Source organism: Zingiber officinale, chromosome 2B (genome assembly GCF_018446385.1).
Source record: "Zingiber officinale cultivar Zhangliang chromosome 2B, Zo_v1.1, whole genome shotgun sequence".
NCBI classification, from domain to species: domain Eukaryota; kingdom Viridiplantae; phylum Streptophyta; class Magnoliopsida; order Zingiberales; family Zingiberaceae; genus Zingiber; species Zingiber officinale.
The window spans coordinates 114,589,945-114,706,896 of NC_055989.1; the positions used below are offsets into that span (position 1 = coordinate 114,589,945).

At 33.7% G+C, this 116,952-nt stretch overlaps 2 protein-coding genes across 3 annotated transcripts; both read left to right on the forward strand.

Annotated features, from left to right (window-relative positions):
- Positions 1-18,095: 18,095 nt before the first annotated feature.
- LOC122048590 lies at positions 18,096-37,747 on the forward strand. Its single transcript, XM_042610140.1, has 8 exons — positions 18,096-18,251; positions 18,377-18,479; positions 18,590-18,653; positions 18,924-19,025; positions 19,096-19,160; positions 20,137-20,235; positions 31,194-31,273; positions 37,498-37,747. Exons 1-8 carry the CDS (start codon positions 18,187-18,189, stop codon positions 37,745-37,747), a joined length of 828 nt encoding a protein of 275 aa, XP_042466074.1. The 5' UTR covers positions 18,096-18,186.
- Positions 37,748-50,537: 12,790 nt separating this feature from the next.
- LOC122046867 lies at positions 50,538-109,138 on the forward strand. 2 transcript variants are annotated; one of them, XR_006130409.1, is made up of 12 exons: positions 50,538-50,693; positions 50,819-50,921; positions 51,032-51,095; positions 51,366-51,467; positions 51,538-51,602; positions 52,579-52,677; positions 63,636-63,715; positions 69,960-70,173; positions 73,924-73,979; positions 79,929-80,022; positions 86,381-86,564; positions 108,824-109,138. XR_006130409.1 is itself a non-coding variant. In XM_042607778.1 (12 exons), the coding sequence occupies exons 1-12, from the start codon at positions 50,629-50,631 to the stop codon at positions 108,941-108,943; spliced, it is 1,266 nt and encodes a 421-aa protein (XP_042463712.1). In that variant the 5' UTR covers positions 50,538-50,628; the 3' UTR covers positions 108,944-109,138. The 2 variants fall into 2 exon arrangements, 1 of the variants encoding a protein (XP_042463712.1); XM_042607778.1 differs by having other exon boundaries at positions 79,909-80,022.
- The last annotated feature ends 7,814 nt before the right edge of the window (positions 109,139-116,952 follow it).

Genomic DNA, 116,952 nt, shown 5'->3' on the forward strand with positions numbered 1-116,952 from the left:
AGTGATATTTATAAGAAGACATTAGTTAGTAAAACATCTAGGCTACAAAATTTATGGGACGAATCATTTCAACCTCTGAAATTGCTTTTCCAGGCAAGTGAAGTTGATAATCAATTAAAGAAAGAGTGGATTTTACTTAAAGGTTCATTGCCACAAAAGTTCACCAGCAGCAATACAATAGCAGTTTCCCAAGTGAGCTTCTAAGGCTTTTTCTTATTTTGTGTCTGATTTATGAAGCAATTATGGTAATCACTGTATGTAATTCTTATTTATCGTTTGATGTTATTTGTAATTTTTAATTATAATATGTGTATGCTGACATGTACAAGTGAAAAATTTATTAGCATGATTTCTTTAGTGCTTATCCTATCTCATCTATGTGTAGCACAACTTTCCTGAATGTACCAATACTTGCACCAATGATATTAAGACAAACACATAAACTATAATACCCTTAGACACATCATTCTAACTACATAGAAAACCTTATCTTTTTGGTACATTTTGTTTCTATCTTTTATTAAACTTTGCTCTTTAACAATAAGTATAAAAACATTCTGTACTATCATGATTTAAAAAAATAAAATTTAGCTGTTGAGATATTGAAATCATGTTATCTTATTGACTTATTGTTGGTGCAATTTTGCACTAACGGTCTAGCTCAAGTTTTGATGAATGACAAGTAAGCTAAGTTTGGTTTTGTTGTGATCTAACTACTTGATTAAGTGTGCAGGAAATTCAGCTATGTCAACGGGTCGATCGGATAGCTGGTATGAAATCCACCTAGGTCGACGGACCGACCGGATAGCTGATACGAAATCCAGATATGTCGACGGGCTGATCGGATATCTGGCAAGAAATCCAGCTAAGTCTACGGGCCGACCGGATAGCTGACATAAAGTCTAGACAGGTCGACGGACTGACCGAATGTTTGACAAACTGGTAAGTTAAGGAAAGTCACTGAAGGAGAGTGACCAAGTGAGGACACATCCCAATTAAAGGGACAGTAGACATCAATCCAGTTTAGGTCCATTTGGGATCCCTAAGCTGAGAGCTTGACTAGTTCCTAGTCCTGGGAGGATAGGAACTAATTAATACTGCTCATTATTATGTACTGACATTTGTCTTACAGGTTATTATTTTGTTTATTGGACTAACATTGTTTAGCAGGACAAAAGAGCACATTTGCCTTCTGATGAACAATGTTCGAAGGCGCCTTCAAGCTTGATGGAAGGCGCCTTCATATTGTTCATAGAAGGTGCCTTCCGCAAGATAAATTTTGGCCAAAGTCATGGATAAGCACCAGACTGTTCGGGATTGAATTTGCCTCATTGAAGGCGCCTTCCATGCCTATGGAAGCGCCTTCCATGCCTTTTATAAGGTTGTCTCGAGAAGGCATTGAAGTACAACACTTATACGAGGTACTCGCGTTCATTTGAAGTTCCGATTATTCCGGGCTCCTGCTATGATTCTGTTGCAAAGTTGTTGCGGCCGACGATTGCTCCAAGGACTTACGATCGCGACCGGTAGACCGACATCAACACGAGAGCTCCCACTTTGATCTTTAAATATCGGTAATTTTCTTTTGTAATTAATTACTGTAAAAAGGACAAGTGCAGTGTGTTGCACTTGTTCAACCTTCTTGTACTCGATTCTCTTTTTCGGAGTACCAGAAAAGGTTTTTAGTGGATTATCCATAGATAGATCTACAAGACCTAGGTCTTGGAGTAGGAGTCACCGAAGGCTCCGAACTAAGTAAACCGACTGTGTCTATTTCTACTTCGCTTAATTGTCCTTTTGATTTTTGTTTTTTTTGCCGTTGCGTTCGTACTTTAAATTTAAAACAAAAATAAAATTTTTAAAATCACGTGACTCACCCTCTCTCTCACGTGCATAATCGATCCAACACTTATCATGTTTATCACAATGACTGAATTTATTTAATCACATGTTTGCAGCTTATATATGAAATATTCAGTGTTTTTGAGTTGTTCACAGATAGATTTTTTAGTTTCTATGTTGGTTATTGAGTTTTTTGAGTTTTTTACTGAATCTATTTTTTTGTTGAACTAGTGTTAATACATCTTTTTACTGAAATTGTGATGGATAAAGGTTGGATGTTTTTACCAAGACAAACTGAGGAATACGAAAAAAGACTTGAGAATTTTCTAGATTTTTCATTTTCTAATGCAAACATAAATGGAATGATTGCATGTCCTTGTGCAAGATGTAAGATTGGCATATGTGTTTCAAGAGAGGATGCTTGTGATCGTTTGACGGTTGACAGATTTATCAAAGGTTATAATCATTTGGTGGCTCAAGGAGAGATAGCATGTAGTGCATCTTCAATATCTAGTTCGGTTCCGTCTCATGATGATGTATATGACATGGAGGGACTAGTTCATGAGGTTTTTGGGGTCCAACAACACGATTGTAGTACAATCAATACAACATGATTTGAAAAGGATAAAGATATTCCAATTGGGGAGGCCAAGAAATTCAATAAATTAATTGATGATTTACAAAAAAACTTAAATCCCGAATGCAAGAAATTCTCAAAACTTGCATTCATCATTCGCTTGCTCCACTTAAAATGTCTTGGAAAAATGACCAATAAAATCTTCAATATGCTTTTGGATTTGTTGAGAGAAGCATTTTCAAATGCTATGAAAGATTTACCAAAGTCATGCTATGAAGCAGAGAAATTGATGAACAATTAAGACTTGGTTATGAAAAGATCAATGCTTCCCCTAATGATTGCACTTTGTACTGGAGGTTAGATAAAGAAAGAGTTCGATGCAAAACATGCAATGAGCCAAGATCAGAAACATTTGAAGATGATCCTATTGGTGACAAGAGGAAGTTGCATGCAAGCTTTTATGGTATTTTCCAATAAAGCCTAGATTACAACGTTTATTCATATCCTGTAAAACGGCAGTCCATATGAGATGGCATTCTAAATCTCTCACAAAAGACAGTTACATGTGACACCCAGTTGATTCCCCAGCTTGGCAAATGTTTGACCATAACCACCCATAATTTGCGAAGGATCCCCGAAACATAAGGCTAGGATTAGCTTCAGATGGATTTAATCCATTTAAAAATTTTAGTTCGGTGCATAGTACGTGGTCAATCATTTAAGTGTCTTATAATCTTCCACCATGGATGTGTATGAAACAACCATACTTTATGTTATCATTGCTAATACTTGGTCTATCTGCTCCTGGAAATAACATCGACATCTACTTGTAGCCCCTTGTTGCAGATTTGAAGGATTTGTGGGAAGTAGGAGTGCAGACATATAATGCATCAACCAAGACGGATTTTTAATTGCATGTCACATTACTATGGATGCTAAGTGATTTTCCTTCATTTGCAACGGATGGAGCACCAAAGATAAATTTGCATGTCCGGTGTGCCACATATTTACACATTCACGGTAGTTAAAAAATGACAAAAAAATATTGCTATATGGGTCACCGTAAATTTTTGAACGGTGATCATGAGTTTCACAAAGATGCTCAACATTTCGATGGCATAGAAGAGTATAGAAGACCTCCACCAATACTTTTCAAGAGACACAGTGATGAATGAGTTAAAAAAATTTAAATAGAAATTTGGAAAAACAGTTGATGATAATCCAAAACTACCATCCAATTAGAAAAAGCCGACTATTTTCTTTAATTTACCATATTGGAAAGATAATGTGATACGTCGCAATTTTGATCTTATGCATATTGAAAAGAATATATGCGAATCAATTTGTGGGGCATTGCTAAATATAGAAGGGAAAACGAAACATAATATTAAATCACGTCTTGATTTGTAAGAAATTGGGATAAGATCAACACTTCATCCCATTGAGAAGGGACCGAGTAGAGTTTACCTACCTCCAACATGTTATTCAATGGGAAAAAAGAGAAGGGTATATCTTGCAAGGTTTTGAAAAAAGTTAAAGTTCCAGATGGCTATGCATCTAACATTTCATGATGTGTTCAAATGAACTATCAAAATTAATTGGTCTAAAAAGCCATGACAACCATATTTTGATGCAATAGTTATTGTCAGTAGCACTACGTAAAACTTTGTCTAAATCAATTCGGAATCCTTTGATTAGATTGTGTAGGTATTTCAGATAGCAATGATGTAAAGTAATTTCTCCTACTGATATGATTCATCTGAGGAAAGATTGTTGGTTGGTCCTAGGAAGATCGTACCGGTTCCACTGTACAAAAATTTTATACAAGTGTCAAACCTTTCCTAAACAACCTATTGTGTTTTTTAGAAATTAAATTAGGAATCGCAAACGGAACTTAACATTATTGATTCCAAATTTAACTTATTTGTTCTTAATGGTTTAGATTTGGATCACAAACGATGCTTAACATTATTGATCCAAATCCACCTATGTTATAAATTCAATTAAATATTAATTTCCAAAATTGGCTTTCAGGACTGCATGGCGAGGCACTAGTCCTTCTTGGGTATGGGATCATCCACCACCGCCTAGACAAAACCTTTTAAAAAAATCTAATATTTAATTTCCTTATATAACTTTAGGTTTAACCAAAAAGAACAATCGAATCACAAATTCAAAAAACAAAAAAAACACAAACTCGAATCACAAATTCGAAACTCTAGAATCATATACCTCGTGTGTTTGGAATTCATACAAAGAAAAACTAGCATGATGTGGAAAATAATTACTAGTTATACCTTTCTTTGTATGCAATGACCTCTTGATCTTCTGCCGTATTCCTCGCCTCCTCTTGGACGTCGTGTGGGCGACAAACCTCCAAGATGAACACCACCCAAAAGCTCCTCCTCCTTCTCTAGGTTTCGACCACAACCACCACCAAGGAACAAAAGAGAGCAAGGTGAAAGGAAAGGGGAGAGGGTCGGCCACAAGAGAAAGCACAAGCAAGAGAATAAGAATTGACACATCATGAGACCTCTCCTCCCATTCTTTTATAATACTTGCCCAAGGCAAATAAGGAAAGATTTTTACAAAAAATTAAAATCTTCCTCTTGTTTTCCTTTTCTCCTTTTTAATTCCTTTTTCTCCTCTTAATTGATTGAATGGTCGACCTCTTGCTTGGGCACCAAGCAAGGGTGGCGACCCTTAAAAGAAGAAAAATATATCTTGTAAAAATTTTATAAGCAAAGAAGGAAAGCTTTTATAAAATTTTAACAAGCTCTCTTTTAATTTCCTAATATGGATGTTTTTTAAAGAAGGAAAATTTTAAAACAAGTTTTAAGATTTAAACTTCTCATTTAAAATTTCCTTTTTTAACATGGTTACAAAAAGGAAAGTTTTAAATTTAAAACTCTCTTTTTTAAAAATCATGTGGATGGTTAAAAAAGGAAAGTTTTAAAACTTTTAAAACTTTCTTTTAAACCATGTGGCCTAATTCAAATAAGGAAAGTTTTATAATTTTAAAATCTCTCTTTTAAAACTTGTAGATATCTACAAAGAGAAGATTTTAAAAATTCAAAACACCCCTCATACTTTGAATTATGTGGTCGGCCCCCTTCTTGCTTGGGCACCAAGCAAGAGGCCGACCCCTTTGAGGAGGAAGTGGCCGGCCCCACGACTTGGTCACCAAGCCATGGGTTGACCCCCTCTTGGACACCAAGATGGACTTTTCATGAGTGGATATGAGATATTAATGAGGCTACGACAGGGACCTAGAGGAGAAATTGGTTTTGGCCTCCCGACGAGCTCGAGTATCCCATGTTCGCCCCGAACACACAACTCAAATTCATCAATAATAACTCATTCCACTAGAGAGTTATTATTGCACTACCGCATCAATCCCAAATTATATTATGGGCTCCTTCTTATTATGAGTGTGTTAACCTCCCTATGTTTAAGATATCGGATATCCACTAATTAATTGAGTTACTGACAACTCATTTTAATTAATGTCTTAGTCCAAGAGTAATACCACTCAACCTTATCATTATGTCGGACTAAGTCCACCTGCAGGGTTTAACATGACAATCCTTATGAGCTCCTCTTGGGGACATTATCAACCTAGATTACTAGGACACAGTTTCCTTCTATAATCAACAACACATACTATAAGTAATATCATTTCCCAACTTATCGGGTCTTTTGATTTATCGAATTAAATCTCACCCATTGATAAATTAAAGAAATAAATATTAAATATATGTGCTTGTCATTATATTAAGATTAAGAGCACACACACTTCCATAATAACCGAGGTCTTATTCTTTTATTTAGTCAGTATAAAAAGAAGCTACCTCAATGGTCCTACTCAATACACTCTAAGTGTACTAGTGTAATTATATAGTCAAGATAAACTAACACCTAATTACACTACTACTGTTCTGATGGTTTGTTCATTTCCATCTCGGTCGTGAGCTACTGTTTATAATTTATAAGGAACTGATAACATAATCTTCTGTGTGTGACACCACACACCATGTTATCTATAATATAAATTAATTGAACAACTACACTGAGCATATAAATGTAGATATTTTTGACCAATGTGATTCTTTATTTTAAAATAAATGTTTACAAAAGCTAGGCTTTTAATATACACTCTAACAAAGATATTGTGGTGATTCTCTGTGAACTACAGAAAATTTTTCCTCCCTCATTTTTTGACATAATGATTCATTTGATTGTACATTTGACTACTGAAGTACAACTTGCTTGACTAGTTTACTATCATTAGATGTATCCAATTGAAAGGTAATAGATAATTCTCTTAATGATATTATTTTATTTAAATTATTATTTTCACTAAATAATAAAAAATATATATTTTTGTTATAAGGTACTTGGGAACATTAAAGTTATATGTCCAAAATAGAAATCGGTCAGAAAGATCCATTGCTGAGGTGTATTTATCTGATTATATAGAGACAAGATTCAATCAATCAATGAGACATTATGATACAACTATCGACTCAACATTTGCATTGGACGTGTTTACGACCTCTTGTTATGCACTTGGAAAGGTCATTACAACTAAGTTTGATGATGAGACATTAAAGAAGGCACATAAATATGTGTTATTCAACTGTCATCCAGTACAATCTTATATAGACTATGTTATTATATATTTCATCGTGTTTAAATATATAATCATCGATGTTTATCACATCATCATTCTTAATTTGTAGTGAACACCGTCAAATTTTGAATATTAGTCATTCCGGTCTTCCTCCTCACCAAATTGAACGTATGCCTAGTGAACCTTTTGCATCTTGGTTTGCCAAACCTTAAGTTTGTGTTGTAATGGTCATTAAAGTTTATATTATGATTTTTATACATATTTTATCAATTTTTTCTTGTGAGATAGATCGAAAATACAAATCCTTCTCAGGATGATCCAATATCAAATGATTTGAAATAACTTACCAGAGGCCCGAATTTCATAGGGATACGATATGAAAAATTCCTTTCCAATGAATTTAGGTTTCATACAAAAGAAGTGGAACACAAGAGAAAACTCAGAATTGTGGTGTAATTGTTTGGGCTACTACTTCAAGTTATTCAAGTATTAGAGATCAGAATCCAATATCAAGTGAACTTGATTATTATGGAATTTTGCAAAATATGACTGAGTTATATTATGAGGGAGGTTGAAGAGTTGTTTTATTTGAATGTGATTGGGTCTCCAAAGGCAAACGACTAAAACTGGATGAGGATGGTTTTATGTTGGCCAATTTTACAAATGGAAGCGTCATAACAAGCCTTATATTTTAGCATCCCAGGCATGCAAGTTTTTATGTCGAAGATCCAGTTGATTGTAATTGGCATGTAATTATCACCATCGATGCACGAGGACATTATAAATGCAACCTATGGTATATGTTGATACATACCTTCAAAGTTGTATTTGTAATCCTGAAGACAACAATGATCATGAAGAAATCGTTTGGGTTTGGGATGATGCTATAGGAGTTGAAATTGATGTTGATACATGATGAGATTTCGTTTATGATGAGATTTTGTCTAGAATATGTAATTTTTATGTTTAATTAATATGATATAAAGTGATAGTAGGAGAGTAGATTTGCCATATATATGTTATTTCCATTGTTCACTATGGACCTTTTATTTATCATATCAAAGGATATATAACTAACTTTATTTTTATCTACAAATTGTAACTTTTGCTCTTGATAGGAATGACTTGTGATTGTAAAACTGTTGGAAAACCTCATTTTCAACATCAAGATAAGACAAATACACAATCTCGAATTATGATTGCCAATCACACAGCTTGAAATTCAAAAAGAGGTTAGAACTTTCTTGCTTATAAGTAAACCTTGCATATATTTTGATGGAAACAATACTCCTGTAGAATGTCAAAACATACAAGGTATGTTATATAATCAAATGGATAAAGCTTCAAAGCCAACACAATATATGAAACTTATGAATTTTGATATAGTTTGGTATTATGGTTATTTCATGTTTTATTTATCCTATATAACTTGCCTTTGATAGGATTGACTCTTAAAAGTAAAAATGTTGGAAAACCTCATTTCTAACTTTAAGATAGGGCAAATACTCAACCATAGATTTTGATTGACAATTACACAACTTGAAACTCAAAAGAAAGAGGTAGCATCTTATTTATACATCAACAATCTTTTGTATGATTGGATCCGATGCTACTTCTTTCTATTGATTCGAAAATCAAAAGAAAGAGGTAGCATCAAATTCATTTTTACCCTATCAGCCTTAGTTTTGTGCATGAACTATTAGTTGCCATAGTTAACCATTTACACTTTCCAAACATATAATTTATCTTAGGAACACACATGAACAAGTTAATTAACATCATCATTACTTCCTAATGTTTATGTCAGCGCTCGCTTAAAATTTCAATTCTAGTGACTAGAATACAAACAATTTGGAGTTAAACTTTACATTTTGTCATTATGTAGACTTATTTATGATCAGGTTATAATTAAACCTTGTTTTGAGAGAATATTAGCCCTTATGAAGTGCATACTAGCTAAACTGTTAAACTGTTTGCATGAATACATTTGAATAATATATAATCGAATCAACTATTATGCTTGGCAAACTAGATAAGTTGTTAAACCAATACTAAGAATATAAATATGCACATCCATTTCTTTTCTAACAACTCAAGTTTTTTGGATAAGTAATTAGAGAATCAACTTTAACATAATACAGGAGTTCATGTTTTCAAATCTGCTAGTGTCAGTAATATACCAACCAATAAATGGATGGGGTTTGTAATACCAATATTGGGTTACCAGGAAATATGGTTAAACTCGATAAATTATTGATTTATGGATTGTTAGAGGAACTTTCTAAGAGCAAATAGCAAAAACCATAGCAATTCCTTCTATGCAACTATTGTTTAGAAATAAGCTAGTTGCAATCTAGGTTTGGTTTGAGAAAGGGAATTAACAAGAATCCATTTTAATTGCTAAGAGACCCGATCCATTGTATCTAAAAATCTAGTAGGACTTCTATAGTTTCTTTATATTTGCTCTATTTGAGAACCAGAACTAAAAAGAACCAATCTAATCACTGAAAGGCTTGATCCATTGTATTCACAATTTGTTTCATATCCCATTAATTGTCATAAGGTCCGCCATTCCAACAAATGGCATGTGGTACAAGTTGCACTATCTTTTATCTTTCATTGCTCCAAACTTCCGTTTTGGAACAGTAAAGTCTGCTTGCTAGTAAATGTTGTTGCTAGTAAATGCTTGATTATGAGAAGCATGGTAAGCTTTTCCTTTTGCCTTGTGCTGCTTGCCATCAGCATGGAGCAGTAAAGTCTGCTTGTTGGTCGTAGTTGTATTGCTATATATTTTATTCAAGTCTATCGTGCAAGGGAACTTGAGAACGTGGTAACTAGCAGAAAAAGTCATAATGCTTTTGATTATGATTTAAAACTCAAGTTGATTATATTTTGTCAAACAGTACTTGTACAGATTGTCAAAACATTCAAGGTGCATTAAATAACCAAATAGATGAAGCTTCGAAGCAGCAACACAATGATGTACAAGGTATTAGATATAAAAATATATGCTATAACCTTTATTCAAGTTATATGCTATACAAGGTATAACTCTTATTTAACCTTTTCTTTTATATGCTATAAACTTTATTCAAGTTTATCATGCAGGGGAACTTGAGAACGTGGTAACTAGTGGAAAAGGTCAGAACGTTCTTATTTATGATTTAAAACTTAAGTTGTTTATATTTTGACAAACAATACTTGTGTAGACTGTCAAAACATTCAAAGTGCATCAAATAACCAAATAGATGAAGTTTCAAAGCAGCAACACAATGATGTACAATGTATTAGATATAAAAATATATGAAACTTATAAATTTTTTATTTCAAAATATTAAGTTTCGATATAGTTTTGTATAATGGTTATTTCATGTTTTATTTATCGTATATGACTTGTCTTTGATAGGAATGACTCTTAAAAGTAAAAATGTTAGAAAATCTAATTTTCAACTTCAAGATGGGGCAAATACTCAACCACATATTTTGATTGACAATCATGTAACTCGAAACTAAAAGGAAAAGGAAGCATCTTATTTTATACATCAGCAATCTATTGTTTTTTTTATATAACTCTTATTTGACCTTTTCTTTTATATGCTATGCACTTTATTCAAGTCTATCATGCAAGGGAAATTGAGAACGTGGTAACTAGAGGAAAAGGTCAGAACATACGTTCTTGTTTATGATTTAAAACTCAAGTTGTTTATATTTTGTTCAAAAAATACTTGTGTAGTCTGTCAAAACATTCAAAGTGCATCAAATAACCAAATAGATGAAGCTTCAAAGTAGCAACACAATGATGTACAAGGTATTAGATATAAAAATATATGAAACTTATGATTTTTTTTAAATATTAAGTTTCGATATAGTTTGGTATAATGATCATTTTATGCTTTATTTATCCTATATAACTTACCTTTGATAGGAATGACTCTTAAAAGTAAAAATGTTAGAAAACCTCATTTTCAACTTGAAGATGGGGCAAATACTCAACTACAAATTTCATTGGCAATTACGCAACTCGAAACTCCAAAGAAAGAGGTAGCTTTAGAACCTGCTTGATTATAATTTAAAACTCAAGTTGTTTATATTTTGTTCAAACAATACTAGTATATATTGTTAAAATATTCAAGGGGCATCAAATAACCAAATAGATGAAGCTTCAAATCAGAAAGACGTTGAGTTACAAGCTTCAAATCAAATTGTTGAAAATGATTTTATGGACAAAGAATTTGATCAAGGTAACTTGTGCAAAGGATGTAATAAATTATTTCACTGTATTTATTCAACCATTTATTTCTCCTTTTTTTTTTCTATATGTAGATAGTGAAAGTGAATCTCCTAATGCTAAGAAGAAAACTAGAGGCCCTACATTTATGAAAGAAATTTGTAGTCGACCTAGTACGCTGCCATATATTAAGATTCAATGTGATGGTATGAGACGTCCTATAAGATCAAGAAGAAATAAATTTACTGATTTTTTAGGTACTTTGGAAAGAAATGGTAAATTTTGTTCAATTGACGTGCATAAAATGCCCCTAGAAAATAAGAAAAAATTGTTAGATGTTATAAAGGTAATTGAAATGTTATTGTAAAATTTTATTATTAAATATTTTTTTATGAGGGTAAATTGTCTAAATGCTTGTGTAGGAAAAGTACGACCTTTCTCCTAGAACAGAAAGTTGTACACTACGTTCAATAGCCAAAAAAAATGAAGAAATTGGAGTCAGAACTAAAAAAAAAAGTATTATGATCATGAGTTGTCAATGCAAGTTCTTTTGGAAGAAAGAGATAACGAAGCTTTTGTAGAGCAATATGTGAAATGAGTTGTTTAGTGGAATTAAAAAAAAAAATCAAAGGTATATAATATTTTATCTATTTAGAAATTTTTCATTTTTACTTTTGTATTGTGTATCAATTTGAATTTAATATATTAGGAACGAAGTGAAAAAAATAAGATTGCTCGGAAGCAAAAGATAATGAATTAGACAACTGGAAGAAGATCTTTTGCTCAAGTGCAACAAAAATTGATAATTTATCTTATTAATCTTATAATTGTACATGCATTAGAATCTACAAACTTTTAACAATTGTAATTTTAGAGAAAAGAAAAGGGGCGACCTCCATCACGATTCGAATTATTCCATGTTTGCTTCACTCATGTTAATGGAAGCCCCTCAAGCAACATTGTGGTGGAAAAATTGGTAAGTTACATTATAAACTTCAACTATATTACTTTCAAAGATATTTGTTTTCATCATGACTATGTATAAATTATGACTTTTGATTTTTTGGTAAAGGCTGCAATAAAATAACTATAAAATCAACTTCCTGAAGATGAGGATGATCGAGTTGGTCAAAATGACATATTTACTCAAATCATTGGACCAGACAGACTAGGGCGAGTATGTATGTTTGGTGATGGTGTTAACCCATTTGATTTATGGGGAGAAGTTTCAATTCGTAGTACATGTAACCGAATAGCGATGGAGCAAAAGACAAAGTTAGAAAAAATGGATGAGTAAGTTAGAAAGCAAGGCCACCACATTGCAATGTTAGAATCAAAGATTTGCAATCAGCCAAACCAAAACCTTGGTTCAAATTACAACCATATACAATACATAACATCATCTAGTAGTCAATTACTTTCTAATCCAATTAGTTCATCTCTAAGGGTAAAGTCTTTATCTAGTTTTATTACTTTATTATTATATTGAGTTAATACTTTGTTGATTTGGCATGGTCTTTTTGGGTTAAGAATATAAGTTAGATGCGTAAATGGTTTTTCATTGTTTATTATGATATTATTTATTATTTGATGGCCATAATGAGTTGGAGTTTACTTTCTTGTAAGCTATATATGTTTTGTGTGAGCTTATAATTATCTTGAGTTAGTCGTTTATTAATTTCTTGTAAGCTGTCTTTATGTGAGATTTTTCAGGTCTTGTTCATTTTCTGCAAAAATTCCCTTCTATTGTTCAATTCACTTGTATTGATGAGTTAGAGTTTGCTTTCTTCTAAGCTATATATGTTTTTGTGTGAGAATATAATTATCTTGAGTTAGCCATTTATTGATTTCTTGTATGTGTATTGCTGCTTATTGTGAGAAGTTGTGAATTCAGTTAGATTGAGTAATAACGTATAATCTTATTTAGCATAATTATTGTTGTTGATGGTATATCATATTCGTTTTCATCATAATCTTCTCTTTTTGCATTGTTAGATTGGATTTTCTGTCTCGATAAAATGTCTATTTGATTCGATAAAAATTGTGGCAAAAGGAGTTTTTCGTAGCATGGATCCAAATACTGAAGTAGGAAGACAGACGTTGGGACCAAATTAGTATGAAATACAAGTTCTAGTTGTCCTAGAATGGGAAGAGAGTTTGATTAGGTCATATGATCTTTTACAAAGGTTTGAGGATGCACTTGGAGGAATGATAACTTGGCCTTGTCATCTGGTATGATATGTAACTTTTTAATTAACTACTATTTATCGTATATGTCCGTCATGTTATGCCACTTTTTAAAACCAATATCAATTATATTTGTAGTTGACAGTTAATGAAGAAGACTTTTACTGGTGCATTTGGAGTTTTGTGGCCCAATAATAAGGTAATTGTTAATGTCTTTTTAAACTAATTATATTTGATGCTTTGGAGTTTTCTCGGTTTATCATTTGGTAAATATTCACTAGTTTGAATTAAATTTTAATCTCTTTATTTTATGTTTTTTTTAATTTTATTTTATTTACACATATATGAATTTTTATTGTAGGTGACAAGAATATTGGATTTTGTTTAAGATGTGATGGTTGAGGAATGAAGATGCACCACAAGTTTGGTTATGTTTTGCTTTATGAGACTTAATTTTTTGCTAGTTCTTAAACTAAATACATTGGGTACATTTGTAATTGATATGTAGATATTTTTTGATGTGATAAATTTATTAGCCTTGTGGATTGGAAAATTAATGACAATTATTGATTGACATTTTAATTTCTATTTAAAACTTTTTATTTGTATTTATGTTAATTTGTTATATGCATGAATATTATATCATGAAAATATTAAAAATGGATGACATAGTTCATAACATATGGTGTTTTTTACATCACAATAGAATATCAAATCCATTAGAGACTTTTCAAAAAGTCATCATAAATAACTATTAATGATAATTTTTAAGTCCTTATAGACTACTATATAAGACATTTGTAAGTATCATTATAAATTATATAATGAGGCATTTTAAATTAATCTTATAAACTATCATTAAGGACATTTTTTATTGTCACTATAAATAAAATACTGTTAGAATGTATACTAAAAGCCTAGTTTTTGTATAAACATTTATTTAGAAATAAAAAATCATAGTGGTCAATATCTACATTTATTTGTTAAATGTAATTTGTTCAATTAATTTATATAGTAGACAACATGGTGTGTGGTGTCACACACAGAAGATCATGTTGTCGGTTCTTTATAAATTATAAACAGTTGCTCGCGACTAAGATGGAAAGGAACAAACCGTTGAAGTAGTCGTAGTGTAATTAAGTATTAGTTTATCTTAACTAATAAATTACACTCATACACTCCAAGTGTATTGAGTAGGACCATTTTAGGTAAGTTTTTTTTTTACTGACTTTATAAAAGAATTATACCTTAGTTATTATGGAAGTGTGTGCTCTTAATCATAATATAATAACAAACACATATATTTAGTATTTATTTCTTTGACTTATCAATGGGTGAGATTTAACTCGATAAGTTGGGAAATGATATTACTTATAGTGTGTGTTGTTGATTATAGAAGGAAATTGTGTCCTAGTAATATAGGTCGAGAATGACCCTAAGAGGAGCTCATAAGGATTGTCATGTTAAACCCTGTAGGTAGACTTAGTCCAACATGACGATGAGGTTGAGTGGTACTACTCTTGGACTAAGATATTAATTAAGTGAGTTGTCAGTAACTCGTTTAATTAGTGGGCATTCATTATCTTAAACACAGGGAGACTAACACACTCATGATAAGAAGGAGCCCATAATGTAATTTGGGATTGATGCGGTAGTACGATAATAACTCTCTAGTGGAATGAGTTATTATCGATGAACTTGAATTGTGTGTTCGGGGCGAACACGGGATACTCAAGCTCATCGGAAGGCCAAAACCAATTTCTCCTCTAGGTCCCTGTCGTAGCCTCATTAAAACCTCAAGTCTATCCAAATATAAGCTCATCTTGGTGTCCAAGAAGGGGGCCGACCCAATGCTTGGTGACCAAGCAAGGGCCGACCACATTGTCCTCTTAAGGGGCCGGCCCCTTGCTTGGTGCCCAAGCAAGAGGGGGCCGGCAACATTAATTCAAACAATGAGGGGTGTTTTGAAATTTTAAAATATTCTCTTTATAGAAAACTACAAGTTGTAAAAGAGAGATTTTAAATTTAAAAACTTTCCTTATTTGAATTAGGCCACATGCTTTAAAAGAAAGTTTAAAAGTTTTAAAACTTTCCTTTTTTAACCATCCTCATGGTTTAAGAAAAAAATGAATAGGAGTTTTAAAATTTAAATTTTCTATCACCATGTTAAAAAAGGAAATTTTTTAGAATAGAAGTTTCAAATTTTAAAAACATGTTTTTAATTTTTTGAAACTTTCCTTTTTTAACATTCACTTTAGGAAATTGAAAGAGAGCTTATAAAATTTTATAAGAGTTTTTTCTTTGCTTATCAAATTTTTACAAGGATTATTTCTTTCCTTTTAATTGTGGCCGACCACCTTGCTTGGTGCCCAAGCAAGGGGCCGACCAATCATCCTTTTAAAAGACTCAATTAAATTAAACCCAATCAAGGATTGGTGATTGATTCAATCAAGAGGAAAGAGGAAAAGGAAAAATAAGAGGAAGATTTTATTTTTTGTAAAAAATCTTTCCTTATTTGCCTTGAGCAAGTAATATAAAAGAAGGGGAGGAGAGGCCTCAAGAAGATGTGCTATTCTTTTCTCTCTTCTCTCTAGTTTTCTCCTAAGGGTCGACCACCTCTTATGGTTCTTCATTGTGGCCGGATACAAGAAAAGGAGAAGAAGAGGAGAAGTAGGGAAGACAACAACTCTTATTCTCTTGTGGAGTTCTTCATTGTGGTCGGCTCTCTCCCTATCCCTTTTTCCCTTGCTCTCTTTGATTCCTAAATTGGTGGTGGTGGTCGAATACTAGAAGGAGGAAGAAGAAGCTTTGGGTGGTGTTCATCTTGGAGGATCGTCGCCCACACGACGTCCAAGGCGAGGCGAGGAATACGGTAGAAGATCTCGAGGTCATTAGCATACAAAGAGAAGGTATAATTAGCAATTGTTTTCCGCATCATGCTAGTTATTTCTTTTTGTAAGAATTCCAAATACAAGAGACATTAGATCTAGTTTTTCAATTTTTTTTTCGAGTTTGTGTTTTCTTTATTTTTCGAATTTGTGATTCAATTGTTCTTTTTGGTTAACCTAGAGTTATTTAAGGAAATTAAATATTAGCTTTCCTTAAAAGGATTTGTCTAGGCGGTGGTGGATGCTCCCATACCCAAGAAGGCCATGTGCCTCGTCATGCAGTTCTGGAAACCAATTTTGGAAATTAATATTTAATGGAATTAATAACATAGGTGGATTTGGATTAATAATGTTAAGTTCCGCTTGCGATCCAAATCTAAACCATCAAGAATAGATAAGTTAAATTTGGAATCAATGATGTTAAGTTCCGTCTGCGATTCCTAATTTAACTTCTAAAGAACACAATAGGTTATTTAAGGAAAGGTTCGACACTTGTACAAAATTTTTGTACAGTGGAACCGATACAATTTTCCTAGGACTAACCAACAAATACAAGATACTTATAGTTGTTCCAGTAAATGATTTTAAATGGCATATAAATTTGTCATCATTACTATAATAACAAGGCATGTATAAATGCCATTACAAATTTTATAGTGATATTTTTTTTCACTATAACAATTATTCATGACATTAATGGTGTGATTATTTTTATGTTCTAGTGACACTAGGAAATGTCATAAGGCTTTAGACGACATCACTATAAAAGACATTTTAATTTAATATCATTATATCAAAAGTGTCAGTATAAGTAGTATATGATGACACTTTTACAAGCCATTAAAAACATATATTCATGCTTAAAATATAATTATACCAACACTTGCTCTTATTCTTTTATTTTTATTTTAAATCCAGTCAAATTACTTTTATTTTTATTTTAAATCCAGGCAAATTATCTTTTAAATGTCCCTCTTTGACACTTTGTTGCAACTGAAATATTTTACTAATATTCTCTTCCCTTTTTCTTCTTGGCTTTAAATATTTTCTTTTATGTCATTGGAACTCAAATTTTGATCTCTTTGCATAGTTCTTCTTATCATAATGATTGTAGTGATGATGATGATAATATATTTCTCCTTTCCTTTTGATGGGATCATAATCTTAATACACCTTTCTATGAGGACAGATCCTTTGGTCCATAATTTATAGATCAGGGGATAGTCCACTATTATAAATCCTTGATTTGGATGGACCCTACCAATTTAAAGATGGACTCTATCTAAATCAACGATCCTCATACAATGGACCATCCTTTGATCTGTAAATTGCGGACCAGAAGATCCCTACTGCATCTCTATCTATTATGATTAGAGTTGATAATATTCAATATGACTCAATAATACTATATGATTCAACAAGACTTAAAATATAATCAATAGCAATAAAATTAAAAAATGACACGACATAGCCTAAATATATATACGGATCGATACAAATTCATCCATTTACGAAAATAATTTATCAAAAAAATCATTAAAATCTAATTATTTTAATATGTTTTTTTCTCTTTTATTTTTGTTGATCGATTTACTTGTAACATGATTAAAGAAAATAGAATTTGCCATCCCTAATTATAATTTAATTACATTAAGGACAAAATTTGGGGATTTTCTTATTTTTTGCCTTTTGTTATAAATATACCAATGACGAGAGCTCGCCAAGCAGGTCCAAATCCAAGTCATTTTGTGCGGAGTGTGGAACCAGATAAATGAAATGCCCTTTCCTCTTCTTTTGAAATCCAAGGCGGGAGGGAGATAACGGGGCGTCCATGGCAGAAACCCTAACATCGTCCCAGTCTGCTACGGAATCGATCCACTTGGAAAGCATTCGCAGGTAGGATTGTCGGTGCTGTTCCCGGTTTTTTATTTGTGAAATTATCCTTTTGATTTTTTCCTGCGACTAATCTTCGGTCATTTGTGTTGCATTCATACTTTCACTTCAAAATCGAAATCTTGAAGTCGCTTGAAGGTTCTCTCTGAGACGCGAGACAACCTCTTGAACTCTTCTGATGCCTCATCGGAGGATTCGAAGATGTTAGAGGGTTGCATTTTCAATTTTGAGGCATGTCTCTAGTCGGTCCTAACTTACTTCCTTTTTGCCTAGTTTCTTATGAGACCCATTTTTTTTCCCCCCAATTCTTCAACGTGCTACGAATGCTTGAATTATCTCAGGAAAAGCTTAAGCTGCTCGATGGGCAGGAACAAGATGTTGCATCTCTGAGCCTTGAAGAATTAGGCAAGATACTACTCATCTGACGGTCTTTAAGAATTTTGCAATTCATGCATGTGCTACCTTCATTTTTTATTTTATTGGGATATCATTTACCACCTGGAAATAATTAATAACGTTCTCCTTGCTAGGGCTTTTGTGTTTTTGGTGTTTAGGATGCAGTGTTTGTTCTGTTTGAATTTTTTCCTTTCTCTTTTGTTCAACAATTGTCAGGTGTTTGTGTTTTATTGATGGATATTCTCTCTATTCACTTGAGTCAGTTTTGTTATATTGCAGATGCATATGTGGATAAATTGAAAAAGGCGATCTGCTCAGCGGAAGAAGAGAACTCGAAAGTTTCCAGTGAAATTGAGGCACTCACAAAAATGTTTGTTGAAGGTAACTATACTAAGATGTTACATTCTTATTCTAAGTGACATGATACCATTAACAACTTGGAATGTTGCAGTCTCTGTTCAATTGGATGGTGAAATTGAAGCATTGAGTTACTCAATGAACTTCATTGATGCAAAGGTGGTACTTTTTTGTCCTAATTTCTTTCATCTTGCCTGCTGACTTCTAGGCATATTTATTAATTTTAGAGTTCCAGATCTGCAACTCTTGCCACATCATTTTGATATTTAAGTTATGTTTTCCCTTCAGATCGTGTTCTTGTTTTCCATGTGATACAGATGACACACATTTGGGTTCTTGTTTCACATGTTCTTTTGTCAACGTATTCAGTTTAAAAACTTAATATCACATGTCTCTAGTGCTTGTCTCTTTACACATATATTTGATATTCCCTTTTCCACATCTAAAGCTGAATGCTTCGTCTTTGGGCTCAGAGAATGGGCATTATTTCCTCTAAAGATTCACTTTGATGAACATTTTGTTAGCTAGAAGATTCTTTAGACTTGCATTGGTAAGAGCCTCATGCCCTTAGACCTTGACCCTGGTTTATGTACTTGATCCTTGGTTCAACACATGATATTTTGTGACTGTTAAGTTACCAGACCATATTAGAGTTCCCAAACGTAGTCTCGTTATGCTCTTTTTTTTTGGAATACATTTTTGAGGGAATTTGGGCTGTAGTACTCCAATGCTATAGTAGGACATCAATGTTCCATCATGTCTTCCACTTGTGTTTTTCTGATCCTATCTTAATAAAAAACAGTAAGTTATTGTGAAATGATTTGTAGTGACTCATTGAAAACTTGATCTTAATATCAGTTGTCATCAAATGTTTATTGGCAATGAGATTCAAATTTTGGGATTAATTTTGATAAACCTAGGATTACTTCATTCTTGGTTATGCTCATGAGTTACTTTCAAATGTAAACCAACCATTTTCTTTAAGGACTGTTAAAGAAAGATTTAATGCTTAAATTCTTAGTTTTTTTGAATGATTTCTCCTAGCTAACACAAGAAGTCATCTAACTGTCCTATTTCATCTCTGGCTTGTTATGAGGCCTACCTTAAATGAGGATAAACATTTATAATTTTGCAGGGCTTAAATTCCTTGAGTTCAATTCATGCTGATGATGGGGTACTCAATGGAGTGATGCATGAAAGCCCATTGCACTTGTTTAACGCGTACAAATTTGAGGTCACTGTAAACTTTTAGTCTATATATTTCCTAGAAGTCTGTCCCATATAAATCGTTAAAGTTTATTTAGCCTGGTTTCTTATTTATTGGTGGTCTCAAGATTTGCTTCTTTACTTGAGATATGTTGAACAATCATCTTGGTAGTATATTAATGCTTTTGCTTTAAATATATTGTAAAAGTTAACATTAGTACCAGATGTGGATAGGTGACCAAGATGCTAGTTATGCGTTTGATTAGTCATGATCAAGTATTACTACCTGATGAGTGATTGCATATGTTGACGTGCTATCCAACTAATCCACAGTTTAAGATCACAAAAACCCAAAAAAATGGTCAGGAGATTGGACGACTGTAGCAGAGAGCTTTTTGGTCAAAGGGGAAGAAGAAAGGCCAGGGAGAAGGAAGTTGAAAAAGACTAATTATTTTTTCCTTTTTGGTAATGACAATCACTTGTTTAATTACAGTTTAATGTTTACTTCACTTGCTTTGTTATTTCACTTTATTGATTCTTTCAAGGTGAGTAGTAAAGAAACATAACATATGAGGGATTGTAAGATTTTTGTTGGTTAGATTGTGTGTAATGGTTGTGGTTCATAGAATTGAGTTGTTCTAGACTGATCTTGGGTTGAGAGAAAAAGGTGTATCTAGTTGAAGTTGCCAACAATATTTTGTTCACTCTAAAATCCTCTGTATTGATGCGTTAAGCAATAGGTTATGCGACATTTTTGTTTCATTTGGACTTGCTAGTTATTCCATACTTGTCCATTTTCCAGGCTCCTTACAAGCATGATGCATGATACTACTTGAAACTCTATGCTTTCTAGAGAAGTCTTGAGTTGGCATCAGACATGTGGAATTATCTATCCATGAATTAGCAACTCACATTTCAAGGTTAATACTCTTAGATGACATACCATCACAAAGTAGTAACCTCAGGGAAAGATGAAAAAGAACCCATCAAGGATTGAAATAGAGATTGTCTTCACTCACTTGGTTTGTCTAAAGATTACATAAGGAGAGCGAGTGAAGGTGATTCTAACAAGTATCTGTTTGTCAATTGATGCGTGGTAGATATGGAACATCCTGTTCTATGGTCTTCAAAGTAATAAACTACATGATCATTAATAATGCTTTGAGAATTGTCTAGATTACATTGCCTAGTAGAATGATTGTCCCATTCAAAAGATTGTCGAGATCATGATTGTTAAAATTGATCGATACCAATTTTGATAGTTTGAGCTTGATAAGTATTAGTAGAGGCCTATATGAACTTTTTTGAGTAATCAATCACGTCAAGAAAGATTGATGGGGAGTTGGGAAACTAGGATTTCATAGAAATCAACTATAAATGATCTAGATTTCATTATAGGATGGATAGAAATGGTTGAAATTTGGCCAACAAGAGTGAGAATGGATGAAATTAATTGGAATTTTGTCAAATGAGGAGGTTGCTTTTGGAAATCTTGATATTTCTTGAATCCAAATGAATTTGGAGAGAGAATGTTTCACACTCACTTGAGTCACACCTTAAATTTCTTAGACTCTTAGCAACTAGAGGAAGGCGAATAAACCTCGCCATGGTCAGTCCCAAGCTAGGATAAAAGAGGAGATTGTGTTAGATTGCTAGCTAGAGTAAAACATAGGCAAATATTATGTATTCATCCATTAAACTATTCATTGATGCTAGGTTATTTTTGAAAGTAATGTGTTGTAGAGTCTGACTGCAATATCTTGGCAAAGATCGCTATATATTTATGAGAATTTGAATGTAGTGTTAAATATGTAAGAGTTTTCATGTCCTAGGTTGGATAAGAACATACAAGGTTTGACGTGCCGTGCCTCATGAAATGGGTGGTATTTACCGTTCCGGTGTGGGACTGGCACCAACATAGCGGTTGCCAGAGTGACGCAAGGTTGCGGAGGGCGCTACAACTTGCAGTGGTTGTGGAGGGCGTTGTGACGAAGGTTGTTCTCCAGCTTCTATGGCGAGATGTGTGAGTGCGGAAGAGAGGGGTGGTTGGAGCAGTGGGGAGAAAAGGGACGCAGCACCGACGTCGGCAACTCGCGTGGAACCTGTAGGCGGTCGGGCATGTAGAGGGCAAACACACAAGGAAGGGAGAGAGAACAACCTCGCTGAGGGACGCCGCGATGTAGGCTGATCTTTGGCTTCTGTGGTGGGACACGTGAGCATGGAGGAGAGGGGTGACCGAGTATTGGGGAGAAAAGGGACGCAGTGCTGACATTGGTTGCTCGCATGGACGACACCGACGGTAGGGCGCAGAGGGCGGACTCGCCAGGAAGGGATAGAGAACCGCGATGGAGAACTTTAGGTTTTAAAAACTTAGCATTTAATTGGGAATACTTAGGCTAATTGATCCAATCCACTCCTAATTTAAATAAATAGCCAAACATACTTCCTAAAACCCTAATCGAATCATCCCATTAGAACATATAAAAATGTATTTAAAATTCCAAAAAATTCTAATAAAATTTTATATATTCTTAAAACCCTCCGTGGGGGTCACAGTGCCGCGACAACCTTTGCAGGTCGCTGTAGCTGTGATTTTTTTAACTTTTTTGATTTAGTTAATTTTTTATTTTTTAAATATGTATTTTTTTATAAATAAACTATTATTAATAATTGTTATAAAATATTAAAAAATATTTCAAAATTTTTAAATAATTTCAAAAATCAATAAATATTTTATAAAATATTTTTTTTTAAAAAAATTAATTATAAATTTAAAATAATCTAAAATTTTTAAAAATATAATTCTTAAATATTTCAAATAAATTTTTAAATATTAAAAATTTACAAATAAATTAAAAAAAATAATGTAAGATTTTCAAATAATTTTATAATTATTTTTAGCCTTTTAAATGATTCTATAATTTTAAATTTAGTTTTAAATATTGAGAATTACTTATTTTTAAAAATCATTTTATGAAAATTTAATAGACATTATCTTATGAAAAAATATTGAAATATACATTCAGCATCTCAAAATATAGAACATATTTAATAATCAAATAGTAATAGAATTTATATACATTTATATTTAAAATTTAAAAAAATACCGAAACTATATTGGCATGACATGATAAGATATCGAAATCATATCGTTCCTGTCGGGACCGAAACCTCAGCACAAGTCAAAATTTTAAACCTTGAGGGCACATGATGGTTATGGTTTTGAAACAAGAAATGAAGAAGAAAAAGTTACATTAGATTTCGCGATAGCATATAAATTTATAATAATTAATACATTTTCAAGAAGAGAGAATAACACTTGGTTATGTTCAAAAGTAGAAATAATAAATTACAAATTGATTTTCCTATGGTTAGGAAGAGGTATAAAAAATTTATAAAGATTACAAGGTCATCTCTGTTAGGGGTGTTAGATACGCACCTCAAAACATAATATCAATAAAAGAAAAATGTGTTTGACTCATAGGATCAAGTGGTGGAAGTTAAATGATGTGAAATAAAGTAGCTTTAAGGAGAGGGTATTAACATAAATATTAGGAGAAATATATGATGACTTAAATACAATATGGGATAAGATGAAATCAGATTTAAAACATTGGCCAAGAGTGTACTTGGTGAGTCAAGAGGACAAAGATCACTAAATAAATAATTTTGGTGGTGGAATGAGGAAGTACAAAAGAAAAATTAAAGGAAAAAAGAATTGGCTATTACTATACACTTGTAAGAATGAAGAAAATTTTAAAAAGTATACAATTGCCAAAAAAGAGACCCAGGGAACAATCAGTGAAGCTAGTGTAGAACATTATGCTTGTATCTACAACTTGATACAAAAGAAGGAGAAAGAGATATTTATAGAATAACTAAAGTGAGAGAGAGGAAAATAAGAGATTTTACCCAAATAAGATGTATTAAAAATAAATCTAATAGAGTATTAGTGAACAATGAGGAAATAAAAGAGCGATGGTAAAAGTATTTAAGTAAGTCAAAAGAGTATAAAAATTTAAATTTTTATCAAATAATTCAAATTTTAGAAGTAGAACAAAATATCAAATGAGTGAAAAATAGAAAAACGGTTGAATTTGATGATATTCTAATAGAAGTATAAAAGTGTCTGGAAAAGTAGGGTACTAAATGACTTACAAAGTCATTTAACCTATTATTGAAAATGAAGAAAATACCTTATTAATGGAGGGGAGCACTCTAATCCATTGTATAAAAATCAAAGAGACGTTCAAAATTGTGCAAATTATAAGACACTAGACTAATGAGTCATATCATGAAACTATGGGAAGACAAATAGAAAAAATATTACGGAAGAAGACTAAGGTGGTCAAAAATCAACTTGGATTCATGTTGTAATGGTCGATGATAAAAGCTATACATCTTCTTAGATAACTGATTGGAAAGTATCCGAAAAAGAAGCAAAACTTACATATAGTATTTATTGACCTAGAAAAAACTTATGACGGAGTCTTGAGGAAAAATATGTAGAGAATTTAAAAAAAAGAAAGGTGTGAGCGTAGTGTATATTAAAAAAATTAGGGATATCTACGAAGATGTAATGACAAGAGGGAAGATTCTAGGCGAATAAACCAAAGTATTTTTTATAAAGATAGGTAACTTGAAGTTTATATCTTTTTATCCTAGTCATAGATGAACTCACTGTACATATCCTAGACAAGTTACTATGTTGCGTATTGTTTGCGAATGACATTGTTTCAGTTGATGAGATACTTAAAGGAGTAAATGCTAAATTTAAATCGTGACAGGAAATATTAGAAGTAAAAGATTTTGGACTTAGTAGAGTGTAGACCAAATATATGAAATTTAAGTTTAGTAGTATTAGAATCGTTTTTGCAAAAGGATGAAGATTAATAGAGGTTTTTGCACATTGGGTGCTGCAAGAAAGATGAAAGATATTGGACATTCAGGAGTGAGCCTCTTATGGACCCAATATGTTGTGGAGTAAGAGCTTTGGGAGGCTACAGAACAACCTTAAATAGTGGTGTCTCCTCGTTGGTTTGCTTGCTATTACTTTCCATTGCATATATTTGTTTTAATGCACTAGACAAAGTGGTATTCACCAAGGTTTAAAATTTCGACCCGTGCCGAGGTTTTGGTCGCAGACTGGAATAATACAGTTTTGGTACCGTATCGTATCGTGCCGTGCTGTTATACTTTCAATAGTTTTTAAATATAAACTATATAAATTAAAAAATAAAATATTTAACATAAATATTTTAAAAAATAAACAATATAAAAAATAATCTTAAAATAAAGGGAAAAAAATGAAAATAGATAAATAAATTAAAATTTTATTATGAATTTTAAATTAAAATAAATGAAATATAAAATTAATTAGATAATTTTATTAAAGTTTAAGAAAGCCTCTTTAAATTATTTTCATCATAGCTAGGAGTTGATTAAAATAATTAACCTAAGTTTAATTAAAAAAATCTGAAATCCGACAACACTCACGAGCTCGCACGACTTCAGCGTTGCCGTTGGGTTGTGCGACCCCTCAACCATGGCCGCGGGGATCGCATGACTCCTCTGTGGCCGTAGGGTTGCGCACGCCTCCGCGGTGGCAGCAGAATGGTTATGCGACTCCTCCGCTGTTGTTGCAGGTTCAAGCGATCCCTCCGCTACGACCACGGGTAGCGTAACACGTCGCAATAGTCGTGAGTCTGATGCCGGGGTCGTGCCGATGCCGGTCGACGGGTGGAACGAGATGTTTCACCCGTTTTGGCCGTCTCGGCAGAACACTTTAAACCTTGGTATTCACCCTCCTCTTCCACTCCAGCCATCAATCATCTTGTTTCCAACATAAACCAAGTTTATAATCATGATTAATTTCTTTAAACTAAGTGAAGACAATTAACTTTATAATTTTTATGAAGATATAAAATGTTAATTGCTTTAGTTAATTTACAACATATAAGCTTGAATATAACTTATAATTAGTATTTACTATATTATTTATGAATTAATATCTATATTATTTAATAAAATTATATTTGATTGTATATATTAATAACTTTTAAAAGTTAATCTCTTATGTAAATTTAGTTTATTTATAACTTTTACTTCATTAGGAACATATTTTAATAACTTAATAATATTGTGGTACTAATATTAAAATATCATTTATGTCATCAACGAAAGATTTATGCTATATTAATTGAAACTTAAAATTATATAATTTAAACTTATATATAAACTTGATTGTTACTTGCTAATATATTTAGCTTGTATAATCTTTTCCTTGGGTGATGTAAACCTGATTCGAATGATTATCTGACCTTTGTCAACTGTTGTTTTCTTCTTGACTACACCTATTACACTTCCTTACCTTCCATCACCTCTAATTTGTTTATCTTTGTTGGTGTATCTTTTTTTTTCTTATTCTCACCCTTCATTATATAATTGATTTTCCATTTGACAATTGGGGTTCTTTGTCTTGGTTTGTATAGGTCGTCATAATGTGACACTCATTCAGTGTCAGTTGGAATTATAACGAGGACTACATAACTTCAAAAAGCTCATGTAGGCACAAAATCAATATGCCTATGAATTACAAAATTCATGGAAAAGGCATGACACTTAAACTGTGAATAACTTGTAGATCTAATGCAACTAAAACTTAAATTTTTTAAGCATTCGATCTTGATGCCAGAATAAATACCATTTGGACAACTTTGATATTTGGAATCCTCATCTATCCCTTTGAACTTGTGTTGGATAGAAGTGATGCTTTTAGTAGATACGTGATATCCGTCACACACACACAAATATATATATATATATATATATTCTTGAAATAGCTGTGGTGGACACTTGAATCCACACCATACTTGAATTTTACTTAGTTGATAACCATAATTGAAATTTGAGATGTGATGTTGTATAACAACCTTCATTTATTCTTAGAAGCATGTTGTATAATTGTTAATGCATTCATTTTTGTATTTGGCAGCTCTAGTTTATTAACCTTTTATTTTGTTCTTTTATTAGGCTTAACTTTAAGGGCCTATTATTTCTGAACCCATTGAAAGATAGAAAGAGTATTATTTCTTATTTGATTCTGAAAATTTTCTATTTTCATTTAAAAGTTGAAAAACTAAACAAAATAAATATTTAGTATTAAATTTCTTGACAAATGTTCGTCCAAGCCCGGATAAAAGAGAAAGGTTGTGTTAGGTTGTTAACCAGCATTAAAACTAAGACAAATATTCAATAAATGAATTCATTAAAACTAATGCTAGGTTGTTCCTTAGAAGAAACACGTTGCAGAGTCTGACTGTAACGTCTCGGCAAGGACTACTATATCTTTAACTCGGGTGTAATGCTAAATATGTAAGAGTTTGCGTTGCAGGGTTCAATTATAACATATTGACAAAGACCACTATATCTGCATGAGAACTTGAGTGTCGTGTTAAATAGGTAAGAGTTCTTGCACCATAGGTTGGATAAAGCAAATATTATAGAAAAACTAATAGTCTAAGATTTAGAATATGGAACATAGGAACCCTCACCGGTAAATCGATTAAGGTAATAAATGCGATGATTAGGAGAAAAATTAGTATTTTGTGTGTACAAGAGACAAAATGGATAAGCGAGAAAATAAAGATGATATAGAACTTGAGTTTTAAGTTATGGTACACCGGAAAGAGTAAAATAAGAAATAAAGTGGGTATTATTGTAGATAGTCGTTAAAGGATGAAGTTGGAGGAGTAGTTAGAAAAGAGGATAAAATTATAGCCCTCAAAATAGTAGTGGCAAAAAAAACTATAAACGTAATTAACATATATACATCTCAAGTAGGATTAGATGAAACTATCAAATTAAGGTTTTGAGATGACCTAGATAAAGTATTTCAAAACATACAGCCAAATGAAATGATTTTAATAGGAGACAATCTAAATGTGCATGTTGGAGTGAAAAATGATGAATATAAGAGGGTACATGGAGGTTATGAGATTGGAACTAGCAATGAAGAAGGAAAAAGTATATTGGATTTTATGATAACATATGTCCTTATATTAGCTAATATATTTTTTAAGAAAAGAGAAAAACACTTGGTCACATTCAAAAGTGGGAATAATAAATCATAAATTGACTTTCTGAAGTTAAGAAGAGGAATAGAAAGATTTGTAAAGATTGCAAGGTCATCACTAAAGAAAACTTAACTACCTAACATAAGTTAGTAGTGTTGGATATACGCCTCAAACATAGTATCAATAGAAAGAAAATATATATGACTCCTACAATTAAGTGGTGGAAGTTAAACGATGGAAAACAAAATATATTTAAGGAGAAGGTAGAAGTACAAGTATTAGGTAAAATATACGGTGACTCTAATACGACATGAGATAAGATAACATCAAAGTTGAAAATAGTAGCTAAGAGTGTACTCGGTGAGTCAAAAGTACATGCACCATTAAGTAAGGAATCTTGGTAGAGGAATGAGAAAGTACAAGAGAAAGTGAAGGAAAAACGAATAGTTTATAAGAAATTATATATTTGTAAGAATAGGAAGACTTAAAAAAATATACAATAGCCAAGAAAAAGGCTAAGAAAGTAGTGAATGCAGCAAAAAAATAAAAATTTTGAATGATTATATTGAAAATTAGATACAAAAGAAGGGGATAGAGACATTTATAAAATAGCTAAAGTGAGAGAAAAGAAGACAAGAGATCTTATCCAAATAAAATGTATTAAAATAAATGTAATATGTTACTAGTAAACGACAGAGAAATAGAAGAGCGGTGGAAATGATATTTTCATCAACTTTTTAGGTAACTAACTTAATTTAGGTATTTTATGTAGGTTAAATGAATATAGAAATTTAAATTTTGATTCTAGAATTTAAAATTTAGAAGTAGAACAAACTGATACACAATAGAAAAATCGTTGGACTAGATGATATTCCGATAGAGGTATGGAAGTGTCTAGGGAAATAAGATATTGAATGACTTACAAATTTATTTAATATGATATTGAAAATGAAAAAAATGCTTGATCAATGGCGGGTAAGTCTATAGTTTCCTTATATAAAAATAAGGGAGATGTACAAAATTGTGCAACTTGTAAGGGTATTAAACTAATGAGTCATACTATGAAACTTTAGGAAAGAGTAATAGAAAAAAGATCAAAGAGATCATGGTAACTGAAAATTAATTTGAGTTTATACTTGGACAACAGAAGCTATACAACTTCTCAGACAACTAATTGAAAAATATTAGGAGCAAAAATAAGATTCATACATGGTATTACTTAGAAAAAGTTTATGATAGAGTCTCGAGAGAAATTATATTTAGAATTCTAGAAAAGAGAGGTGTTAGTTTAATATATATTGAACTAATTAAAAATATGCACGAGAATTTAATGACCAGAATGATGACTTTAGGCACATTAACTGAGACATTTCCAATAAAAATATCATTACATCAAAGATTAACTCACTAATTTTGGTAGATGAGATACGTAAATGAGTAAATGCTAAACTAGAATCTTGGTGGAACACACTAGAGGTGAAAGATTTTAGGCTTTGTAGAGTAAAGACAAAATTATGGAATTTAAGTTTAGAAATATTAGATGTAATGACACAATTGTTAAGATAGAAGACGACGAGTTATCTGGAACCGAGAACTTTAAATATTTAGAATCATTTTTATAAAATGATAAAGGGATTGAGAGAGATGTCATACATAGAATACAAGCAGGGTGGTTAAAATGGAGGAGAGCGTCAGGTGTTTTATGTGATTGTAAAATATCTCTAAAACTTAAAGGGAAGTTCTACAAAACGACAGTTAGACCTGCTATGTTATATGACGCTGAATGTTAGACTATAATTTAAGCACATGAGCAGATGATGAGAGTTGCAAGATAAGGATGTTAATGTGGATGTGTGGATATACGAGGATGGACAGAATACAAAATGAGAGCATTAAAGAGAAAGTCGGAGTTGCATCTATTGAGAAAAAACTTGAGAGACACGTTTAAGATAGTACAGGCATATACTTAGACGACTAATAAATGCTCCAGTTAGGAGATGTGAAACTATGACAAATACGTATATCAAACGAGGAAGAGGAAGATAAAAAAAGACTTGGCTAACAATAATAAAATAAGATAAAATTTATTTAAGTATAGATGATAATATAGTAGGGGATATAGTCTAGCGTAAAAGGATCCAGAGCCGATCTCACCTAATGTGATATGGCTTGGTTGTTGTTATTGTTATTAAATTTCTTGACGCATTCAAATTTATTGCGAAGGGGAGCCTTGGCGCAACGGTAAAGTTGTTGCTTTGTGACCAAAAGGTCACGGGTTTAAATTCTGGAAACAGTCTCTTGCAAAAAGCAGGGTAAGGCTACGCACAATGGATCCTTCCCCGGGACCTCGCATGGCGGGAGCTTCGTGCACGGGGCTGTCCTTTTTTTTTATTCAAATTTATTGGTTTTATTTTTTTTCTAAAAACATACTGAAAATAGTTTTCGTGAACCAAAACAATAAATCGATATTTTGTATGTAATTTTCTGCTGATAACCTTGGTTTTCTGAATAGTTTAAAAAGACATTCTTTTGCACACATGAGTGTTTGGCTTTATTCCCTGTTATTCATATGTTATCGTCAATAATATTTTTACATATTGTTTTTTCTATGGACGTGGATCTTGGGCCATCTGGCTACTATACTGAGGCAAGAGAACTCTGGATGGTGTATTTGTTCATTTATTAGGCAATACGACCAAAATCCTAACTTTTGTTTCCATTTTGCCTTTACTTCTATCTAAATGCTTGAAGCTTGATGGTAGAAATATGCACAGCCCTTTTCTTCTGATTTGCTTGGGTATTTAGTCTCATTCTTTCAAAATATATCAATGTTTTGCTTATCATGTTCACCATGGCAGCTTCTTCCATTTCCTGATTATATTTGTTACTTAATGGTGAATAATATGTACAGATTTTTGAACTTAATCAGCGGATTAAGGAGAGTGAAGAGAACCTAATCCTTTTGCAGGATATCGATTATGCTTTGAAAAGGTGCGCTAACTTAATTTTGTAAATTTTTATGCTCATCTTTGCAATTCTTATTTTTCTATGGATATATAAATTATAAAATTATCTAATATATTAATACACATAGTGAAAAATTTACACACTTCTTCCAATTGCTTAATTGCTTCTTAATCCTATTCACTTTTTGTTTATTTATTTATTTTTGAGAAAATGAACTATCATGAAGACTTGCATCCATTGAGTTTTCATGCCTCATGACTTTTGAGTTGTAAGGTTCAGGTGGTTTTGTCAGACAGATGCCATTCTCTTGTGGAACAATTTCTATCTTCTTTGATGACTTTGCAAATTGTTCAAAGTAATTTTATTTAATGATCTAGGTGTAGTTGGTTTGGATATAATTGCTACACACTGCAATGTTTTGTTTAGCTTTAAACCATCGCTCAAACTGAAATGTGGATGACATGGTCTTGTGTTTCATGAAAGCATAATATTTCATTTATTTGAGTGGTCATGTTTTTTATTTGATTTTTATGGTTCACTCTTTTTCTAGAGTCTTTATTCAGTGTAAATATACAACAAGAGTAGCAGCAAGAAGCCATGATTTCCTAATTCTAACTATTTTAGGTTATCTAGGTGGGCCATGATTTTTGTTTGATCTTTTATTGATCATTCTTTATCTGAAGTTTTTATTCAGTTCAAATATACATAATAACAATAGCAGCAACAAATCTCAATTCCAAATCCCAACTATTTGGGATTAGTTACATGGTTCTTGTTCAGCCATTGAATTCTATGAAGACCGTATCTCATTAGTAATATCTAGATCTTTAAGTATCTTATCTTGAAGCTTGTTCTTGAAATTTCAGGATGCTGATGTATTGAAGTAGTAGGATATCTGGACTGTCTTAACCTTGAGAGCTTTGTTCCTATACAAGGGATGAGCTCCTTGCTCGTAACAGTATCAATCACAATATCACCATCATTACTGAAATATACAGACCAATTGAATAAGTAATAAGTGCTGAAATTTTTTTAAATAGTCTGGACACATGCTTACATAATGTAAATATGATACTAGAATTTTTCCATGTATTTGTTAGGTATCTCTGAGCATGGCCAAATTGTAAATAAGTCCAACCTCGAGTGATTGTCTTGACTCTGTGAACTTAGAGATCAAGGAAAATGGGGCATGAGCATAAAAGTACAAAATGGAGCAAGAATGGAGATGCACGATATAATCTCATAGAGGCAAAGAAAGCATTTAGCTAACCAATTACAATCATTGTTCTCTTGCGTAGGTTTTCACCAATTATTACTCGAAAATTACTCTTTAACTTCTCTTGGGTGTGCACACTTTTATTCCATGATTGATCTTTAATGGTGTATGCATTTATCTTTATTTTATTTGAAATGAATGTTTCATATAGAAGGGCAAATACCCTGTAACCACCTACACCAAGCCTGCATAATGCATGAGGATGAAACTGTGTGCATTTAGTTGTGTGAGGACACTGTCTTGATATATATTAGAGATAGTTTCCTTGTGAAGTACTAATGAACTAAAGTCCCATTGGAGCGCGGGGTTGAAGCTTTTAATGCAAGTTCTCTATTAGAGGGACAATTCTGATATTTTTTGAGTTACATTGGATACAAGGATTATTATTAACTAGAAATTCACAGGATATTGTAAACATAAATAGGTAATCAAGTGCAATTATAGAAAGCAATGAAAATGAAAGATAAGCAATAAGAGTAAATTTGACTTATATTTCCACTTGCATACATATATTCTCAAGAATGCTATGATGGTGATACAAGATGGAGGCGTCCAGCATAGACAGATACAGACCCAGTAACTTGCCATGCCACCCATGTATAACTGGCAAGGAACTGCGGTATGTTTGATAGGGATCACCTTGATGTAGAGTTGGTACTTATGATAGCACAGTACACTATACTATAGATGCCTGTTCTCATACTTCATTGGACAAGATATGAGCAGGAATCTTTGGCCATTTTTATGTTCTTGTGCATTTTGATGATATTCATATTTAACTTTCATCAAAAGAAAAAAAGAATGCTAAGATCGTATGAAGTAGGAAAGAAAAAAATTCATTGCTATCCTCATTATTTAATTCACCATAAATTTATCTTTTCTTTTACCCCATTTGTGTTATCTTATTAATTTCACTATATTTTAATCATTCACAAGGTAAGTATATCAAAACAAGCCAAACACCCACATGGACAAGGCCCCATATTTGCATTGGCTTGCCCTAAGGGTCTCTAAACTCCTCTAGTTGGTAGATCTACATGGATACACCACATCACACTCGAAAATAAAAATTGATAATTAAGAGAAGAATGTACTATTATAGTAACTCTATCCCTATAATATATCGCTCAGGCATACCATCGGGGTTTGACCCTTCTACACAAAAGATTGTTTGCTGTCTTGCTAAAAAGTCTTAAACAAGATTTAATAAATTCATGTATCAAGCACTAGGGATTTGAACCATGCCAACATGATAGAAGCATGCTCATGAAACTTATTATAAGGGTCTTCATGTACCCTCCTGCAAACAATATCATATAAGAAAACTATCCTATGTTTGCTCTTAAACAAGAACAAGCTCCTTTCAGTAAAGGCCCTACATTCTTGGTAAAAGAGCAATAAGACACAATTATAACAACCAAAATTTCATATGGACTAGTGGTGTAATCAACATTCAAGCATAAAGTCAATCTTTCAAGCATAAAGTCAATCTTTACCTCCATAATTGTTCCAATCTGTTCACAAATACTCAAGTGTCCTCAATAGAAACAAGGTCTTGATACTCATTAACTAATAGGCATCTCATCATGGCTAACATCAAATAGAGAATGGGGGAGCATGAAAGTCTTATTGTCAAGGGACATTAGATTTTGATAGTGAATATACAACTCTGGCCATAAATCATGGGCGCCGACACAAATTGGCCATAGCAATTATAACGCGATCTCAAAAAAGAGTAGTTAACAACAATTCTCGATGACATGATCCTTACACCTTAAAATAAATCACACAACACTTTAAATTAAACCTCACAAAGTTTAAGGCAAGGAATTACCAACTGATGACTCCTAGTCAATACCTAATTGGTTCTCTTGGTGACATTTGCTTCAGAGGGATGTGAAAGTAGAAACAATAGGTAATGCTCAACTTGGCTCTATTATAGCCAAATTATCATAGAAAGAGGGGGGAACAAGCAAAGGAAAGAAACACAATGGGGGTTATGATGCTTGCAAAGGAAAGAAACACAATGGAGGTTTTGATGCTAGGAGCTGCAATGGAGTGTGGGTGAGTTATGGTTCAGAGGGAAAACTTGAGCCCTAAATAGGTTGACAACACTGTGTCTAGGGTGAGAGGAAATTTCAATGTGGATTATGAGAAGATAGGATCGTGAGGGAGGCATCAAGACTTTCATTAGTGGTTATGCAAAGGGTAGAGCGTTGCATATGGGTTGCTAAGGTTATGCGGATCTATACAAAGAGGTGGGCGACCACGAATGGGGCAACAAGAGAGAGTACGGTTTCACGTGTGAGTCTAGGCTTTGAAGAAAACTTGGGTTTAAGTTAACCTCTTGATTAATCCCCTTATGTTTTCTTTTATTGGTGACTTAATATTGACTACTTGTAAGTTAAAGTTTGTGTCTCTTTTATTCTATGTAGGTTTTTATAAATCATTTGTGTCAGTTAACATGAGTGAAACTTTATCGTTCCATTTTTCTATTGACATGTAAAACAAGTTCAAGACCCTTGATGTGAAAAGAGAGCTAGATTTCCATGATAGACCTTTAGTAAGCAATTGGGATGGAGCTTTCCATGAGTGGTTGCAAGGGCCATGATTCTGCAAGTGACCGTTGAGTTTCCGGGAGTTCTTGTGAGGGCTATGCTTCCACAAAGCAACCATGAGGGCTAGACTACTGCAAGAGTTAGGGTTCCACTGTGTTGTAATGAGGCTTCTGGGAGGGGACTTTGCAACGAGGGATCTTTTTCTGCAAATGCGACTCCTTACTCTTCTCCCATTTCCCTTCTTTCTCTTCTCCTTTGTCACCAGCTCTTTTCCTCCCTCCTTTATGACCCCTTGTAAGGCATGTTGGCATGCTAAGACTGACACTATCCTTTTGGTAAGAGACTAAAACCTTGGCTCACAATAGTATTTTAAAACTTTGATTCTATAAGTACCTCCTCCATTAGGCCTTTTGCTTGTTTTACTTGGGATTTTGGTATAATCATTTAACGGTTGCTAGTGATAACCATTTTATGTCAGTTTTTGTGAATCATAGCTAAACTCGTGTTTTTCTTCTAGATGCACCATTATCAACTATATCTTAGAGTTATATACATTGAAGTTCACTTTTTCTTAAAGCGGCCATGAGTGAAGTTTTTGTTTTGCTATGATATTTTAGAATAACCACAAGGCTAATCTAGAACATGTATGATATAAAGCCTAGTAATTCTGAACCAAAATTACTTATATGTATTCTTTAGCTCAAATGAATACAGGCATGATATCTTGGCATGCAACACTTGTCTATATTGACTAAACAAACAAGAGGTTAATTGCAAATGCTAGATTAAGTAGGCACACACTTTATATGCATCTAGGGATGTAAACGAGCCGAACCGAGCCAAACAGTATTAGGCTCGAGCTCGACTCGTTTAAGTTATATTTGGGCTCGAGCTCGGCTCGTTATTAGCTCGATTATCATAGTTAACGAGCCTAATTCGTTAAACGAGCTCGGGCTCGTTTTCGGGCTCGTTTTAGAGCTCATTTTTTTGGCTTGTTTTAAAGCTCGTTTTAAGGTTCGTTTTAGAACTAGTTTTTTGGCTCGTTTTAGAGCTCGTTTTTTGGCTCGATTTAAGGCTCATTTTTTTTGGCTCGTGAGCCTACAAACGAACATGTTCGCGAGCTCACGTGCCAAATATCCTTAAGCTCGAGCTCGGCTCGATAAGATAAACGAACGAACTCGAACGAGCTTTTTATCGAACCGAGCTCCGAATAACTCGCGAACCGTTTGGTTCATTTACATCCCTATATGCATCTTGATTTGAAATAATGTGGTTATCTCACTTGTTCCTTAGGCTTAGGTCTTACATGAAATTTATTTTAAGTTAACATATTATCTATCATATGGATCAAATGACGTTCCAAATGGCGATTGCCTAGAGGCGACATCAACCGTCTCTGTTTTTGCCCGATGTAGTGCTTTAGGTGGTAACTCATCTCCTTCTGTCATCGCCGTGCCTGGAACCGCCATGTTGGGAACCACTGCCGTCGTTTCACCACCGGACGTGAGCCTGTAAGAGTCCGACAATGAGCCAGGATGCGTTGCCCGGCTCGGCAGTGGGCTCGGATGCTTCGCCTAGGCCTAGTGATACCTTCGAACGCTTCGCACTGTCATGACGATGCAGCCTAACTCGTCGCGCGGTCTCGATGATGCGTCGATTCGTCGCTCGGCCAAAACAAGGTATGCAGGTAACTTGTAAGTTAGGGTTTAATTAAAAAAACTTTAGGTTAATAATTTTAATCAACTCTTAGCTATGATTGAGATAATTTAAATATGCTTAATTAAAACCTAATAAAATTATCCCATTAATTTAATATATATATATATATATATATATATATATATATATATATATATATATATATATATATATATATAAATTTTAATTAATATATTTTATTAAAAGTAATATTATAAAGAATAATGATTATTTATAATATTATGCATAAAAAATAGTAAAAAAAAATCAACCGGTGTGCCTAGGCTGTAGAGGCGGTCACTCACCCCCCACCATTGCCTACCGCTATTTATAACACTGGGATCAAATAATTCTCTTTTCATGTTTATTCATCCAATATTAGGTGGGGAAAAAAATCTAACACTGAACATTAATTTAATGCTAGTATGTTTCTAACGATTCCTGTTAGATTTCCATGTGTGTTCTCTTTACAAATTTTGTTGGAATGTTTATTTACAGAAATTAACAGTGTTGCTACAATGCTTGTTTTCAACAGAAACTTTACTTAAGAAAGTGTTTGATTTCTATTAGTAATTATATAAATACCTGAAGCCTCAACTAAGGACAACTTTTTAAACTTGCTCCTGAATGCTTACAGCTGTGAACTATCTTGCATTCTATGTGCATGTAAATATAATTTTCTGTGTTTTCTTAACCATTTTCCCTCTATTTTCAAGGTTTGAAGCAGATGGACAACTTGAAGCTATGTTTTCTGGATTAAGAGTTATTGATATACAAGGATGTTATGTTAGGTTGTCACTAAAGACATATATTCCGAACATAGACACCATTCTTCTTAGGCATAAAGTGGATTTTGTGGAGCCACCTATGTCTGAACACGAGATGCTAGTAGAATTTTCTGAGAGGAATATGGATATAAAGAGCATTGAGGTAGATTTGTTATTACAAGTGAATTTACTTTTATAACTAATCCTATTTGCTATGCCATTTTGAATCCTGTAGCAAATAAATATCTTTATTTAATCCCTTTGTAAATTAGTCATTAGTATAACTAGAACACTACTTTAAGACAATTGCAAAAAATTTCTTGATTGCACTTTGGAGTTTTAGTCATTTAGAAAGTCTTTAACATTTAAAGCCATTGCTTGTCACTACAATTGCACTATATATACTAATAAACCGGACTTCCGTTTGTCATGGACTTACATTTGTCGTGCCCCGGAGTCTAGTATCCACTTACTAAGAGGTACCTTCACTTAACGAGTTCACTTAGTGACACTACAATAATAGGAAACCAAGAATTTCAAGTAATCACTAATTCAAAATAAACAAGTTTTCTATAACACATGCACATATATATGTTAGATTTTGATGATAGTGAGGTGAACGTGAGTCCTAGAGGGGGAGGGGGTGAATAACATGTTTGTAAATAAAATTGATAATCTTCTCTTGCTGTAATCCTAACAAAGTTACAGACTAAGCACAAGAAAGAACACACAAACCACACATAGCGACATAAGTAATTTAACGTAGTTCGGAAGCTCTCAGGCTCTTAGTACACTACCTATTATCTTTTGATATATCACTCCTAGGATCTTTTATCTTTCTCCTCTTTGGTAAGGCGTTGAAGTGGAGAAGCCTTTTTATAAGATTGTTAATGGAAGTAGAAGAGGCATTCAACAGAGAACAAGAAAGCACACAATAAGAAAACAAACAACAAAATATGACAATAATATAAAGAATAAGATCTATTGTTGTTGCTATTTGTGGCCTTTGGACCCCCTTTTAAAGCTTCTTTCACGAATTGCTTTGTTGGCACGATCTTGTAGACATGACACACATCAATTGATTGATACATCACCATTAGTTGATTGATACGATCAATTCTTGTGGCTTGCGACCGATTCTTATGGCTTGCAATCGATTCCTATGATGGCTGCTTAATCTAGGTTCATTAGTAAACTAGAAATCGCCTATTAGTTGACAAGCCTTGATCTAATCTTGTGACTAGTGATCAACTCCTTCGATTTCTCATATAACACTTGTATCAGTCGATTGATCACAAATAATAGTCGACTGATCACAAATAATAGTCGACTAGCCCAACGAAAACATGATAGTAGAATATTTCTTAGTCAACTACACTAATCAATTGAGCTATTAATTGACTACATATAGGCATACAGTCGTTTGCACAATAAGAAACAAACATATCAAAAGTTTCATGGTTGATTGTTCCGGTCAACTCATAATTTGAGTTTGATCCATTTAATGGCCGAATCTCCCTAAGTTGAGTTCTACCCATATTTGAGTATATTTTCACCCAATTCTTAGCTCACCAACAACCTTCCTCCATGAGACCTCTCCTCAAGTTTCTCGTCCCTCGGATGTGCTGAACCCTCTAACGCCCTTCTTGTACCATCCTTTTCGCTTCGCTTATGTAGTGCATCTCCAACATTCTTCTCTTCTCATCCTTTCAGATGCATTGAGCCTCTGGCTCCCTTTCCATGCCATTGTTCTTGCTCCGCTTGGGTACTATACTTCCTTAACACAACTACCTTTGATCCTCCTCATCATGTGATCCCTTAGGTGTCCCATATCACCCTTCTCTTATCTTTCCCGAACTTTGAATTATCGGGTATTCCATGTGTGCACACTTAGACACAAATCAAACACACAACAAGAGTCTAACTTGTAAACTCTTTGCTCAACCATCAAAATCTGTGATCGCATCAGATCACTTGAGGGCTAAAATTTTCATCTTTGGCAAATCATTTAAGTTAAAAAAAACACAACATGTGTAAATATAATGCTAAAAATGCAGTAAATGCAATAAAAGCAAAATGAAACCAAATTTGAACCTATTTCTATATGGGGTCAATTGCAATGACAGAGTTGTGTGTCTTGCAAAGAGAGCGAGAGAAGGTGAATGTCAAGTGAGGATGAGAGATGTGTGGATTTTTTTTGATTGATTTAGGAGCGAACTAAATTTCTAAATGGGGATAACTTGTTTAGTTGCCATGTCTACTTGATGGATTCTTTCTGAATCCAACCCAACTTCAACTTGATGCGCAAAACCAATTTATCGGTTTAGTTTGACTTATTTGACTAATTTGGTGTCATACCCTTTTGATTACTAAGTAGCTACTTCAATGTAGCCAAAGCAACCAATATGTTTCCTCATTCTATTTTAAAGAAATTATGTGATTACATTTTCACTAAGAAGTGATGTTTTGATGCAATGACACCAAAAGTCAAATAAAAAACATATGCTTTGATAATAAACTTGTCTTATAAAGATGTATAAAGCGTTTATGCTTTATGATGCTAAATGCTTTGGTTTGCTTATTAAACACTTAGGTTGTCTAACATTAGAGTTAAAGACCACTGGGAACCTTGCTTCAGAACACTAACAACAATATAACACTACTACAAATAATGGCGCAAGTGAATAATAATTCAAAGAAAGTATAATTGCTTAGCACTACTACCAAATAATGAAAACAAGTGGACTAATAATTCAAAACAAAATTATTGGACCAAAGTTGTATTTTGTAACCTGAAGACAACAATGATCATGAAGAAATCGTTTGGGTTTGGGATGATGCTATAGGAGTTGAAATTGATGTTGATACATGATGAGATTTCGTTTATGATGAGATTTTGTCTAGAATATGTAATTTTTATGTTTAATTAATATGATATAAAGTGATAGTAGGAGAGTAGATTTGCCATATATATGTTATTTCCATTGTTCACTATGGACCTTTTATTTATCATATCAAAGGATATATAACTAACTTTATTTTTATCTACAAATTGTAACTTTTGCTCTTGATAGGAATGACTTGTGATTGTAAAACTGTTGGAAAACCTCATTTTCAACATCAAGATAAGACAAATACACAATCTCGAATTATGATTGCCAATCACACAGCTTGAAATTCAAAAAGAGGTTAGAACTTTCTTGCTTATAAGTAAACCTTGCATATATTTTGATGGAAACAATACTCCTGTAGAATGTCAAAACATACAAGGTATGTTATATAATCAAATGGATAAAGCTTCAAAGCCAACACAATATATGAAACTTATGAATTTTGATATAGTTTGGTATTATGGTTATTTCATGTTTTATTTATCCTATATAACTTGCCTTTGATAGGATTGACTCTTAAAAGTAAAAATGTTGGAAAACCTCATTTCTAACTTTAAGATAGGGCAAATACTCAACCATAGATTTTGATTGACAATTACACAACTTGAAACTCAAAAGAAAGAGGTAGCATCTTATTTATACATCAACAATCTTTTGTATGATTGGATCCGATGCTACTTCTTTCTATTGATTCGAAAATCAAAAGAAAGAGGTAGCATCAAATTCATTTTTACCCTATCAGCCTTAGTTTTGTGCATGAACTATTAGTTGCCATAGTTAACCATTTACACTTTCCAAACATATAATTTATCTTAGGAACACACATGAACAAGTTAATTAACATCATCATTACTTCCTAATGTTTATGTCAGCGCTCGCTTAAAATTTCAATTCTAGTGACTAGAATACAAACAATTTGGAGTTAAACTTTACATTTTGTCATTATGTAGACTTATTTATGATCAGGTTATAATTAAACCTTGTTTTGAGAGAATATTAGCCCTTATGAAGTGCATACTAGCTAAACTGTTAAACTGTTTGCATGAATACATTTGAATAATATATAATCGAATCAACTATTATGCTTGGCAAACTAGATAAGTTGTTAAACCAATACTAAGAATATAAATATGCACATCCATTTCTTTTCTAACAACTCAAGTTTTTTGGATAAGTAATTAGAGAATCAACTTTAACATAATACAGGAGTTCATGTTTTCAAATCTGCTAGTGTCAGTAATATACCAACCAATAAATGGATGGGGTTTGTAATACCAATATTGGGTTACCAGGAAATATGGTTAAACTCGATAAATTATTGATTTATGGATTGTTAGAGGAACTTTCTAAGAGCAAATAGCAAAAACCATAGCAATTCCTTCTATGCAACTATTGTTTAGAAATAAGCTAGTTGCAATCTAGGTTTGGTTTGAGAAAGGGAATTAACAAGAATCCATTTTAATTGCTAAGAGACCCGATCCATTGTATCTAAAAATCTAGTAGGACTTCTATAGTTTCTTTATATTTGCTCTATTTGAGAACCAGAACTAAAAAGAACCAATCTAATCACTGAAAGGCTTGATCCATTGTATTCACAATTTGTTTCATATCCCATTAATTGTCATAAGGTCCGCCATTCCAACAAATGGCATGTGGTACAAGTTGCACTATCTTTTATCTTTCATTGCTCCAAACTTCCGTTTTGGAACAGTAAAGTCTGCTTGCTAGTAAATGTTGTTGCTAGTAAATGCTTGATTATGAGAAGCATGGTAAGCTTTTCCTTTTGCCTTGTGCTGCTTGCCATCAGCATGGAGCAGTAAAGTCTGCTTGTTGGTCGTAGTTGTATTGCTATATATTTTATTCAAGTCTATCGTGCAAGGGAACTTGAGAACGTGGTAACTAGCAGAAAAAGTCATAATGCTTTTGATTATGATTTAAAACTCAAGTTGATTATATTTTGTCAAACAGTACTTGTACAGATTGTCAAAACATTCAAGGTGCATTAAATAACCAAATAGATGAAGCTTCGAAGCAGCAACACAATGATGTACAAGGTATTAGATATAAAAATATATGCTATAACCTTTATTCAAGTTATATGCTATACAAGGTATAACTCTTATTTAACCTTTTCTTTTATATGCTATAAACTTTATTCAAGTTTATCATGCAGGGGAACTTGAGAACGTGGTAACTAGTGGAAAAGGTCAGAACGTTCTTATTTATGATTTAAAACTTAAGTTGTTTATATTTTGACAAACAATACTTGTGTAGACTGTCAAAACATTCAAAGTGCATCAAATAACCAAATAGATGAAGTTTCAAAGCAGCAACACAATGATGTACAATGTATTAGATATAAAAATATATGAAACTTATAAATTTTTTATTTCAAAATATTAAGTTTCGATATAGTTTTGTATAATGGTTATTTCATGTTTTATTTATCGTATATGACTTGTCTTTGATAGGAATGACTCTTAAAAGTAAAAATGTTAGAAAATCTAATTTTCAACTTCAAGATGGGGCAAATACTCAACCACATATTTTGATTGACAATCATGTAACTCGAAACTAAAAGGAAAAGGAAGCATCTTATTTTATACATCAGCAATCTATTGTTTTTTTTATATAACTCTTATTTGACCTTTTCTTTTATATGCTATGCACTTTATTCAAGTCTATCATGCAAGGGAAATTGAGAACGTGGTAACTAGAGGAAAAGGTCAGAACATACGTTCTTGTTTATGATTTAAAACTCAAGTTGTTTATATTTTGTTCAAAAAATACTTGTGTAGTCTGTCAAAACATTCAAAGTGCATCAAATAACCAAATAGATGAAGCTTCAAAGTAGCAACACAATGATGTACAAGGTATTAGATATAAAAATATATGAAACTTATGATTTTTTTTAAATATTAAGTTTCGATATAGTTTGGTATAATGATCATTTTATGCTTTATTTATCCTATATAACTTACCTTTGATAGGAATGACTCTTAAAAGTAAAAATGTTAGAAAACCTCATTTTCAACTTGAAGATGGGGCAAATACTCAACTACAAATTTCATTGGCAATTACGCAACTCGAAACTCCAAAGAAAGAGGTAGCTTTAGAACCTGCTTGATTATAATTTAAAACTCAAGTTGTTTATATTTTGTTCAAACAATACTAGTATATATTGTTAAAATATTCAAGGGGCATCAAATAACCAAATAGATGAAGCTTCAAATCAGAAAGACGTTGAGTTACAAGCTTCAAATCAAATTGTTGAAAATGATTTTATGGACAAAGAATTTGATCAAGGTAACTTGTGCAAAGGATGTAATAAATTATTTCACTGTATTTATTCAACCATTTATTTCTCCTTTTTTTTTTCTATATGTAGATAGTGAAAGTGAATCTCCTAATGCTAAGAAGAAAACTAGAGGCCCTACATTTATGAAAGAAATTTGTAGTCGACCTAGTACGCTGCCATATATTAAGATTCAATGTGATGGTATGAGACGTCCTATAAGATCAAGAAGAAATAAATTTACTGATTTTTTAGGTACTTTGGAAAGAAATGGTAAATTTTGTTCAATTGACGTGCATAAAATGCCCCTAGAAAATAAGAAAAAATTGTTAGATGTTATAAAGGTAATTGAAATGTTATTGTAAAATTTTATTATTAAATATTTTTTTATGAGGGTAAATTGTCTAAATGCTTGTGTAGGAAAAGTACGACCTTTCTCCTAGAACAGAAAGTTGTACACTACGTTCAATAGCCAAAAAAAATGAAGAAATTGGAGTCAGAACTAAAAAAAAAAGTATTATGATCATGAGTTGTCAATGCAAGTTCTTTTGGAAGAAAGAGATAACGAAGCTTTTGTAGAGCAATATGTGAAATGAGTTGTTTAGTGGAATTAAAAAAAAAAATCAAAGGTATATAATATTTTATCTATTTAGAAATTTTTCATTTTTACTTTTGTATTGTGTATCAATTTGAATTTAATATATTAGGAACGAAGTGAAAAAAATAAGATTGCTCGGAAGCAAAAGATAATGAATTAGACAACTGGAAGAAGATCTTTTGCTCAAGTGCAACAAAAATTGATAATTTATCTTATTAATCTTATAATTGTACATGCATTAGAATCTACAAACTTTTAACAATTGTAATTTTAGAGAAAAGAAAAGGGGCGACCTCCATCACGATTCGAATTATTCCATGTTTGCTTCACTCATGTTAATGGAAGCCCCTCAAGCAACATTGTGGTGGAAAAATTGGTAAGTTACATTATAAACTTCAACTATATTACTTTCAAAGATATTTGTTTTCATCATGACTATGTATAAATTATGACTTTTGATTTTTTGGTAAAGGCTGCAATAAAATAACTATAAAATCAACTTCCTGAAGATGAGGATGATCGAGTTGGTCAAAATGACATATTTACTCAAATCATTGGACCAGACAGACTAGGGCGAGTATGTATGTTTGGTGATGGTGTTAACCCATTTGATTTATGGGGAGAAGTTTCAATTCGTAGTACATGTAACCGAATAGCGATGGAGCAAAAGACAAAGTTAGAAAAAATGGATGAGTAAGTTAGAAAGCAAGGCCACCACATTGCAATGTTAGAATCAAAGATTTGCAATCAGCCAAACCAAAACCTTGGTTCAAATTACAACCATATACAATACATAACATCATCTAGTAGTCAATTACTTTCTAATCCAATTAGTTCATCTCTAAGGGTAAAGTCTTTATCTAGTTTTATTACTTTATTATTATATTGAGTTAATACTTTGTTGATTTGGCATGGTCTTTTTGGGTTAAGAATATAAGTTAGATGCGTAAATGGTTTTTCATTGTTTATTATGATATTATTTATTATTTGATGGCCATAATGAGTTGGAGTTTACTTTCTTGTAAGCTATATATGTTTTGTGTGAGCTTATAATTATCTTGAGTTAGTCGTTTATTAATTTCTTGTAAGCTGTCTTTATGTGAGATTTTTCAGGTCTTGTTCATTTTCTGCAAAAATTCCCTTCTATTGTTCAATTCACTTGTATTGATGAGTTAGAGTTTGCTTTCTTCTAAGCTATATATGTTTTTGTGTGAGAATATAATTATCTTGAGTTAGCCATTTATTGATTTCTTGTATGTGTATTGCTGCTTATTGTGAGAAGTTGTGAATTCAGTTAGATTGAGTAATAACGTATAATCTTATTTAGCATAATTATTGTTGTTGATGGTATATCATATTCGTTTTCATCATAATCTTCTCTTTTTGCATTGTTAGATTGGATTTTCTGTCTCGATAAAATGTCTATTTGATTCGATAAAAATTGTGGCAAAAGGAGTTTTTCGTAGCATGGATCCAAATACTGAAGTAGGAAGACAGACGTTGGGACCAAATTAGTATGAAATACAAGTTCTAGTTGTCCTAGAATGGGAAGAGAGTTTGATTAGGTCATATGATCTTTTACAAAGGTTTGAGGATGCACTTGGAGGAATGATAACTTGGCCTTGTCATCTGGTATGATATGTAACTTTTTAATTAACTACTATTTATCGTATATGTCCGTCATGTTATGCCACTTTTTAAAACCAATATCAATTATATTTGTAGTTGACAGTTAATGAAGAAGACTTTTACTGGTGCATTTGGAGTTTTGTGGCCCAATAATAAGGTAATTGTTAATGTCTTTTTAAACTAATTATATTTGATGCTTTGGAGTTTTCTCGGTTTATCATTTGGTAAATATTCACTAGTTTGAATTAAATTTTAATCTCTTTATTTTATGTTTTTTTTAATTTTATTTTATTTACACATATATGAATTTTTATTGTAGGTGACAAGAATATTGGATTTTGTTTAAGATGTGATGGTTGAGGAATGAAGATGCACCACAAGTTTGGTTATGTTTTGCTTTATGAGACTTAATTTTTTGCTAGTTCTTAAACTAAATACATTGGGTACATTTGTAATTGATATGTAGATATTTTTTGATGTGATAAATTTATTAGCCTTGTGGATTGGAAAATTAATGACAATTATTGATTGACATTTTAATTTCTATTTAAAACTTTTTATTTGTATTTATGTTAATTTGTTATATGCATGAATATTATATCATGAAAATATTAAAAATGGATGACATAGTTCATAACATATGGTGTTTTTTACATCACAATAGAATATCAAATCCATTAGAGACTTTTCAAAAAGTCATCATAAATAACTATTAATGATAATTTTTAAGTCCTTATAGACTACTATATAAGACATTTGTAAGTATCATTATAAATTATATAATGAGGCATTTTAAATTAATCTTATAAACTATCATTAAGGACATTTTTTATTGTCACTATAAATAAAATACTGTTAGAATGTATACTAAAAGCCTAGTTTTTGTATAAACATTTATTTAGAAATAAAAAATCATAGTGGTCAATATCTACATTTATTTGTTAAATGTAATTTGTTCAATTAATTTATATAGTAGACAACATGGTGTGTGGTGTCACACACAGAAGATCATGTTATGGGTTCTTTATAAATTATAAGCAGTTGCTTGCGACTAAGATGGAAAGGAACAAACTGTTGAAGTAGTCGTAGTGTAATTAAGTATTGGTTATCTTAACTAATAAATTACACTCATACACTCAAGTGTATTGAGTAGGACCATTTTAGGTAAGTTTTTTTTTTACTGACTTTATAAAAGAATTATACCTTAGTTATTATGGAAGTGTGTGCTCTTAATCATAATATAATAACAAACACATATATTTAGTATTTATTTCTTTGACTTATCAATGGGTGAGATTTAACTCGATAAGTTGGGAAATGATATTACTTATAGTGTGTGTTGTTGATTATAGAAGGAAATTGTGTCCTAGTAATATAGGTCGAGAATGACCCTAAGAGGAGCTCATAAGGATTGTCATGTTAAACCCTGTAGGTAGACTTAGTCCAACATGACGATGAGGTTGAGTGGTACTACTCTTGGACTAAGATATTAATTAAGTGAGTTGTCAGTAACTCGTTTAATTAGTGGGCATTCATTATCTTAAACACAGGGAGACTAACACACTCATGATAAGAAGGAGCCCATAATGTAATTTGGGATTGATGCGGTAGTACGATAATAACTCTCTAGTGGAATGAGTTATTATCGATGAACTTGAATTGTGTGTTCGGGGCGAACACGGGATACTCAAGCTCATCGGAAGGCCAAAACCAATTTCTCCTCTAGGTCCCTGTCGTAGCCTCATTAAAACCTCAAGTCTATCCAAATATAAGCTCATCTTGGTGTCCAAGAAGGGGGCCGACCCAATGCTTGGTGACCAAGCAAGGGCCGACCACATTGTCCTCTTAAGGGGCCGGCCCCTTGCTTGGTGCCCAAGCAAGAGGGGGCCGGCAACATTAATTCAAACAATGAGGGGTGTTTTGAAATTTTAAAATATTCTCTTTATAGAAAACTACAAGTTGTAAAAGAGAGATTTTAAATTTAAAAACTTTCCTTATTTGAATTAGGCCACATGCTTTAAAAGAAAGTTTAAAAGTTTTAAAACTTTCCTTTTTTAACCATCCTCATGGTTTAAGAAAAAAATGAATAGGAGTTTTAAAATTTAAATTTTCTATCACCATGTTAAAAAAGGAAATTTTTTAGAATAGAAGTTTCAAATTTTAAAACATGTTTTAATTTTTGAAACTTTCCTTTTTAACATTCACTTTAGGAAATTGAAAGAGAGCTTATAAAATTTTATAAGAGTTTTTCTTTGCTTATCAAATTTTTACAAGGATTATTTCTTTCCTTTTAATTGTGGCCGACCACCTTGCTTGGTGCCCAAGCAAGGGGCCGACCAATCATCCTTTTAAAAGACTCAATTAAATTAAACCCAATCAAGGATTGGTGATTGATTCAATCAAGAGGAAAGAGGAAAAGGAAAAATAAGAGGAAGATTTTATTTTTTGTAAAAAATCTTTCCTTATTTGCCTTGAGCAAGTAATATAAAAGAAGGGGAGGAGAGGCCTCAAGAAGATGTGCTATTCTTTTCTCTCTTCTCTCTAGTTTTCTCCTAAGGGTCGACCACCTCTTATGGTTCTTCATTGTGGCCGGATACAAGAAAAGGAGAAGAAGAGGAGAAGTAGGGAAGACAACAACTCTTATTCTCTTGTGGAGTTCTTCATTGTGGTCGGCTCTCTCCCTATCCCTTTTCCTGCTCTCTTTGATTCCTAAATTGGTGGTGGTGGCCGAATACTAGAAGGAGGAAGAAGAAGCTTTGGGTGGTGTTCATCTTGGAGGATCGTCGCCCACACGACGTCCAAGGCGAGGCGAGGAATACGGTAGAAGATCTCGAGGTCATTAGCATACAAAGAGAAGGTATAATTAGCAATTGTTTTCCGCATCATGCTAGTTATTTCTTTTTGTAAGAATTCCAAATACAAGAGACATTAGATCTAGTTTTTCAATTTTTTTTTCGAGTTTGTGTTTTCTTTATTTTTCGAATTTGTGATTCAATTGTTCTTTTTGGTTAACCTAGAGTTATTTAAGGAAATTAAATATTAGCTTTCCTTAAAAGGATTTGTCTAGGCGGTGGTGGATGCTCCCATACCCAAGAAGGCCATGTGCCTCGTCATGCAGTTCTGGAAACCAATTTTGGAAATTAATATTTAATGGAATTAATAACATAGGTGGATTTGGATTAATAATGTTAAGTTCCGCTTGCGATCCAAATCTAAACCATCAAGAATAGATAAGTTAAATTTGGAATCAATGATGTTAAGTTCCGTCTGCGATTCCTAATTTAACTTCTAAAGAACACAATAGGTTATTTAAGGAAAGGTTCGACACTTGTACAAAATTTTTGTACAGTGGAACCGATACAATTTTCCTAGGACTAACCAACAAATACAAGATACTTATAGTTGTTCCAGTAAATGATTTTAAATGGCATATAAATTTGTCATCATTACTATAATAACAAGGCATGTATAAATGCCATTACAAATTTTATAGTGATATTTTTTTTCACTATAACAATTATTCATGACATTAATGGTGTGATTATTTTTATGTTCTAGTGACACTAGGAAATGTCATAAGGCTTTAGACGACATCACTATAAAAGACATTTTAATTTAATATCATTATATCAAAAGTGTCAGTATAAGTAGTATATGATGACACTTTTACAAGCCATTAAAAACATATATTCATGCTTAAAATATAATTATACCAACACTTGCTCTTATTCTTTTATTTTTATTTTAAATCCAGTCAAATTACTTTTATTTTTATTTTAAATCCAGGCAAATTATCTTTTAAATGTCCCTCTTTGACACTTTGTTGCAACTGAAATATTTTACTAATATTCTCTTCCCTTTTTCTTCTTGGCTTTAAATATTTTCTTTTATGTCATTGGAACTCAAATTTTGATCTCTTTGCATAGTTCTTCTTATCATAATGATTGTAGTGATGATGATGATAATATATTTCTCCTTTCCTTTTGATGGGATCATAATCTTAATACACCTTTCTATGAGGACAGATCCTTTGGTCCATAATTTATAGATCAGGGGATAGTCCACTATTATAAATCCTTGATTTGGATGGACCCTACCAATTTAAAGATGGACTCTATCTAAATCAACGATCCTCATACAATGGACCATCCTTTGATCTGTAAATTGCGGACCAGAAGATCCCTACTGCATCTCTATCTATTATGATTAGAGTTGATAATATTCAATATGACTCAATAATACTATATGATTCAACAAGACTTAAAATATAATCAATAGCAATAAAATTAAAAAATGACACGACATAGCCTAAATATATATACGGATCGATACAAATTCATCCATTTACGAAAATAATTTATCAAAAAAATCATTAAAATCTAATTATTTTAATATGTTTTTTTCTCTTTTATTTTTGTTGATCGATTTACTTGTAACATGATTAAAGAAAATAGAATTTGCCATCCCTAATTATAATTTAATTACATTAAGGACAAAATTTGGGGATTTTCTTATTTTTTGCCTTTTGTTATAAATATACCAATGACGAGAGCTCGCCAAGCAGGTCCAAATCCAAGTCATTTTGTGCGGAGTGTGGAACCAGATAAATGAAATGCCCTTTCCTCTTCTTTTGAAATCCAAGGCGGGAGGGAGATAACGGGGCGTCCATGGCAGAAACCCTAACATCGTCCCAGTCTGCTACGGAATCGATCCACTTGGAAAGCATTCGCAGGTAGGATTGTCGGTGCTGTTCCCGGTTTTTTATTTGTGAAATTATCCTTTTGATTTTTTCCTGCGACTAATCTTCGGTCATTTGTGTTGCATTCATACTTTCACTTCAAAATCGAAATCTTGAAGTCGCTTGAAGGTTCTCTCTGAGACGCGAGACAACCTCTTGAACTCTTCTGATGCCTCATCGGAGGATTCGAAGATGTTAGAGGGTTGCATTTTCAATTTTGAGGCATGTCTCTAGTCGGTCCTAACTTACTTCCTTTTTGCCTAGTTTCTTATGAGACCCATTTTTTTTCCCCCCAATTCTTCAACGTGCTACGAATGCTTGAATTATCTCAGGAAAAGCTTAAGCTGCTCGATGGGCAGGAACAAGATGTTGCATCTCTGAGCCTTGAAGAATTAGGCAAGATACTACTCATCTGACGGTCTTTAAGAATTTTGCAATTCATGCATGTGCTACCTTCATTTTTTATTTTATTGGGATATCATTTACCACCTGGAAATAATTAATAACGTTCTCCTTGCTAGGGCTTTTGTGTTTTTGGTGTTTAGGATGCAGTGTTTGTTCTGTTTGAATTTTTTCCTTTCTCTTTTGTTCAACAATTGTCAGGTGTTTGTGTTTTATTGATGGATATTCTCTCTATTCACTTGAGTCAGTTTTGTTATATTGCAGATGCATATGTGGATAAATTGAAAAAGGCGATCTGCTCAGCGGAAGAAGAGAACTCGAAAGTTTCCAGTGAAATTGAGGCACTCACAAAAATGTTTGTTGAAGGTAACTATACTAAGATGTTACATTCTTATTCTAAGTGACATGATACCATTAACAACTTGGAATGTTGCAGTCTCTGTTCAATTGGATGGTGAAATTGAAGCATTGAGTTACTCAATGAACTTCATTGATGCAAAGGTGGTACTTTTTTGTCCTAATTTCTTTCATCTTGCCTGCTGACTTCTAGGCATATTTATTAATTTTAGAGTTCCAGATCTGCAACTCTTGCCACATCATTTTGATATTTAAGTTATGTTTTCCCTTCAGATCGTGTTCTTGTTTTCCATGTGATACAGATGACACACATTTGGGTTCTTGTTTCACATGTTCTTTTGTCAACGTATTCAGTTTAAAAACTTAATATCACATGTCTCTAGTGCTTGTCTCTTTACACATATATTTGATATTCCCTTTTCCACATCTAAAGCTGAATGCTTCGTCTTTGGGCTCAGAGAATGGGCATTATTTCCTCTAAAGATTCACTTTGATGAACATTTTGTTAGCTAGAAGATTCTTTAGACTTGCATTGGTAAGAGCCTCATGCCCTTAGACCTTGACCCTGGTTTATGTACTTGATCCTTGGTTCAACACATGATATTTTGTGACTGTTAAGTTACCAGACCATATTAGAGTTCCCAAACGTAGTCTCGTTATGCTCTTTTTTTTTGGAATACATTTTTGAGGGAATTTGGGCTGTAGTACTCCAATGCTATAGTAGGACATCAATGTTCCATCATGTCTTCCACTTGTGTTTTTCTGATCCTATCTTAATAAAAAACAGTAAGTTATTGTGAAATGATTTGTAGTGACTCATTGAAAACTTGATCTTAATATCAGTTGTCATCAAATGTTTATTGGCAATGAGATTCAAATTTTGGGATTAATTTTGATAAACCTAGGATTACTTCATTCTTGGTTATGCTCATGAGTTACTTTCAAATGTAAACCAACCATTTTCTTTAAGGACTGTTAAAGAAAGATTTAATGCTTAAATTCTTAGTTTTTTTGAATGATTTCTCCTAGCTAACACAAGAAGTCATCTAACTGTCCTATTTCATCTCTGGCTTGTTATGAGGCCTACCTTAAATGAGGATAAACATTTATAATTTTGCAGGGCTTAAATTCCTTGAGTTCAATTCATGCTGATGATGGGGTACTCAATGGAGTGATGCATGAAAGCCCATTGCACTTGTTTAACGCGTACAAATTTGAGGTCACTGTAAACTTTTAGTCTATATATTTCCTAGAAGTCTGTCCCATATAAATCGTTAAAGTTTATTTAGCCTGGTTTCTTATTTATTGGTGGTCTCAAGATTTGCTTCTTTACTTGAGATATGTTGAACAATCATCTTGGTAGTATATTAATGCTTTTGCTTTAAATATATTGTAAAAGTTAACATTAGTACCAGATGTGGATAGGTGACCAAGATGCTAGTTATGCGTTTGATTAGTCATGATCAAGTATTACTACCTGATGAGTGATTGCATATGTTGACGTGCTATCCAACTAATCCACAGTTTAAGATCACAAAAACCCAAAAAAATGGTCAGGAGATTGGACGACTGTAGCAGAGAGCTTTTTGGTCAAAGGGGAAGAAGAAAGGCCAGGGAGAAGGAAGTTGAAAAAGACTAATTATTTTTTCCTTTTTGGTAATGACAATCACTTGTTTAATTACAGTTTAATGTTTACTTCACTTGCTTTGTTATTTCACTTTATTGATTCTTTCAAGGTGAGTAGTAAAGAAACATAACATATGAGGGATTGTAAGATTTTTGTTGGTTAGATTGTGTGTAATGGTTGTGGTTCATAGAATTGAGTTGTTCTAGACTGATCTTGGGTTGAGAGAAAAAGGTGTATCTAGTTGAAGTTGCCAACAATATTTTGTTCACTCTAAAATCCTCTGTATTGATGCGTTAAGCAATAGGTTATGCGACATTTTTGTTTCATTTGGACTTGCTAGTTATTCCATACTTGTCCATTTTCCAGGCTCCTTACAAGCATGATGCATGATACTACTTGAAACTCTATGCTTTCTAGAGAAGTCTTGAGTTGGCATCAGACATGTGGAATTATCTATCCATGAATTAGCAACTCACATTTCAAGGTTAATACTCTTAGATGACATACCATCACAAAGTAGTAACCTCAGGGAAAGATGAAAAAGAACCCATCAAGGATTGAAATAGAGATTGTCTTCACTCACTTGGTTTGTCTAAAGATTACATAAGGAGAGCGAGTGAAGGTGATTCTAACAAGTATCTGTTTGTCAATTGATGCGTGGTAGATATGGAACATCCTGTTCTATGGTCTTCAAAGTAATAAACTACATGATCATTAATAATGCTTTGAGAATTGTCTAGATTACATTGCCTAGTAGAATGATTGTCCCATTCAAAAGATTGTCGAGATCATGATTGTTAAAATTGATCGATACCAATTTTGATAGTTTGAGCTTGATAAGTATTAGTAGAGGCCTATATGAACTTTTTTGAGTAATCAATCACGTCAAGAAAGATTGATGGGGAGTTGGGAAACTAGGATTTCATAGAAATCAACTATAAATGATCTAGATTTCATTATAGGATGGATAGAAATGGTTGAAATTTGGCCAACAAGAGTGAGAATGGATGAAATTAATTGGAATTTTGTCAAATGAGGAGGTTGCTTTTGGAAATCTTGATATTTCTTGAATCCAAATGAATTTGGAGAGAGAATGTTTCACACTCACTTGAGTCACACCTTAAATTTCTTAGACTCTTAGCAACTAGAGGAAGGCGAATAAACCTCGCCATGGTCAGTCCCAAGCTAGGATAAAAGAGGAGATTGTGTTAGATTGCTAGCTAGAGTAAAACATAGGCAAATATTATGTATTCATCCATTAAACTATTCATTGATGCTAGGTTATTTTTGAAAGTAATGTGTTGTAGAGTCTGACTGCAATATCTTGGCAAAGATCGCTATATATTTATGAGAATTTGAATGTAGTGTTAAATATGTAAGAGTTTTCATGTCCTAGGTTGGATAAGAACATACAAGGTTTGACGTGCCGTGCCTCATGAAATGGGTGGTATTTACCGTTCCGGTGTGGGACTGGCACCAACATAGCGGTTGCCAGAGTGACGCAAGGTTGCGGAGGGCGCTACAACTTGCAGTGGTTGTGGAGGGCGTTGTGACGAAGGTTGTTCTCCAGCTTCTATGGCGAGATGTGTGAGTGCGGAAGAGAGGGGTGGTTGGAGCAGTGGGGAGAAAAGGGACGCAGCACCGACGTCGGCAACTCGCGTGGAACCTGTAGGCGGTCGGGCATGTAGAGGGCAAACACACAAGGAAGGGAGAGAGAACAACCTCGCTGAGGGACGCCGCGATGTAGGCTGATCTTTGGCTTCTGTGGTGGGACACGTGAGCATGGAGGAGAGGGGTGACCGAGTATTGGGGAGAAAAGGGACGCAGTGCTGACATTGGTTGCTCGCATGGACGACACCGACGGTAGGGCGCAGAGGGCGGACTCGCCAGGAAGGGATAGAGAACCGCGATGGAGAACTTTAGGTTTTAAAAACTTAGCATTTAATTGGGAATACTTAGGCTAATTGATCCAATCCACTCCTAATTTAAATAAATAGCCAAACATACTTCCTAAAACCCTAATCGAATCATCCCATTAGAACATATAAAAATGTATTTAAAATTCCAAAAAATTCTAATAAAATTTTATATATTCTTAAAACCCTCCGTGGGGGTCACAGTGCCGCGACAACCTTTGCAGGTCGCTGTAGCTGTGATTTTTTTAACTTTTTTGATTTAGTTAATTTTTTATTTTTTAAATATGTATTTTTTTATAAATAAACTATTATTAATAATTGTTATAAAATATTAAAAAATATTTCAAAATTTTTAAATAATTTCAAAAATCAATAAATATTTTATAAAATATTTTTTTTTAAAAAAATTAATTATAAATTTAAAATAATCTAAAATTTTTAAAAATATAATTCTTAAATATTTCAAATAAATTTTTAAATATTAAAAATTTACAAATAAATTAAAAAAAATAATGTAAGATTTTCAAATAATTTTATAATTATTTTTAGCCTTTTAAATGATTCTATAATTTTAAATTTAGTTTTAAATATTGAGAATTACTTATTTTTAAAAATCATTTTATGAAAATTTAATAGACATTATCTTATGAAAAAATATTGAAATATACATTCAGCATCTCAAAATATAGAACATATTTAATAATCAAATAGTAATAGAATTTATATACATTTATATTTAAAATTTAAAAAAATACCGAAACTATATTGGCATGACATGATAAGATATCGAAATCATATCGTTCCTGTCGGGACCGAAACCTCAGCACAAGTCAAAATTTTAAACCTTGAGGGCACATGATGGTTATGGTTTTGAAACAAGAAATGAAGAAGAAAAAGTTACATTAGATTTCGCGATAGCATATAAATTTATAATAATTAATACATTTTCAAGAAGAGAGAATAACACTTGGTTATGTTCAAAAGTAGAAATAATAAATTACAAATTGATTTTCCTATGGTTAGGAAGAGGTATAAAAAATTTATAAAGATTACAAGGTCATCTCTGTTAGGGGTGTTAGATACGCACCTCAAAACATAATATCAATAAAAGAAAAATGTGTTTGACTCATAGGATCAAGTGGTGGAAGTTAAATGATGTGAAATAAAGTAGCTTTAAGGAGAGGGTATTAACATAAATATTAGGAGAAATATATGATGACTTAAATACAATATGGGATAAGATGAAATCAGATTTAAAACATTGGCCAAGAGTGTACTTGGTGAGTCAAGAGGACAAAGATCACTAAATAAATAATTTTGGTGGTGGAATGAGGAAGTACAAAAGAAAAATTAAAGGAAAAAAGAATTGGCTATTACTATACACTTGTAAGAATGAAGAAAATTTTAAAAAGTATACAATTGCCAAAAAAGAGACCCAGGGAACAATCAGTGAAGCTAGTGTAGAACATTATGCTTGTATCTACAACTTGATACAAAAGAAGGAGAAAGAGATATTTATAGAATAACTAAAGTGAGAGAGAGGAAAATAAGAGATTTTACCCAAATAAGATGTATTAAAAATAAATCTAATAGAGTATTAGTGAACAATGAGGAAATAAAAGAGCGATGGTAAAAGTATTTAAGTAAGTCAAAAGAGTATAAAAATTTAAATTTTTATCAAATAATTCAAATTTTAGAAGTAGAACAAAATATCAAATGAGTGAAAAATAGAAAAACGGTTGAATTTGATGATATTCTAATAGAAGTATAAAAGTGTCTGGAAAAGTAGGGTACTAAATGACTTACAAAGTCATTTAACCTATTATTGAAAATGAAGAAAATACCTTATTAATGGAGGGGAGCACTCTAATCCATTGTATAAAAATCAAAGAGACGTTCAAAATTGTGCAAATTATAAGACACTAGACTAATGAGTCATATCATGAAACTATGGGAAGACAAATAGAAAAAATATTACGGAAGAAGACTAAGGTGGTCAAAAATCAACTTGGATTCATGTTGTAATGGTCGATGATAAAAGCTATACATCTTCTTAGATAACTGATTGGAAAGTATCCGAAAAAGAAGCAAAACTTACATATAGTATTTATTGACCTAGAAAAAACTTATGACGGAGTCTTGAGGAAAAATATGTAGAGAATTTAAAAAAAAGAAAGGTGTGAGCGTAGTGTATATTAAAAAAATTAGGGATATCTACGAAGATGTAATGACAAGAGGGAAGATTCTAGGCGAATAAACCAAAGTATTTTTTATAAAGATAGGTAACTTGAAGTTTATATCTTTTTATCCTAGTCATAGATGAACTCACTGTACATATCCTAGACAAGTTACTATGTTGCGTATTGTTTGCGAATGACATTGTTTCAGTTGATGAGATACTTAAAGGAGTAAATGCTAAATTTAAATCGTGACAGGAAATATTAGAAGTAAAAGATTTTGGACTTAGTAGAGTGTAGACCAAATATATGAAATTTAAGTTTAGTAGTATTAGAATCGTTTTTGCAAAAGGATGAAGATTAATAGAGGTTTTTGCACATTGGGTGCTGCAAGAAAGATGAAAGATATTGGACATTCAGGAGTGAGCCTCTTATGGACCCAATATGTTGTGGAGTAAGAGCTTTGGGAGGCTACAGAACAACCTTAAATAATGGTGTCTCCTCGTTGGTTTGCTTGCTATTACTTTCCGTTGCATATATTTGTTTTAATGCACTAGACAAAGTGGTATTCACCAAGGTTTAAAATTTCGACCCGTGCCGAGGTTTTGGTCGCAGACTGGAATAATACAGTTTTGGTACCGTATCGTATCGTGCCGTGCTGTTATACTTTCAATAGTTTTTAAATATAAACTATATAAATTAAAAAATAAAATATTTAACATAAATATTTTAAAAAATAAACAATATAAAAAATAATCTTAAAATAAAGGGAAAAAAATGAAAATAGATAAATAAATTAAAATTTTATTATGAATTTTAAATTAAAATAAATGAAATATAAAATTAATTAGATAATTTTATTAAAGTTTAAGAAAGCCTCTTTAAATTATTTTCATCATAGCTAGGAGTTGATTAAAATAATTAACCTAAGTTTAATTAAAAAAATCTGAAATCCGACAACACTCACGAGCTCGCACGACTTCAGCGTTGCCGTTGGGTTGTGCGACCCCTCAACCATGGCCGCGGGGATCGCATGACTCCTCTGTGGCCGTAGGGTTGCGCACGCCTCCGCGGTGGCAGCAGAATGGTTATGCGACTCCTCCGCTGTTGTTGCAGGTTCAAGCGATCCCTCCGCTACGACCACGGGTAGCGTAACACGTCGCAATAGTCGTGAGTCTGATGCCGGGGTCGTGCCGATGCCGGTCGACGGGTGGAACGAGATGTTTCACCCGTTTTGGCCGTCTCGGCAGAACACTTTAAACCTTGGTATTCACCCTCCTCTTCCACTCCAGCCATCAATCATCTTGTTTCCAACATAAACCAAGTTTATAATCATGATTAATTTCTTTAAACTAAGTGAAGACAATTAACTTTATAATTTTTATGAAGATATAAAATGTTAATTGCTTTAGTTAATTTACAACATATAAGCTTGAATATAACTTATAATTAGTATTTACTATATTATTTATGAATTAATATCTATATTATTTAATAAAATTATATTTGATTGTATATATTAATAACTTTTAAAAGTTAATCTCTTATGTAAATTTAGTTTATTTATAACTTTTACTTCATTAGGAACATATTTTAATAACTTAATAATATTGTGGTACTAATATTAAAATATCATTTATGTCATCAACGAAAGATTTATGCTATATTAATTGAAACTTAAAATTATATAATTTAAACTTATATATAAACTTGATTGTTACTTGCTAATATATTTAGCTTGTATAATCTTTTCCTTGGGTGATGTAAACCTGATTCGAATGATTATCTGACCTTTGTCAACTGTTGTTTTCTTCTTGACTACACCTATTACACTTCCTTACCTTCCATCACCTCTAATTTGTTTATCTTTGTTGGTGTATCTTTTTTTTTCTTATTCTCACCCTTCATTATATAATTGATTTTCCATTTGACAATTGGGGTTCTTTGTCTTGGTTTGTATAGGTCGTCATAATGTGACACTCATTCAGTGTCAGTTGGAATTATAACGAGGACTACATAACTTCAAAAAGCTCATGTAGGCACAAAATCAATATGCCTATGAATTACAAAATTCATGGAAAAGGCATGACACTTAAACTGTGAATAACTTGTAGATCTAATGCAACTAAAACTTAAATTTTTTAAGCATTCGATCTTGATGCCAGAATAAATACCATTTGGACAACTTTGATATTTGGAATCCTCATCTATCCCTTTGAACTTGTGTTGGATAGAAGTGATGCTTTTAGTAGATACGTGATATCCGTCACACACACACAAATATATATATATATATATATATTCTTGAAATAGCTGTGGTGGACACTTGAATCCACACCATACTTGAATTTTACTTAGTTGATAACCATAATTGAAATTTGAGATGTGATGTTGTATAACAACCTTCATTTATTCTTAGAAGCATGTTGTATAATTGTTAATGCATTCATTTTTGTATTTGGCAGCTCTAGTTTATTAACCTTTTATTTTGTTCTTTTATTAGGCTTAACTTTAAGGGCCTATTATTTCTGAACCCATTGAAAGATAGAAAGAGTATTATTTCTTATTTGATTCTGAAAATTTTCTATTTTCATTTAAAAGTTGAAAAACTAAACAAAATAAATATTTAGTATTAAATTTCTTGACAAATGTTCGTCCAAGCCCGGATAAAAGAGAAAGGTTGTGTTAGGTTGTTAACCAGCATTAAAACTAAGACAAATATTCAATAAATGAATTCATTAAAACTAATGCTAGGTTGTTCCTTAGAAGAAACACGTTGCAGAGTCTGACTGTAACGTCTCGGCAAGGACTACTATATCTTTAACTCGGGTGTAATGCTAAATATGTAAGAGTTTGCGTTGCAGGGTTCAATTATAACATATTGACAAAGACCACTATATCTGCATGAGAACTTGAGTGTCGTGTTAAATAGGTAAGAGTTCTTGCACCATAGGTTGGATAAAGCAAATATTATAGAAAAACTAATAGTCTAAGATTTAGAATATGGAACATAGGAACCCTCACCGGTAAATCGATTAAGGTAATAAATGCGATGATTAGGAGAAAAATTAGTATTTTGTGTGTACAAGAGACAAAATGGATAAGCGAGAAAATAAAGATGATATAGAACTTGAGTTTTAAGTTATGGTACACCGGAAAGAGTAAAATAAGAAATAAAGTGGGTATTATTGTAGATAGTCGTTAAAGGATGAAGTTGGAGGAGTAGTTAGAAAAGAGGATAAAATTATAGCCCTCAAAATAGTAGTGGCAAAAAAAACTATAAACGTAATTAACATATATACATCTCAAGTAGGATTAGATGAAACTATCAAATTAAGGTTTTGAGATGACCTAGATAAAGTATTTCAAAACATACAGCCAAATGAAATGATTTTAATAGGAGACAATCTAAATGTGCATGTTGGAGTGAAAAATGATGAATATAAGAGGGTACATGGAGGTTATGAGATTGGAACTAGCAATGAAGAAGGAAAAAGTATATTGGATTTTATGATAACATATGTCCTTATATTAGCTAATATATTTTTTAAGAAAAGAGAAAAACACTTGGTCACATTCAAAAGTGGGAATAATAAATCATAAATTGACTTTCTGAAGTTAAGAAGAGGAATAGAAAGATTTGTAAAGATTGCAAGGTCATCACTAAAGAAAACTTAACTACCTAACATAAGTTAGTAGTGTTGGATATACGCCTCAAACATAGTATCAATAGAAAGAAAATATATATGACTCCTACAATTAAGTGGTGGAAGTTAAACGATGGAAAACAAAATATATTTAAGGAGAAGGTAGAAGTACAAGTATTAGGTAAAATATACGGTGACTCTAATACGACATGAGATAAGATAACATCAAAGTTGAAAATAGTAGCTAAGAGTGTACTCGGTGAGTCAAAAGTACATGCACCATTAAGTAAGGAATCTTGGTAGAGGAATGAGAAAGTACAAGAGAAAGTGAAGGAAAAACGAATAGTTTATAAGAAATTATATATTTGTAAGAATAGGAAGACTTAAAAAAATATACAATAGCCAAGAAAAAGGCTAAGAAAGTAGTGAATGCAGCAAAAAAATAAAAATTTTGAATGATTATATTGAAAATTAGATACAAAAGAAGGGGATAGAGACATTTATAAAATAGCTAAAGTGAGAGAAAAGAAGACAAGAGATCTTATCCAAATAAAATGTATTAAAATAAATGTAATATGTTACTAGTAAACGACAGAGAAATAGAAGAGCGGTGGAAATGATATTTTCATCAACTTTTTAGGTAACTAACTTAATTTAGGTATTTTATGTAGGTTAAATGAATATAGAAATTTAAATTTTGATTCTAGAATTTAAAATTTAGAAGTAGAACAAACTGATACACAATAGAAAAATCGTTGGACTAGATGATATTCCGATAGAGGTATGGAAGTGTCTAGGGAAATAAGATATTGAATGACTTACAAATTTATTTAATATGATATTGAAAATGAAAAAAATGCTTGATCAATGGCGGGTAAGTCTATAGTTTCCTTATATAAAAATAAGGGAGATGTACAAAATTGTGCAACTTGTAAGGGTATTAAACTAATGAGTCATACTATGAAACTTTAGGAAAGAGTAATAGAAAAAAGATCAAAGAGATCATGGTAACTGAAAATTAATTTGAGTTTATACTTGGACAACAGAAGCTATACAACTTCTCAGACAACTAATTGAAAAATATTAGGAGCAAAAATAAGATTCATACATGGTATTACTTAGAAAAAGTTTATGATAGAGTCTCGAGAGAAATTATATTTAGAATTCTAGAAAAGAGAGGTGTTAGTTTAATATATATTGAACTAATTAAAAATATGCACGAGAATTTAATGACCAGAATGATGACTTTAGGCACATTAACTGAGACATTTCCAATAAAAATATCATTACATCAAAGATTAACTCACTAATTTTGGTAGATGAGATACGTAAATGAGTAAATGCTAAACTAGAATCTTGGTGGAACACACTAGAGGTGAAAGATTTTAGGCTTTGTAGAGTAAAGACAAAATTATGGAATTTAAGTTTAGAAATATTAGATGTAATGACACAATTGTTAAGATAGAAGACGACGAGTTATCTGGAACCGAGAACTTTAAATATTTAGAATCATTTTTATAAAATGATAAAGGGATTGAGAGAGATGTCATACATAGAATACAAGCAGGGTGGTTAAAATGGAGGAGAGCGTCAGGTGTTTTATGTGATTGTAAAATATCTCTAAAACTTAAAGGGAAGTTCTACAAAACGACAGTTAGACCTGCTATGTTATATGACGCTGAATGTTAGACTATAATTTAAGCACATGAGCAGATGATGAGAGTTGCAAGATAAGGATGTTAATGTGGATGTGTGGATATACGAGGATGGACAGAATACAAAATGAGAGCATTAAAGAGAAAGTCGGAGTTGCATCTATTGAGAAAAAACTTGAGAGACACGTTTAAGATAGTACAGGCATATACTTAGACGACTAATAAATGCTCCAGTTAGGAGATGTGAAACTATGACAAATACGTATATCAAACGAGGAAGAGGAAGATAAAAAAAGACTTGGCTAACAATAATAAAATAAGATAAAATTTATTTAAGTATAGATGATAATATAGTAGGGGATATAGTCTAGCGTAAAAGGATCCAGAGCCGATCTCACCTAATGTGATATGGCTTGGTTGTTGTTATTGTTATTAAATTTCTTGACGCATTCAAATTTATTGCGAAGGGGAGCCTTGGCGCAACGGTAAAGTTGTTGCTTTGTGACCAAAAGGTCACGGGTTTAAATTCTGGAAACAGTCTCTTGCAAAAAGCAGGGTAAGGCTACGCACAATGGATCCTTCCCCGGGACCTCGCATGGCGGGAGCTTCGTGCACGGGGCTGTCCTTTTTTTTTATTCAAATTTATTGGTTTTATTTTTTTTCTAAAAACATACTGAAAATAGTTTTCGTGAACCAAAACAATAAATCGATATTTTGTATGTAATTTTCTGCTGATAACCTTGGTTTTCTGAATAGTTTAAAAAGACATTCTTTTGCACACATGAGTGTTTGGCTTTATTCCCTGTTATTCATATGTTATCGTCAATAATATTTTTACATATTGTTTTTTCTATGGACGTGGATCTTGGGCCATCTGGCTACTATACTGAGGCAAGAGAACTCTGGATGGTGTATTTGTTCATTTATTAGGCAATACGACCAAAATCCTAACTTTTGTTTCCATTTTGCCTTTACTTCTATCTAAATGCTTGAAGCTTGATGGTAGAAATATGCACAGCCCTTTTCTTCTGATTTGCTTGGGTATTTAGTCTCATTCTTTCAAAATATATCAATGTTTTGCTTATCATGTTCACCATGGCAGCTTCTTCCATTTCCTGATTATATTTGTTACTTAATGGTGAATAATATGTACAGATTTTTGAACTTAATCAGCGGATTAAGGAGAGTGAAGAGAACCTAATCCTTTTGCAGGATATCGATTATGCTTTGAAAAGGTGCGCTAACTTAATTTTGTAAATTTTTATGCTCATCTTTGCAATTCTTATTTTTCTATGGATATATAAATTATAAAATTATCTAATATATTAATACACATAGTGAAAAATTTACACACTTCTTCCAATTGCTTAATTGCTTCTTAATCCTATTCACTTTTTGTTTATTTATTTATTTTTGAGAAAATGAACTATCATGAAGACTTGCATCCATTGAGTTTTCATGCCTCATGACTTTTGAGTTGTAAGGTTCAGGTGGTTTTGTCAGACAGATGCCATTCTCTTGTGGAACAATTTCTATCTTCTTTGATGACTTTGCAAATTGTTCAAAGTAATTTTATTTAATGATCTAGGTGTAGTTGGTTTGGATATAATTGCTACACACTGCAATGTTTTGTTTAGCTTTAAACCATCGCTCAAACTGAAATGTGGATGACATGGTCTTGTGTTTCATGAAAGCATAATATTTCATTTATTTGAGTGGTCATGTTTTTTATTTGATTTTTATGGTTCACTCTTTTTCTAGAGTCTTTATTCAGTGTAAATATACAACAAGAGTAGCAGCAAGAAGCCATGATTTCCTAATTCTAACTATTTTAGGTTATCTAGGTGGGCCATGATTTTTGTTTGATCTTTTATTGATCATTCTTTATCTGAAGTTTTTATTCAGTTCAAATATACATAATAACAATAGCAGCAACAAATCTCAATTCCAAATCCCAACTATTTGGGATTAGTTACATGGTTCTTGTTCAGCCATTGAATTCTATGAAGACCGTATCTCATTAGTAATATCTAGATCTTTAAGTATCTTATCTTGAAGCTTGTTCTTGAAATTTCAGGATGCTGATGTATTGAAGTAGTAGGATATCTGGACTGTCTTAACCTTGAGAGCTTTGTTCCTATACAAGGGATGAGCTCCTTGCTCGTAACAGTATCAATCACAATATCACCATCATTACTGAAATATACAGACCAATTGAATAAGTAATAAGTGCTGAAATTTTTTTAAATAGTCTGGACACATGCTTACATAATGTAAATATGATACTAGAATTTTTCCATGTATTTGTTAGGTATCTCTGAGCATGGCCAAATTGTAAATAAGTCCAACCTCGAGTGATTGTCTTGACTCTGTGAACTTAGAGATCAAGGAAAATGGGGCATGAGCATAAAAGTACAAAATGGAGCAAGAATGGAGATGCACGATATAATCTCATAGAGGCAAAGAAAGCATTTAGCTAACCAATTACAATCATTGTTCTCTTGCGTAGGTTTTCACCAATTATTACTCGAAAATTACTCTTTAACTTCTCTTGGGTGTGCACACTTTTATTCCATGATTGATCTTTAATGGTGTATGCATTTATCTTTATTTTATTTGAAATGAATGTTTCATATAGAAGGGCAAATACCCTGTAACCACCTACACCAAGCCTGCATAATGCATGAGGATGAAACTGTGTGCATTTAGTTGTGTGAGGACACTGTCTTGATATATATTAGAGATAGTTTCCTTGTGAAGTACTAATGAACTAAAGTCCCATTGGAGCGCGGGGTTGAAGCTTTTAATGCAAGTTCTCTATTAGAGGGACAATTCTGATATTTTTTGAGTTACATTGGATACAAGGATTATTATTAACTAGAAATTCACAGGATATTGTAAACATAAATAGGTAATCAAGTGCAATTATAGAAAGCAATGAAAATGAAAGATAAGCAATAAGAGTAAATTTGACTTATATTTCCACTTGCATACATATATTCTCAAGAATGCTATGATGGTGATACAAGATGGAGGCGTCCAGCATAGACAGATACAGACCCAGTAACTTGCCATGCCACCCATGTATAACTGGCAAGGAACTGCGGTATGTTTGATAGGGATCACCTTGATGTAGAGTTGGTACTTATGATAGCACAGTACACTATACTATAGATGCCTGTTCTCATACTTCATTGGACAAGATATGAGCAGGAATCTTTGGCCATTTTTATGTTCTTGTGCATTTTGATGATATTCATATTTAACTTTCATCAAAAGAAAAAAAGAATGCTAAGATCGTATGAAGTAGGAAAGAAAAAAATTCATTGCTATCCTCATTATTTAATTCACCATAAATTTATCTTTTCTTTTACCCCATTTGTGTTATCTTATTAATTTCACTATATTTTAATCATTCACAAGGTAAGTATATCAAAACAAGCCAAACACCCACATGGACAAGGCCCCATATTTGCATTGGCTTGCCCTAAGGGTCTCTAAACTCCTCTAGTTGGTAGATCTACATGGATACACCACATCACACTCGAAAATAAAAATTGATAATTAAGAGAAGAATGTACTATTATAGTAACTCTATCCCTATAATATATCGCTCAGGCATACCATCGGGGTTTGACCCTTCTACACAAAAGATTGTTTGCTGTCTTGCTAAAAAGTCTTAAACAAGATTTAATAAATTCATGTATCAAGCACTAGGGATTTGAACCATGCCAACATGATAGAAGCATGCTCATGAAACTTATTATAAGGGTCTTCATGTACCCTCCTGCAAACAATATCATATAAGAAAACTATCCTATGTTTGCTCTTAAACAAGAACAAGCTCCTTTCAGTAAAGGCCCTACATTCTTGGTAAAAGAGCAATAAGACACAATTATAACAACCAAAATTTCATATGGACTAGTGGTGTAATCAACATTCAAGCATAAAGTCAATCTTTCAAGCATAAAGTCAATCTTTACCTCCATAATTGTTCCAATCTGTTCACAAATACTCAAGTGTCCTCAATAGAAACAAGGTCTTGATACTCATTAACTAATAGGCATCTCATCATGGCTAACATCAAATAGAGAATGGGGGAGCATGAAAGTCTTATTGTCAAGGGACATTAGATTTTGATAGTGAATATACAACTCTGGCCATAAATCATGGGCGCCGACACAAATTGGCCATAGCAATTATAACGCGATCTCAAAAAAGAGTAGTTAACAACAATTCTCGATGACATGATCCTTACACCTTAAAATAAATCACACAACACTTTAAATTAAACCTCACAAAGTTTAAGGCAAGGAATTACCAACTGATGACTCCTAGTCAATACCTAATTGGTTCTCTTGGTGACATTTGCTTCAGAGGGATGTGAAAGTAGAAACAATAGGTAATGCTCAACTTGGCTCTATTATAGCCAAATTATCATAGAAAGAGGGGGGAACAAGCAAAGGAAAGAAACACAATGGGGGTTATGATGCTTGCAAAGGAAAGAAACACAATGGAGGTTTTGATGCTAGGAGCTGCAATGGAGTGTGGGTGAGTTATGGTTCAGAGGGAAAACTTGAGCCCTAAATAGGTTGACAACACTGTGTCTAGGGTGAGAGGAAATTTCAATGTGGATTATGAGAAGATAGGATCGTGAGGGAGGCATCAAGACTTTCATTAGTGGTTATGCAAAGGGTAGAGCGTTGCATATGGGTTGCTAAGGTTATGCGGATCTATACAAAGAGGTGGGCGACCACGAATGGGGCAACAAGAGAGAGTACGGTTTCACGTGTGAGTCTAGGCTTTGAAGAAAACTTGGGTTTAAGTTAACCTCTTGATTAATCCCCTTATGTTTTCTTTTATTGGTGACTTAATATTGACTACTTGTAAGTTAAAGTTTGTGTCTCTTTTATTCTATGTAGGTTTTTATAAATCATTTGTGTCAGTTAACATGAGTGAAACTTTATCGTTCCATTTTTCTATTGACATGTAAAACAAGTTCAAGACCCTTGATGTGAAAAGAGAGCTAGATTTCCATGATAGACCTTTAGTAAGCAATTGGGATGGAGCTTTCCATGAGTGGTTGCAAGGGCCATGATTCTGCAAGTGACCGTTGAGTTTCCGGGAGTTCTTGTGAGGGCTATGCTTCCACAAAGCAACCATGAGGGCTAGACTACTGCAAGAGTTAGGGTTCCACTGTGTTGTAATGAGGCTTCTGGGAGGGGACTTTGCAACGAGGGATCTTTTTCTGCAAATGCGACTCCTTACTCTTCTCCCATTTCCCTTCTTTCTCTTCTCCTTTGTCACCAGCTCTTTTCCTCCCTCCTTTATGACCCCTTGTAAGGCATGTTGGCATGCTAAGACTGACACTATCCTTTTGGTAAGAGACTAAAACCTTGGCTCACAATAGTATTTTAAAACTTTGATTCTATAAGTACCTCCTCCATTAGGCCTTTTGCTTGTTTTACTTGGGATTTTGGTATAATCATTTAACGGTTGCTAGTGATAACCATTTTATGTCAGTTTTTGTGAATCATAGCTAAACTCGTGTTTTTCTTCTAGATGCACCATTATCAACTATATCTTAGAGTTATATACATTGAAGTTCACTTTTTCTTAAAGCGGCCATGAGTGAAGTTTTTGTTTTGCTATGATATTTTAGAATAACCACAAGGCTAATCTAGAACATGTATGATATAAAGCCTAGTAATTCTGAACCAAAATTACTTATATGTATTCTTTAGCTCAAATGAATACAGGCATGATATCTTGGCATGCAACACTTGTCTATATTGACTAAACAAACAAGAGGTTAATTGCAAATGCTAGATTAAGTAGGCACACACTTTATATGCATCTAGGGATGTAAACGAGCCGAACCGAGCCAAACAGTATTAGGCTCGAGCTCGACTCGTTTAAGTTATATTTGGGCTCGAGCTCGGCTCGTTATTAGCTCGATTATCATAGTTAACGAGCCTAATTCGTTAAACGAGCTCGGGCTCGTTTTCGGGCTCGTTTTAGAGCTCATTTTTTTGGCTTGTTTTAAAGCTCGTTTTAAGGTTCGTTTTAGAACTAGTTTTTTGGCTCGTTTTAGAGCTCGTTTTTTGGCTCGATTTAAGGCTCATTTTTTTTGGCTCGTGAGCCTACAAACGAACATGTTCGCGAGCTCACGTGCCAAATATCCTTAAGCTCGAGCTCGGCTCGATAAGATAAACGAACGAACTCGAACGAGCTTTTTATCGAACCGAGCTCCGAATAACTCGCGAACCGTTTGGTTCATTTACATCCCTATATGCATCTTGATTTGAAATAATGTGGTTATCTCACTTGTTCCTTAGGCTTAGGTCTTACATGAAATTTATTTTAAGTTAACATATTATCTATCATATGGATCAAACAGCGTTCTAAATGGCGGCAGAGGCAGTTGCCTAGGCGAGAGGCTGACATCAACCGTACTGTTTTTGCCCGATGTAGTGCTTTAGGTGGTAACTCATCTCCTTCTGTCATCGCCGTGCCTGGAACCGCCATGTTGGGAACCACTGCCGTCGTTTCACCACCGGACGTGAGCCTGTAAGAGTCCGACAATGAGCCAGGATGCGTTGCCCGGCTCGGCAGTGGGCTCGGATGCTTCGCCTAGGCCTAGTGATACCTTCGAACGCTTCGCACTGTCATGACGATGCAGCCTAACTCGTCGCGCGGTCTCGATGATGCGTCGATTCGTCGCTCGGCCAAAACAAGGTATGCAGGTAACTTGTAAGTTAGGGTTTAATTAAAAAAACTTTAGGTTAATAATTTTAATCAACTCTTAGCTATGATTGAGATAATTTAAATATGCTTAATTAAAACCTAATAAAATTATCCCATTAATTTAATATATATATATATATATATATATATATATATATATATATATATATATATATATATATATATATATATATAAATTTTAATTAATATATTTTATTAAAAGTAATATTATAAAGAATAATGATTATTTATAATATTATGCATAAAAAATAGTAAAAAAAAATCAACCGGTGTGCCTAGGCTGTAGAGGCGGTCACTCACCCCCCACCATTGCCTACCGCTATTTATAACACTGGGATCAAATAATTCTCTTTTCATGTTTATTCATCCAATATTAGGTGGGGAAAAAAATCTAACACTGAACATTAATTTAATGCTAGTATGTTTCTAACGATTCCTGTTAGATTTCCATGTGTGTTCTCTTTACAAATTTTGTTGGAATGTTTATTTACAGAAATTAACAGTGTTGCTACAATGCTTGTTTTCAACAGAAACTTTACTTAAGAAAGTGTTTGATTTCTATTAGTAATTATATAAATACCTGAAGCCTCAACTAAGGACAACTTTTTAAACTTGCTCCTGAATGCTTACAGCTGTGAACTATCTTGCATTCTATGTGCATGTAAATATAATTTTCTGTGTTTTCTTAACCATTTTCCCTCTATTTTCAAGGTTTGAAGCAGATGGACAACTTGAAGCTATGTTTTCTGGATTAAGAGTTATTGATATACAAGGATGTTATGTTAGGTTGTCACTAAAGACATATATTCCGAACATAGACACCATTCTTCTTAGGCATAAAGTGGATTTTGTGGAGCCACCTATGTCTGAACACGAGATGCTAGTAGAATTTTCTGAGAGGAATATGGATATAAAGAGCATTGAGGTAGATTTGTTATTACAAGTGAATTTACTTTTATAACTAATCCTATTTGCTATGCCATTTTGAATCCTGTAGCAAATAAATATCTTTATTTAATCCCTTTGTAAATTAGTCATTAGTATAACTAGAACACTACTTTAAGACAATTGCAAAAAATTTCTTGATTGCACTTTGGAGTTTTAGTCATTTAGAAAGTCTTTAACATTTAAAGCCATTGCTTGTCACTACAATTGCACTATATATACTAATAAACCGGACTTCCGTTTGTCATGGACTTACATTTGTCGTGCCCCGGAGTCTAGTATCCACTTACTAAGAGGTACCTTCACTTAACGAGTTCACTTAGTGACACTACAATAATAGGAAACCAAGAATTTCAAGTAATCACTAATTCAAAATAAACAAGTTTTCTATAACACATGCACATATATATGTTAGATTTTGATGATAGTGAGGTGAACGTGAGTCCTAGAGGGGGAGGGGGTGAATAACATGTTTGTAAATAAAATTGATAATCTTCTCTTGCTGTAATCCTAACAAAGTTACAGACTAAGCACAAGAAAGAACACACAAACCACACATAGCGACATAAGTAATTTAACGTAGTTCGGAAGCTCTCAGGCTCTTAGTACACTACCTATTATCTTTTGATATATCACTCCTAGGATCTTTTATCTTTCTCCTCTTTGGTAAGGCGTTGAAGTGGAGAAGCCTTTTTATAAGATTGTTAATGGAAGTAGAAGAGGCATTCAACAGAGAACAAGAAAGCACACAATAAGAAAACAAACAACAAAATATGACAATAATATAAAGAATAAGATCTATTGTTGTTGCTATTTGTGGCCTTTGGACCCCCTTTTAAAGCTTCTTTCACGAATTGCTTTGTTGGCACGATCTTGTAGACATGACACACATCAATTGATTGATACATCACCATTAGTTGATTGATACGATCAATTCTTGTGGCTTGCGACCGATTCTTATGGCTTGCAATCGATTCCTATGATGGCTGCTTAATCTAGGTTCATTAGTAAACTAGAAATCGCCTATTAGTTGACAAGCCTTGATCTAATCTTGTGACTAGTGATCAACTCCTTCGATTTCTCATATAACACTTGTATCAGTCGATTGATCACAAATAATAGTCGACTGATCACAAATAATAGTCGACTAGCCCAACGAAAACATGATAGTAGAATATTTCTTAGTCAACTACACTAATCAATTGAGCTATTAATTGACTACATATAGGCATACAGTCGTTTGCACAATAAGAAACAAACATATCAAAAGTTTCATGGTTGATTGTTCCGGTCAACTCATAATTTGAGTTTGATCCATTTAATGGCCGAATCTCCCTAAGTTGAGTTCTACCCATATTTGAGTATATTTTCACCCAATTCTTAGCTCACCAACAACCTTCCTCCATGAGACCTCTCCTCAAGTTTCTCGTCCCTCGGATGTGCTGAACCCTCTAACGCCCTTCTTGTACCATCCTTTTCGCTTCGCTTATGTAGTGCATCTCCAACATTCTTCTCTTCTCATCCTTTCAGATGCATTGAGCCTCTGGCTCCCTTTCCATGCCATTGTTCTTGCTCCGCTTGGGTACTATACTTCCTTAACACAACTACCTTTGATCCTCCTCATCATGTGATCCCTTAGGTGTCCCATATCACCCTTCTCTTATCTTTCCCGAACTTTGAATTATCGGGTATTCCATGTGTGCACACTTAGACACAAATCAAACACACAACAAGAGTCTAACTTGTAAACTCTTTGCTCAACCATCAAAATCTGTGATCGCATCAGATCACTTGAGGGCTAAAATTTTCATCTTTGGCAAATCATTTAAGTTAAAAAAAACACAACATGTGTAAATATAATGCTAAAAATGCAGTAAATGCAATAAAAGCAAAATGAAACCAAATTTGAACCTATTTCTATATGGGGTCAATTGCAATGACAGAGTTGTGTGTCTTGCAAAGAGAGCGAGAGAAGGTGAATGTCAAGTGAGGATGAGAGATGTGTGGATTTTTTTTGATTGATTTAGGAGCGAACTAAATTTCTAAATGGGGATAACTTGTTTAGTTGCCATGTCTACTTGATGGATTCTTTCTGAATCCAACCCAACTTCAACTTGATGCGCAAAACCAATTTATCGGTTTAGTTTGACTTATTTGACTAATTTGGTGTCATACCCTTTTGATTACTAAGTAGCTACTTCAATGTAGCCAAAGCAACCAATATGTTTCCTCATTCTATTTTAAAGAAATTATGTGATTACATTTTCACTAAGAAGTGATGTTTTGATGCAATGACACCAAAAGTCAAATAAAAAACATATGCTTTGATAATAAACTTGTCTTATAAGATCAACAAAGCTGTTTATGTACTTTATGATGCTAAGTGCTTTGGTTTGCTTGACCAAGCACTTAGGTTAGCCCCTAGCATTAAGAGTTAAGACCACTGGAACCTTGGCACCTTAGAGTGCCTAACAACAATACTTAGCACTACTACAAATAATGAAAACAAGTAGACTAATAATTCAAAGTATAATTACTTAGCACTACTACAAATAATGAAAACAAGTGGACTAATAATTCAAAGTATAATTATTGGACAAGTATGGAATGTGAAATAATATTGTGATTGCTTTCTTCAGGAATGATAAATTTGTTTTCTGTCAAGGATTGTTAATGCTTTTGTTATGCTTAACTTGGTTGTTATCCAATTGCAAACTCTAACTCTGTTAAGGCTGAGCTGACTGCATTGCTCCTTTTTATTTTCCAATAACAGACAATCCTTTTATGCTCTAGATCTCTGGCAAGAGGCCAAATATCTGAATATCAATATCTCTGGTAGAGCACCAGGTTGCCTTAATTGAATTTAAACACTAGCTCATCAAACTTAGCTAATTTTCCTCAAAAAATATTCTTAATGACTACTCATATTATATGCTCATTATTTTAAAAGTCTCTGCATAGCCACTGATATACCTTTGTATAGCTTATCAAATGAGGGACCACATTGCATCCATTTTGATTGCCCAAAAGTTATGCAGGCTCAAACCCATCCTAGCTTGTAAACATCCAAGTCATGTTCAAACAAACATAGTCATGTATCGCTTCCATTAATAGGTAACTTTTCTTTGGAACAATTTGTGTTGATTGGTTGATATGCGATTACATGTTATATACTTTGAATTATTTGAATTACTTATATTGATAAGGAAACTATTTTATGTGATAATGAATTATTATGATGATTAAGAAAGATTTTAAAATTTTATTTATATTTGAGTGCTTAGGTTAATAATTTTAATAAATTGCATACAAAATATAAGATATAAACACCTTTTTTGGCATTATCTTATACATTATTATTACTATAATTAATGATTTTTAAAATGTTGATTGCTTATGCATCCGCATACTACATTTGCATTATCGAGTGGCGCAATCACTTACCACTTAGATATGCTTATTAAAATCTTATGCTATAATATATGAATCTATATAATGATTGATATTGTTGTTTTGGAATTGATGTTTTATATATGAGATCTTTGCCTAATCCATTATTAGCAGCACTAACATTTTGGTGGAGCAATGAGCTATTTTATAATCAATAATTATCCTTATAACAGTCACATCATATGCTATATGAATTGAATTAGATCAATGGTCTCTGAACATAGCATTATAATCTATATTATTTTCATGCTAGTAATTCTTCCATTTTGTGAGTTTCCAGATCTTCCCTGGTGATGTTTGTATAGAAGGAATAATTGATACAATCAAATCATCCAGGTATCTCCTGTCAATTTTTTTTTTTTCAAAATGGTGCCATGAGCATAAGTAGCTGAATAGGCACCAGTTTATTTTGCAAAATTAAAATTTCTTTTATTTGCCAGACCTAACTGGTTGGGGCAGTGTTGATTTCTATGGTTCAGTGTCAACACTCATTCTTGTGTGGATATCATACCTACACTTTGTGTTGATCAACACACTGTTTAATTTGTCTTGAATATGTTTTTACACCATCTAAACATATATAGAATTTGTGTAAAACTTCAAAATAGAGAAAAGTACACAATATTTAATGAATTGAGACCATGCTCATTGTACTTTGATGGATGCTCCATTATCTCAACATCCGAGATATGATGTGAGACCATATGAGTCAAACCTATTCTTATGGTTCATCCGACAAAGGGCTGACTTTAAGTTGTTACAAGCTTTAAAGTTGCTTCTATAATACATTTTGCATAAAACAAAGAGTTCTTTAGCAGCATGGCGCTGGTTATTAGGGTTACTTGAGAGCATGGTTTAAAGTGCCATGCCGAGATGATCGAAACGGGCGAAACATCTCGTTCCGTCCGTCGACCGACACCGGCACCAGACTCACAATTGTTGCGACATGTTGCGCGACCCCGTGGCCGTAGCGGAGGGGTCGCTTAAATAATCCTTCCGCTGTCACCGCGGAGGTGTCGTGCGCTGCAGAGGGTTCGTACCGGAGGAGTCATGCGATCCCTGCGACCATGATTGAGGGGTCGTGCAAACCAGCGGCAACGCTGAAGTCACGTGAGCTCGTGCGTGTTGTCGGATTTCAGTTTTTTTTAATTAAACTTAGGTTAATTATTTTAATCAACTCCTATATATGATGAAGATAATCTGAAGAGACTTTATTAAACCCTAATAAAATTATCTAATTAATTTTATATTTCATTTATTTTAATTTAAAATTTATAATAATTTTATTTTTATTTATTTATCTATTTTCATTTCTTCCTTTTTTTAAAGATTATTTTTTATATTGTTTATTTTTTAAAATATTTATGTTAAATATTTTATTTTTTAATTAATATATTTTATATTTAAAAATTATCGAAACTATAACGGCACGACACGATACGGTACCGAAACCGTATCATTCCGGTCCGGGACCGAAACTTCGGGATGGGTTGAAATTTTAAACCTTGCTTGAGAGCACTTGGGTGAAAATTTTGAATATAAATATGTGACACCCCAAGTAGTTTCAATGCCATTAGTATGGAATGGAATCCATGAAGACTATTGAACAATCCCTTTGGCACATGCTATGCCAACCAACCATAATACAAACCATAAAAAATATTTTAATATTAACAACAATATTCACTAAATTAGACTGAGATTCTTAAGTACAAATTCAAACTGCATAATTGTAATTATCAAATTCTTTTAGAATCATAAATATATGCAAAGCGAAACATGACTATAAAAGAAATATAGCTTCAACAACATAAACTAAATGAGACATGAATACAACAACAACCAAGCCTTATCCCATCAGGTGGGGTTGACACTAAATGGGACATGAATAACAAAGAAAATTTTGCCAAACTGTGCAGATTGTTGTATATATTCTTCTTAGCAGAAATTGATTTTGACATACTAGATATTAAAAAAAATTTCTCTCGTGGCCTTAGAGTATCAAGAGAAGCGGAAATAGTATCGAAAATTAAGAAGGGCAAGCAACATGAACTGAAATGAACAAAGCTACAGTTAATTGCAAAATAATAATCCAAATACATGTACTGCAATTCCTCGTTAATAATACTATATTATAATTTATCATCAAATTGTGAACTACTACCGTCAATGAGCATAGTTGCATGGGATTTTAATTAAAATTTAAATTGATTATCTTAATCAACTCCTAACTATGATAAGGATAATCTAAAGATGTTTAATTAAAACCTAATAAAATTATTTAATTAATTATATATTTTATTTATTTTAATTCTAAAAATATATAATTTTTTTTATTTATTGATTTATCTCTCTATGTTTTTTTAAAATTATTTTTTATATATTTTTATTTTTTAAATATTTATGTTTAATTTTTTATTTTTAGTTAATATATTTTATATTTTAAAAATACCGAAACCATATTGGCATGGTATGATTGTACCGAAATTGTATCGTTCCGATAAGGCTCAAAATTTTAAACCATGATTATAACTATATGTTTTTTATATAAAATTCTCTATATGTTATGCATAAGTAATGTGCATGTATAAAAGAGAAAATGATGTATAATCAAGGGAAGCCCTTATGAAATAGATATGAAATTCGATCTGTGTCTCCAATTAATGCTAAATCACGATTCTCTTAAAATCATAACTCCCACACCAACCATTGCCCAAATTTCGCCTTTTTTTGGCCCAAATAGCACTCTTAAAATTAATGCTTGATGCACCATCATTCCTCAACTAAGTGTATTCTTCAACTGGACACCCTGTATGAACTTCACAATATTATAGCCACAACCACAATAGCTCAATCCTCACACCACGCCTTCGTGTACATCCTGCAGTCCCAACACTCCCTATCCTTTCAATCAACTCTTCTTATGGTTTTACCTTGTTTGAAGAAAAGGGGAGAGGAACCTATCTATATGTACTGTGTTTCACCAATAAAGCCCAGATCTGCTGTAAATGGAAGAATAGCACATTCTGTGATGGATAATTGTTGCTCACTTAAGACTGCTAGAAATGAGGAATAATGAGAGAAAAAAAGTCAGTTTTATAATGAAAAATCACACAAAAACTCAAAGATCACACAATAACTTGAGTTGTAAGGCGTGTGATAGAAGGGGGAACGAGATGTTTTTGCTCACGTGATGCATGAGGGGGAAAGAGGGGAGGGTAGGGCTTCTTGTATCTAAGATGGGGGTCTTTGTTGATGGCGAGATTAGCTACAAGCGACACTCACAACAGGATGATGACACTCAACAGGGTTGCTTATAGGTGGTACAATAACCCTCAGGAATTGTCCATGCAAAGAGAAAAGATTATAAGAGATAGTATTATGGGTGGTGCAGAAGGGGAGCCTTGGCGCAACGGTAAAGTTGTTGCTTTGTGACCAAAAGGTCACGGGTTCGAATCCTGGAAATAGCCTCTTGTAAAAAAAGCAGAGTAAGGCCGCGTACAATGAATCTTTCCCCGGGACCCGTATAGCGGGAGCTTCGTGCATCGGGCTGCCCTTTGTTTTTTATTATGGGTGGTGCAGTGACCTGAGGGGCATTGTCCGTGCAAAGAGAAGGGGATTGTCAGAAATAGTGTTGTGGATGACTGGTGATGTTGGTGGACTATAGGAGCATTGGTAAGTTACGGGTGAGAAAGGACTCATTGAGTAAGGAAAGGAGGGCTGCAATAAGGGTTTTGTCGGTGAGAAGAGGACGGTGACATTCTTTCAGGATATGTAACAATGAGTTTAAGGTAATAATATCAACTTACCAGATCTACTGAATCAAATTGACTCAATCAATCCAGTTTAACATAGTTTCAAGTAATAAATCTGTGAATCAAATTCAATTTAAGCCTAGTTTGAATCCAATGAAAAACAAAATCAAATCTTACCTAATACAACTCTCAATTGGCAAACTTAACTCTAATAAATCCTAAATTAGATGCAAATGCCACTAAGTCAGCCCAAATACTAATAGTTCAACTATATATAGTCCTAATTTCCCTCAATTAACTTCATTAGTGCCAGTAGTCCATAATTAATCCTCAATATATAACAACCTCCTTATCTTTAAAACATTGGCCCTCCAAATTTAACTTGTTAAATTCAAACTCTCTTGTTAGCTAGATAAGCCACAACTAGTAGTTCCTACCATGAATATAACTTTCATAAGAGACAACTAATTTCTAAAGAAGTTCCCGAAGTTCCCTCCACCTACTCAACTCCTATAAGGTGACTCCATTAGCCCACAATTCATTAGTTACAACTATTCATCTATAACTTAGTCTAAATCCATCTACTACCACATATGCTTTTGCCTTCCCCACCACCCACCAAGCTAGGACAAAGAAAACAAGCACTAAACCACTATAGCAATAACTTTTGAAACAAATCTTCTTAATTAGTGCCACTAGTTAATCTATCTAGTGTGCTTGCTGTGTAAGAATTATCTTTAGCTGATATCTAGGTCGTTGTTGCTGCCACACTGTCTACCTTTGGAGTTAGGGGTGATATTGCTCCTAACTCGGTGGTGGCTTTGTGCTTTGTGGCATCTTTAGTGGGCATTCATTGGTTTGATGTCACTCCAAACCTCTTACAAAGATAGCAACCTTTCTGTGTATACTAAATTCCGATCTATTGATCATGACCATTGCACTTTTTTTCTACTTTTGATTTTATTCAATTCTCTCTCCTTTACAATTGTTGAAGCTGATTTATGATTGTTCTTTATAGTTCTTGAACTTATTTTGTTAACAAAAATAGAATTTGAAATTTGAATTATGGAAGTATGATACATTAAATCTTCCTTGATGATATAGTGCTAATTAATCAAGGTATGAATAGATTAAATGTGAAAATAAATTATGGAGAAAATCTTTAGGAACTAAAAGTTTTAAAAGAAGTAAAATTGAATATATGAAATGTAGTTTTTGTGATATGAAAAATAATGAGGGAATAAGGATTAGAGCCGTCAATTTGGATTGGGCCCGTCGAGTTGACCCGTCCTGCTAAACAATTTAAGAGGATTGGGTTGAAAATTTATCAACTCATTTAAAAATGGGCTTAAACGGGTCAACTTGCACGAGTTATGGGTCTAGGTGGGTTGGCCTGTGACGGGCTCGGGTTGGCCTGTGGCGGGCTCGTGGGTTGCCCCGCCTAATTTGCAACTCAAAGTTAAAAATTCTGACATTTTCTATATATATTTTTATTTTTTGGTGGGTTTGTGGGCTCGTTTGCCTAATATGCAACCCACCTTGGGTTGGACTGGGTTGGAGATTTCCCAATCCGCTAGGATGGCAGGCCGGCCCGCTCTGCTCCACCCTACTCTATCTTGCCAGATGACGGGTTTTTGGTGGGCCTAGCCTGCCCCACCACAGGCCGACCCTTTGACAATTCTAGTTAAGGATAAAGAATGGGTGGGTAAAATTGAGAGAAGCTTCAAGAATCTTTATAAATGATGATAATGTTGGTTTATTAGGAATCAAGGAGCAGTTAAGTACAAAGATGAAAATGCTAAGAAAGGTGTGTGAGAATAATAGAAAAGATCTAACTAGGAGCAATTAGGTATTAGCTTTAACATATGATAAAATGAGAGAAAATAAGTTAGAGATTGTTTGAGCTTTTCCAAAGTTGGTTATTAAGTTTTAGTAGTTATAAATAGTCGAATCAATTAGAGTTGGCGTGTGAAAGGTTGAAGAGCACAAGGTAGATGGAGGTCAAAGGAAAGTCTACCTAATATAATAAAAAATTATTTAATTAATTGAATATTAGTAGCGATCTGGTCTTGTATAGTGATCAATAGAATAATAAAATATGTAGCTGAGCCCAAATGGTTGGAATAAGTATGGCTTGATGGTAATTATGATACACATGCTTATAAATCAAAGCTGGTATAAGTTTCATGTAATCAATTTCATGACTTGTGTATTTGGTACTACTCTTTAATTTTTGTATGTATCGTTACATCTGTCTTTTTTTATATGATATGCTTTCCTTGTTTCTGTTTCTGATAACATGCTTATGTAGGAATATCAGTCTTTTGGTGAAAAACTTTAAGATTTCTTTGTTCTTAACTATCTTTTATTACATAGATTTGGGCTTACAATTTTCTAGAATTAGCTTAAAGTTGGTCTTGTCCCATGCAATAACAACTTTTGTGCCTTTTTAATTGAAACTTCTTTTTCTAAATTTCTCTTCTAATGTAAAATGTCATGTGATGATGTAGAAATTTCGTTGCATCAACAGTGTCCTCCTTGAGATGGTTAATAATACAAGTTCATCATCGTATTATTTTGTGCATGCTTCGCCGCTTATTGGTAATAGATGCTAACAAATCAAGGTATGTTCTTTTTTCTTCCATTTTGCTACCTGATCATCATATGCTTTTATTTCATGGATAACAATCAGTCTACTAATGTAAAAATACAAGGTTTAATTATATAAATTATACACAAGCTGTGGTAATTCCAAATGGTTACAACCTACAATTCATTTTTCCACAGTTCATACTAGTGTGTTGATTCAAATTAGTTTAGCAATTAATTTAACGTTAATAGATCCACATCCAACTAGGGCATCTATAATTTCTTGTCAAAATTCATTTTTTTATTATTCTGGAGTGTTAGGATTGTTAGGCTTGTAATGGAGGTGCAACAGAAATTTAAATGTTTTATTTGACATATTTGAGATTTTGAGTCTACGCGCAGGCTAGAAGAGAAGGCATATGCATAATTTTTGAATTCAAGCTATCCAAATGTCCTATCTCTAGGTTGTCCATGTGATATGTTCCCCTTGAGCACCGATAGAGATGATAGCATCTTGTCAATTCTTGAACGATCATGTGGGAGGGTTTTCAATCAATTCTTGAACAAAGCACGAGGAGTGAAAAATTCTACTAATGTAGACATAAAGCATCGATTGGCCAAAGGGGTGACTAGGGGTGTAAATTTGGGTGGATGGGATGGGTTTGGGTCGGGTAGCAAGACTATTTCAAAAAAAATTCTCAACCTCAACCCGAACCAACTTGAAAACTATAAACCCAAATTCTAATATGTACCAATCCGAATAACTGGACCAATCCGATCTGATTTTTTACTATGCGATATTATTCTTTTATTCTTAACAAAATAATTAAATAAAAATTCAAAACACAAAATAATAATATTTTAATTTAAACACAATCTTGTCTAAATATGATAATTATTTTTCACGGGTTTAAATATTTAAATTTAAGAGTTTAATTGTCTAAACTATTAATTACTCTGCAAAAGAAACAATTGTTTAGAAGATTCAAATCTTTCACAAAATAAATATTACACAATGAAAATTTATGATATTAATATACGTGGAAAGAATTGATATCTCAAAATTGTATTACATTCAGAATACAAATACCCATTATATACAAAATTACAATAAGAAAGAATAGGAAACTAATAGCGAATAGAAAACTAATTATTGTGTATATAGGAAATTAATATCCTTCTAACTACATCTCTTGATTTCCTACTCTGGCCCTGGGACTGGTTGGCAGGGGCACTGGGGGCGATCGTAGTCATCTTTTGCCATCTTGATGTCCTACTCTGTGCTCACAACTATTCCTGTCCATGGCTGTTCAAACCAATGTTGCAGAAAGCGCTAGGCGCCAGTCGAGTGCCCGACACCTAGCACCTAGAGCGCCTAGGCGTTTAGGCACCTAGGCACTCTAGTACTTTTAATTTTTTTTATATATTTTTTAATTTCAGCATAAATAATATTGGTATTATTTATAGTTATAAATTATTTTGAAGCAATTTTTAGTGTTTCAATACTAATATTTATGTTTTTTAAACTTTTTTTTTTAGGTTGGAAGACAAAAAGAAGTTCAAATGTACTTGAAAAGTTCCCTTGAAGACATTAATTTCATTGTAAAAATTGTTTAGGCTTATTGAAATTATTGTATTTTAATATTTTAAACTTAGTTTACTTTATTTTTACTATGATCTAATATCTATTGAATTGAATTTTCATCAAATGAAGCTAATTTTCAATTAAAATTTAAATATAATGAATATAATTGAACAAGCTTTCAATTAAAAACGAAAGAATGTTATTCTAAATTTCTAGAAAAACATCCAATCACAATAAGTAACTAACAAGTTAAACATATAGTGAAATACTCATTGATCTCTATGAAAATACCAAAATTCAAAACAAGTAACAACTAGCAAGTAGATATATTAAAATGAAAATCAAGTAGACAAGTAGCATCAAACTAGTTTAAATGGACATATCAAAATGATCATCAAATTGGCAAGTAGTAGAAAACTGTAAATACCAAAACGAATATGAAGTAAATACCACAATGAACATCAAGTAGCCTAAGCCAAATAGCATCAGAGTATTCAAAGTTCAAACTTCAAAGTTAAAAAAACATGGAAACAAACTAGTAATCTAGTACATAACACAATAGCAACCTGGATATAAAATCCACATATCACTTTATCTAAACTCCAAAGATAACATCAGTACAAACTACAAATCCTTAGGCAATTGCTCTTCTTCTCCATATTCTTCTATGACACGCTCTTTGTCTGATTCAAAATCAAACTGATCCACATTCACTTCCTCACTCTCAGATTGGAAGTCATCCTCATCAAGTTCTCTAAGTCTACTACTTCTTCTAAGCCTAAGCATTTCATTTGCTCCCACAACATCACTAACAACTTTCCAAGTCATGCCCGTGTCCGGTTCAACTTCATCATCAGCCCCATCAATAATCCAATCTTGTGCAGAACTTGCATCACTTGCTAGAAGCACTTCAATATTCCTCTCTTTCTCCCTATTTTTCTTGTTCATCAATTTTGCATTGAATTGAACAAAGACTAGATTATTTAATTGATGTGTATCTAGTCTATTCCTTTTCTTTGTATGTACCTACAAATACAATTAATATTTATGAGAACATAATGAATTATTAGTCTATTAGTATTAAAAAATAGTTTAAGACTTTAAGCTACTAACCCCTTCAAATGTATTCCAATTTCTTTCACACCCTGATGAACTAGTAGTTAAAGAGAGGATCTTCATAGCAATTTTCTGCAAGTTAGCAGTTAATGCACCAAACTTCCACCACCAATTTGCTGCCTAATTATAAAAAACTAAGTCAATAATATAAATAATATTAATAACCTCGAACAATAATAATATTATGGATATTTATTTAATTACCAGGATCAAACTTGTCATCATTCAATGAACATGCTTTTACTGCAATGAGTTTCCCAAAGATAGACTCCTTTTTCTTATACATGGGTAACTCCTCACTCAAAATGATATTTTGCATATCAATATCCTCAAAAATGATAACATCCATACAATCAATGATCTCAATTGTGACGGTTTGATCCAAATGAAGAAGTGGGTCCTATAATGATAAAAAGGATTCAACAAATAAGCCATCAGATGCAGTGGACTATCTAGCCTATCTTTCATCTTTGCATCAATAATATCAATAATAGGCTGATAGTTATTTGGAACATTACTTAGGGCATTCTTAATATCTTTCTTAGCTTGCAGAAGCTCACCATACACAAAACCCATAGATGGTTTCTTATCAACATCAACAATTTGAAGCACCTTCACCAAAGGTGCAAAAACCTTCAAGCACAATGACACACTAGTCCAAAATCCAATACTCAACACTATAAGATGTTTTCCCTTTAGCACTCTTGGAAAATTTGCTTTCTTCCTAATCAGTGCTAGTAAACATTGCCCTTAATTGACTCTTTTTCTCAGACAAACTTTGCAAAGTGAGAAATGCTGAACCAAATCTAATCACCCCTAGTCTCACAATATCTCTCTTTTTTGTATATGATCTCATCAATGGCAAGGTCTTATGGCGAGCATAAATAAATATAGTCAATGCCTTGGCTTGATCAATGACTTTCTTGAGCCTCGGTATAATGCAATCCTTTCAAGCATAAGGTTTATAGAATGAGTAGCACATGAGGTCCAAAAGATTGTTGACCTCTCCTTCAATAACGTTGCAGCTCCTATGGTATTTGAGGCATTATCAGTTTCTATTTGAACAACATTTTATGGACCAACTTGTTGAATGCATTGCTCTACATACTCATAAATTAGTTGACTTGTATGGACTTCATCTGAAGGCACTTTAGAGGAAAGAAAAACGGTGCCCAATCTAGAATTGACACACAAGTTCATAATCGACCTCCTTTTTCTATCACTCCAGGCATTTGTTGTAATTCAACACCCATTCAATTTCCATTCTTCTTCATTTGTCTTCAATAAGCCTTTGATCCTGTCAACCTCTTTCCTCAAATACGGCTCACTCATTTCATATCTAGTAGGAGGTTTAAACCCGAGCCCAAATTGACCAACCTCCTCCATCATCACCTTAAAGCTATCTCTATCCACATCATTAAAAGAAACACCAGCTTCATGCACCCATCTGCAGACATATTCTTTAACCAAACTTGTTCTTTCTTTGAAAAGAGCATCATTAATGTTTTGTTCCCCTTTGCTCTTTGATAAGTTCAAAGAATTCTCAGGGCTAATGACACTTGCAAACTTATCCATAGGACCGAGGGTACATGATGGTTTCATGGTCCCAAAAGACTCTTGAAATTCATCCACATCAATAGATTGATCATCAATGTCTTTTCGAATATTCACATCCGATCTTAAAGATTCCTCTTCAATTCTTGTTTCTCTTCGTCATCTTTCGCTCATTAATTGCATTCCTACACTTCGCTTGATCCTCTTTTGAAGCCTTTGGACATGCAAACACATTTCCCATTATGTGTGCTACATGTTCTTTTATTCTGTAAACTCCTCCAGACATAACTTTCCTATACAAAATACATTTGACTTTGTCCAAGTTCTTTGCATCAATTAACATCCTATACTCCCATCCAACATCCTTCAATTTTTGTTTATTACTTCACAAGATTGAGAAGCTTGAGAAACACTAACCGAGCTCGAACCCTTAGGAGCAGTCGAAGATGCCATCACTACATAATTCATAAATAATAATAATTATAAATTTATAATATTAGTCCTATTATAGAATATGTATTTCCTAATTGGGCAATTCATTGTCAGTACTACACTAGCAAGTTGCATCAATTGACAACTATAAGTTATGACAATAATATACTAATATTATACTAATATGTATTAACAAGGCAAGATGACAAGCCTTTGTCGACATCTTGCTCCCATGGTAATACCTCCCAAAAACTCGCATCATCCACCAATATGTGGACATCTCCTGTCGCATGTGAAGCCAATCTCTAATGCGCCTCCATAACTCTGCTATAGGAGTCATCCAAAGAATAGATGCTCCCATGTTTCCAACACCTGTCTACAGAATGTGCACTTCCGATCCTCCATGTACTCCTTTTTGTCCGTAGTGGGAAGACGTCTCTGTGCCAGCATCTAGTGAGTAACTACGTGACTTGGCTATACATAGATCTTCCATACTGTTCGGATTCATGGTTGCTTAGGACTAGGATGCCTAAAGAAGTCATATGCTCGAACCACGTCGTTGTCCCTTGCAAACCAATTTGCTAGCCTCTATCCAGCAACCTCTGGACCCAGTAGCTGATAATATAGGATCTCGTATTTGCAACACACGCTTGATCACATATTTGACACTTGAATCTATGTGTGATGGACACTCTGCCTAAGTCCAAGTAATCTAGCTGAGCATTTGGCAGCCAACAACTGTGACATTTGGTTGTTTTCCATTCATTTTGATGACCACAGGTGGGCAGAGAGCTATGTATCACTGTGTATAATCTGCATCTCATCATGCATTTTTGTGAAATGTAGCTATGATACTCTGAGCCTTGATACTCAGTACCCAATCTAGCATTGAAATAAAGGGAAAATAGATTGATTTATTTTGGATTATGACCACCTAACAAATTTGAGGGAGATGGAAGCAAGATGAGCCCAAAACTTTACCATTTTAATTGGAGAACCTCAAGGTTCGAATTTTGAACAAAAATTAGTTGCAATATGCCTTTATAGCACTGTTCATACTTTTCTTACATTAATGGAGTTGTACTGTATTTTGTCCTGTTGGATGACACTCACCGTTTGCTTACTAAGCAGTACAAGGCTAGTTGATGCATTTCATGGATGCTGAATGTGTTCAAAGTTTGAGCTGAGCAACTTGATCTTAGTGGTCAAAATCCTTGTGTTTGACTTAATAAGTTGCTTTGCTCCTCAAGGAGTTGATTGGACACTATGTGTCCTAGGAAGTGCCGGGATATGAGAGTGATGTTGCTCCTTTCATGGACACTCATCTCCTAATTGGGGGCGAATAGTTAATCAGTCATGTGAGGGGATATAATCCTCACAAAAATCCATATTTTAATCAACTGTAAGTGTACCGCTTATTACGTCTGACATCTAATACTAAATTGGAAGTTCAAATATATAAAGAAGAACCCATGTTTAATAATTAACTCTGGGAGGAGAATAAAGCATTACACGAATCCTCATAAGCCAAGAAAGAAGGAGAGCTAATTAAAAATTGTGATTTAGTATGGACATTTCAGAATGCCTAAATAGTATTTACTTATTGTGTGTTATGTTCATGGAATTTTTCTCCATCTCTTTTTTTTTCCAGCTTTTCCCTTTAGCACTAATGATGTTTTCCTTTCTAAATAACATATTCTTGGCAGACATTCTTTTGAACACTCAGATAGGGATGACACAGTTATTGCACATCTGGTGGGAGGAATAGATGCTTTCATTAAGTTAGCCTCTGACTGGCCTATATCATCTTATCCTCTGAAGTTACTGTCAATTAAAAATCGTGATGACCAATCCCAAAGCATTACTCTGAGTTTCCTTTGCAAGGTCAAGGTAAAATTTTCTTGCTTGTTTGTGCAAACAATCTTGTCCTATTAATGTTATAATGATTAAGTTGATTTGTGGTTTGGGATTTGATACTGTCAGTAATATAATTCTTGGACAATCCCTTAGTTTAGTAATGCAATACTTGACACTTATTTAGTTCTGAATGCATTTATTCTCTTATAAGTAGTTTTTATTGGCTGATCTGACAAAATCAACTTGTAGAAGTCTGGGAATTTTATTTGCGTGCAAATATCTATTATTTCAGCGACTTTTGCCCTTGTATGTTTAGATATTGAACATTTGAGAACTTAGTGTGAATAGGCAAAATTGACTGTATAATTAGACAATTGATCAGCTAGGTAACTGTATATCTATTAAAACATCATTATGGAACCATAGTTTTTCAATCTAAATGATTTGGGTACTATAAATTAACTATGACTTTATAGAGAGGTCAATGGTGGACTGAAACACAGTTGAAATAATTGAGACACATGATTCACTGCTGTACATCTTCTGTAATTTTTCTTACTAGAGAATCCTGCTTTGGTAATATGTAACCAACAACAGATTTGACCAAAGGTGTAAAATGCTTGGCATCATTGTGAACAAGTAATGCTATTAAATTGGTATTACATTAGTCTCTACCAAAAAATACCTTCAATTCCAATCTTAAGCCTGGATGAAAAGGCTTGAGATTTACGTTTAGTCTGGACAGACCAACATTAAAATTTGTTCAAACATATGAACATGAAGTCTAACCATATTTTTCATAAAGCTAGGTCATCATCAAGTGACACAATATATACCTTCACAAATGAAATACCTCAATATGCAAAAGGTTGGGTAGGAAGTTGCCCAATACTGACCCATCACATTAGAGTTTGGATGCCCAAAATTGACCACTCACATTAGGGTACGACGTGATTCAAAATGAGCAAGGATTCTTGCATTGTCTTGGACCAATGCCACTAAAGCTAATGATGACTTCATTATTAGAAATGCATGAGCACTTTCAAGGAAAGACTAGATTTAGTAGATGCTTTTGTTAGTAAAAAATATCATAATGTACTTGCAGGAAATAAAATGAGTGAGAAAAAAAGCTGCATAATTAAATAAACACAGGTTTAAAATTTGGTGTATTAAAAAATTAAAAATAGAAATGGAGTATGTAAAAGGATTGTAAGCATAAAGCTGGTGAAGTTAACAGATATGAGGATATAATTATTGTGCTAAAATTGATTTTAAGAAATGAAATACTAAAATATTACAAGTGTTTATGCACCATTAAAGTAACATTGAATGATCAAATCAAAAGAGATTTTTTAAGAACTTAGATGAAATTATTCACGGTATATTTATGACTTAAAAACTTGTACTTGGCGAGATTTAAATGCACGTGTAATCAAAGTCTTAGGAATATAAAGGTGTAGATTGAGATTTTTGATTTAGTGGATAAAATGAATTTATTAAATTTTAGATTTTTCTACATTTTCTGTTTCTATGATCATTACTATTCATTTTAGGAAGCGACATGAGCATAGAGTCACTATAATCGTAAGTAAATATAATTTGTTTTTTTGGAAGGTAGATAAAATGATGTATAAAATTTGTAAGGTAAAATTTCTAAGGAATGCTATCTTACCGACACTAATTAATGGTATTATAGTAGGTTTTAGAAACAACAATAACCAAGCCTTTATCCTAAGTGGAGTTAACTATATGGATCCTCCTACGCAATTGGACTCGATCTCCTACTATATCATCTTCTATATTTAAATAAATTTTATCCTATTTTATTATTGTTAACTAAGTCTTCTAGTCTCCCTTTTCCTTGATCAATGTGTGTATTTGTCACTATCTTACATCGCCTAGCTAGAAGATTTATTAATCACCTAAGTACATGCCTATACTATCTTAAATGCATCTCTATGGAATTTCCCTCAATAGGTGCAATTTTGACTCTCTCTAATCTTCTTATTTCTATCTTCTCCATTTCATATATCCACATATTCACTTTAACATCGTTATGTCTATAACTCTCATCTTTTGCTTGTTTGCTCGCTTCATAGTCCAACATTCAGCTCTATATAACATAACATGTCTAATCACCGTTTTGTAGAATTTTCTTTTTAAATTTTAGAGGTACTTTATGATCACAAAGAACATATGATGTTCTTTTTCATTTCAACCATCCTGCTTGTATCCTATAGAATTAATATGAGCTCCATATAGGTCTTAGAAAGTTTAAGGGAAAAATTATTTCATATTTTAGAAGTAATACATGGTGGAATCTCGAGGATAATTATCTATAAAATTAATGTTATGTTGTCTAAGATGATAGGTAAGCTCAAGAATTTAGGATTAGCAATTCTTGAATGGTCTAAAGGTGAAGAGAAAACATATAAAAAGAGCTTGATTATGGTTGTAAAAAGGCTATTAATTAAAGAAAAATCATGATTTAAAAAATTGGAAAGGATTGTTGGAACAAGAAAATTTTATTTAGTTGCTAAAAGTAAGGCAAAATGTTATAAATATTGCATGGGAGAAAACTATTTGTCAGATTGCAAAAGAATAAAAGAAAGTTTATAGTCAAATATTTTTAGACGTATAACATAGAAAAGTTAAAAGGATCTTGTTGATGAAAATGAAATTAATCTAGAAACCTAATTCTTTTTAATCTATATGAGCATTCTATAGTTATTTTCATTCTTAGGATATTTTAGTTTTAAAGGTTGAAAGTTATGATGGATTTAAGAATTATAGAGTTGTTCATAATAATATATCAAATGAGGTTAAAGAAAATTTTAAAGAATATGAAAATATGTAAAAATGTAGTTCTAGTTGAATTTTATATTGAAGTTTTAAGTATTTAGGAGATCAAGATGTAATTTTAACTTAGTTACCCAATAAAATTTTGAGAGTCAATAAGATACTCAAATAATGGAGGAAAAGGTTTTTGTGGTTTTTTATGAGAATAAAAATAATATTAATGTTGTTCTAATTATAGATTTACAAAGTTGATGTCACAAAATATTGAAAAAGAATTATTGAGGGGAGAATAAGTGATGATGCATTCATTTTTAAAAGCCAATTAGGTTTCATGCTTGGAAGATCAATCATGATATTATTTAATATAATAAGGATCCATATAGGCCTTTTTAAATAATTTTGAGAAAGCTTATCATAAAATCATTAAATGACTATTAAGGTGGGTTTTGGATAAAAAGGAATATCTACTTATTATATTGATACAACAATGACAACCAAGTCTTATCCTATTTGGTTGGGTCGGCTATATGGATCCTCCTATGCTATTGGACCCTTCCCCTACTATATCATCATCTATACTTAAATAAATTTTATCTTATTTTATAGTTGCTAACCAAGTCTTTTTTGAGCTTCCTCTTCGTTGTTCGATGTGCGTATTTGTTATAGTTTCACATCGCTTAACTAGAGTATTTATTGGTCGCCTAAGTATTTCCGTACCATCTTAAACGTGTCTCTCAGTGTTTTCTCTCAATAGATGCAATTCTGACTTTCTCTCTAATGCTCTCATTTCTTATTCTATCCATCTTCGTCTGTCCACACATCTATCTTAACATCCTCATCTTTGCAATTTGTTCATGTGCTCGAGTCATAGCCTAACATTCGGCGCCAGGTCTAACCCCCGTTTTATAGAACTTCCCTTTAAGTTTTAGAGGTACTTTATGATCACATAAAATACTCAATTCTCTCTTCCATTTCAACCATCTTGCTTGGTGATATAGCAGAGACCATTAGAGAACCATGGTTAGTTACTGAGGACTTCAATGCGCTGACCTCCTCATTTGAAAAGGTTGGAGGTTGGGTGGTAACCATAGGATCGTACTAATATGATGCAAGGATGTAGCTTGGTAGACCTCCAGTCCATTGGGTGTCGTTTGACATAGACAAATTAGACTATATCTTGCAAACTTGATTATGCTCTAGTAAATAATCACTGGCTGATGGAGGACTTCAGGAGCTATGTTGATTTTTCCACACCAGGATGCCTAAGTGAGTATTCATGATGTACTGTATCAATATTCAGTAATGGGCAGCGTGATATGCGACCATTCAAGTTCCTCAACATGTGGGCTTTCCATGAGGACTTCCAGAGGTTGGTGACTCATGGGCTCAACCTTCTTTTGGCACAACACAGTTCATGCTCAAACAAAAACTGTCTAGACTGAACCAATATTGCAGGAACTAAATAAGCTACACTTCCACCACATCTCTCAGTAGGTAGTGAGGGCCAAAGAACAACCGGATGAAATGTAGAGGCAGGAGGGGATCAACCACGGGAGTATCAAGCTCCGAAAGCTCGCACACTGCGCCCAAGTGAGGCTGAACGCTCCTTTTATAAGCAAAGAGCCAAATGCAGCTATTTAAAGTAGAGTGATTGCTGCACGAAATTTTTTCATGACTTAGTGAAACTCAACAGTAGGAAAAATGCTATTGTAACCATCTACAAAGAGTCCGGTGAAACAACAACAAGTTTACATGAGGTTGTTGCGAAGTTCGTGTCACATTTCGAACAATTATTGGGGACTGCAGTAAACTGCACATCTCTGGACATTATCAGTTTTAACATGGGGCCGATTCTTAATGACAACCAAAGTCAGTCTCTTGTTGTGCCATTCACTCCTGAGGAAATTCAGACTGCACTGCTGGATATTGGCAATGATAAGGCATTACAGGAGTCTTTTATTTTCTGTTTCTCTTCAGTCATTTCAATGTGAAATCTGTCAGTTATCCAAACATTGTAGAACACATTTTTCTGAGTCTTTAAAGAAAAGTTTATCTCCATTTGATCTTGTTCATTCGGATGTGTGGGGGCCCTCTCCTGTGACTTCTTTGGATGGCTATCGATATTTTCTCTCCTTTATTGATGACTACACCCACTGTACATGGCTTTATTTGATGAAAACCAGGGACGAAGTTCCTCGTCTTATTCAAAATTTTTGTAGAATGGTTAAAACCCAATTTAACTCAAAGGTGAAGATTTTTCGTTCTGACAATGCCCGTGAGTACTTTGCCCAGTCTCTAAATACTTTTCTTGAGGATTCGGGAATTCTTCATGAGTCATCCTGTCCCTACACACCACAACAAAATGGAGTGGCCGAGAGAAAGAATCGTCATATTCTTGAAACAACCCGTGCACTTTGATTTCAACGTCACTTACCCAAATATTTCTGGGCTGATGCTGTTCTTGCAGCCGCTTATCTCATCAATCGATTGCCATCTAAAGGTCTCGGGAACCGGTGTCCTCTCACTATTCTTCATCCTGGTGTAGAGTTGTTCTCCCTTACACCTCGGGTTTTTGGTTCTCTTTGTTTTATTCATGTTCTTGGTCCCAAGTCCTCTAAACTTGATCCTCGTTTTATACGAGGAGTTTTTATAGGGTATTCTACTTGCCAGAAAGGCTACAAGTGCTTTGATCCTATTACTAGGACGAGATATATCTTGAAGGATGTTACTTTTTTTGAGTCTGAGTCCTATTATTTTCCTCAGTCTCATCCTCAGGGGGAGAACATTACCTCTTCCTTTGTACCTCAAGTGGTTCCTCAAGTGATTTCTTCTCCTATTCCACTGGATGTCATAGAAAATAGAAAAGATGCCCCATCACTGGAAAAAGATGCTCCGTCACTGGGAGCACAGTCTTCACCAGATATTATTACTTACAAACGACAAAGACACAAGCAAGAACCTACTATTGATCGGCTAGTTGAATCGGATGCTCTGGCTCCTGATCCTGTGAAGCAGTTATCCTCATCAGTTGAGTCAATCGCACCTCTAAATATGAATGAGCTTAACTTTCCGGTTGCTGTTAGAAAAGGTGTCAGGTCATGTACTCAACATCCTATCTCCAACTACGTTTCATATTCTCGTTTGTCTCCTTCATATCATGCATTTGTTTCACAGTTATCAAATCATGCTATACCTTCTTCCTATTATGAGGCTGTAAGGGATTCAAGGTGGCAGGAAGCAATGAACGAAGAAATGGAGGCTCTTAACAGAAATGATACTTGGGAATTAGTTGATCCCCCAAAGGGGAAGAACTTGGTTGGTTCTAAATGGGTCTATGCTATCAAGTATAACTCAGAGGGTGAAGTGATTAGATATAAAGCCAGACTTGTTGCCAAGGGATTTACCCAAACATATAGGGTAGATTACTTGGAAACTTTCGCACCAGTTGCAAAGCTGAACTCTGTCAGGGTAATTCTTTCTCTTGCTGCTCAATATGATTGGCCTCTATTTCAGTTAGATGTTAAAAATGCCTTCTTGAATGGTGACCTTTGTGAAGAAGTATACATGTTGCCACCTCCTGGAATTGAAACAAAAGGAAAGGTTTGCAAGTTAAGAAGAGCTTTGTATGGGCTTAAACAATCTCCCAGAGCATGGTTTGATAGGTTTTGCAAAGTCATGATATTGTTTGGCTTTAAACAAGGGAATGCTGATCATACACTCTTTATAAAAAGGAAAGGGGACAACACTACCATTCTTTTGGTTTATGTTGATGATATGATAGTTACAGGTGATGATGAGGTAGAAATCCAGACTCTTAAGTCCAAGTTAACATCAGAATTTGAAATTAAAGATCTTGGATCATTGAAGTACTTCCTGGGTATTGAAGTCGCTCGATCAAAAAAAGGGATCTATGTGTGTCAGAGAAAATATGTGTTGGATTTACTCAAGGAGACAAGGAAGCTGGGTTCTCGGCCAGCGTCTACTCCTATAGAAGTAAATCATGATCTTACTAGTTCTAGTGGGGAAGATCTTACAAGTCTGGAAAATGGAACGTATCAAAGGCTGGTTGGAAAATTACTCTATTTATCTATGACTAGGCCTGACATCACCTATGCTGTTAGTGTAGTAAGTCAGTACATGCATGCTCCTAAGACTATCCACATGAAGGCCGTTGACAGGATTTTAAGGTACTTGAAATCATGTCCTGGAAAAGGCTTGCTGTTTAAAGGAGGTGGTGATCTGAAGGTGGAATGCTATTTTGATGCAGACTGGGCTGAAGAGAAGAGAAAAAAAAAAAATCAAGAGAAGGAAGGTGAAGTGCAGGAGGCAGAGAACTCTGGAACAGGAGGCAGCTTCTTGTGCTTTCTGTCCGACACTGCTGGAGGCTACTGCTGGTGGCTCTGGCCGGTGGTAGGGGCGTGCGCGGCGTGCGTGAGCAGAGAGGGCGTGCGTGAGCAGAGAGGGCGTGCGCGAGCAGAGAGGGCGTGCGAGAGCAGCGAGGGCGTACGCGAGCAGAGAGGGCGTCCGCGGCTTGCGCGAGCAGAGAGGGCGTGAGCAGAGAGGGCGTCGTTCCCTTCTCGCCTTCTCTAGTTCCACCGGCAGGCGATCAGCGAAGCAAAGGTAGGACCACCGGCAGGCGATCGGCGAAGCAAGAGGCGCCTCTTGTGGTCGGTAGCAGGAAACCAGAGGCCAAACGCGGCCAGTGGGCAGCGATGAAGAAGGGAAGAGGAAAGCTTAGTCGGCGCTAGGGTAGAGAGGAAGAAGATGCGTCGACGGCTAGGGTTAGGGTTAGGGATCAGAACTTGGCTCTGATACCATGTTGTAATAAAGAGATTTTTTTAAATCATTCATTGTTTCAGGAGAAATACATTCGTTTATATAACCACACAACTCTAAGCATCAACTTATTTACAAAAGATAAAAAGACTTATCTACCCTTGTTCAGTCATTGAAATCATGTCATGGAAAAAGCTTGTTGTTTAAAGGAGGTGGTGATCTGAAGGTGGAATGCTATTCTGATGCAGACTGGGCTGGTTCTCGAGATGATAGAAGGTCCACTTCTGGCTATTGCACTTTTTTGGGAGGAAACTTGGTAACTTGGAGGAGTAAGAAACAAAATGTTTGTGCACGGTCCAGTGCTGAAGCAGAATATCGAGCCATGTCACATGGTCTTGCAGAGATGTTGTGGTTGAGTTTTCTGTTGACAGACATAGGATTAAAGGTTGAATTACCTCTCAAGCTGTATTGCGACAACAAGGCAGCAATCAATATTGCAAATAATCCAGTACAGCATGACCGGACTAAACACATTGAGATTGATCGTCACTTTATTCAGGAAAGACTTGATTCTGGAGAGCTATGTCTGCCTTATGTTAAGTCTGAGGACCAACTTGCTGATATGTTTACAAAAGCTATACCCCAAGCTGTGTTCGACTCTTCTCTTAGCAAGTTAAACATGTTTGATATATATGTTCAACTTGAGGGGGAGTGTTGTGAGAAACAAGGGTAGATAAGTCTTTTTATCTTTTGTAAATAAGTTGATGCTTAGGGTTGTATGGTTATATAAACGAATGTATTTCTCCTAAAACAATGAATGATTTAAAAAAATCTCTTTATTACAACAGATATGAAACAAAATTTTTTAAATCAGCATAGGATATAGTAAGCCCAGAACTAAAATTGGCAGTTACTGAATTTTCTGCTTCTGGACAGTTTCTCAAGAAATGGAATCATACATTGTTAGTGAAGGTGCCAAAGGCTGAATACGCCTCAAGAGTCGTTGATTACCGATCAATATCTTGCTGCACAGTAGTTTATAAAGTCATATTAAAGGTTCTAACCTCCAGACTTGCAACAGTAATGGAAACATTGCTAGATCCTGCACAAGTCGCATTCGTTGTTGATCGCTCCTTAGTGGAAATATTCACCTTGCGTAGGACCTCTTAAGGAAGTATGCACGTAAGAGAGTCTCACCAAGATGTGTACTTAAAGTGGACTTACAAAATTCTTTTGATATAGTGGATTGGGGTTTCCTTTTAGCTACTCTACGTGAACTCAATTTTCCTCAACAGTTTGTGCTATGGATTTCTGAATGTGTCACCATGGTTTCTTATTCAGTTGGTATAAATGGTGCAATGTATGAGTTCTTCAGAGTTAGACGAGGACTCCGACAAGGGGATCCCTTCTCCCCTCTCTTGTTTGGATTATGCTTGGAGATGTTCTCTAGATCCCTCAAAGTTACCACACTGAAATGTGGTATTCACTTTCATCCCATGTGTACTAAAACTGGAATTACACGCTTGGCATATGCGGATGAACTCTTTATTTTTGCGAGTGCCAATGAGTCTACTATCAGATTACTTACTGAATGTATTCAGGACTTTGGTGATTCAGCTGGGTTGCAGCCAAACCTCAACAAATCAAATTTGTACCTAGCTGGAGTGGAGCCAGAATCCATGATTAGTATTGGTTTTCAATTGGGTACATTTCCCTTTCGGTACCTTGGGATTCCCCTTGCCACCTTGAGGTTGCGTGTTAGTAGCTATGAAGCCTTGACTGAAGCTATCCGACGGAAGCTAGCCTCATGGCCGTGACGTACACTGTCATATGATGGGAAACTTGAGCTGATCAAAACTGTCCTACAAGGTATTAAATATTTTTGTCTTTCCATCTCTCCTATTCCAAGTGCAGTCAGAGATAAATTGTATAAGATCTGTCAAAACTTTTTTTGGACATCCAAACACCCTCTAATCTCTTGGGTTACAATAAGCCTCACTAAAGAAGAAGGTTGTTATGATGTTTGTGATCTAAAAGCCTGGAATTCTGTACTTCTGTGCCGGTTTCTCTAGAATTTACAGCACAAAAAGGACTTCTTATGGGTGAAATGGATACATCACAAATATCTTAGCCTATCTGCTACATGGGAATGACAAGGCAAGGACTCTGATTCAGGACTGATCAAGAGGTTACTTCATATCCGGGATACATTGCAAATCTTGACACCTACATGTTAGTCTGCTTCTGATGATTAGGTGGTTTTCATCAAGGCATGGGTACTCCTTCAACCAATGAAGCCTTCAAACCAAGAGGCACCATCAAAGTGTGAGCAAAGGTGGTGTGGAAATCCTACCTCATGCCCAAGCGCCAGTTCACTTTATGGTTGATGGCTCATGGACGGTTGGGCACCAAAGATAGGTTAGTCTATGAGATGGACAAGGTCTGTCCTCTTTGTAGGTAAGCATATGAAACACTGGATCATCTCTATTTTGCCACCCCAATCAGCAAGATGTTTATGGGACAAGGTGCAACATTGGCATGTATGCGGCAATTGATGTCCACTCACAAGCAACTACTAAGAGTGCTTTATAGGAACTGGTGACCTAACAAAAGCAAGGTTTTTAGCCATGTCTTATACGATTTTTCTTCTTTGGCAAGTTAGGAACAATTGCCTACATGAGGGGGTTGTCCTGAATGTAGATAACACGTTCCTAAATATTCAAACCCATGTGTTTCGGTTCTTAGATGCCCCTAGGTGTATCCTTTGTAATATTTTGTTTTAGTAATATATTTACTTTCTAAAAAAAAGACATCTCACTCAAGAATTCCATCGTTTTGCAAAAATAATCTAAAATACTTAAGGTTCGACATCTTCTATTTTAACAATTTTCTCATTACTTATAATATTCCTAAACTTAAATTTCATATAGCCTAAAATCTTTCACTTCTAGTTTTTTCCGCCTAGATTCTAGTTTTCCATTTATTCTTTCACGTCTCTTATCTACCCAAACAACTTGGTACTGCCTTGAATGTGTTCAATGAGTTCGTCCATGATTTAGTATAAAAAGATGGACATTTAGAGCTAATCCTTGATGTAATCTTATCTTTATTGGAAATATTTCAGTTATTCCATCGAAATCTTCACTCTAGTCATTGCATTCTCGTATATATCCTTAATTAGTTCAATATATACTATTCTAATACCTCTCCTTTTCTAGAACTCTCTATATAATTTCTACTCTATCATAATTTTTTTTTAAGTTAATGAATACCATATATAAATTTTGCTTGTGCTCCCGATACTTTTCAATTAGTTATTAGAAGATGTATACCTTCTATTGTCGACTTTTCAAGCATGAATCCAAATTGATTTTTGGTTATCATGATCTCCTTCGTTTATCTTTTTTCTATTACTCTTTCCTAAAGTTTCATGGTATGACTCATTAGTTTAATATCCCTATAGTTTGCAAAATTTTATGTCTTCCTTGTTCTTATATAAGGGAATTAGAATACATACCCTTCATTGATCAGATATTTTCTTTGTTTTTAATATCATGTTAAATAATTTTATAAGTCATTTAATACCTTGTTTCCCTATGTACTTCCATATTTCTATCAGAATATCATTAGCTCCAATGACTTTTTCATTTTGCATTCTATTTAAAGCTTACTCTATTTTTGAAGTTTTAATTCTACAATAAAAATATAAATTTTTATACTCATTTGACCTGCTTAAATTACCTAAGGCTATGTTTGGTTGGGTGTAATGTAATCTAGCTTGTAAGGTAATCAAATTTGTAATGTAATGTAATGTAATCTTGATTACATTACTGCGTTTGGTAATGTAATGTATGTACTCTTTGATTACAAGGGTCATTATATTTTTTTATTTGGTGTCCATTATTTTTTATAAGCAATGTAATTCGTATGATTATAAAATGACAAAAATATCCCGCGACCTCTACCGACGGTCGTCGCACCTCTGCCGGAGCTTGTGGCGACCAGCCGCCGCCGCCGTTGGCCTCCTCCATCAGCCGCTGCCACCGGCGACGACAACAATCGCCGGCAGCGGCAGCGGCCTGAGGCGGTGGGCGGCGGCCGCGGTGGACTATGAGTATATTCAGCATTTAAATTTTGATTAAACGGTGATCTTGTAATGTAATCGGATTACATAGTATTTACTTTGTAATCCAGATTACAAAACTTCACTACCTTTTGTAATCCAGATTACATTACATTACAAGTTTAAAATTAAACCAAACAAAATAATCAGCCTTGTAATGTAATCCTGATTACATTACAAGGCATATTACACCCTACCAAACGTAGCCTAAGTGAAGTTAGTCACCTAAATCTTCGTTAAATGTTAATAAAAATGCTCTTCCACCGCTCTTTTATTTCTCCATCATTTACTAATGCCTTATTGCATTCATTTTTAATACATCTTATTTAGATAAGATCTCTTGTTTTCCTCTCTTCCACTTTAGTTATTTTATAAATGTCTTTTTCCCTTATTTTTTATCCAATTTTCGATATAACTGTTCAAAAGTTTTATTCTTAGCTTCATTTTTCTTAGCCTCTTTCTTGACTATTGTATATATTTTTTAAAGTTTTTCTCATTTTTACAATATATAATTTTCTTATAGATTAATTTTTCCTTCACCTTCTCTTGTACTTTCTCATTCTATCACCAAGATTCTTTACTTGGTGGTGCATGCCTTGGCTATTATTTTCAACTTTGATACCGTCTTATTGCATGACGTATTAAAATCACCATATATTTCACCTAATGCGTACTTTTACTTTTTTCTTAAATATTTTTTGCTTCCTATCCTTTAACTTCCACCACTTAATTCTAGGAGTCGTGTATATTTTTCTTCTATGATCCTATGCTTAAGGCGTATACCTATGTTAGGTAGTTATATTTTCTTCAAGGATGATCTTGCAATCTTTACAAATCTTTCTATCCCTCATAATCATAAGAAAATCAATTTGTGATTTATTATTCTCACTTTTGAAAGTGACCAAGTGTTTTTTTTTCTTTTCTTAAAAACCGTATTAGTTAGTATATGGTCATATGCTATCGCAAAATCCAATATAGTTTTATCTTCATTTCTTGTTCCAAACCCATAACCCGCATGCACCCGCTCGTATTCCTCATTTTTCACTCCGATATGCCTATTTAAATCATTTTCTTTTAAAATCATTTCATTTGATCGAATATTTTATAATATTTCATTTAGGTTGTCTCAAAATTTCGATTTGATATCTTTATCTAATCCTACTTGAGATGCTTATATGCTAATTACATTTATAGTTTCTTTACTACTACTATAATTATATCCCCCATTCTAACTACTCATTATATTGATGTGATAAAAAATATGTATAGTAATGATTTTACTAGTATCGTGATCCAAGTAAGCCTTTTTTTAATGGTTGAGAATATTCATTTTGACAATGTGACAACTCAATTTGCACATCGCTCATGAAGGTCAAGGAAATGCGCCATCAAAATTCTTGACAATAAACGTAACACAGTGAATTTTAGTATTCACACAATATAAAAGCATCACATATATGTATAGTAACATTGCAAGAATAATTTATTATAAAGGAAATTTTTAAACCTTGTTCCACAATGCATAATATCTTAAAGCAGTAAGGTTGCCCCCAGGGCGTAGCACAGACGGTGGGCGCATGGTATCTCTGGCGTAATGGCTAGGGGTCGATTCTCAGGAACTGACGACCTGGGGTTTACCCCGCCATGCGCCTATGGCCTGTGTACCTGCATGAACCTCCCTCCATATCCGTGGGGCCGGCACTAGGGGGGCCGCTAAGGTAGCGGATCTACCTTTAAAGCAGTAAGGTAAACAATCCTCGATGATACCAAACAGCTACAAATAAATGACAATAAAATGACTCCAAGCTTAAATGTCTTGTGCAACTACTACACCAATAGCAGTTATGTTTTGAAGTAGCATATTTCATAGTACACATAATATCTTAATGCAATGCTCATTCCATTCACCTAAGGCTAATATGATGGCAAGTATAAATATAAGATGCAAGTAAAATTTATAGAGAGCTTCACAAGAAGTTAAGCAAGAAAAACAAGTGTAAAGCAAGAAAACTCAAATGCACCATAATATTTAAGTATCAATCTCTGAAAGTTTTTCAATAAGTAACATGTATATCTTAATGTTTATGCATGACATGCAGAATCACATAAAAGGTTGATGGAACGGTTGTATAGACTCAAGGTATCTTCAGAATAAAGTTGTCACTAAGGTGACTTGATCCCTAGTTAATCATCCATTGCTCTAGTTGTTGCATGCCATACATCTCTAAAGTTATGTGATCCTTAATTAGGCACGAACAATCATAAATGTCATACACTTATGATATCTTTGAAGTCGTGGATTAATAATCTTAACCATCACGCACCTTGTCGTTAATACTTTTAGGATCCGTGTAACATCATGATAAAAGTTCCATAAATAAGTCTAATGATGCATGGAACATTCTCATCACATTTTAACTCATTTCAAGCACCATATTAATTGGTATCTTCCATGTTAAGAGTAAATGTTTCATGCATGACCTATTAGAACAAGTAATTATTGACAAAAATAATCTCTAGGCATGCATCACATATAAAGATAAGCAGCTCTAAGTATCATCCTTAAAACCAAGATACTCTAAGAATGAATCAATATAAACAATAAGCATGATAAATAAGAGGAGCATTCCATGAACACAAAGCAACCAAAATATGCATGAAGCAACACTGGTAAAGGGAAAAAAAGTAAATATGACCTTCATGAAGTTAGGATTTCAACTAGTCTTCAGCATTCCTTAAAACCCAAGGTTAAGCCTTAACTCTTGATGTTTATATAAATGAACTAAAGAGGTTAATGACACTGCTCTTAGCTTACACAATCTTGCTTCTTAGGTTTTGGTGCAAAACTCCTTTCTTGGTTTTATAATTCCTACAATGGGGACAAACGCTCATATTGTTCACACACTTCTCACCTACACCATCACACAATATGAAATATATCCACACCTCAATGCCAAGGCAACACAACATGCACGTAGGCCAAACCAAGTTTGTTATAGGTTTGGAAGACATCACATTTCATTTAACTTTCCTCCCTTAATTTGTCCCTTTCTCATTCATCAATCTCCAATTGATTGGACTATTTAACTAAATTATTGTGTTCCCAAGCAACAAGTGAGGATTCTTTCCTCAAGAGAAGATTGTATCGTCTCTTAAAGATGCATGAAATATCACTGCAATGCTTGGCACAATTGCTATTCACAAACTCATTGCCAATCTTGAGAGAAACACAAGGCTTGAAAGAGAAACTCAAAGCTAATTAAGGAATATAAATCTCATAATCTTACAGCCAAACACTCTCTGTTTATAATTGAAACTGAATCCTTCTATGATTGTTGCTCACCACCAAGAGCACACAACACATGCTCAATCACCCCTAACAATGCTCCTGCCAACACGAGTGAAAAGGTGTTCTGAAAATTTTGAAATGGAAATGAGGGAAGCTATAGAAACCTTATTACTCATCCCTATGGCCACATCTGAACTCATAGGACAAAGATGAGAATGCCCTTGCTTTGTTGGCTTTGCTGAGGATTTGGGGGCTTTAAAAGCATTGTAAGAGATCAAGAGGGAACTATTGGCTTGGGAGAAAAGATATAGGGGGAGGAAGAGAAGCTTGCGATCAATTCCATTATCTCCAAGGTTACCTTCCAAACAAGGTGTCTATGTTGAGTTCTTCCCAAATCGATGTGGGCATCAATGAATTAATGCATCAGGAGGAAGAGAAAACTTATACATTTTGCAAGAGGGGAACCACGCTTATAAATTTGGTGAGATTTCCTTGATATCTTTGGATTGAATTGTATGGCGATTCTAGTATGAGGTATAGAGGCCAAGAAAAGGAAATAAATTCTTAGGCTCTTCTTTATTTTCTAGTACAACTAAATTGACCTCCTTCGATTTACTTAGACTGAATGAATCATTAATATTAGGCAGCTCTGCCTTGATTTGAACTTTTGATTGAGCCTAAATTTTACCTAATCTAGTTAGCAACAATCAAGAAAAAAAAATCGAGAAAATGGACATGAAGTCTCTGAGAGTTATAAGAGTTTTCAATATCATGTATCTATTTTCAACATATAGGACTTGAAGCCTCCACTCATCGTTTGAGGATTTTAGTTGGTTAGAGTCTTACTAGAGTGACTTTAGGTGATTTCCTATAGGGATAGGTCTTTGCTCTCTTCTCTTATTATCAAATCTAGATCTACTATTCATTTTCTTTTTTTTCTATCATTGTCGATTCCTAGAGACTCTCTACTTGTCAACAATTTCTTTGTTTGTAAATTCCATGTTGTAGTCATGAGTTGGTGAGAAATCCACTGAATTTCCTCAAAATCAGTCAAGGTGCTCCAAAACCACTAATTCCTGTAGATTTGATGTGTTACCATTCGTTTACTTTAATATAACAGTGATTCTTAATGGAATTTCTATCTTATTCTAACCTATAGATAGATGCCCAAGAAATCATCCAAGATAATTTTTGAGATCATTATTAGATTAAATTTAAAGAGATTTTTTTTAGAAATTTCAACTTTTAATATGTAGAAAAAACATTGACTATTCAACTTTAAATATGGTAAATAATTAGACATTAAATCCCTAAAAGAATGAGATTTAGTTATCTCATACGGATTATTCAAGCTAACACTTTCGATTTTACTTGGTATCCACCTCCTTGAGGTGACTAATCCAAGAGTCCACTCCTCATACTCACAGTTCCATTATGAATATCTCATTCTTGGAGGCAGAGAAGTCTCATACAAACTTGAGCACGATAATACAATAAGAAATGAAACAAATACAATGAATACAAACAATTGTACATGAATCTTGCTTTGAACGCTTTCTTATGGCTTGGAAATGCCTCTTGACCAGTTGGAAATGCAGTAGCACTTTGCTTCTAACTTCATAAGAATAGGTGTTGAAGAAACTCCCTTTTCGAGGGTTGCCTTCAAGCTGGAAAATGCCTTACAATTGATTGTTCTTACCTCCAATCGATTGCCACATAGGATCCGACCCTTTAAACCTATAGAACGACTCTTTTTCACCCGACCAATTGATTGGTGAGCCATACTAATCGATTGACAACTTTTGATCGATTAAGCCTATCGATTCCAAAGCTTTCTGTTCTCTTGCGAAGAGCCTCTAACCGATTACCCCAATCGATTGATGAGGCCTAAATCGATTGCCCAATTGCTTCCACTGTCTTTTGTGCTCACGCGAAAAATCAGCCAATCGATTGCCTTAATCGATTGACACCTCTGAATCGATTAGGCTAATCGATTCAGGAGCTTACTGTACTTCGTGAAAAACCTAGCTAATCGATTGCTCGAATCGATTAGGGATGCCAGAATCAATTCTGGCTCTTTCTGTTTTCGCGAATTGAGCTCCCAATCGATTGGTGTTGCTCAATTGATTATGCTAATTGATTGGAGCACCAAAACCCGAAGGTTCGGGTCTAGGGCTTGCCAATCGATTGATAACCTTAATTTCAGCCTTTCCAAGGCTGAATCCACATCTTGCCTGGTATCCAGTTGATCTCAACCTACCGGGACTTCCTTGGCTTAAATATAGTCATCCGTGACCGTTGAGACTTCCCGTTGCCTAGCATTCGGTCATCCGTGACTTGTTAGGACTTCTTTACTAAGTGTCTGGTCCTTCTTAATCCATTTGAACTTTTTTTTTTGCTAACTTCCCGTTGGACTTCCGACCAAGGTTTAAAATCTCGACTCGTGCCAAAGTTTTAGTTATCGGAACGATACGATTTCAAACACCGGACACTTCAAACACTGCTTCCGATCACCATGCGTCCTGTCTACCTTTGACCCACTTGGACTTTGCCCTTGCCAATTTTCTCGTTGGACTTTTGATCACCAAGTGTCTGGTCACATTTTGACCCACTTGGACTTTTTTCTTGTCAACTTTCCTATTGGATTTTCTCTTGCCTAACCTCTAGTTAGGACTAGTCACTCGGTAGACTTTTCACCTGTCTAACATCTAGTTAAGACTTCCTGTTGCCTAACCTCCGGTTAGAGCTTCCCGTTGCCTAACCTCCGGTTAGGATTCCCTAGTCATGTATTTGGTCCTCCCTTGACCTACTTGACTTCACTGTCACATATTATCAAACATCGAAACCCAAGCTCAAGTCAATCCGAGCTTAGTCAACTTCGTCAATCTTGACCCGAGGATGATTACACCGACAATAATTAATGAGATAAATAATGAGTGGTCAAAATGGAGAAAACCTTTTAAAGTATTGTGTGATCATTATGTCCTCGTTGGTAAAATTATAATTTTACATGTATTGTTGCGACCTACTAGTTTTTTTATGAATTAAGGTATAGGGCATTTAGAAAGTTACAATGTAGTAAAATAAGAATGTTATATGGATGTGCGAAGTTATATCTACTATTTTACTATAATATTGATATTTTAGTATAATTGTGTAGTTTAAATAAATGATAAAAATGAGAAAGTAAGTTGAGATGGTTAGGTTGAATCATGTTAGAGTTTCAAATTTTGACCGAATCAATATTGTTTCAACCTTGTGCCAATGCCTCAACATATATCATCGATGGAGAATTATAGGGTGAAGGAGAAAAGAGATGAAAAAGAAACAAAAAAAAAAAAGAAGAAAAGAACACAAACACAACTATATCTTAGTTTAGATTTTGTGTATGATTTTGATATTGTGTTATTCAAACACAAGTGAAAAAATAATAATTATTATTTTAATTCATCTTGATGCATTTGTAGCATGACCAGAGTTGTCAAATGTCAAATGTCAAATGATACAATAATCATTGACATTCATTGATATGATTCACATTAATGCTGAGTAGCATTGAATTTCAATATTTTATCAGAATGATACATTTCGTCCATGCTGCTTGACATGATGCGAGATTTCAAACCATGGAGGTGGTATAACATGTTCAAAATAGACTATTGTTAGAGGAGTTGAATTAATTCGAATTGAAGGTGTAAATGGTAGTTATAAAGATTAAAAAGAACATTAGTGAATTGTAATTAAAATAAATAAATTAAATTGTATTATACTATCCTATAGAGCTCAATGGAAGGATAAAGTAACTGAGACTAACATGGCTTGACGACATGATTTGTCTCTAGGAAAAACATTTGCTTTCTTTAACATTGAAGATAAACTATAGTTTAATGCATGCTTTCTGGTCAATTTCCCTGCTTTATATTGCTTTTGATTTGAAAATGAAATATACAATGATTATAATAACTATCTCTAAGGAATACAATAGATAGGGAACAAAATAGAAATAGGCACTTCTTAATTTTGTTTATGGAATAGAATAAGCTTAAAATAACTTTTTATATTTGGTTGGTAAGAACCATATAACAAATAGATAAGGAATAATTTTCACAATGAAAAAAGTATCCCTATATAAGTATTTTATTTGACTTATCTAGCACGTATAGGCCTACCTAACTACCTAGCTTGTCTAGCCTAATCACTCATCAGGCCTAACCATCTTGACTAATGTGATCGATGACTGAAAGTCACAATCTATCGCCTTGATGACTCAACTTGTTCATCCTACTCAATCATTCTCTTCAGCCTAACTAGTAAGCTTAGCTCGTCTAATCCATTTAGCCGCATAGCTTGCTTCTCTTTCTCGATCCTCCTAACCTAACCTGTCTAGTTGGACCGCTAGTTGGATTATTGTTTTGACTTGCTTAGTCTACATGTGTCAATTAACTATTTGACTTAATTGATCCGCTCGACACATTCGAACCGCTCGACTTGTTAAACTTAACTTGATTTGTCCAACATGATTGGCTCGTTTACCTCAATTGATGTGCTTGGTTTGATTGGCTTGTCCTACATGTGTGGCTTGATTGACTTGTTTGACATATATGGCTTGATTGTTCCTAAGGTCTAACTAGTTTGCTTGGCCTTAGTGGCTTGCCCTTCCCCAGGACTGTTTAACTTGATTGACCCATTTTCTTGCTTAGCATGTCTAGCTCGCTTGACTTGATTTCCTCACTTCCTGGCCTGATCAGCTTGTTGCCATTCTTGAACACATGTAGTCTGATTCAATTGTGTTGGTTAGCCCTATTTGATTGTTGCTTTGCTTAGCTCATTTGAATGCTTAGCCCATCGATCTATTTAGCCCTATCACTGCAATTAGCCCATTTGGTCTGCTCGGCTCACCCAACCCATTCACTCTCTTAACCTACTTGTTTCATGTGGCTTGATTGACTAGCTTAGTCCACAGGTGATGGCTCGTTCAACATCTTGAGCCTAATTGATATTCTTCTAACCTCCTTGATTTGCTTGGCCTAATCGATCTCCTCACTTTGCTCAATTTGATTGATTTGTTCGATCCCTTTAGTACAACTATCTTGTTTTGCTTTGGTAGATTGATTGGATCAATCAAATTTACTATTTGAACGAAGAAATAAATAAGGGACGAATTCATATTCCTTATGAATAGGACATTCAATTCCATGGGAATTTAATATTCCAAGGTCATTTTTGTAAAAAAAAAAATAGTTATTTTCATAAATGAAGTAACCAAACCCATCATTAATGTTCTTTACGATAACAACCAAGTCTTTTCTTACTAGGTCGGTCAATTATATGGATCCTCCTATACTATTGAGTTTTATCTTCTACTATATCATCATCTATATTTTATTATTAATGTTCTTTAAGTAGAAAAAAATGTTAGGATTCATGAATTTTTTATTTAGTTTGAGTAATGATATTGTTTTTAATCAAGGCTTTGCAAGGTATGCTTTCGAACTAACTAAGTCTTTTATGAGCAATTTACCAAATTCAAATGTCATTTGCAAAGAAGTAAAAACTTTCTCTAATTAATAGCATTCATTTAATTCTCTTTAATTAATTAAAACTCTCTTTTGGGATTTGACCTTCTCAACAAATTATAAATGTCTAGGTGGTACAAGAGTTTTAAGTGGTAAGATAATTTTTCTCTCGGTGGAAGAGTAGTTTCATGTCTTTTTTTTAATCAAAATAATTGATTTTTCTATTTAGAAAAGTAATTTTTTTTGTAAGGTATCATGACATATTGTTAACAAAGTTGGCATTTAAAAATTATGCATGATTTTTACTGGCATATTAAACTTTTTAACATAATAGTTGAGTTAATTCGTTTAAAATTTAGAATTTGCATAAGGGAAATGCATATTTTGATTAATTTTAATTTAAAACACAAAATAAAACAAAATATTTTAAAATATAATTATAGCTAGCTATAATGATATTGCAAAATGTATTATTTTTAATTTTAAAGAGCAATGTGTAGATTAACATATAACTCTGTCCCCAATGAATAAACTTTGCAATGACATGTCCCGAGGATTGTATTAGATTGTCAATCAGTATAAACATAAGCAAATGTTATGTATAGATCCAGTGGCGGATTTACATGGGGACTTGCTATGCATGCATAGTTATATTTTATATATATATATAATGGTGAAGGAGCATAGATTGATGAAATTAATCTTCCTTTTTAATGTATTTTAATATAATAGATAGGAATTATATAGAAGGGGAGCCTTAGTGCAATGGTAAAGTTATTGCTATGTGACCAAAATGTTACGGGTTTGAATCTTGGAAACAGTTTCTTGCAAAAAACAGGATAAGGCTACGTACAATGGATCCTTCCTAAGGATCCCGCATGGCGGGAGCTTCGTGCATTCGATTGCCTTTTTTTTTTAAGATAGGAATCATATACTTATTATATATGCTATATAATTTTAGAGAAAAATATTTCTTTTGGCTGCTCTTTTAATTCACCTGATAGGAATTATGGTGGAACATAATAATGCAAATTAGTCTAGTAAGACTATTTTAGGAGATTGATAGTTACAATAAAAAAAATTAAATGATACTTTCGTTAACAAAAGAAAATTATTCATTAATTACATACAAACATTATTAGTAATAATATTATTAGTTTATTATTATATATAAATCTAATTTACGATATAGACATTTTTTTCTCCGATGGCTAGACATCTTGATCTTCTCTAATTCACTCTAAAATCATTGTCGTTGCTTTCATTGTCCATTGTGCCATCGTCGATCGCCAGAATTCAGAATTGATTACATATTTAGAAAGTCCGCAACCTAAACTTTCTATTGGTAATTTGATACCAAAATCTTGAAGTAATATCACAACTTAAGAAGGGCCATTGGCCCTTGTTTCGTGTCGGAGCTACATTCGAACTTGTTTCGTTGTTTCGTCGACCATCGTGCAACCTGGGATGGTGATTTCTAGGAGGTTTTTGACCTCAATTTCAGTCATAAATTGGGAATTCGGAGGTTGTTCTAAGGTGTACAAATTTTTAACGGTAATTATTTTTATCACTTAATATGTAGGCCCCCTAATTTAAAATTTTGGATCCGCCCCTGTATGGATCCTATCATTATTTATATAGTCGATGTCACTTAGCGGAATTTAGTTATTCTTGTAATGTGTAGATTAACATATTTGATTGATTGTATTGTCTCATTTAAATTATGTTTTGCACTGCCTAGCTCTAAAATATTGTTGATTTAAGGTGCATCTCATTGTTTGTTGAACAGGAACGGGCAAACTCTTTAGCTACACAATCACGTCTTCAACTTGCAAAATTTGTGGATGGTATAGAAGCGATCCTCCAGGAGATGCAATCTGATCTTCATTCAAACAACATTACTACCTAGCGGCTAGATTTTTCACTTGATTTCTTAAAAGATTGAATGTATCTTAATCTTGTAAGTTCATAGTTGATATGTTTCTTTTTCTTTGATGCTTGGGTATGTCTAACAACCCTGATGGAGATGATCCAACAACTTTTTACCTGTATCTAAGAAATGACTTGTTCCATTGAATTTCAAGAGATTTTAGATTCTTCTCAAGAAATCAGATAAATGGATTAATCAAATTCTTAGTTATTTGAATAGCATCTACTCTTAATGATTGCTTATTAAAATTTGTTAAATTAGTTAACGATCATGCATGGTGTAGATAAGAAAAAAATGGAGAATAAATCTATGGTTTTGGTTGGCTGCTTGATGGAAGTAGGCTTAAGAGATAGATTGAAGTTGTAAGATGCTCTACAGACACAGTTACTTTTGGAAATTCTCATTGGATTGACCTCCTAAGTGGCAATCTCAAAATACCTCATCTTATTTCTCCTGATCAGTTCGGCTGACTTCAACATGCATAAAATCTGTCGGTCAACCTTTGGAAATCCTTTCAAATTGGAACCGAGAGAAATAATCGCCTTGTGTTTTCCCAATTAAAATCTCTCCTCGTCTTAAACCATTCCCATTCTAGTATTCTCTTGCAAATTCTAGTTGGCAACAATGGATTTAGGTGGTACAATGCTGTTTGACTTCTTGTAGTGCTAATTGACAATTTTGTGATGTAAAGGTTACTAAGTTTGACTTTTTATTTTGCTCGTCTTGCAGTTGACCCATTTGGTATACTTGTTTATTTTTATTTCTAATTTTCTATTCACTTAAGATTAGTTTTGTTAGCATGTCGATGTGATAATAGTAGCATAAGACAATATTGAGAGTCACCTCTGCATTCTATGATTTGTATGTTTATCAAAGTATGTTGGGTCAAATTTCAATTTAATTATTGTGATATATCAAAATCAAACTAAACACCAAGATTTAACTATTATCAATTCAGAAGGTATTGAAACCTAATGCAATGACAAACAAATGGATTGATCTGAATCTATCGCAAGAGCCATTGTATCCCTTATTTGTTGTGTAAAAATTCCTACAAACGTAACGAATGATCTTATGGGCAACGATCGGATTCCTTTTCAATGGGGAAGAGGGGAGGAAGAAGAAGCTCTTGATTTTAAGATTCAAGATGCTTAATTGACTAAGGCTTCTTCCTTTATAGATCTTGGCCCATCCTAAAGGGACTATCTATCCATAATCCATTAACAATCCATCAATGTTAATGAATTGGTTTATTAGATCTACAGATTGAATCTATATTCATTTAGCTTAAACCCCTTTTCATGTAGCAAATATTAAATCACTTAATTGGAATTTAATTCCTTAATGACAAGTTATTGTGTGCTGTTAATCTCGTATTAGCCCACATAATTAAGACTTAATCTTTCAATCTCTCACTTGGGCTATAGTGATACTGTATACATCATACAACACCTTAGTTGAGTATACCATGCTAAACTTTATGGATTAAATACCTCTTTAAATAATCAGGTCTATTAATTCAATTAGTACAAGACTAAAAAGTCAGAGTTACTATAACTGTAACAATATCCAACAGTGATCACAGTACTAATATTATTAAAGGGATAGATCAAATGTGGATATATAGTATGAGAGTGACACAAAATGTGATATGTAAATGCCCATTCTCAAGGGTCCTCATGATCCAAATCAGGTCCAAATCATATTTACTGAAACTTTATGCAAAATCGTAGTAGTAAACTATGATTCAACCTTATGATTTAAAATTGAGTCTCACATCATATTTACAAAATCGTATACAAAACTACAATAGTAAATCATGATGTTTGTATGTTAGAGAGTCACAACAATCTCATATCCATGTAAAATTTTAGTACATACAATAAGTCAAAAATACACGTGTTCATTAATATAGAGCATTACACCAAAATATATATTCCTACCAAATGAGTACTCCATCAAATGGAAAACCCTCATATTCAACACATGTTGATGAATAACCTTGAGTGACAAGCCTTTGGTGAGCGAATTCATTAACATGAAATTTTTTCTTATATGTTCTATCATAATTTGACCACTCTGAACTCTTTTTTTAATTGCCAAAAATTTTGTGTCAATGTGTTAGATTTCGATGAACTATGATTATTTTTGGAATATAATTTTATAACTTTATTATCATAATTGATCCTCAATGACTTGTCAATGCCCTTAATGATCTGTTATCTTATGATAAAGTTTTACATCCATATCCCGTGGTTAAAAGCTTTGTAGCATGCTATAAATTATGCCTCCATAGTGGAGGTGGTTATTTGTGTTTGTTTGACACTTTTCTATGATATAGACCCTCTTGCCAACATGAAGACATAACATAAGGTGGACCTTTTGCTATTTAAGTATCCAACAAAATCGAAATATGAATATCCAATGATCTCCAGATGACATGATCTCCAATATGTGAGCATGTAATCCTTAATTTTTTTTTAAATACTGCATAACCCTCTTTATAGCTTTCTAATGCTCTAATCCAGGGTTACTCCAATATCTTCCTAACATCCCCATAATATTTGTAAGATCTTGATGCGTACATACTTGAGCATACAACAAACTCCCTTCTATCGATGCATAAGAGAATTATTGCATTTCTTTATCTCAAGTTCATGGGGTGAACATTGCTGCAAGTTAAGTCTATCACCCTTTGACGTAGGTATGTCGTCGGGAGCACAATTCTGTATATTATACCGAATGAGCACTTTTTCTATATATGCCTTTTGTGATAGTCCAAGTGTGCACTTTGAATGATCACAAATAATCTGTATGCATAAGATATATGATACATCATCAAAATCCTTCATTTCAAATTCACCTAATAAAAATGACTTGGTTTATAACAGTAAACCCTTATCATTACTTGCTAGTAATGCATTGTCTACATATTGAACAAGTATAATAAACTTGCTCCCACTAAACTTGATATACAAATATTAATCAACTAGATTCTTCTTGAAATCATATAAAGAAAACAATTGATTAAACTTTCAGTACTATTGATGAGATGTCTGCTTTAAACCATAAATGAAATTCCTTAATTTACATACAAGGTGCTTTGAATCTCCCGACTCTAAGTTCTCCGATTGCACTATGTATATAGTTTCCTCAATGTTTCTATTGAGAAACACTGTCTTTATGTCTATTTGGTGTAACTCTAGATCATAATGGGCTATAAGGGTTATGATTATTCTAAGAGAGTCTTTCATCAAAATTGATAAAAAGTCTCCTTATAATCAATATCCTCCTTTTGAGTGAATCCCTTGGTGACTAAGGGTGCCTTATAATTTTCTACATTACCACGTGAATCTCGTTTGATTTTAAATTTCCATTTATAACCAATAAGTTTCACACCTTCAAGCAATTTGACAAGTTTCTAAACTTTGTTGTCCGTCATAAACTTCATCTCTTCCCTCATGGCTTCGATCCATTTTTCTAGATTAGAGTATTATTTGATTTTTTTTTTTAGAAAGATGTGGGAAGATCTTCCAATCCAATGTCAAACTCATATTCTTAGAGATATACATAATCACGAGACATTGTGAATCTCCTTTCTCTAATGGATCTCCTTAGTGACACTTGATCTTGAGGTGGTTGGGAGTCATGCTCAACCGTAGCAGGGAATGCCTCTATTTGAGCTGACGTACCTTCCAATTATATTGGATGAGACATAGAAATATTGTAGTTAACTACCTCTTCTAGTTGTGCAACTTTAATTGTATATGAAATTATAATCATTTTTCAATCAGGTGCATCAGTAGTTATCATATTAGGATCATCAATGTTCTCCTCAAATGATATTTTCTCAACTTTATCACTCCCACTATACTCAATGAATTTGACATTATCTGTCTCGAAAAAGGATATATTCAAAGGATTGTAAAATTTGAAATCTCTTGAGTTTTTAGAGTATTCTACAAAATAACAGTTAATAATTCTTGAGTCTAATTTCCTTTCATTAGGCCTATAGGGCCTTACCTAAATTGGACAACCCTAGACATTTAGATGTCTAATACTAGGTGTTTTACTTGTCCACAATTCATATGTGATTTTCATTATCGTCTTACTAGGAACTCTATTGAGTAATTAATAGTAGTCTTGACTCTGGTACAGAAGAAAATGCAACCATACTTCTCACCATGTCTTTTAAAGTCCAGTTTCGTCGCTTTGCTAAACCATTCTGTTTAGGGTCCCTAAACATAGTGTATTGCGCTACGATTCCACACTTTGGACAATATTCTATATTTTGTAAATGGAAATATTCTACATTTTGTAAATAGATTAGGACATTGTTCACCTGATTTGTTAGATCTACCATAGTGTGTGTGTGTGTATATATTGTTGGGACCGAAAAGTAGCTAGGAGGGGGGGGGGGGGGGAATAGCTCGTCGCGTGCTAGGTGCTCGTTGTAGCTTGTTTCTTCGATGGTGTGTAGCGGAAATACAAGAAACAAAAACATACAACGCTAACAAGGAGGATTTACTTGGTATCCACCTCACACGAGGTGACTAGTCCAAGGATCCACACCTACTCACGCACCCTCCACTATGAATAACACTCCTTTATGGTAACTACCAAAGGCGGAGAAGCCCTACAATCTCTCAATACAAGAAGACAGCAAAGGGAACAACAAATACAAGAAATCTTACAGGTTTTACAGCTAAAACCCTAACCCTAGCTTTTCTTTCTTCTTGTGTTCTCGCCTCTTGACTTGGATGTCTCTCCAAGATCCTTCAAGAACAGGCGATCTAAACCTCAAGAGATGCTGTAGAGTCGCTGGTGAAGATCGGAGATGAATCGTGTAAGCTCTGAAAAGTGCTATCGAAGGAATCGAGCGTCTGCAGCTTAATACGACGCCAACGGTCGGATCCCGATCGATTGGATTGCTCCCAATCGATCGGGGAGGCTTTGGATCGATCCACTGATCAATCCAGAGCGCCTCTGTACTCTGGGAATTTGCCTGGATCGATCAACGGATCGATCCAGGACTTATCACGATAAATCGCAGCTTCCCAATCGATCCACTGATCGATTGGGACCTCTGGATCGATCGACTGATCGATCCAGCAGGCTACTGTGCACTCGCGATTGCCTCCCAATCGATCCACTGATCGATCAGGACGAAGGCTTCTCGCGGGGACACCCCAATCGATCGGCCGATCGATTGGGCTCCAGCCAATCGATCGGCTGATCGATCCAGCTGTTGGTTTTTGCCCAAAACCAAGTCCCAAGCCCTCAAACCAACATCCGGTCAACCTTGACCTGTTGGTTCACCATGCCTAGCATCCGGTCACCCTTGACCTGCTAGGACTCCCTCACCAAGTGTCCGGTCAATTCCTTTGACCCACTTGGATTTTTCCTTATCATGCCAAGTATCCGGTCACTTCCTTTGATCTACTTGGACTTTCACCAGATGTCTGGTCAACCTTGACCCATCTGGTCTTTTCCCATACCTGGCTTCACTCACCAGGACTTCCAACTGCCTAGCTTCACCCACTAGGACTTTCACCTGGCTTCACTTACCAGGATTTTCTCACTGCCTAGCTTCACTCACTAGGACTTTCCTTCTGCCTGGCTTCACTCACCAGGTCTTTCACCTAGCTTCACTCACCAGGATTTTCCTTTTGCCTAACATCCCAGTTAGGACTTCCCAATCAAGTATCTGGTAAATCTTGACCTACTTGACTCTTCTCCAACCAAACTGATCAGACCCTGATCAGAGGGGAATTGCACCAAACAATCTCCCCAAATGAACAACTGCACCTGCACTTGTCCATATCATCGAAGTCTTGTATCGTCAAACATCGAAACCCAAACCAAGACTCAAGCTTGGTTAACCAGGTCAGCCTTGACCTGAGGGATATTGCACCAACATATATATGTTTATAATTAGGGAGAATATTAATCAATTAATCTTTTGAACTTCATTTAAGTTAATACGAAAGAAAATATTAAAATAATAAATAATAAATAAAGAAAGAAATATAAAATAATATATATGATTTTATTATATTTTTTTGTAATTCAAAATGATTTTATGAATATTTTTATCGGGATAATCAGTTAGGATTTAGAAAAACCTACATTGGTTTCTCTATTTAAGTGAGGAGTTAATTGACTCATAACCCTAAGTTGGTTAATTAAAACCTAAGTTTTAATTAAAGCTCCCCTCACCGCTCCTCCCTTCCCCACGCGCGACAACCATGCCCTCCTCGACCATCGACGCTATCCTCGCGGGCGACCGATCATGGTGTCGCATCCCTCTCCTCCCGTTGGCTTGACCCCGCTAGAAACCTTTCTTCTCTCTTCCAACACACAACATCCTTGCTTTGTAGCATGACAAGCTTCATCGCCAATGACCATATACCTCCCTATCTGTGCCATCTCCGGCGAGTAGCACCCATCACTGCCTATTCTTTATCGATTGTGATTGTTGTCGCCATTGTGTTCCGCCATGCTACTAAGGAAGAAGTTAATTAGGATTCGAGCTCGAGGCTTGCTCTCTGACTTGAAAATGATTATGATATTCTACAATGATGTGGGAAGTTTTTTCTTTGGCCTTTTTAGAATTTTGATCTTAGTGCATAATTTTCTTTCATTTATATTGATTTGGTAGCATTTACTTGCTTACCTTAACTCTATATTTGCTTCTTGGATTTGATACTTACCTTCTTGCTCTTATTTTAGTCTATATTGACATCTATGCAGTCTCATTATTTTTCATTTTTGAATTATTTATATACGTATGATATTACTAGACCATAGTGTAGAATATTTATATACGTATTATTGTTGGTTCTCCGATCAATCTGAGGCCTACTCGACCCCTTTCTTGTCATGTCAACAATAGAAGAGAGCAAGTTGGGAGCTGAAGCTTGACAAACAAGTCTAAGTGGAGTAAGTTGGGATGAGCTGAAGTTTGGTAAACAAGTCCAAGTAGAATTAGTTGAGAGTTGTAGCTTGGCAACTAGATGGATTAGTTGGGAGGTGAAAATCTAGACTCAAAGAAAGTACGAGTAAATTAAAATCTTATATCATACTCATTACGTGTAACCATTATAGGGAAGCAAAGTTTGATAGTTCCAGACGATCGGAGGGAGTTCGGGCGATTGGCTGGTGATAACTCTTAACGAACGAAGTTAGAGAGTCCAGACAACTATAGATGGGTCAGGATGACCGGAGTGTACGCCCTCAAAGCTGCTTCCAATCGAACGGAAGAAGACGTTATTTAGTGATTCGGGTGAGTTGAGTCAAGAACAGGGTTGACCCTTCTCCATGCTACTGAAGGGCCTCAGGTCGATCGAAGAACGTTGATGGTGTTATCTACTGGATATATATTACAACCATGTCAGACCCTCCAGGCGACCAAAGAGCCTCAGGTTAACCGGAGGGTGCCATGTGAGCAATAGAAGAGGGCTACATAAAGGGTCTCGAGGCAAAACTTTGAAAAACACCAATTCACTCATTCTTTTCATTCTCGTGCTCTCTGTGCTACGACATCAACATGTTGCAACTTGTGCTTCATTTCTAATCGGTAACATCTAGCGTAATCTTTTATTTTATTTGTGTTACAATACTTGTTATATTTGTACTTAATTTTAATATTCTTTTTATGTGAGATTTCTCTACTTTTCTAGGAGAAATTAAGAAATAAGAATTATTTTATTTTAATTACCTTGCATGTCAATTTATACTCTGAACGATAAACTATTGAACCATCCTTGCATATTTATATATTTTTTTATTTTACTTGATCAAATATGTGCTAGTTAAATTATTTCCACTGTGCTACTTTACTTTTGGTTATTTTAAAGTTATTTCCAGCTCATAAAATTCTTAACGCTATTTACTCCCTTCTAGCTAGTGTCAAGTTCTATCCTACAACATCCTCACTGTCTTCCAAGATTGAAAGGTCTCTCCAGGACTTACCTTACTTACCTACT

What these genes read in the sequence shown, in the direction of transcription:
- LOC122048590 (XM_042610140.1), top strand. Translation starts at nt 18,187, where the DNA reads ATGGCAGAAACCCTAACATCGTCCCAGTCTGCTACGGAATCGATCCAC. An exon ending in TTAACGCGTACAAATTTGAG is followed by an intron (nt 20,236 to 31,193) that starts GTCACTGTAAAC and finishes TAATATGTACAG; the next exon opens with ATTTTTGAACTTAATCAGCG. An exon ending in ATCGATTATGCTTTGAAAAG is followed by an intron (nt 31,274 to 37,497) that starts GTGCGCTAACTT and finishes TCTATTTTCAAG; the next exon opens with GTTTGAAGCAGATGGACAAC.
- LOC122046867 (XM_042607778.1), top strand. Translation starts at nt 50,629, where the DNA reads ATGGCAGAAACCCTAACATCGTCCCAGTCTGCTACGGAATCGATCCAC. An exon ending in GTTGCATTTTCAATTTTGAG is followed by an intron (nt 50,922 to 51,031) that starts GCATGTCTCTAG and finishes GAATTATCTCAG; the next exon opens with GAAAAGCTTAAGCTGCTCGA. An exon ending in GTTTCCTTTGCAAGGTCAAG is followed by an intron (nt 86,565 to 108,823) that starts GTAAAATTTTCT and finishes TTTGTTGAACAG; the next exon opens with GAACGGGCAAACTCTTTAGC.